The sequence below is a fragment of the Cnephaeus nilssonii genome (genome assembly GCF_951640355.1).
Source record: "Cnephaeus nilssonii genome assembly, chromosome: 5".
Classification (NCBI taxonomy): Eukaryota; Metazoa; Chordata; class Mammalia; order Chiroptera; family Vespertilionidae; genus Cnephaeus; species Cnephaeus nilssonii.
This window is the reverse complement of record NC_137076.1, coordinates 88,224,263-88,335,662: the sequence shown is the minus strand read 5'-3', so window position 1 is coordinate 88,335,662 and position 111,400 is coordinate 88,224,263. Positions and strand designations below refer to the sequence as shown.

The 111,400-nt window shown below is 55.4% G+C and overlaps 3 protein-coding genes across 4 annotated transcripts; 1 reads left to right on the top strand and 2 right to left on the bottom strand.

Annotated features, from left to right (window-relative positions):
* Positions 1-10,609: 10,609 nt before the first annotated feature.
* SLC6A7 (solute carrier family 6 member 7) lies at positions 10,610-27,405 on the bottom strand (the record flags this gene model as incomplete). Its single annotated transcript, XM_079770832.1, has 14 exons — positions 10,610-10,819; positions 13,012-13,179; positions 13,743-13,843; positions 14,052-14,151; positions 14,630-14,761; positions 15,020-15,132; positions 15,802-15,926; positions 16,046-16,149; positions 17,021-17,155; positions 18,757-18,895; positions 20,411-20,645; positions 20,802-20,933; positions 22,575-22,758; positions 27,373-27,405. The coding sequence occupies 14 exons, from the start codon at positions 27,403-27,405 to the stop codon at positions 10,610-10,612; spliced, it is 1,911 nt and encodes a 636-aa protein (XP_079626958.1).
* A 6,659-nt stretch (positions 27,406-34,064) lies between these two features.
* Positions 34,065-49,237, bottom strand: CDX1 (caudal type homeobox 1; the record flags this gene model as incomplete). Its single annotated transcript, XM_079770332.1, has 3 exons — positions 34,065-34,283; positions 34,836-34,981; positions 48,799-49,237. The coding sequence occupies 3 exons, from the start codon at positions 49,235-49,237 to the stop codon at positions 34,065-34,067; spliced, it is 804 nt and encodes a 267-aa protein (XP_079626458.1).
* Positions 49,238-59,826: 10,589 nt separating this feature from the next.
* Positions 59,827-97,054, top strand: PDGFRB (platelet derived growth factor receptor beta). 2 transcript variants are annotated; one of them, XM_079772323.1, is made up of 24 exons: positions 59,827-60,473; positions 71,949-72,037; positions 75,781-75,826; positions 76,921-77,244; positions 77,762-78,028; positions 78,709-78,836; positions 78,953-79,118; positions 79,620-79,812; positions 80,511-80,626; positions 81,958-82,081; positions 82,443-82,654; positions 83,481-83,575; positions 84,498-84,630; positions 85,129-85,233; positions 85,589-85,699; positions 87,692-87,851; positions 88,652-88,809; positions 89,367-89,485; positions 89,975-90,097; positions 90,884-90,995; positions 91,427-91,526; positions 92,099-92,204; positions 93,293-93,525; positions 95,098-97,054. In XM_079772323.1, exons 2-24 carry the CDS (start codon positions 72,017-72,019, stop codon positions 95,279-95,281), a joined length of 3,336 nt encoding a protein of 1,111 aa, XP_079628449.1. In that variant the 5' UTR covers positions 59,827-60,473; positions 71,949-72,016; the 3' UTR covers positions 95,282-97,054. The 2 variants fall into 2 exon arrangements, with proteins under 2 accessions (XP_079628449.1, XP_079628450.1); XM_079772324.1 differs by lacking the exon at positions 71,949-72,037.
* Positions 97,055-111,400: the final 14,346 nt, after the last annotated feature.

Below are 111,400 nucleotides of genomic sequence, written 5' to 3'. Positions count from 1 at the left end.
ATCCCTTCTACTTGGACCGCATGCCTTTTTATAGCCAAACTCCTGTGTGTTTCGTAAATGGGTTTCACGTTCATTGATATTTATGTAATAACTAGACCTCTCAGTGATGGTAAGGAGGGTTGGGCTGGGTTGGGAAGGGAGGAGGGAAGAGGACAGAGGGGTAGCTCTTTTTTTCTGTCTGTTTATTTATTTATTTTTTAATGTCATCTCTGAGATGGACGTTGTCACCAGTGGTTCCCCAGCCTCAGCGAGAAGCACCTCACCGAAATTTTGGTCCCCAGGTTCTCTTCAGGACGGAATCAGATGTTAGTGCTGATAAGAAACAGTCAATGGGGGCAGAGAGCCTGGGGGAGGTTCGCAGGATGGAAGTATCTGGACTTTTCTTTGCTTGCCTCCCACACGGGAGTCCTCACGACCACGATTCCCAAGCGTTCATCCCAGCTCATCTGTGTGCCACCCCAGCGGCCTCCCCCGTCTCTGGCGGAGGGCCGTGAGCGTGTGTCTTCCTCACCCACCCCCTCGGGATCTGCTGGTCGAAGCAGAGCACCCGAATGTCTCCTCTCCACGCCTCGTCCTGCCGCCGTGGGTCCGCATCGCTCCCTCCTTTTTTCTTTTCCTTCCTCTTGCCCTCTTCCCTGGGACTGACTCTGATGTGGAAGGCCTTGGCACATCCACTAGGACCTACTGTCTGCACTATTTTCTTTGCATGACTTTATATGCAGTAAGTATGTTTAAAAAAAAACAGAAAAGAAGAAAAATCACAGCAAAACCAATTTACATGTTTTGGACAAAAAAAAAAAAATAGAGGCTGTATTCTCAGTGTCCGACTCGGAAATATGTTGCTGCCTCTCTGTGCTTCTGGCCTCTGTGTGGCCATGTGTTGCCAGCATGAGATATCGTCCCCTCTGGAGGATTTTAGGGGAGGAAGAGCCACATCCCCAAGGCTTTGGAGGAGGCACTGGTTCCCCCAAACCTCCCAGGAGTCCTGGGTGGTGGGTGGAGCAGGACTGATGGGGATATTTGATCCAGACCTTTCTGAGTTTTCCCCCATTGTGGGCTCTTCTCTCAATGGCTGATGTCCTGGGGACAGGTGAGGCGGGCAGGCTGGGGCCACAGGCCAGTAAAGAGGCTGCCCAGGCCTCCTGGTCTCCAAACTGGTCGATCAGTAGCCTCTGTTCTTGGTAGAGACCCTGCTGCCTGGCTTGCCCCAGGCCCAGAGGGTTTCCCAGTAAGGCCCACTGATCTCAGCATCCCAGCCGCAAAGATGCCTGCCTCCCTGTGAGCTGCCAGCTCCCACGCCATCCCCAAGCCAGAGGTGTGGCCTTCACCAGGGATGCTGCAACCCTCAAGGTCAAGTCTGGTCCCTGCTTCAGCCTTGGTTTCCCCATCAGTTATAGGGGTTACATATTCCTGCCCGGCCTGTGTTGCAGGGCTGATGGGAGAATGCAATGGGGTGGTACAATTGACGGGGTTAGTCACTGGCTGGACTCCCGTTCCATTCTGAGCCTGGCCGGTCCCCTCCCCCGCCTGCCCTCTCATTCTCCTCGTTGGTGCCTGTCAACTGCTTATCAGCAGTGGACTGCGGGGGGGGGGGCAAGAGCTGCGGTTTGGGGGTCATTGGGATTCCAGTCCCAGCTCTGAGCAGACTTGCTGTGTGGCCCTGGGCACATCCTTTCCCCACTCTGGTCCTCACTTTCCCACCGGAGGAAACTGAGCTGGAGGACACCAAGGTCCTGCCTCCCATTTGCTGACACACCTCCTGCCCACCATGTCCCACTCTAAGTATCAGGGAAGTGGAGGCAGCCCCCGCCCCCCCAGGCTGAGATGGCCCCAGTGTGAAGGCCTCGCCTGCGGGTGGGCAGCCAGCCGGTGTGGACCGCAGGCACCGGCGCTGGCCCCAGTGTGATCCTGAGGCAGCAGGCAGGGGAGACGGACAGACAAAGCAGCCCAGAGTCCATGCCCCCCACCTCCCCCCAAACACAGTCAACTCTGTGCTCCTTCCAAACATCCTATAGATGCAAAAAATCCAGACCTAAGACACGGCCTAGGCTCCAGCATGCAAACACGTTTACAGGAAAGTATTCTCCCGGGTTCATGCCCACGTGGCGCTAACCCTGACCGTGGCCTCCCGTCTCCCTTCACGGGAAGACCCTCTGGGGGGGATGTGTTTGCCAGACTCCCCATGCTGGTTTCTTTGTTACTATTTGTTTGGGGTTTTGTTTCAGTTCTTTCTTTCTTTTTTTTTCTTTTCTGTTTTTAAAAATATGTGGCTGTGAACTTGAATGACCACTGCTCAAACTTTCTGCTATTGGGGGGGAGGGGGGAAGGAGGGGCGTCTGTTTTATTCTTGGTGTTTTCAGTGCAATAAATAGCTACAAACTTCTGTGCAGGCTGTCTCCCTGTCTGAGTCAAGCACACACTGGGAGGTTGCTTCCCGTTCTAGACCTTCCCAGATGCAAAATAAAAACCCAGGCCTTCATTTTGATTGGACCAACTTGGTCACATACTCAAGGCTGAGCCAATCACTGTGAGATTTTGCCTAGACCACCTGCCACAACCTCAGAGACAGGGATGGGGCTCTCAGGCACCTGGGGGCCCTTGACAAAAGCAAAGGGGTGGCTCTTTAGAGCAAAGTCTCCCTCAGGGGCCTGGGGCAAGGCTCTTCTCCTCCAGGCCTGGGGTCCTTGGTTCCTTGTATAAGGAGGAGGTTGTTCCAGAAGTCCCTCCCCACCCATTCTTTTCCCTCAGCCCAACCTCACAGACAAGGCCCAGGCCTCAGAGCCCCTGGAGACCGAATTGCACAAGGGTTTTTTTTTTACCCACAAACTACCTGTGGACAGAGTGCCTGGGGACAGGGGCCTTGGGGCTGGAGAGAGGGCAGGCGTGAGAGGTTCCACTGGCCCATTGGAGGCCACATTTGAGGCCAGTTTGGTTCCTTGAGCCCAAGATACTCAGGCTGAGCCAGGGGGTAACGCAGAGGCTTTGGTGACCCGCCATCCTGGTTTGGGGCAGGGGACTTTCAGTGCTAAGCCTGGGACAGTCTTGGGCAAACCAGATGGGTTGGTTGCTCTAAGCCACGTCTCCTAAGAGGTGTAGATTCCACAGGACCAGGGGACATGCCTTCTGGAGCCCACAGTCGCCCCTTGACCATGCTCCCGGTGTCCCGGGGTTCCGGAATTTTTGCACCAGCCACTTTCTGGGTCTATCCTCACTGCTGCTATGTGGGTGGCCAGGGGGCGTGTCATGGGCATGTACCCCTAGCACACACGTGAGGACCTTCTCAGTGAGAGCAGAGGCCAAGGCTGATGGCAGAGGGGCCTGGGGGCTTCCATGGACACTCTTGCCCTGGAGTCTGCCAATCTTAGTGCCAGGCCGCCCAGCTCTGCCTTCACGAGCCCTGGATCTGCCACCTGGGCAGAAGGCAGGGCTTGAGGCTTGGGGTGCCATTGCAGACATTTGCCAGCAGGTGGCAGCACAGGAGCAGGTTACAGGATGCCCTGGGCCCCGTGGGGCTACTGTGCTCTGGGTGCTCCCAGTTGACCTTTAACTCTCCGACAGTGCCAGCTCCACTTAAAACGCTATTATTAGCTAATGGAGCATGGCCTTTTATAGTTCACAGGCCTCTCACCACACCTCTTGTCCCAGTCACAGCAGCCCCGTTCTGAAGATGAAGACAATGAGACTCAGACGCAGAGGCTTCTTGCAAGACAGTCAGGGCTCCAGGGCAGGGTTCCGCTTCCTCCAGGATCTCCCTGCCCTGGCCCGTTTCCGTCTCCGGGCAGCCAGCACATAGTGACTGGGGTTCTTAGGAACTCATTTGTCCCTTCCAGCTATTGCCTCATGTCTCAGTTGTCTACACCCGCCGTCTCCGCCTCCTCACTGCCCATGTACTCCAAAACCCACTGTAGATGGCTGGCTCCCCCTCATTCTCCTGCTCAGCCCAACACCTCCTGGCCCTCAGGACACAGCTCTGGTATCTTCTTGGGGACGTCTCCTCTTCTCTCCCAACACACACCGGGGGAGGTCCTTCTAGGGGCTTCCATGGCTCCTCTACCACCTCACACAGCCCTCTGGCTCGAAGTCACCTTAGCAAGCATCTGCAAACCGATGCACTCCTTGAAGTTGCGACCGCATCTTATCCAGGCTCAGGCCACATGCAGCAGGGGTCGTCACTCTTGCACGGAGGAGACCCCTGGCAGATCTCTGCTGCTGGAATGAAGAACTGGGTGCTGTGGGGGCTTGAGCGTTACACCCACCTCTGCAATAACGTCTGCACACCCCACCTCCTTTAGTGAGCTCTGGGCATGACTTTTCTCTTCACCCCATGAAGGAGGAGCCTGTGGTGCAGATGGCGAAGGAACCAGCCCAAGATGGCCCCACATGTGAGGGAGAGAAGTGAGATTCTGAATCTTGGCCACTCTAAGTTCCAGGCTCCAGCCAACTGGGCTCCTGTCCCAGAAATCCCTGACACCACCCCAGTAAGCACGAGCCATGCAGAGTCCCAGAACTCAGGGCAGGCAGGGATGGGGGCTGGACCTGGAGGTGCAAAGTGTGTGGAAGCCAGAAGAAGCAGGAAGCGTGTGGCAGCAGCTGGGGGGTCTGGGGGGCTTTGTGCAGGTCCCCATAGGTTGACATGTGGGGGAGAGTGGAGGCAAAAGCTGAGGGGTCAGGGCTGGGGAGGAGGCCGAGGAAGGCCAGAAGTGTGCCCCAACCTACTGTGCTGCGGGCATGCCTTTCCAGGGCACGGGTGGGTCCCCAGCAATGGAGATGGCCTTTCTCACCCTGGGGCCCTAGTAACTCTTTTAGGAAACACCCCCCAGCAGGTTCTGGGAGTGTTTGCACAGGGCAAGGCCCAGCAGGTCCAGTCCAGTGGGAATGGCCTCCTCTCCTGTCCTTCCCCGGGACGAGCCCCACCCTCCCTTCTCCACCTGGGCCTGCCAAGGTCTCAGGGGCCACTTCCCTCTGGGCAGCCTGCCCCCCCCCCCATCCCTTCCCGGGCCCTGCGCCACAGCTGGGGTGGATGGAGCTATCTGAGGTAGATATTCCTTCCCCTCAAGAAAAGGGGAGAATTATCATCAACCCCCGCCCCACACCGTGTGACCTTGGGTGAGTTATGTTCCCTCTCTGGATCTCAGTTTCCTCATTATTACTACAATGGGGTTGAACCTGTGTCCCCAAATATGGGAACTGGGATGGCTGCCACAGAGTCGTCCTGGGAGTTTGCTAAAAATACAGATGTTTTAGGCCCTACCCTTAGAGAGTAGGCTATGTTACGGCTGGGCAGGGCTCCAGGCAGCTGTAGTTTTAGCAAGCACCCTGTTTGGGAATTCTAAGCACCCCCTTCCCCAGTTCCCACAGTCACCCTGGAGCTGGGAGATCCAGTTATCGGCAAGCCCCACCCCAGCCTTCCCGCTTCCCCATCGCGCTCTCCTGACTCAGCTAGGTCAATATTGACCATAGGCCCCTCCCCTGCCTCTGACTCCCGAGCCACCCCAAAGCCCCATAGCTGAGACCCTGACCTTGGGTCAGCAGAGTCAAGGTCAAAGCAACGCGTGGGGCCCAGAGGGTTTTATTGCTGTCCCACTGCCATCTCCTCCTGGTTTGGCAGGGCATCCAGGCTCCCTGGAGAAACCACAGGGCCCCTAACCATTAACTCCATCTGGCAAGAGGAGCCAATCCCCGAGTCCAGCTTCAGAGAAGGGGCTCAGCTCCCCCTGCGGCCCTCCATGGTGGTCTCTAGCGGAAGGCTGGATTGGGCAGGTGGCTCCCTTCTGTCCACGGCTCTTCCCCCAGGCACCTCTATGGGGCACACTCTTTCTGTCCAACCCATTCATTACAGATGGACACACTGAGGCCCCGCTTCTAAGGCTCCTTGTCATGGAACCGAAAGGTGCCGGCGAGCCCTGCGCCTCTATCTTGGCTGTTTCCGGCTCAAAGCAACACCACTCCTGCCCTCCTTCTGCTGGGTTGGCTGGAGGCAGGAGATGGGCCTCAGTTTTTTTCTTTTTTTTTTTTATTGTTGTTGTTAATCCTCACCCGAAGATATATATTTTTTTTTCCCCATTGATTTTTAGAGAAAGTGGAAGGGAGGGGAAGAGACAGAGAGCGAGAAACATTGATGTGAGAGAGACACATCGACTGGCTGCCTGTAGCACACACCCCGATAGGAGCCGGGGATCGAGCCTGCAACTGAGGTATGGACCCTCAGCCGGCATGGAACCCTTGACCCTTCAGTCTGAGGATTGCCACTCCAACCACTGAGCAAAATGAGCTAGGACAGTTTCTTTATCTAAACAAGGGCTCCTGAGAAACCCTCCTGGAGGGTTGTTACATGCCGTGTTTTTCTCTGATCACTTTTTGAGCCGTGGATCCCAGACAGGCTCTGACCAGCGATGTCCAAGGTGGCCTGGGCACCTACCTGCCACAACTCTCGAAGGGATGCAGCTCAGAGATGCTGTGGACTTTACCGGGAAAAGGCATCCTTTCCCCCAAATAAAAGTAATCTTGGAGAGGGTGCTGGGAGGAGGCCTCCGTGTGGCCAGAGAGGTCAGGCTGCAGCTCTGTCCTGGGGGAGAAGGTCAGGCGGAGATGAGCAAGGGGGTGCTGAAGGGAGGGAGGGCGGCCGTGGACGCCCTCCCAGGGCAGGGCCAGCGTCAGCGAGGCCTCAGCCCCAGCCCCAGAGGGAGTGGCCTGAAGCTCAAAGAGCCAAACTTTCCATGAGCCACCAGCAAAAAATGAGTCTGGAGAAGAGCGTCCACCGCAGACCTGAAGGCTCAGCAACCCGGGGTCACGTGGAATTTGGAGGGACTGGGAACATCTTAACTCTTTGCTGGCTGTCTCTAGAGCCACCGCCACCAAGCTTTCAGCGTGATGCGGCTTTGTGCAAAGCTGTGACCTGGCACTGTGGGTCCCCAAGGACACACAGGCAGGGAGGGGCAGAGCAGGGAATGAACCCGGGTGTGTGGCTGAGCAGCCTGCGCTCCCTGCCCCCAAGCCCTGTGGGGTCCAAGGAGCGTGATAAGGGCCTTAACTGCCCGGAAAGAAAATGGGTTGTCTCAGAAGGTGGTGCGTTCCAGCGGCCTGTGCAGGCTGGCTGGGCTGTCTGGGCGCACCAGAGGTAGGACTGAGCCAGCCCGCTCCCCCTGGCCCCAGCCCAAGACTCTAGAGGTCCACGTTCACAACTGGTGGGAATGGAGGGTATATGGACTCAAGACCTACAAGAACGGCAGGATTCCCACGGGTGGATGGGGAAGACACTGGATCAGGAGCCTAGGCCTGCTCAGGATATCATGCAAGGATGAACTTGGCCGGGCCATGGGGAGGAACACCTGGGGCAGAGCCTACTGAGGATCAAACACTAACCCTTGTGACCCCACGTTTTGTCTGTTGACCCTCCCTTGACCTTGGGAATGTGGCAGGCCCTCATGATAAGGTTCTCCTCCCCTCCCTCCCCTCCCCCCATGTTTGCTCTCAGATCATGGGTTGGAAGTGACAGCGGATCTCAGCGCATTCCAGCACCCAGCACCGCCCAAGAGACCACCCTCTCTGACGAGTCCCAGAACAGGAATGCAGGGCCCAGGGCACCCTCCACCACACCCAGCAGGCCCAGATGCTGCCTCTCAAGGTCAAGGGACTGTGATCACAGAGATGAGCTGAGGGGACCAGAGCACTGAATTGGGTGGGAGCCCTGGGACAAGCCCTGCCCCGCTGGCTGCTGACCCCCTAAGGCTGCAAGAGGCCGACCGGAGGCCCTCACTGAGCCGTGCTGCTGTACATCTTTTGAATCAGTTGCTCATGTTTAAAAATGGGAAATTTCTCATAAGACTTCAGACATCCAACTTCTCCTTAAAAGCCTTGATTTCTTACAACCTGGGCCCACACGTCTGGGGGTAACCTCTCTCTTAAGAGAGGCAGGCATCCTTCACTAGTTCGCCACAGTCCCCACCACTCCCTCTTGTCTCTCCAGTCAATACTCACTAACAGTCAGCTGCCACTTATTCTTCTGCTCACACCCAGCCTTGCTCCCCTGGGCTCCCCGCCTGGCCCGGAAGGCACTGGGTTTCATCGCCTGTCAGGACCGTCCAGGATTCCTGGCTGAGCTTCCACTCCAGACAGGGCTGTGTTTCCTTTCAGGTGCCCACTATGCTGGCATGGAGTCCTCTAGCTGAGGGTCCCTGGTCCCTACTCAGCTCCCACTGAGGACTAGGATGGGCGCGGCGGGGAGAAGGTGCGGGCGGCGGAAGGAGGGAAGGGTAGTGCGGTAGGCCAGGCTGTCTGGGAGCAGCGGAAATGGGAAAAGCAGGACAGCCTGGAGGACTGGGCCAGGGAGGGCCGTCCAGGAACCACAGGCCCAGCACAGGGTAGTGAGCAGGGGGAAGGGAGGCAGGAGGAAGCATGTCAGGGAGATGAGGCAGGGGGAGGTGAAGCTGGGAGTGGTCCAGATGCCTAGGATCCTCCAATTGCAGACTCAGAATCCAGGGAGAAGCCTAGACTTCTAGGATCTTCCGTTCCTGACTCCCAATATGCATCTGTGTAAGGAGTACAAGCAAGGCCATGGCGGCCTAGAGTCTGTCTGAGAGCTGGTGGGGAGGGCCAGGGACAGGGTCAGCGTCACTGAGGGTCAGGGTCAGCAAGGCCAGAGCCTACCCCCTGGGTGTGGGAAGAAGCCCCCTGAATTGTGAAGTCCATTCTTACATCCTCTGCAAATTAGCAAACCCATCTCTCTTCCCCCACCTAAAGCCCCAAACAAAGAGGAGTGGGAGGGGGGCCTGGCCCTTTGTTAGGGGAAATTTATTAATATCCGAAATATGCGGCATGCAGGCCCTTCCTTTCCACCCCCAATCAAAGTCTTTGCGAACACCTGGGCCTCGCATTTGAAAGGCCCTGGGCTCTTTTATATGGCAGGTCCCGCCAGGAGGGGGTGGGGAGAGCCCGGACATTCTTCCAGCCTGGGAAACGCTTGGCTCCTCCCAACCCTGGTCTCCCAGCTCCAGCTTCCCCTGCAGGGAAGGAGGAACAGCTGCAGGGAGAGGGCAAGCTGCAGGCCCTGGTTCGGCCCCAGCTCTGCCGGCCTCAGCTGAGTAACCCTGACCGGGTCTCTTCCTCTCGGAGGGCCTGGGCTTGTATAATGGGGAACCAAGTGGTCTTCCGGGGCTTTCCTCATCTTCTTCATCCTCCTCCTTCAGCCCCACCCACCCACCACTGCCAGAGAGAAACAGTGTGTCAGGAGAGAAGCCAGGAGAGCCAGGACGGGAGGCCGCTGAGTCTCAGTCTCCTTATCTGAGCAATGGGAGCTGGGAGGCCGGTGCTGCCCACCTCCTGGCTCTCTGCATAAGGAGACAGGGTAAGGAGGGTGACCTCATTGGGTTTTATTAACAAGTAACCAACAGAACACAGATGGGTTGGGGAGACACCAGGAGAGAGACGGGCGCGGAGGCTGGCATAGCTGCCCGTGGGGGCCGGGCCCCACTGGCGGGGAGATCGCCGCGTGCAGGAGACCTGCTCAGGCATTTTCACCCCCACCCTCATCTCTCAGGGAAGGAGGGACCAGGGCAGCCCCTCCGTGCCTGGGGATTGAAGATACCAAGGCTTCTGGCCCCAGGCTTGGGGTGTCAGCTGCCTTCTGCTATCTCCACCCTCAAGCTCGGGTGACCTCCATCACGCTTGCCTGGGCCACCAGCCCCTCTTGCCTGTCCTCCACGGGCCTCTCCCTCTACCCCGTCCCCTCTAACCACTCTGCACACTGACCCAGAACAACATTCTTTCTAAAGCACACTCAGAGCATGCCAATCCCCTGCCCACCCCCTGTCCCCTCCCCAGTATTCCTCATCCTTACTTGGACCTTGTTGTTACCTAGTACCTTCTTCTCCTGCCACTCTTCCTGCTCCTCAGCCCTTGGTCTCCGCCCCAGGCAGTCAGCCTCCTCCTGGACCCGGGGCAGGAGGAAGAGGCTACCTGCTGATCCCCACACTGGCAGGGTCAGCCCCTTGCCCAGAGGCCTTCCCCATCCTGCCTTCCTCTTCCTCCCTTTCCAACTTGCCCACCCTCCAGCAAACCTGCCTGCGCACACGAACCAGGAGGGATCTTGCTCCCACTCGACTTGTTAACCCTCGATGCCCGGGGCCCGGTGGGCCTGGAGACACCCTGAGTGTCTGCCTGCTCAAGATTCTGGCTGTGTGGAAGGCTTGGGCCAGGCTTCCTGAGAAAAGGGAGGGGCCTGTGCTCTGGACACAGATGAGAGGGTAGTGCCAGCTGCCACAAGAGAAAGGGAGCTGGCTGGTCAGGAGGCCTGGGGTTCAGTCCCCTCTGCCATGAGACCTCAGGCAAGTCCTCCTCCCTGGCCTCGGTTTATCCATCAGTGAAGTGAGGGCCAAGCTAGATCATTCTCAGCTTGGAGTGTGTGTGTGTGTGTGTGTGTGTGTGTGTGTGTGTGTGTGTGTGTGTAGGGGGTAGATAGAGGTTTCAGGAGAGGCAGAGACCACAAAGAAGGACTTGCATTGAGGACTGGCATCACCATGGCAACCTCCCACAGCCTCAGGCCTCCCAGAACCCCAGAGGTCGCAGCTGCCTTTGCACTGGGGCAGGACCTCCTGTCCACCCGCTTCCTGCCTCACATCATAGACTCCTCCTCCTCGGCAATCTCTCGGTCCACCTCGATGGCGGTGTTCTCGAAGCTGGTGATGCCCCCGTACTTGCGCATGTGCACCATCAGCGGCTTGGGCGACTGGCTACCTGCCAGCGTGGCCACGTACATGCCTGTCCGGTTCTCCTCCAACGATGGGCCCCAGTCCATGGCGGGCCGGCTGGCCTGCTGGAGCCTCTGCAGCAGAGCAAAGACAGCTGTGGAAATAGCCTGAGCTCAAGCAGTGCTTCTTGGGGCCCAGCACCCAGCACCCGGCACCCAGCACCCAGCACCCAGAAAAGACCTTCCACATCACCTGGGTTAGTCCTTGCAACTTGGAGAACTGAGGCAGGAATTAGCTCTGACCTTCCAAGTATCGGGCATTCGGCCTCATTCTGACTCTGATGTCTGACCTTTCCCTCTCCGAGGCCCCGTTTCCATGGAAGGAGGAAGCTGACTAAGAGGATGAGTAAGCTTGGACATTCTAGGTTCCTTCTTCCTCAAACCACATTTCTGAAGCCCTCTGCCCTGCCAGGAAAAAGGGACCCAGACTCTCTAAGGAGGAAAGACAACCGACAGTAGGTGGAGCCCAGGGGGTGCAGGTTCAGGGGCGAGAATGTATGCCATGCCCTTAGCCCAGGGCCTAGCACGGCTCTGCACTCAAACATGGCGACCCTTATTAAAATCTATGGAGAGCATGTCACCCCGCTGCTCAGAAACCTGTCACTGGCTTGGCACCTCACTTGGAATGAAATCCTAAGTGCTCATCACGGCCTCCGTGTCCTGGCCCTGGTCTTCCTCCCTGACTTGGCTCCTGCCACTCTCCCTCTCCCCTCTCTGATCCAGTCACACTGACCTCCTTGCTGTCCCCAAACATGCCAGCCCCTCCTGCCTCTGGGCCTTTGCACTAATTGTTTTTCTGCCTGGAACGCTCTCCCCTTTCCATACCGATCACCTTGTCAAGTTAGTCAGGTGTCTGTCAGGGCTAGAAGCCCTGGTCTCTGAAGGTGTCACTCTGGAGCTGGACAATGACTCCTCTGCAGTGCCCCCCGCCCCCCCACCCCACCCCCAAGACATGCCTCTCCCACCGGCTGTGAGCAGGGCAGCAGAGCAAGGCTTGGGAACCATAACCTTCCAGGGGGACTGGAGCCCTTCACCTGAGCAACCCCTCTTCCTCCTTCCCTTTACAGACACCCTGGCTCTCAAGCAAGAAGACGCGTTTTCTGTAGTAGCACGAGTGGGGCTCCCGAGGTTCAGAGAAGGCAAGGGGTTTGCCCCCAGTCACACAGCAGCTGGACTCCAGGACCCCTGTGGTCTGGGCAGAGTGGCCACAACCCACTCCTGCCAGGAAAGGGCTCTGAGCCCTCTGAGGACAGTGGAAGGGCAGTGCAGCTGTATGGGGAGTGGGGAGGAGTGTGCTGGTAAGCAGGCTGCGGAGGAGGGTGAAGGGTACAGGAGGCCTGATGGGTAGCCAGGTTCAGTGGTGCAAATATCCCCACCAGTGTCCTCAAGCTATCAATGGTTTGACAAGTGGCTAACGGCATTCCCGAGTATTTCACAACTGGCTCTCATGAGGCAGTGCTAGCTGGATCCACACATCTCTGATGCGGGTAGGAGGTGGGGTCCCCTGGCTCTCTCTGCTCGCCTGCAGGCTCGTTCAGCTCTGCTCCCTATGACAGCCTCTTGCCACCAGAGGACTCCATACCCATGGCCTCAGAGGTGAAGGGCTCAGTATAAAGAGGGCACCCTGAGGCTCAGAGAGGGGCAGGATCTCTCCGTGACCACACAGCGTCACAGCAAACCCACGTGCCTGCAAAGGGTCACTACTCCCCTCTTCTGAGGTTTGCAGATCCCCGTGGGTCTCTCCACTAAGCCCTGGCCATGAGGAGGGCTCCCGCCATCATCCCTTTCCCAGGAGCCCCACTGCAGGGCTCCTGGACACAGGAGGAGGGAGACAGTCCCTTCCCACCCCGGGGTCCTTCAATGTTGCCTTCTGCCCCTGAGTCCCATAGGGAAGCTCTGGGCTGGTGACCAGAGTTCAAGTCCTGACCCTGCCTGACTCACTGTGGGGCAAGGGTCTTGTCCTCTCCGCAAGACAAGCAGTCATTGGCTGACATTGGTGGTCTTTGGATTGTGGCCCCCAGAGTCCCTGTGTGATATGAGGGGCCACAGGGCAGGCCTGCAAGCCTACCTCAGCCCAAATAGGTTTGAGCTGATTCATAGCTCAGGGTACGGGTTAGAAAAACTGCTCTTAAAAGAAGCCTGCTTAAAAGAAGCCTGCAAAGCCCTGGATAAGCTATTGGTGCAAGTCTTTTCTGTTTTAGCTGGTGAGCCAGGGCCTGGCCACAGGTCGGGAAGGCTGGGGGTAGGCAAGGTTGCGGCCGACTCACCTCCCAAAGCGAGCCCTCCTCTCGAAGCACAGCCACCAGCATGCCGGCTGGGATCAGGAGGCAGGACAGCAGGCCCATCAGGATGCCCAGCAGCTCCGCCCAGGCTGGGAAGCGGTAGGTGCCGTACTCTGAGGGCTGGTACTTGACGATGCTATACACCAGCAGGGCCTGCAGGGAGGGGGCTCCCAGCATCACAGTGCGCCTTCTGGCCCCAGGACTTAGGATAGCCCAGGGCGGAGCTACCTTAAGGCCCCAGGAAGCCCAGCCCAGGGCCATCCCAAGGCCTGAGACAGCCCAGCCGAGACACCCAGTGTCTGAGATAGCCCAGGCCTAAGTGGTTCCAGAAACCGCGATCGTCCGTCTTTGTTCTGGAGCCGGAGCTAGCTCTGCTCAAGCTCACCCAATGGCCAGGCCTGAGACAGCCCAGCTCTGAAGAACCCTAATTTCTGAGATGGTCTGTCCCTGGCCTGCTCCCACCCCAAAGCTGAGAAAGGAGAGCCTCAAGGCCCAGCCGTGAGGCCCAGAGGCCTGAGAAAGCCGCATTCATTTTGCCAACCAAACTGAGGACGAGGCCCAGCACAGACTCAAAGGCTGGCGGCATCTCGGGGGAGGGGAGTAGACCTGATCCCGGTGCCCGGCCCACCCCTCGGCCCTACCAGACTGAATGCTCAGAGGGGCCCTGCTCTCAGCCCTGGGCCCCAGCCAGCAGCCCTCCCACCCACCCCAGTTACCAGGAGGGTGGCCGGGGTCAGGAACAGCCAGCAGGCCCTGAAGTAGAGGCCCGGCTTGAAGCCCAGCATCATATGGATGTCCCGGCAGAACCTCTGGATGCCTGCACCGGGAGGAGAGGAGCATGGCCTCACCCACAGGTCCCTCCCACAGGCCCCACAAGTGCCAGCAGCCCCTCCTCCACCCAATGGCCCCCACCCAACACCCTGGCCCTTGGGAACAGGGACCCAGTTCCCACAGGGGCCCAGTTCCAGGGGGCTCCCATCTCCCACAGGGGGAGCCTCAACTCCGCCTCTCCCGGCCCCTCTCACCGTACACCCGGGTGACAGCGAGGCATGTGGTGATCACCACCACCATGAGCCCGAAGCTGGCGCTGTAATCGTCTAGAAGGACCAGCCAGTACATGCCCCCCTGGAATACAAGTCACAGCTCTGGGGTCCCCTCACCATGGCCAGGCTCCCTGCTGCAGCCCCTTCTCCAGGCAGGAAGCAGCCAGGCTGGGGAGGGGGGCAACGGGGGTGGGGGAAAGCCAGCTGATGTCAGCATACCCCTGTCCACCCGCCACGCCTATTTGAGTCTGACAGCAGCCTTAGATGCAGGCCCCCGTTTAACTGATGGGAAAACAGACACAGGGAGGTGAAGCCACTTGTCCTGAGCTCACTCAGCAAGTGCAGGAGCGAGGCTTGAACCAGGTCATTCACACTCTAAAGCCAAGACTCTGGGTCATAGGCCAAGGTGCCCCTTGGGAGAGAGGGTCTGGGGTGGTCTAGGTTCCTCCCAAAGAGGTCAAGAAAGTGGGTGGTTCAGGGGGTGCACGGCTGGCCACAGACATTGCCAGCGGTGTCCTCCCAGCCTCGCCCACCAGCCACCCGCCCCCAAAGCCACTCACGTCAGTGGTGAGGACCAGCCCCATCAGGTACATGGCCACGCAGATGAGCCCTGAGAACACGACCTTCTTGGGTCGCAGGTAGTAGGGGAACTCATCTGTCACAGCTGTCACAATGGTCTCCAGAAAGGCAAACTGGGGGGAAGGAAGGGGGGTTTCAGAGTTCTGTCTCCACCACACACATACACTCACACAGATACGGACACACACCACACAGACACACACATATACTACACTCCAGACGCATTACACATAGACACACACAAACATCACACACATCACAGACACACAGAGAGACACAGACACACATATCACACCCATAGACATCACAGACACACACAGATACACACAGCGCACGTGCATGAGGCACCTATTGGAATGGACAAGGCTCACCTGACTGTCCAAACCGAGAGTCAGCAGCATGAAGAAGAAGAGAAAGGACCAGAAGGGCGACAGAGGCAGCATGGTCATGGCCTGCGGGTAGACGACAAAGGCCAGGCCGGGGCCTGGGCCAAGGGCACACGGGGTCAGCAGCCTGGGGCACGTGTCAGGCCCCCACATCCACACTCACACACTCATGGTCGCTTACACCCACCTGAGCAAACCCAAAGATGTCCACTAACTGCACACTTCTGATACTTTATTAACTCCTAGGACACATGCCAGCACATTGTCAGTGCTCAGTAAACATAAGTTGATAAAATAAATGAATTAGTAATGAATAATGAGTAAATTAGTAATACCTTGTTTGAACACACTTATGTACACAACCATTTGCACAAACAATCCCACTAACACACATGCTTAAACATGTCCCGTGGCACAAGACACGGATTCCCAAGATCACTCACAACATCAATTCACTTGCACACAGACATCTCAATACAGGATATGACTCATTTGGACAAGCAAAGAGAGTTACTAATGTGACAAATATAAGACAGCCTCATACAGAAGTTCCTTCATCTCCGGACACAGGTTAATGCACACTCACTTATACATGGCCACCCAGAGACCAGCCGAGACAGGTTCATCTGTGCGTACATGCATGCATGTGTGTACACACACTCAGCACGCCCATCCACAACCTTGCTGGTCCACACTCAGGCTCACTTTCCAGACCCAGCTGTGCCCAACACACACCCTTGTCTACCAGGGCCGGGCAGCCTGCCCACCTGCTTTGGCAACTTGGTCCACAGGCACATCCAGCTCCTGAGACATGTAGCCCAGCACGGAGAAGATGGCGAAGCCAGCCAGGATGCTGGTGATGGCGTTGCCCAGAGTGACGATGAAGGTGTCTCTGCCAGGAGAAGTCCAGGCGCAGGCCGGGTGAACCTCAGTGGAGAAGTCCTCCCCGCCCACCCCGTCCCGCCCCTCTCCTCCCAGCTCTGGCCCTGGGGTCCAGGAGGCTGCACTGACCGATAGATGTTCTGGTGAAACGTGTTGTAGGAGGCAAAGGTGAGGAGACCCCCGAAGCCCACACCCAGGGAGTAGAAGATCTGAAGGGCAGCTTCGATCCACACCTGTGGCGAGAAGGATGCGGACGGAGGACAAAGAGAAGCAGCTGGCACACCGTGGTGTCAGAGCGCCAAGGAAACAGGAGGAAGGAGGTGGGGAGAGAGCCAGTCAATAGGTCCAGGGATGGCGTGGGCAAGGGCCTGGCTCACAAGTGACTTGGGCTGGGAGCAAACTCAGCTTCAACACTTAGACTGTGCCTCTCAGGGCCTCAGTTTCCCCACTCAGGATCTAGAAGGCAATCTCCAAGTTTGGCCTGGTCTGAAGGAAGTAGTTCTTTATGTAAAATTTTCAGGAAATTCAGGTGGACAACAAGCCCATGTAACCCTTAATCTTCCTTCCTGGAGTCAGAGGGACCTGGGTTTGGACCCAGCTCTACCACTCTCTGGCTGTATAGTATGGGAAAGCCACATCACCTCTCCCCTCTGCAATAAGGGAATGGGAGTAGGGTGGTGATGAGGATTAAATGACTACATATATGCAAAGTGCTGAGAGTGTGGTTAGGCACAGTCATTTGTCAATAAGTAAGAAATGATAGCCATCATTGACTAATATTACTAATGCCCTCCGTGGGGTTTGGAATCAAACAGATCTAGGTTAGAATCCCAGCTTTGCCACTCCCTATGTAACCGTAAGCTGATCACTGACTCTTTCAGGCCTCAGTTTTTTCTTCCATGAAATGGGAGAATAATGTCTACTTCATAGAATTGTCGAGAACAATAAATGAAGAAGACAGGACTGAGCACAGTGCCTGGTACTGGAAGCTGACCTCGTGAGGGATTCCTACCCCCTGGCCACTCTTTTCTCCAGGGATCCCTATTTCCACTTCCCAGGTCAGGCCTGACCCCTCCCTCCGCACCCTAGTCCCAATGGCCTCACCTTGGAAGACAACAGGTAGTGGAACTGGGGGGTGAGATAGAACTGGATGCCCTTCCAGGCCCCTGGGAGAGTGACTCCGCGGATCAGCAGCATGACCAGAATGAGGTAGGGGAACGTGGCCGTGAAATACACCACCTGAGAGGCGGCAAGTGGGAATGGAAGGCAGGGTGACTTCTTCTGCCCTGCTCCTCTTCTAGAAACCCCCATCTTATTCCCAAGATGGGAAACAGCCATCAACCTATGATGCTTTTTCCCCCTCCCTCCCTCCCTCCCTCCCTCCCTCGCTCCCTCCCTCCCTCCCTTCCTCCCTCCCTCCTTCCCTCCCTCCCTCTTTTCCCCTCTCCCTTCCTCCCTCCCTCCTCACACCGATCCCATCAGCAAAGTCCTGTCACTGCTTCCCAAGGCTGTCCCAAATCCATCCACCCCCTCCGGCTCCACTGTGGCCCAGTCCAGGCCACCATCACCCCGCCCCTGAAGGTCAGAAGAGCCTCCTGCCCCACATGTCCCCTCCCCCCGCCAGCAAACCCACCCCATGTGGTCATCGGCCAGCATGATCACCAGACTGGACATTCCCAGACTCCCCGCTGCCCTGTCTCCGCCCTCAGCAGACACCATCGAGTCCCAGGCTCCCCGCGGTCTTGGCTTGCACCACGATGACCTCTCCTCTCTTTCTAAAGGCTTTCTCCTCTGGCTTCCTAGTCTTTCTTTTAATGGTTCTCTTCCAAATGGACATCACTTCTGAGTACTTTGCTGAGGGACAGTTCTGATTTATAAATGATTAAGTAAACCATTCAGGTTTCCAAGTCCTTCCAAACAGCTTTATGGCCTTCTCGCCCTTCATAACCTAAAGTGGACACCTGTGGCTTAGTCTGCCCAGCATCTCATTGACCTTCTTCAGATAACAACCCCCTGACTTTCCCCAGCTGGGGCTGACTCCATTCCTGGCTCCTGGGGTGGGCACGTGATCCAAGCCCAGCACTCTACCCTCCTGGCCACAGTGACTGGTTCAGGGATGGGTGTGGCGATCAGCTTACCCAGTAAGACTCACTTCTAGGATTCTGCAAACTGGGGAAAGGGGGAACCCTTCACTAAGCATGTAAAGTGTAGCCCAGAGCTGCTGGGCATCCGCATAAAGAATGAAGCCTGAGAACACGGCTGGGAGACGGGAGAACCACAGTCCTAATAACATTAATTGAACCCCTAGACCTCTTTTCTGCCGAGGCCCACTTGGCTACTTAAAACATCATTCGTAGGCCGTACAAGATTACCAACTTAAAATTAGCCTGCTCTATTTGGTCAAACACTTCATTAACTCACCCCTAATGCTTTGGCAGGGCCAGACCAAATGATTTCTCGGGCCTTATGCAGCCCGTGGGCGGGATGTTCCCTCCACTTGCCTCCTAGACCCAGTCATTCCTGAAGCACACACTCTGCATTTTCCAATCGGTGACAGCTGGGTTCTGGCCACTTGCATCTCAAAGGGCTCTGATTCACAGCCACCCTCCGAGCTTTCAAGAAACACTTCAGAGTGCCAGCACTGGGTCAGGACACAAACCTGAATAACAAATAGGTCCTGCCCTTGGCAAGTTCCTAGTCTAGTCAACCAGCCTAGCCACTGCCCGTCCTTACCTCCACATCTTCCCCAGCTCCATGCCCTTCCCCTTCCCCTCTTAGGTTCAGTCCATGCCCTGCCTCCTCCCAGAAGCCCTCACCCCTCCCAGCCCCTCGGGCCTCACCTTGCCTGAGGACTTCACACCCTTGAGGATACAGAGGAACACGATGACCCAGGCGAGCAGCAGGCAGAGGCAGAGGTTCCAGCGGATCCCCCCGGGGCTGCCGATGCCCTGGCTGCCTTGGATGTGGAGAACGTAGCGGCTGTGGGAGACGAAGGTCTGAGTGTCTGCTGGTCACGCTCCATTGACATGGAGGAAAGCCGTGGCCAGCCTGCGAGGCGATCCTGGCTAGCTTCCGCTTGATTTGGTCTGTCCTCAGACCAGCTCTGCACCTGGAGGCTGCCTCTACAGAGCACATCGCCCAGGCTGCCATCCCCTTTGATTTCCATTTGGATTTGGCTAGTGGGAGACTGGAGGGTGGGAGGAGTGAGGGGTTGGGGTATTTGCACACACACGTGTGCACATGCTTACGCATGCATGCACGCACACATGCATCAGAAGGCCTGGCTGTGACTGCCTTCTTCCATAGCAAGCTCTGGTTGGGCAGCCTTTCCCCCAAGGCTCCAGATCTCCCTGGCTCCAGTTCCCTGGGTCCCTCCGCTTGCTCCTTGGCTCAGGGGTGTTACAGCCACCCCCCTTGCTAGTTCCTGGTGCCTCACCATTCCATGTGGATTCCCTCACACTGTCGCCTCCCTCCACTGAACTCCCTTTGCTAAAGTCTTGGGAGAGTGCTGTCTGCTTTCTGCCTGCACGCCCCCTGACGCAGTGGGTCACGGTGCTTCCATGGAGACCCCAGCAGCTGCTGGACCCCCACGTCACACTTTGGCTTTAAGCTGCAGACCCAAGCTTCACCTTTCCCACTGGCCAGACATACTCCTCAGCAGGTGCACACGCTCTGGGCGGAATTGACACGGACAAACGGGGGAGCTGCATAATAAATCTAGGTTGGAGGCCAAAATATTTCAAGACGTGGGGTCCATCTGGGGGAAGAGTCCTAAGAGCAGCCCTTGGCAGATGAAGGGTAGGGGTACCTGGTCTGTGTCCTCTGGTCAGCCAATGGATGACATCCTATGGAGGAGGGACTATTCTCATCCCAAACCTTTACAGAGGCAGAAACTAAGGCCCCAAAAGGTTACTATCACTGTTAGTACCTTCACCGTCGTCAGTATTATCAGCTAGCATTTATTGAGCACTTGCTATCCACCAGACTGGATGGCAAAATTTATATACCTTCCTTCCTTCCTTTACTCCTCGTGGCAACCCTCTGAAATACTATTATCATGCCCACTTTAAAGCTACAGCATCAGGCCCTAGCCAGCTTTTCTCAGTGGATAGAGCATTGGCCTGTGGACTGAAGGGTCCTGGGTTTGATTTCTGGTCAAGGACACATGCCTGGATTGCGAGCTTGATCCCCAGTAGGAAGCGTGCAGGAGGCAGCCAATCAATGATTCTCTCTCATCATTGATGTTTCTGTCTCTCCCTCTCCCTTCCTCTCTGAAATCAATAATATATATATATATATATAATTTTTTTTAAAGATAAAGCATCAGAAGCCAAATAAGTTGTTTAAGGTCACATAGCTGGTCAGGTGAATAGCTGGGATTAGAACTCAGAGTCCACCAAATAATAGCATCTTTGAAGTGAACACTGGGCCCCTTGGGGACTCGGGCTCATTCCTGCCCTCCCCCGACCCCCCAGCGCGTGGGCCCTCCCAGACCTCCAGTACTCCTCGCTGGGGCTGACGGTGCTGGTGAGGTTGAGGGGCAGGGCCCCGTTGCCATCCTTGGAGCCTCTGTGCTCAAGGCAGAGGTCTGTGTTCCACCAGTTGCCACAGTGCTCCCAGGGCAGGTCGCTGGTGAGGGAGGCGAAGAGGTAGAAGAGGACGTAGGCGATGATCATATTGTAGTAGATGGCCACCAGGCCCACAATGAGCAGCATGGCCGCGCCGGCACCTGGCGTGGCGACAGGGGCTGCCCTTAGGCCATGCCCTCCTTGGGGCCGGCTGTGTTTCCTCCCAGAAGCCCTCCCTTTCTGGAGGTTAAAGGGAAGGGGGCAATCACCTGGCCTCCCCCAGGCCCAGACCACTCCGGGGACCCCTGAGGCCTCACCTTTGAAAAGGGGGCTGATTTTCCAGACGGCCAGGGGTCCCAGGCTGGAGAACTGGCCCAGAGAGAGCTCGAGGAAGAAGAGAGGGATGCCGCAGATGGCCAGCATGAGGAAGTAGGGCACGAGGAAGGCACCTGCGGGGAGGGGTGGGGGCAGGGTCTCAGGGGTCAGCTCCCCTAAAGCCCAGCTCTAGCCCCGCCCCACCCCTGACCAGTGGACACCACCTGTGACCTGAGGGAACACTTCTCCTGTGGCTTGGGACTGTCTTCTTTTCTACCATCAATCACTGAGGGCCAAGGGGTGGACAGAGATTCACTCACCTCTATAGCCCCAGTGCCTAGACCAGGGCTGGGCTCAGAGCAGACACTGAATGAACAAATACATGAATAAACGAGTGACTTCCCTGCTGAAGGAAGGGCAAACTCCTCAGGGCCGAAATCGAAATCGAGCCTCCCATCTACCTGCCCACCCCCCTCCCTTGCCACCTCAGATGCTCGTGGCTGCCACCTGTGGTCCCATGTGCCCAACATCTCTCCCCCATTTCTTCACATATTGGCAGCCAACTCCTTAGAGAACTTCCCACCACCATATGGCTCTGGAGGGGCTGCCAGTGACAGCAGCCAACCCCTGCCCACCTCCTCATGGGCACATATCCCAAGCCAGGCCAATTAGAGACCTTCTCTGCAATTCTATATAGATTCATTCGGATGGCACTTCTGAGGAGGAAGTCATTCCAGAGTTGTCTCTGGCCACCCAACTGCAAGGAGGAAGCCTGTCCCAGGAAAAAATGAGGCCAGCATACAGAGGGAAAAAGAGTCAGGAACTGGGGGATGGGGTGGGGGTAGGGGGGGGCATGCAGAGAGAACTGGGGATATTATGAAGTTCCTGGAGCTTCAGAGCCCAGCTCCAGACCTCCCCTTCCCAGTCATATCATTCATCTGTCGTTGCTTCGTGTACATTTATTTGGATTTCCGTCGCCCTGACAATACGAGCTTCTTTGACAGGTTTGGTACAGATGGGAGGAGATACGGATTGCTGGTGGGCGTGCACTGGCTCTGCAGAAGATAGTCCTGGGTGGGATGTTGGGTCGGCCACTGTGTGACCTTAGGCAAGGAACTGGCCTCTCCAAGCCCAGGCTTCCTCACCAGGACAAAGGTGCCCACCCAGGAGGGCTGTTGTCAGGGTTAAAGGAGACAGGCATGGAGAGCATCAAGCCCGGGGCTGGCAGATGGTGAGTGCTCAACCCCAGCTATTGTAATAAGACTTAGAACAGTCACTTGATGGAGAAGGAGGGACAACAGATAATTTGTTTAAGATGGCAGAGACTCTGTGTTCGCAGTCAGAATGGAAGGAACCAGGAGAGGAAGAGAGATAGAGGATTCACGAGCAGGAATTATTGATAGAGTAAGGATCTGGAGGAGGTGGGGGGGGGGGGGGGTGCCGATATTGAGAGTGCAGGGATCACTGACAGACAGATACAGCTCTTCCTCATGAAGTAGAGGCAGCCCTCTGGCCATCACTCAGGGCCCAGGAAATGCCAAGGCTTAGGGCTCACTGTGTCATACCCATGAGGGAGAGGGAAGAGGGGCCTGGGTGATGAAAGGGACAAGGCAGGCGACTCCCTCTTTCCAGTCCCAGGTTGCTATAAAACCACTTTCAACTAATTCTGCTCAAGGTCCAATAGGAGTCGGTAGCTAAGGCCATTTCAAACCTCAGTCCACCCGGAGCCTTGACCCATCACTCGGCCGCCCCTCAGGCAGACCTCAGGCCCATACCTCCTCCGTTGGTGTAGGCTCTATAGGGGAAACGCCAGACGTTCCCCAGGCCCACACAGTAGCCAATGCAGGACAGCAGGAAGTCCAGTTTGCCTGTCCAGTTCCCCCGGTCTGCGGCAAAGTCCACATCCAGGTCTACATCACCCTGGTCACTCGGGGTCATCAGCAGGTCTGGAGTGACGGGCTGCCAATAAGAGAAACCAAAAGGGTGAAAGAGAAAGGTGAGGCTAGATGGAACTGTGACCACCAATACAAGGATATACACTTGAATAGGGCTCCAAGAAAGACATTCTATTGGTTCAGATGATCAATTCCTCTCATCTGGGCTAACACGGCCCATAAGCAGGAGCCCCTCGAGGTTTCCGGTGACTGCAAACTTATGAGACCAGCAGGGTTACTCGGGCACTAAGAAAGCCACCTTGATCTTCGTTTGGCTACCGCAGAGGTCAAATCAAGGGATGGTTCTATTTTGAAGATGACAACAAGGATGATAATGATGGTGATCTTACAAGAGTCACCGTGCATTGAGCACTTACTATGATTATGCAATAAACATTTTACTCCCATTACTTGATTTCATTCTCAAAACAACCCTGTGAGCTAAGTATTCATCTAAGCTCCATTTCAATGACGGGGAAAACTGAAGGTCAAAGAGGAGTCCTGCCATATCTGAGGTTTTTACAAGGGGAGTGGGAGAGCTTCCTGAAGTCCAAGCCCCTGTCTTCAAACACAGCGCTGAAGTTTAGCTGCTCCATTCTGGGCACCATATTTTAGAAAGACACAGGCAGTTTGGAGCGTGTCCAAAGGGCGGGTGGCCAGACTGGAGGTTGCTCAGGAAAAGCGGTTACTTGAGGACAAGAGGAAGGAACTGGGAACGCTGAGCACAGAAAGGAGAGGGCTTGGAGGGACCCTGAGCTCCCCTGAGGAAGGGAGTAGACTTACGCTCAAGGGGGCCTACAGAGGACTGTGAATTTTAGTTCACCAGCAGGAAGTCGCTATTTAGGCACCGATCTGTCTCAGAAGTCATAATCTTCTTGTCACTGGAGGGCAGATGTATACAGAGGGAATGGAGGCCAGCTGTCCCTAAGGGCCCCCTTGTGATTCAAGGAGGGCGGGAAGTCCACCGCATTCTCCCTTCAGGCTGGGGCTAGGAGACGGATCAGCTGCTTGGAATCCTGGCCCCAAGGGATGTGAGCTAGCACGTCCACGGACTGCCTGGGCTTAGGGCCTGGCATTAAGCCCAAAGATACCAGGATGACCTCCTAAAACCCAGAGAGCAGCTTCCATACGTGACTCCAGGAATGGGCCAGAAGAGAGGGGCAATCCTACCTTTCCTGCTTGCCTCTGAAAGTCTCACCTTATGGCGGAAAAAGATGGAGCTGCAAAGAAGGCCAATTATGAAAGACATTCATGGTTTTCAGAGAGAAAGAAGCCCCTGCTCCCCACTGAGGAGTGGTTGTGGGGAAGCCGTGATGCCACTGAACTGGGAGTCAGGAGACCACAATTCTAGTCCGGGTCTGTGCCAATTCACCGTATGACTTTAGGGAAGAGTCTCCTGGGCCTCAGTTTCCCATCTGGACACTGCGGGGATTAGATAGGCGAGTGTTTCCAAAAACACATCCCTTGGTAGTCAGTGGAACAAATGACTCTTGACTCAAAGGACTTGGGAAAAGCTGGGTTAACACAGGTAAGACAGGCTTCTTTTCACGGACTTGTCAGATCCTTTAATGGACCAATAGGCACTGTGACTCTCCAAATAGGGACTGGAATAGACAGTATTTCCCAATCCTACTTAAGAAAAGGGTTTCAAGGAGCTGGCCTGCCATGATATACTTGGGGAAATACAGATCTAGACAATCTCTACCTAATAGTCTCTGGCTCTGATGTGTGAGGCAAGATTCTTCGCTGGAGACACCTGCAGTGGTCGAGGACCAGGCCAGATTCACACCGAGGGGCTCAGGAAAGAGCTACCAATCAGGGTTGTGTTTTGCCCTAACATCGCCCTTCCTGCCACCAGACCAAGTAGGTGTCTACACACAAATCAGCTGGCGACGGAGGAGGCTTTGCTGGGGATTTGTCACAGGAGCATTGCTGGGATGAGGAGTGCAGGTGTCAGAGGACTGGATGTGTCTGGCTGTGGTGACAGGGTTGGTGCAATAGGCTCGGGTGGCAGAAATGGGGTAACAGTGTTGGGTTGACTCTCAGTGATAGTGAGGAGCATGGGGGGTGATCCTGCCTGAGGAAGGGTAGTGGTGACCGGGACAGCCTGGCGTGATTATGGGTGATGGTGACAATCAAGAAGAACACGAAAAGCTGCTTTTTAAGAAAATGGGCTCCCAGGGTTGAAATATATGCCTGGCGGTTCTTTAGCTGTGACCTCGGCTGGGGTTAGGGTAGCAGCAGCTCTCAGACCTATCTGAAAACTGCCCCTTCCCCCTGATGCCTTTTCCCTCACCACCTGGGTAAGCATCAGCCCTCCGGAACCACGCACTCTTAGGTAAGCTCCAGGAGGGATGGGATAATGCCAGATGACACGGACGGTTACTGAGTGGTGAGGCAAGCCTGTCACCCTGAGAGCCCCCCCAACCCCATCCCGGCCAGCTGGCAGGAAGGCCCGATAATGAGGTTCCTCTGATCCCTTCTGAGAAGCTGCTGCCCTTTCTATGTTCACAGAGCGGCCCGGCTCTCTGTTTCCATGGTGACAAGAGTTCCAAGAGCTGGATGCTGCCAGCTCTCAATCCCTCTCTTCCCCCGATCAGAGGAAGCCTGTTTCTGCTCCAGGGGCAGGGAATGGGGTCCTCCATCGCTGGAGGAGCCCCCAACCCCACCATGGAGTGAATCCCAGGGGCTGGAACAGAGGATGGAACCAATTGGGAGACAGCGGGAAGCAACCACATCAATGGGGCAGGGCTAGAAGCTTAATGAGTCAGTTTACACTTCCGCTGGGTGTGAGGCTCCCACTCCAGATTACCCCTCCCCTCCATTCCCCACCCCGAGTCAGAAGGAACACACCTGAGTTTGGCAGACCTACACCTCCTCTTTTAGGGACCAGCAGATATAGGTCACCAGCAGCGCCAGGGGCTGGGAGAGGTAGGACCGCGTAAGCCAAGGCTCTCATACCTTTTTCAGGATGAGAGGCGATAGGAATCCTGAACCCACGTTCATCAGTGTGTGATGAGTTTCAGGGAGGAGGAGGGATGAGCCCAAGGTCAAACAGCAAGTTAAGGGCAGAGCAAGACCAGGACCCAGATCCCTGACTCTCAGCCCAGTACTCATTTCTGAACATTGTTGCTCCTTTGCGGATACCTGGCATTTCCTGCCTCCCTGCCCCCTTCTGCTTCAGACCAAGGGAGGGGACCCTGAGGCTAGGTGGCCCCACCCCTGCTCTGCTGGTCCCAGGTTGCTCAGCCCACCTTCAGGAAAGCAGTAAGCTACACCCCTCTCTGCCGTGGCTTCCTTGTCTATAAAGTGGGGATAATAAGCTGTAGCTCCCAGAATTGTTGGGGGATCACAGGAGATCAGGCTTCACAAAACATGGCTATTTACATAATGTGTGGCCCAACAGCAACGAGGGGAGGGATTCCTGTGGGGAGGGGAGGAAAAGGAAGAGAAGAGAAAATAGCCAGGCAGAACTCAAGACCCAAGAGACCCTCAAATGGCCCAAAGAAGTTACTCATGTCAGGAGGAAAAAGGACCCACTTATCACCGTGGTCCCACGCGGCTGACCAAGGGCAGAGAGCTTGAATAAATAGGGGAGAGCCTTGGAGGAAGGGAGTGGTCAATAACGCCAGCCCCGATGGACAATTGTCTGGCATCCACCAGCACCTGTGACAGGGGTCCTGCTTTGGTGCTGACACGGGGGGTGGACAGGCAATGGTCCAGGTTAGAGAATGGACTTGCCCAAAGCCACAGGGTAAGGAGCATCTGCAGAAATAGTGCCCTGGAGTTCTGACTCCTTGGCTGGGACTGGTAGTTTTAAGCCCAAAGCCAGAAAACATGGCCAATACTCTCCCGCCCCAGGCCTGTGCCACTTGGCTGGGAGGTCCAACCCCACAGGACAAGGTGGGGAGGGGCTGAGGGCTGGGCCCAGGGCCCAGGAACACACAGATTTGGCCGCCTCTCTCATGCCAGCTCTCACCCCCATATCCCTTGGGTCTCCAAGTTCCTCACTCCTTGCCTTTGCCTCCTTCTGCCCTGCTGAGGGGCAGCCTGGGTTCTTAGCAGGGACACTAAGCTGCCTGGGGAAGGAAGGGAGTGGGGAGGAAGCAGGTGGTGGGCCCCGGCAGGCAGGAGCAGGGGCTGGATGGCAGAATCTGCTTCAGCTCAGGGTGCACCGGCGGCGAGGACCAGGCCCATGTCGGCGCACCGCCCCCCCACCCCATCCCTCCGCCCCACCTCCCCTACCCCGAAATTAGTCCAGCTCAAGGCTGGTGCTCTGCAATTCTACCCACCCCCACCCCCACCGCCGTCCCCCGGGGGTTAGGGGGATTGGAGAGGGGTGGGTGCCTGGCCCTAGCCACCCCTACTTCCCGCCTCCTGGGCTGCAGACACCTGTTCCCAGGACCTGGCCCAGTGAACCCCAGGCCTAAACACACTACCTCCCGACCCTCAGACAGGGGTGGGGTGGTATGGGGTGGCACAGGCCGTGACCCGTCCCTCCCTGCTATCCAATTCAGCCCGGCCTTCCCCAGAGCTCGGAACTGGGTCCTGGTGCCCCCCTGCCTTCCCGGGGCCTCGCTGGGGGCGGGCCTCTGCACTCCCCTCTCAGGTGCGCCCCCAGCCCGCCCTGGTGCCCTACCTTTCGTAGTTGAGCTTCCTGGAGCTTCTTCATCTTGGAGGGCAGGTTGCCGGGGCTTCCCGGCTTGTCTTCCTTTCAGCGCAGAGCGCAGGGAGCGAGCGACAGAACGGGAGATGCGCCGCCGGCCAGCGCCGCGCCTGTGCCCCGGCGGCTCCGTGCACCGGCTTTGGGGGCGCGAGCGCAGGCGCTGCCGTCTGTCGGCTGCGGGTGTGGGGCGCAGAGCGGAGCTGCGAACGCCAGTCTTTCTCTACGCAGGGCCGGAGGCTGGGGAGGGGTGCACGGCTGCGCCCGCAAAGACACCCAAATGGACAGACAGCGGAGGGGTAGGGATGGGGGGATGCGCGTCCCCTCGCGCAGAGCTACGATTGGAGGGGCCAAGCGCGTAAGGTGGGGGTGTCTGCGATGGAAATCCTTGGAGGTCTGAAGGCCTCCGTCACAGTCTCCTGCGTGACCTTGGGCAAGTAACCTCCCCTCTCTGGGCCTCTCTTTCCTCAGCTGGGCACCAACAGTCCGCTGTGGGTTCCAGCATCCCAGTGCCTCCTCTTCTTGGCTGTGTGACCTTGCCCACATTGCTTAACTTCCCTGCACTGCCACGTCTTCATCTGGAAAATGGGAATAAGAATCTTACTTCCCTGCCCTAGCTGGTTTGGCTCAGTGGATAGAGCGTCAGCCTTCGGACTGAAGGGCACATGCCTGGATTGTGAGCTCCATCCCCAGGAGGGGGCATGCAGGAGGCAGTCAATCAATGATTCTCTCTCATCATTGATGGTTCTATCTCTCCCTTCCTCTCTTAAGTCAATAAAAATAAAAGAATCTTAGTTCCCTTATGAGGAGTTCAGGGAGATGGTGCATGGAAAACATTTAGCACGGGGCCAGGGACATAGTAGGGGCTCAACATTTGTTGCCCACTCCTGCCATTGGTCAGATACTTACCCAATCATCCAATCCACCAATATTTATTGAGCACCTAAAGTGTATCAGTTCCTAGGCTAGGTCTTAGTTCATCGACACAGTGACCTGGGGCGGCAGATGATAGTATCCCTATTTTACAAACGAGGAACCTGAAGCACAGAGAGGTTAAGTTTCTCACTCAAGGTCACACAGCTGGTGAATGACACCAGTGGCAGAGTCGGGCCTCACGGAGATTCCAGGCCAGTAGTGGTCCTGAACACCCCCTTTTCCCTTGGGATGGAAGTGAAACAGGGAGGTTTGGGCAAGAAGAAACAGCGCAAGCGCCACTGTGTCGTTGTGATGGTTTGTGACGTAGATCATGAGCACCTGGGCTCCTGTCCACCACCAGCAGTATGACCAGGGGAATGTTGTGATTGCACATCTGTCAAATGGGCCACCAACCAGCCCTCGCCTGGCTGACCTCATACAGCAGCGATTTTCAACCTTTCTTCATCTCATGGCACACATAAACTCATTACTGAAAGTCTGCGGCACACCAAAAAATACATTATTTTTTGCCAATCTGACAAAAAATAAGCATAATTTTGTCACATTCACATAAGATGGCTATTGTTGTGCTGGCTGTTGTCATTTTTTTATTTGACAATCTAAGGGAAAAGAGGTCAGTGCCCCTGACTAAATAGTCAGGTATTACATGTTTTAAAAATTCTTGCAGCACACCGGTTGGAGATTGCTGCCTTAGTGTTGTAAGGTTCCAGAGAGCCTGTGGCTAGGATGGGAAATTATTAGCTAGAGTGATTATATGCATTGGTTTTGTGGGACTGAACCAGTAGTGCTAGTGAACCTGGTATATGCATTAAAAATTGTTCCCCTTTCACTCTTTAAATTTTTTTTTTTAAATTGATTTCAGAGACGAAGGGAGAGGGGGAGAGAGGGAATCATTGACCGGCTGCCTCCTGCACATGCCACACTGGGGATGGAGCCTGCAACCTGGGCATGTGCCCTGACCGGGAATGGAAACGTGACCTCCGGATTCATAGGTCGATGTTCAACCACTGAGCCTTGCTGCCTGGGCCCCTTTCACCCTTAAAAGTGTCCCAGCTCAGACACTATTTCATAGGGTCATCCTACCATCAGCCAACATGGGGAGGCCTTTGAGGAGAGTAAAGATAGGAGCTGCTATCTACACCCCTGGAGCCTGGCAGGAGGTGGGAAGGGTTAAATCAAAGCAAGAGCTTGGGAAAAGGCCTGGTCTGGTCCATCCCGGGCCCAGCTCCCCTCCCCAAGTTCCACCAGCTGCTCCTTCCTTGAACCTGGCCCCCCAGAGCAGGCCAGGGGCTCTCCGGACCCAGGAGGAAGGAGCCCCTGGGCCGTGAGTGTGAAGGGAAGGAGCATTCATCCAGCCCTACTGTGTGTACTGGATGAACTCGTATCCGATATCGATTTTCGACTCTTTCTAGCAGCCTGGGAGGACAGGTTTGTGCAGCCCCATTTGGCACCTGAGGACACCGTCTCAGAGGCGTGAGGTCACTGAGTCTCTGAGTTTTGAGATAAAACAAGAGGGTCATGGGCTGTGCCTGGGGCTCCCAAGGAGGCCCGGCCAGTACCCTCCTTCCTCCTCCCTCGACACAGCTTTACAGAACCACCCCCTCCCACTGGCACCCTGGTTTCGTTAGACCCCATGGAAGGCACAGAGAACCATAGGAACAGGGAACAGAAGCAAGGCATTAGCTCCAGAGCCTCTTGTGGGCCCTTCCCAGCAGCACCTGCTCTCCCTAGATCCAGCCCTGGAGGGAGCCAGCCCTAGGGGACCGGGAAGGAACAGGGCCGGGGCTTCAGCCTTCCTGAAGCAAACGCATCATGGGGTGACTACTGAGCGTCAGCCGAAGTCACGGGGCGCACCTGGTCCTGGGCCCACACCTTTCATGTGGGGAAACTGAGGCCCGGAAGAGGTAGGACTTTGCAAACTCACTCTGTGGAGTAGAGCAGGGTCAGGCCTGGAGTCTAGGGGTCCGGCCCCACCCAGGCTGTACCCTGAGATCACACCTTTCTGCTGTCCTCTCCCCACCACAGCCGCTCCGGGGGAAATCTGTACTTTATAAAACAAACAAAGCCCCAGCATTGGAAGACGTGGTCCATATAAGTCAATCTACCCACTGAAGCCCCAGTTTTATGATCATACAACTGACCACGCAGTCAGCTACCAAGCATGGGGGACCATTGCTAGCATCCCAGAGGAAGTCGGGGTCCTACTTGGCAGAGGAACTACTTAGGAAACCAAACCAGTGAGTGCTCAATCTACCTTCCTCTTCCCCTCCCCTCCTCTCTCTCTTCTGGTCTCACATCAAAAGTGAGATGGAGATGTGTGCTAATTTAAGGAGAGTGCCAGATGAAAATGTACTTCCTGTTATTATATAGGGAGATATTTTTAAATGCACATAAATAAACATTTTTAATTTGCTTTAATGTTCAGACTTTATAGCTGTAGAGCATGTGTTTTGTTATACCCGTGAGTGGCGACTGTGAAAAATGAGGATCCAGATTGCTAGCCCATCTGGTGTGATTCTGAGGAAGTGGTTCCGGAGCAGCCATGCTAGGCTAGGATTGCCCTCCACAGCTGCCCTGTCCGAGGCCTGCTGTGCCCCAGGCTCTGCATTCCACTCGCTGGGCCTCTCAGCCACCCAGAGCCAGGCTGGTTTTCTTGGAGCCCCACAGTCCTCTGTCCCCCCATTGTAACCTGTTACACACACACACACACACACACACACACACACACACACACACACACACGGGCTGCTGGAGACTTCCTGTGTGAGAACACGCCACTCCCAGCCCTGAGCTGGGTCCTTCCGAGAGCTGGGCTGTGACCCTCTCTGCTCAGCCCACACCAATCTCTGGCAATCAGTGATGGCCTCCGCTAGACTGATGTTCTCAGCATGGCATGAAGGGTCGAGAAGGGAAATCATGGTGCTGATGGGCATGTTTCTGGTTCAGTAGAAGCCGTGACCAGGCCCAGGGCCTTCAGGGGCCAGGCTAGGCCAGATCTGACTTTTGGCTGGACCCCGGGTCTCCAGGATCAATGCAGAGCCTGCCAACCGGCGGGAACATCCCTTAGCACGGGGGTCTATGAGGACATGAGAGGTCCCTTTCCTGAGTCTTACACCTGGTGGAACTCTCCAGGTGACGGGGAACGCACTACCTCACACGCCAGCCCGTGGCGCTGCATGGAAGTTGTTTTAGAGAAGTTTCCTTTTTCACAGCATTCACACTACTTGGCAGGTGATCGCCAACCCAACCTGCGGGCCCCACCCATCCCCTGGTCTCCCATGTCGGTAGCAGCTGCGGCTCACCCAGCCTGCCAGGCCTGGCCACTGACCTCCTGCCAGGAAGGTCTTCCGGTAGCTGGGGACAGGCTCGCCCTGCCTCAGATCTTCCCAGCCGCCATCTGTCCTCAGCATTGGGGGTGGGGTAGTCAAAACATCAGTCAGGCCTGGCAGCCTGTCACACGGGGATGCAACAGCTCTGAGCAGGTGGCAGAAACCCAGAACTTACTATGTGCGAGGCCCTGTTCGGAGGTAGGTTAGAGTATTTTTTTTTTTTTCCTTCCATTTGACAAATGAGGAGGCTGTGGCTCAGAGAGGCTAAGGAACGTGCCTGAACTCTCACAGCTTGGACGTAATTAGGCTGGAGCCCAGGCCACCTGACAAAGCCTGCTACTAAACACTGAGTCACAGCTGAAGTGTGGCCCTCCAGCCCACGGAACCCCCACACTCCAGAGCGTAGGGTGTCCAGTGGGGCGCTGGCAGGTGCTCGTAGGGGGCCCCTGGGTAGTGAAGCATGGGGAATGCCGGACTAAAGAAGATTCAAGGGGTGTCTTTGCTGCGGGACTTGTCAGAGCCTTTGCTGTGCTGGTGCAGCACCGTGACTCGCCCAGAAGTGTCGAGTATGCAGGACTTCCCAAACGTATTTGACCAGAGCCCCTTACTTTTGGTAAACCAGCTCCCCAGTTTTAGATGGGGCACAAGGCCCAGAGAAGGGAAGTGGTTACCTCAGGTCACACAGCAAATGTTTTTGATGATCGGAAAACCACAATCACTGCCAGCCCCCCTCCCACCAACCCTCTTCTGCTCCTAGGACCCTGGTCCTTCCCCTGGCACACCAGGTTCCTCTGCTTTAGGTGCCCAGCACCTTCAGTGAGGCCACCTCTCCCAGGCCACCACCAGGAGGAGAGAGGAGTGCCTGCTGCCTTGCAGGGGCTTGTGTGTGGGAGGGATCCGCCTCGTGCCTTGTTGTCATGTGCCCCGGAGCAAAGGGCAGGCTGTGCACACCTTTTATGGCTGGGCCACCTCCCAGAACAGTAAACAGAGGGGCAGGCAGCTGGCACTGGAGCCCTCCAGGTAGCAGACTCCTGGCCACCTCTGAAAGGGAGTTGAGAACAGCAGCTTTCCTCAGGGGTTTAAAAAATTATACGTTAAGTTCATACAGCTCAGACTCTTTATTACCATTCCTCCCTTCTTGGCCTGACAGCACCCACTAGTCCTTTAGGCACCTGCTCAGACCTCACCTCCTCCAGGAAGCCCTCCAGGAGAAACTCAGTCCCTGAATCATGCTCTGCTCTCCGAGGCCCAGAGCATAACTCAGGCTGGGGACTTCTGGGGGGCACAGCCATGCCTGGCACATGTGGGTGCCCAATGAATACTGTAAAATCCTGAGCTGAAAGTGTTTGAATAAATTCAGAAGACTGCTATATTGAGTCTGATGATTCTGCTTACAAAACAGACTTAAAATTTTACATGGTCTCATAGACTTACTCTAACAATGTCATGTTTTAATCGTTCAAATGCATTTTAAAGGTGACCTTGGTGTAGGCCGACGGAGACTGAAAGGGCTTATGCAAGTGTCAGGAAAGGGGGAGGATGACTTATACTTAACATGTCCTTTAATGCTACGTAAAATGATTTTGATGCATCTTTAAAAAGAGGAAAAAAGTTTATTCTTGAAGCTGTATCCAAGAGATTCCACTCTATGTACAACCCTTGCCCAGCCGTGAGCTCTGCTTGGTCCAGAGAAAGTCCTGCGAGGGCCCACTGCGGCCGGGGCCCTGAGGGACAGCCTGAGGGACAGCCTGGTGAGGTGGGGCTTGGCAGGGCGGGCTCTGACCTCTGTCCCCCTCCAAGGGCCGCCCCCACCCTGGAGCCCCATTGAAAGTACTAGTGAGGGGATCTGGCTCTGCAGCCCAGAGGGGACAATCAGCAGAGCCTCTCGGGCCCATTCCTGTGGGCTTTTGCTCTGCGTCAGCCTGGAGCGGTTCAGGGTGTGTTAGGATGGGGGCAGGTAGAGGCGAGGCTGCAGGACCAGGCAGGTAGGAGCTGGTCACATTCCTCCCCACAGGTCAACATTCCATCTTCCCTCAGCTCCATCTCCTTTCTCCAGGCTCAGTCTAGTCCCTATAGCAGCCTTCTGCCCTTGAACCTACGGAGAAGGAGATAGGGATGGGGACTTATCTTGACTCCCTCACCCAGCCCTCTAGGGATTGAGACCTCCCACCCTGGGTTCCTTTATCCCCCTGAGGCCTAGGAAAGGAAAATGTCCTTATCCAAAGAGCTCACTGCACAGATTGGCCAAGGGCACACAGGGGCTGGGTGGGTGACTCGTCCAAGGTGACGCAGAAGGTCAGTGGCAGGGCTGGGACTCAGACCAGGCCTCCTGAGCCCCCACGGGAGCCACATTCCCAGCATCTGAGTTCCCCGGGCCCCCAGCCCACAAGGGTGGGCAGGGGGCTAAGGCAGATACTCCTCCTTGACAGGCATTGGGGAGGAGGCGCCCAGGAGGCTAGCGGAGCTGGGACACAGGCCCCCCAGGGGCGGCCCCGCTGCAGTGGGGGTGACTTCGTGGGCTGGCAGTGGTGGCTGTGGGGGCTGCTGCTGCTGCTGCTGCTGCTGTTTCTTCTTGTTCACTTTGCGCTCCTTTGCCCGCCGGTTTTGGAACCAGATCTTCACCTGTGGTTGGAGAACAGAGGTGGGTGGTGCGGAGACCCAGGGACAGTGAGAGGAAGAGAGGGAGGACAGCTGAGCTCTCACTTCTTAATGTGGCGTTTGTGGCCTCCCTCCAGCTCCCGCCACCCAGACCATTCGTGGAACCCGAACACATTTCCTTTCTAAAACATGCTCCCCGACTCTAATGACAAGCTTTCCTGTAGCCTTCTTCTTCCCCATCTCCCAAGGCCATACTCTGACACCCCTCCTCCAGGAAGCCCTCCTTGTTCTGCCTGTGACGACTCCCTTGTCTGGATTTAAACAGCACCGATCGTAGCCGGCTTTGGTCTATAGCTAATCAGATCCCCTATTTCCCTACTGGGAGTTAGGGATATTGGGTCTTGTTGAGGCAGGAGAGGTTTTGGCAGTAGCTCAGTTTTTGCTGTGCTGTGTGACCATGGCCAGAGGCTCAACCTCTCTGTTCTCCTCCTTTGACTGAGCTCCGTAATCTGCCTGACAGCCTGGAGGCCAGACTCCCAGTGCTGCTCCTGTGGCTGAGGTGGGGGTCCCACACACCTGCCGTTCGGTTAGCCCCAGGTTGGCAGCCAGCTCCGATTTCCGCCGGATGGTGATGTAACGGCTGTAGTGGAACTCCTTTTCCAGCTCCAGGCGCTGGTGGTCGGTGTAGACCACGCGGTACTTGTCCTTGGTCCGGGTCTTTCCTGGGAAGCAGAGGGGCCAGGAGGAGAGGTGAGTGCGGAGGGGCAGCCTGCGAAAGGCACAGGCAGGGCCCCCAGCCCTTAGAAGAAGGACCCTGAGGTGGGGAGGGAGGTACACCCCAGCCCTGGGGGTGACAATCATGCCCCCCAGGCTCAGGCTTGGAGACTTCCTGAGAGGCAAGCACTTTGGGGAGGTGCTAAGGCACAGAGAGGGAAAACAACTTTCTCGGGGTTACCCAGCAAGCTGCTGGTGGGGTTGGGTTTCAATCCTGGTCTCCTGACCCAGAGCCCTCCTCTGATCACCAGCTCCCCCAGCTTTAACCCAGCCGCTTGTGGACGTGGCTGCGTGACAGAAAATCCGGGAGCCTGTGGAAAGCAGCTTCCAGGGCATCCCTGGCCATGTGAGTCAGAAAGCCTGGGCGTACAATCTGCATTTTTAATATGTTCCCCAGGTGGTTCCATTGCAGGTGCCCAGACCACAGGTGTGAACACCAGTGAGATGGAGGGACAGTTGGCAGGCAAGGGCAGGTGGAGACTAATGATGGCAGCTGTTCGTTTCTCCTGTGCAGAGGAGAGCAGGGAAGAGCCACTGTAGGCAGGGCGGACGCTTGCCGGACTGTCCTGGGGTGTATGGCACCTCGATTTCTGTTGAATGTGGCTGCTGGTGACCCTTGAGGACCTAGACGTTACCTTAAGAAGCCCTAGCCCTGAACACCAAGCCCTGAGCTAGGGGTGGATAGGGGCTGGTCTTCCTGAAGCCATCCACCCTTCTGCCTGTGCCTGGGCACAGAGCAGGAATGACTGCTCAGCTCACAAATACTTACTGAGCCCCTGCTGTGAGACAGGCACTGGGGTACATCAGTAAAAGCAAAACGGAAAGATTTAGGGCTCCAGGCAGAGTGAACAGCACGTGCAAAGGCCCTGAGGCAGAAACATGCCTGACATCTGACACGTGTGAGAAACAGTGAGGCGTGGCTGGAATGCACTGAGGAAGGGGGGAGGGGTGGCAGCCCAGAGCCTTACAGGCCATTGAAAGGACTCCAGGTTTTCCTCTGTCTGGGATGGGAACCATTGCAGCGTCCTGCGCAGAGGAGACACGAGGTCTGAAGTACGTGTCAATAGCTGCTGCATGGAGAACAGATTGGCAAGAAGAAGCAGGAAGCACAGAGAGACCTGCAATAACCCAGGAGGGAGAAGGCGGTGGGTTGGCTTCTACATGGGGCTCAGCCTGGGGCCAGGAACTGGATTGGAGGGCTGACTGGGGTTAATGTCAGGGCTTATTTTGGGGCTGGGATCAGAGGTCTGTCTGGAGAGAATATTAAGAGTCATGCTTGGCCTGGCTGGTGTGGAGGCCTGACTAAACATGAGTTTTCTTTGTAAAAAGCTGAGCACATGGCTATAAATAGGAGGCACATGCAAGCACTTTCAGACCCACACATGCGTCCCACCAGGGCATGGTGGGTCTCTGAATCCCCATCAACCCCCTCCTGCCTCACCCAAGTGCCCCCACAACACCCTAGCCTTTGCCTCTGTCTGGGTCACAGCACCCCTGTCCTAACTACCCCGTACCCCGATCCAGCCCCCACCCCCTCCACCAAGCCCATGCAACTTGGCAGGGCAGCACTGGGCTCCTCAAGAGCCAAATGGTTTTGTGGAGAATGGGAGACAACAGATATTACTGGGCTCTTTTCCCTGGTTTCCTGCCAGAGCAGCGGAACCGCACTGGACGCTCCCACATCCACGGCCCTCAGCTCCCTGCCCGACGCAGCACGGGACAGCCTCGGCTGGCCGCCAGGCCTGGCCCAGGAAAGGGACAAGGGAGTGGCTGCTAAGGCTTTGGTCCAGATGGAGCCCCTCCTTGGCCTAGAAAATTCAACGCCAGCGCAAAATCAGTTCTGCCTAATGCCACCACCGCCGGAGCCCAGAGCTCTGCCTCCTCAGCCCACTGGGCTCGCCGGGCTAAACCCAGAGGGGTCATGGGAGTTTAGTCTCCTCCCGTTTTATAAATGAAGAGACCGCGGTTCAGGATGGTTATACAGCTGCCAGGGATCCAAGTAAGAGAGGCCTGGTGCGTCCTTCCAGTCCAGCCTCCCTGTGCAGTCAGGGTCACTGAAGGCCCTGGCAGTCGAACTCGCCCAAGACCACGTCCCGTGGCCTAGAGCTCTGGCTCTCCGTTCTCATTCACGACTCCCCGCCCACCATGTTTAGGGGCTGCAGAACTCGCCATGGAGCCCACCTAAGCATTGGCAGCAGCAGCTCAAACAGCAGACCACCCATTTACTTGTACTTCTGGGAAGGGAGGAGCCCGTCCATAGTGAAGGCAGACCCCTGAGAGCCCTGGGCTGCAGCCGGAGGGTCTAAAGGCTGGGGGCCTTGGAAATGCCCAGAAGACCCACAGCCTGAGGCTCCCTGCCCACCCAAACCTCAGCCTGAGATTCCAAGCAGTGGTTATACCGTTACCTGTCCCCCAAGACACCCAGCTCTCACTCCCATCCTTTCTCGTGAGCAAGCAGGGATCCATCACACCCATTTCATGGATGGGGGAAATTGAGGCTTAGAAAGGGGCCCTTGCTTAGGGCTATTCTGCCTGGTAGTGGTATGAACCCCGGGCTCAGGTGTCCCGGGCTCAGGTGTCCCGACCTCTAGCCCAGCTCTCCCCAGAGTCCAGGTTGGGGGGAGGGGGTGGGACCAGTGGGGAGGTAGGACTCTATCTGGATAATTAGTCCTCTCTGTTCTAGCACGGCTGCCAGTGAAGACGCAGCCCATGGACCTGGTCTTCCCCGTCCCCCTTCCCCCTCTGGGCCCGGGAGAGGGGCTGGTGGGCTCAGGAACCTACTGACCAACTTCTATTGATAGAGCTGCTCCAAGCACAGAGTTTCATTGCTAAGAAAATGGCTCTGCTAAAGAACAAAATGTTTGCTGTCACACCGTGTGGCCCAGGAGCCAGTGAGTCCCACAGGAGCCCAGCTTGGCGATGTGTAGCCTCATTGAGCATCGCATACCCCTTAGCCAATCATCCCACCTCCAGGAGCTGATCCCACAGAGAAATGTCCAAAGCTGTAGCTGTGTGAAGCGACATAAGACTAAAATCACTGTGCATGCTACAAGTAGGGAACATGTTAAATAAAAGATGGCACATCCATGGAGACGAGCTTTATGCAATCATTCGAAAGAGACTGTAAAGCTCCATCTGTACCAATATGGAGCAATGCCGGAGATATTTTGTTGAGTAAAAATAAAAGCAAGATATTGAATGTTGTGAATAATGTTACTGGTTTTGTGTAAAAATGGGGATACACACTCACATATACCCCATCACATGTTTGTGCACCCGTAGGGTTCTTTCTGAAAGAATGTACAAGAAGCCATTAGCAGGAGCTGCCTCTGGAGAGAGAACTGGGGAGCCCCAGGCAGGAGGGAGTTTCAGGGGTGCTTACATTTTTACCATGTGCAGATGTGAACTTGTGTTTTTAATGACAGGATCCCTGGGCTCCAGTCACAGCTCTGGGCCAGACCTCCCGAATGCCTGAAGCTACCCTTACTCCCTCCCCCCTCCTGTGAGCACCTGTGCCACCCTGAAGCCCAGGAGGGAGGGAGCAGGGAGGTGCGTGAGAGTGGCGGGGCGGGGAGAGGGCCCAGGATCAATGATTTACAGGCCGCTGGGATACTGGGGCTGAGGGGGAAGTCCAGGCTCCAGTAACAGGTGTCTGATGGGGGCCTCCGCGCCCAGCCACCTAATAAATAACCCTCTGGGCCAGATGCCAGTGTGAGTGGGCAGGGGGAGGGTGGGGGGAGCCCCCAGATCTTCAGGGGTGAGCATGGCAGGGAGAGCCTTGGGTAACTCACCCAACTGAGAGGCTCTCTCTCTCTCTGCCCTGGCTTTGGGACTTGAGGAATGGCCACCCATGTGCACCAGACTGCCGTGGAGGTCAAGTTCCCCATCCCCTCAGTATGCATGGCAGAGGCCCTGGGAGCTACAGGCTAATGGCACAAACGCCTGAGCAGCAGCCTCAGCACTGGCTCGGGAGCTTTTTAAAAAAATAATTTTATTGATTTTTTTACAGAGAGGAAGGGAGTGGGATAGAGAGTTAGAAACCTCGATCAGCTGCCTCCTGCACACCCCCTACTGGGGATGTACCCGCAACCAAGGTACATGCCCTTGACTGGAATCGAACCTGGGACCCTTGAGTCCGCAGGCCGACGCTCTATCCACTGAGCCAAACCGGTCAGGGCTTGGGAGCTTTTGAGAAAGCACAGATTCTAGCCCAGAAATTCAGACTCAGTGGGGTTGAAACAGGGCTCAGGGATTTGATAGTTGAAGAGCTCTCTGGTGACCCTGCCACGTGGTTGTGCCGTACAGCTTCTCACTGGCTGGGTGATCCACAACAGTCACCCCACCTCTCTGAGCCTTACTTTCTTTATCTATAAAATGGGGATAACTATTATTCTAGTAAGGGCCAACATGTCCACGGGTCAGGCAGTCTGTATACGCCTCTCAACAACCTATGAAGTTGTGCAACTTTTATCCCTATTTTATAGATGGGGAAACTGAGGCTCAGAGAAGTCCTCACATCTGGCAGGTGGGATTTAAACGCAGGTCTGGCCCTAGCTGGTTTGGCTCCGTGGATAGAGCGTCGGCCTGCAGACTGAAAGGTCCCAGGTTCGATTCTGGTCAAGGGCACATGCCCGGGTTGCAGGCTCGATCCCCAGTAGGGGGCGTCCAGGAGGCGGCTGATCAATGATTCTCTCTCATCACTGATGTTTCTATCTCTCTCTCCCTTCCTCTCTGAAGTCAATAAAAGTATATTTAAACGCAGGTCTGTCCAGCCTCAGAGCAGCACTAGCACCTACCACAAAGTGTAAGTTCTCCTGTAGCCACCCAACCGTGGTATGTCCAGGGGATCACTTGAGATGGATGGAGGGTGCCTAGCACAGTCCCTGGCATGCAATGGGTGTGTGGGGAAGGACAGATCGCATTCATTTCCAATAGTGGCAGGACAACCATATGGCAGGAATGTTGGGGAATGATTTGTGCAATGGGTGGTGTGTTAGACGAGACTGTTTATTTATAAGGTCCCTTCCAACTTGGAAACGCGAAGCTCCCAATGTTTGTTGATTCTCTGATTGTGTTTGTTATTGTTGCTGAAAGAATTCTAAGACCGATTTCCCTGTCTGAGAGTCTAGATGCAGAGCCTCCCCAGCTGGAGGACAGGGGGCAGGAGCCGTACAGCCTTCAGCGGGGCCTCCGCATCCAGCCTGGGCCAGGGGAGGACAGAGTCCAGACTCTGCCTCAAGGGCGGGTGGGGAGCGCCAGGAAAACCAAGTGGACTCTGGGTCAGCACTTCCTTTGCCCTCTTGTGGCCCTGAGGGATGACACTGCCAGCTCGGGCTCTCAGAGCCTGGGACACAAATCCAGCCCTGGACCCTCTGTCACCCCTCCCTGTGTGGTCCAGCCCTGGCTGTGCACCCAAATTCCCCCCACACACAGGAGGTCCACCCCAGATCTCCTGCATCTGGACCATCAGCTGGAGTCAGCAGGGCCTCGTCCCAGTTCTGTGTCATCTGTATGGCCTTGAGTAAGTCCCTTTCGCTCTCTGGGCCTCAGTTTCTCTTGTGCATCAGAAGAGGGTTGGGGTGTCAGCTTTGAGGGCCCTGTAGTTTGAGGGCTCTGTGCAGCTCTGAGCCCTTTCATAAGAACCAGACACCCCTCCTCCCCCGCCCACCCCTCATGGGCAGCACCCACAGGGAGGGCATAGCCTGCACATCCTCCGGCCAAGTGCCTCAGACACATGAGGGGCAGGAGGCACCTGTCTGTAGTGCTCGTCTGGGGAGGACAAAGAGAAAGGCAAGCTTTGGGACCTTGGGCAGGAGGGAGCTCGGGGAAGGGGGAAGGACGGGGTGGCTGTGGAATCCCACTGCCAGGAGTCCTCAAACTGGAGTGGGGAAGGAGAGCCGTACTTCACTGAAAGGGTGGGCAGTTTTCAGTGTACTGAGGAGGAGGAATTACAAATATGCTGCACATGCAAATAACTTTAATATGAAACACGTGAGGTGCTATCCAGATAACATATATAAGAGGGCTGCAAAGGTGGCAGGGTAGCCCTGAGTGGTGGCGCTTCTGCAGAGGCCCTGATCCTAGCAGCTTTGCCACTGTCCTGAGATTTGGGGAAGGCTCGCTACACGGGGGTGGGTGAGGGGGGGATGTGGCGGGGGGGGGGGGGGGTGGTCCCCAGACCTGGCCCCTGTCTGACCACCCTTAGCTGAAGGAGTTGACAAGTGGCTGAACCTCTCTGGGCTTCCTTCCCCCTGGGGAACAGATGGATGTGGAAGCAGTTTGTAAAGGGCAAAGAGCTGTGGAGACGGCAAGGAGACCTGAGCTATTTGTGGAAGCGGATGTCGGAGGCTCCCCTGGGAGAGGGAGGAATGCCGCCTGATGGGGAGCAGCAGGGCAAAGAACACGCTGGCCTGGGTGTGGGGAGATCTGGCTGGGCCACCGGCTGCACATGTGATGTTCGGTTTGGGCCTGTTTCCTCATCTGTGCTGCCAGGGGTGGGACCTCTGTGGTGGCCGCCCTGACCCGGCCAGTTCCATGATGGATAGACATGTCTCGTTGGCCATGAAGCTTTCTTTTGGGCTCTTGACTGGGTCCTTGTTCCTGCTCATTTGTGAGTCCCGGGATGCTCTATCACAGTTCCTCATTCAAGCCCCGGAGCAGGGGTGAGGCTGGTATGGGGTGGGGAGAAATGGCCGGGCCAGCCACACCAGGATCCTTGCAGCCTCGGGCAAGGTTCTCCTCCCCACTGTCACCCTCCTCCTCCCAGGCCACCTGTGTGTCACCCCTGCCCTATCTTCTTCCTGGAGGCCCACAGCCTGACTTGGCTCTGGGGGGCAGCGAGGAGGACAGAGCCTTCAGAGCCAGACAGACCCGATGGCTCTCACCCCGCCCAGCCACGGGCCAGCGGTGTGAACCCAGGCAAGTCACCGGACCTCTTTGAATCCCAGTTTACTCATCTGTGAAGTGGGGACATGAATTCCTCCCTATACACCGTGGTTGCAGAGATTAGATGTGACAATCTACTTAACAGGTAATTATTGAAAGCTAGCTGTGACGAGGAAGATAACGATGAAGAGCACTTCGAGACGGAAGAGGCCGGAGAGATTCCACGATGGAGAGTAAGGAGCCCATCTGGAGTGGATTAGCACCCTCGGGACTTTCCCGCACTGTCCCCTGTGACAGCTACTAGCCACACGTGGCTATTTTATACTTAAATTAATAAAACAGAATTGAAATTCAGGTCTTTGGTCATATCAGTCATATTTCAAGTGCTGGAAAGACACACGCAGCGAGTGGCTAGCATTCTGGGCAGCACAGATAGACAGCATGTTCGTCACACAGCAAGTTCTATCGGACAACCCTGCCCTTTTCTAGCTTATTTGTGACCTTGGCAAACCCCCTCCCCCGGTGCCTGGCCCCTCCTATGCTCCATGAGGGCAGGCACCATGCCACCTTGCTCGCCCAGTCCGGTAACAGTGGCTGGCACACTGGGAGGACTTGCTGGATCTCGTTGAATACAGAACACAAACCCGCTGACCTGGCCTTCCTGATCTAAGTCAACAGCCCCATCCTTCAGCCACGCAGGCCAAAAGCCTTGCTGGCACTCCCCCACTCCCCACATCCAATCCATCAGCTGGTCAGCTCAACCTCCAAAGGACACCTGTCTGTCCACCTGCACTGCTCCCACAGCCGTCCTCAAAGCCACTAACCTAATGCACACACGCGCTGTTCTGGGGTCAGAAACACCTGCATTTGAAAAAATGCTGAGCAGTCAATAGATGCTAGTTCATATTATTACTGTGGTAGATGCTTGGTATGTATTTGTTAAATAATTCATTCCCCTCTCTCACGGGGGGCGGGGGGGGGGCGGCACTGATTAAAAACAAACAAATGAAATAATTACAAACTGATTAGTATGAAGGAAAGCAAGCATAGAGCTGAGAGCTAGGTTCAGTGGCGGGAGGTGGGAGGCATACTTTGTTTAGTTTGGGTGAGGTCTCCGGGAGGAGGCAACATTTAAGCCAAGACTTGAAGGTTGAGAAGGAGGTTTCCATGTCACCGATGGGGACAAATATTCTAGGAAGGGAGAAGAGCATCTACAAAGGCCCCAAGGCAGAAGTAAGCAGAGTCAGGGGCAGACAGTGCCAGCTCCCTGAGGGGACCCTGTCTGCCTTGTTCTGGATGGAATCCCCAGCACCTAGAAGAATGTTGGGCACAGAAGAGACACTTGGAGAATATTATTGCCCACAGGCCGGCCTGCCTGAATGAATGAATGAATGAATGAATGAGGCACATAATGAGTCTGGAGAGGCTAGCAGAGCTGAGCCCTGGGATAAGGGGTTTGGATTTGATTTCAAGAGCAATGGGAAGTCACTGGAGGGTGTTGAGCCTGGAGCTGGAGGGTGTTGAGCCTGGAGCATCAGCCTGGGCTTTCTTTCACTAACACCTGCTCCCTCTCCGTCATGCGGAGGGATCTAGACGCCCCTTTACAAACGTAAGGGGTGAGTGTGGAAAGCGGGTTTAGCTTGTTAACACAATGATGGACCTGACTCCAGATGCAATTGTTTCCAAATCCCAGGAGCTCCCAGACAGACATCTGAGGGGTCAGCCCATTAAGATAACTTCCTCCTGACAAGCCAGACACCGCTGCTAACAAAGCCGTTTTGGACCTTCGGAAAGACTCCCTCGGCTCTCAGCAGCAGTATCTGCCAAAACGGGGGCGAGAAAACACTCGACCAAAAACAGCCTTCTGCCACCTCTAACTGGGTCATCCCCCTTCCCAGCTACATCTGAGAGACGAGGTGTCACATGGAGCTTCTGCCTTGAGAGCCAGTTTTAAACAGCTCGGCCCCTGCTGTGCCCACCCTCCCCCTCCAGCCTCCACCGCTCTTCCCTGACTGGCCTCCTTTTCCCCACCTGGGCTGGGACGCACGTGAAGGGGGCTTGGGCTCCTGTGCCCAGGGTGCTGCTTTATTTGATAGGTGCTCCTTAGGCTGCAGGGTCCGGGCTGGAACCCTGTGCTGCCAGTCTCAGCTGTGTGAGCTTGGCAAGCCACCTTACCCTCTCTGAGCCTCATTAACTTTATCTGTAAAATGAGGCTAATAATAGAACCTCACACCTCTTAGGGTTGTTATGAGGCTTAGGTGGAATCACCCAGGCAAAGTTCTTGGCACAGTGCCTGGCACACGGTAAGGACTCAGTCAAAACCACAGTTATCAGGTTTATCAATAGTTCCTACTATGGGCAAGGTATGGCGAGAAGGACGGAACTGATAAAGATAAATACAGTCGGTGGTAAATGTTGTTAATGCAAGGGCCTGATGAAGTGCCGGGAGGGGGAACCAAGGAGGGCTTACTGGAGGAGGTGACCTTGGAGAAGGAGCAGCATTTGAACAGGTGAAAATGTAGAAGAGGAAAGGGAGGGTAGTTCAGGTTGAGACACCTGCTAAGGACTAGAAGAGATGGTCAGAGGTACCGATGGTCACTGAGCACCTACTTTGCCAGGCTTGGGGATCTAGGTACCATTGCTTCAAGGTGCAATCCTATTGTTAACCTTATGTTACAGTGGGAGAATATGAAGCTCAGAGAAATGATCCAGATTAGCGTTCCCGATGCTAACACAGCTTCTAACAGAAATTCATTCACAGTTAAGGCCCAGATCTTAACTGTTGCAATTAAGCATCTCTTATCTAGACAAACCAGTGGGACAGTAGCTTCAATAGTGGGTTGGGGGCCAGTTCTCAAAAGGGCTTCAAATGCCACAAAAATGGGGCTGGATTTTATAGCAATGAAATGGCATAAAATGCAGTGGCGATTCCATAGCAGTGGGGAGCTATGCAATGCTCTTGAGCAGGGGGTGTGTCTGGAATAGGTAAATCTGTTAATGGTTTAGAAGACAGCTGGGGCGTCAGAGAGGCTGGAGTTGAGAGGCCAGTGTGGCTGTGGCAATGGGCCAAGGAGAGGGTCTGGAATGTGGTGGGGGAAGGAGTGGTTCATCCCTCCATGGGCCTCAGTTTCTCCATCTGAAAGCTGAAGGGGTTGGACCAAGATCTAAACCCTGTTGCAGCCGTCTCATCATCTGAGTGACCATCTCCCTGGTTGTGTGGGACCTCAGCCACCCTAACGGGTCATTAACCTGTGAAGCCCTGTTTATCGACAGAAGGCTGATTTAGAACACTCTTAATGAAAAGGCTGGTATGTATAGACGCAAAGGGGGAAAGCAAAAAACTAGAACCCCTTGTAGTCACTTCCTACCCTGGCCTCAATCAAGTGACAATAATCACTTGGAAATGTTTAATATTTTGATCGTGGAATGAAGGGCAACAGCCTCGCCCTTATCTCCCCCATTTTCACTGGCACCTCCTTAGAATAAAGCCAGGACTTAGTCCCAGCCTTCGCCATGCCAATTCCCAGGTGAGGATGCCACCTCACTGTCCCAGCAGGGAGAGAGGAGCAACCTTTGGCATGAGCTGCTCGCCTGGACAGTCATAGGTCCCATCTCCAGGGTCGGGACCTCAGAAATCTATGTCAAAGCCAAGATTTCACACTTGCCCTGTTCATTTATTCAACAATATGCATTGAGCACCTGCTAAATGCCATACACCGAGCTGGGTGTCTGGAATGTAGTGACAGGCCAAATAGACATGGCTCTAGACCTCATAGGTGTTTACCTTGGTGGGTGGGTAGGGGAACAGACCACACACAAACACACCAATAAGTGAATAAATTGCAGTCAGGGTTAGCGCTCTACAGGACACATGGTAAAGATTATTGGTGGGTATGGGGGGGGGGGGTGTCTTCCTTGAGAAATCATGGAGGACATCTCTGAGGAGGTGACCGTTAAGCTGAGACCTGAAGGGTGAGAAGTCCAGGAAAAGGTTTCTGGAAAGAAGGAATAACACATGCACAAGACCTGCAGTAGGACATGGCATATCTGAAAAGCTGAAGGAAGGCTGGAGTGGCTAGTTTGGTGGCCAAAGGGAGAGTGGCCGAGGATGAGGTCAGGAAGGCAGGAAGCTCTACAGTCTCAGAGCTCTCAGAAAGGAGTGAAGATTTTGCCCTAAAAATGATGGAAAACCTTTGGAAAATTTTTAACTGACTCATCCAACATCTATTCTAGTCCAACTTCCACTTGTGTGAAACTAGAACATTCCTTCCAGACTCTGGGCTTCAGTTCTCCATCTGTATGTCTGGTCTCTAAATGTCCAGTGCAGATATTGTGAAGGCGAGAGCCTCACGAGGGAGGGAAAATGGGCTGGCCAAGACGGTACCAGGAGGCATGGTGACCAGTGAACCACATTTGCAGGAAATCCAGCCGGGGGGCGGGGGTGGGTGGCATGCACTAACCTTCCCTCTGCCATTTGAGACAATAGCGTGGACACAGCAAACACCCTGAGAGAGCCTGTATCTTCCTTGCCCAGAAGGAAAAACTGAGGCCAAATAGGGGAGAGACTTGGCCTCTTTCCCAGGGAGGGTCTGTAACCCCACCCCAATTCTGCCTGAATCTCAGGAGCACTGGTCAAGAGCCAGCTGCCCCCTGGGCCCACGGGCAGCAGTGTCTAGCTTTCAGAAGGCCAAGGCTCTTGCCTCCTTGGCAGAATGGGTCCCACCTGACTCCTAGGGGCAGCCACTTTCCTCAGGAGCCCCCATGCCTCCCTTCGCCCTTTCGTCTCCGGTCTGGGAGTAAAGGGAGAGAGGTCTTTTGCCTTTAGGCAGAGTTACTCCTACGCCCTTTTTCTGCCTGAGAACAACAGTGTCCAAATGACTTTTGAGGTCAGAGGCTGAGTTGGGCTCTCGGCTCCTGTGCTGAGAGAAGAGGTGATTTACCTGACTGACATCACACGGCCTGCAAGCTCCCCCAGGCCTCTGACCCCCACTGGCCCACTCTCTCTGCCTCACACAGTGAGGGCCTCTCTGCAAGTCCCGCCCCTAGGGAACCTCCCCATCCATCTCCAATGCCACCCAATCAGCAGGAAGCAACAACTGGAATCGTGGAGCAGGAAATGCGGGCTTCCTTCTCCAAGGAAGGCACACAGAACTGCAGGACCCTAAGGGTGTGGCCCCACAACCCTCTCTCATATAATCTAATGCAAGGATCTCAACTGGGGTTTATGGATAAAGCTTCTGGGGCCCCTAGAACTCCTGAAATTGTCTACCGACTTAGGCAACAGTCTTTTCTAGAGCTAAGATTTGTACTTTCCATTAATTTTTCAAAGGGGTCCTTTGGTAACTCAAACAAAGATACGAGACCCTTCCTTTCCTGTCGATGGTAAAACTGAGACTCAGAAAGAGATGACAGATTTAAGAGAAGCTGTTTAGAGAATTAGCCCAGAGGCTTGGGGGTCAGTCTGCCAGGTTTCAAGTCCCAGCCTCACCATTTGCTGGTTATACAGCTTTGTGCAGGTATTTAACCTCTCTATGCCATCATTTCTCCATCTCAACACTGGGGGTGACAACAGTACCTACTATAACATAAGAATTAAATGAGTTAACACATGCAAGGTCTTGGGTCAGTGCCTGGTCCATTAGTAAGGGTTCTGTAAATGTTAGCTGTCATAACGTAGCCAAGGCCGCTGAAACAAGGGGCAAAGCTGGGCCATAAGTCCCAGTCCTCTGAGGCCTCTGGGGGCACTTAGGAGGTTATGTGTCCCTGAGCCTCCCAAGAAGGTGGTCTGATTGCAGCCAGACCTGTAGCTACTGACCAAGCCTTCCCCAGCATCTGCCCCCTGGGTGAGCTGGGCATGTGTGGAGACATGGGGGTGAAGAGAGAGGAGGTGGGGAAGTCCCAGGCTCCCTCCCAGCTGGGGGAAGGGGAGGAGGGGCTGGACATCAAAGGGTGGGCAGGCCAACTTCCCGCCCACCAGGCCAGGTGGCCTTTGTCAGGACAGGCCCGACACAGTCAGGACAATGGGGTATCGTGTTCACTTTCCGGCCAACAGGAGTCACTACCGAGCCAAGGCGCAGCCTGTTACATGACAAAGGGGGGACCTATAAAGGAGGTCAGGCCGCCCCTCATTAAAGCTGGGCCTTTGTCCTGCCCCCTCCCCTGCCTTTGAAGAGGGTGGATCAGAGAGGCCTGCCTGGGGGCAGGAGGTTCACAGGCTCAGGAGCCAAACAGCAGCCACCTTCCCAACTGCTCCTGCTTTCCCCTCCCCCAGGGTCAAGAGTTCAGGAAGGACCCTGGGATGGGAAGGTAGGGAGCCCCCCCCAAGCGCCAATCTAACCAAAGAGACTCTTTTTCAGTCCAGATGATATGATCCACTGATCTCTTCACTGTGGGCGGTGGATTGGGACCGGGAAAGGAAAGTGCCCTGACCGCATCCATACAATCAGGGCACCTTCCCTTCTGGGGTGGTTGTGCAGCCTCCGCTTGGGGTTGGGATGGGGGTAGAAGAAACCGGTGAGGACCAGGGCCGGTGTGGCTAAAAGAGCCCTGGGATAAAAGTCTGGGGCCGCGTTCTGGTTCCAGCCGTGCCAGTACCCACACTGCAGGTCTCTCTACTCCTCAGAGCTCAGTTTCCCTACCTAGACAGACAGACAGACAGGCTGTGCTTCCGCAGGCTGGGATTCGGAAGGGGAAGCTGAGAGCGCAGTCCCCAGGGCCAGAGTGGTGGGAGGCTGCACTCCAGGGACCCAAGCAGGGACAGAGCAGAGGTCAGCTGGGGGCAGACGGGGGTCAGACAGGGGGCAGCCGGGCCTCGCCCTAGCACCTGCCGGTGCCCAGGGGAACCGGAGGAGGCACACGGCCAGGGAGGGGGGGTCCTTACCGCTGCCACCGCTGCCTCCGGCCGCCACGCTGCGCCGCATCCACTCGTAGGGAGTCCGCCTTTGCGCTCCGGGCGAGGACGGTGCGCCCGGGCCGCCCAGGGGCTGCGCCAGGAGGCCCGGGCCAGGTCCAGGGGGCGCGGGCACCGCGCTAAAGTCCGGAGGGGCCCCGAATGCCAGCGGGACTGGGCTGGCAGCCGGGGCCGCGGGGCCCGGGCCATAGGCGGCGGCCCAGTCGTCCTTGGGCACCGAAAAGGGCGCGCTCCAGGCCGCAGGAGGCGCGGGGGCCGGCTCCACAGGAGAGTAGCCGGTGAAGTCGGGGTACTGCGGGGGCCCCGGGGGTGGGGGCCCGTAGGCTTGCGGGCCCAGGCCGAGACTCGGGGGCCTGGCGGGGCCGGGGTACACGGGAGAGTCCTTGTCCAGCACATAGCCCACGTACATGGTGGCCGCAGGGACCCCCGCGCATGCTGGGCCCGGGAGCCGCCGCTGCGGGCCGCCCCGGCGAGCACAGCTCACCTGAACTCGCCGCCCGCGGCCGGCGCCCCACCCAGCCTTTTATAGCCCCGGGCCCGCGGCCCCAGCTGAGGCGGGTTTGCATTTCAAAGCGGGGGGAGCCTCAGGGCCGCGAATCAAAGGGGGAAACCCGTCGGGGGCGGGGGGTTCAAAAGGAGACAAATTGCCACCCCAAGTGGGAGGTGGACGGGCCGGGGCCTGAAGAGGTGGGGACGCGGAGGCGCCTCCCGGGCCCGCGTCGAGGCGCGCGAAGCGTCGGAGCCTCCGGAGAGGTCGGCGGCCTAGCGGCTGGCCTGGCACCTCCATCTCCCCGCGGAGGAAAGGCATCCGGGGCTGCACGGGGGCTCCCGGCCAGGGTCACACAGCCACCGGGCCTGCGGCACACTCCGCAGCGACCAGCTCCAGGGGAGGGCGCAACCTGACTTCAAACAGGGTTCCTGTCTGGAAGGTAGAGGAATTCTTAATCTTTTGGGGGCAGGGGTCACGACCCTTCAGAGTCTCCGATGAAAGCTGTGGATGTTTTTACCGGGGAAAATGCACATATGCACATACACAAGTTCTTTCAAGAGGTGGGGCAGGGGCATCTTCGGGAGGGACATTCTAAGGAACTTCTCACAATTCTCTTGGCGATCCCCTGCCCCCTCTATTTTAATGAGAGGTCACACAAACGTAGAATTGTATAGTGAATCGCTGTATACCCGTCACCCAGCTTCAGCCATTATCAAGATTCCTTTCACCTCCTCCCCTCCTTTTTTTTGCTAAAGTATTTTAAAACAAATTTTAAACAGCCTGTCATTTTACCCCCACATACTTCCGCCTGCAGCACGTGGGCATTTTCTTACATAATTTGCCATTGTCACATCTAATAAAATTAACACAAATTCCTGGGTATTACCTAGCACCCACCACTCCAAGACTGGCAAGCATTTCACTGCAACCCAAGTGGAGGGGCAGGTGGGCAGTTGAGGGGCCATGAGTGAGCTGGGAGTGGGATCCGAGGAAGATTTCCTGAAGGACAGGGCTTTGGGTCAGAAAGGCTGCGGAAGGAGGTTCAGAGCCAAGGAGCTGCTCAGAAGCCCCCTATGGGGTTTGATCTCTGACATTTCTTGGGGCCCCCAAATGTGCAGGGACATGTGGCCCCAGAAGTAGACAGAATGAGACAGATTCTTATCTATGCAGCCTGTCTCTCCCTTGAGTCACCACATTGGCCCGGGGCAGGTCAGCGTATCTCAGGGCTAGACAGACGTGTCAGGATTAGGACACCATTGACGGGGCCCAGTGCAAAATGACAATGTGAGATCCCGCATTCAAAAATTACTAAGGGGGAGAGATCAGCCAAAGGGCTTGTATGCATGTATATAAGCCTAACCAATGGACACAGACACCAGGGGGGTGAGGGCATGAGTGGGGGGTGGGGTGGGGAGGCAATGGGGGGATAAGGACACATATGTGATACCTTAATCAATAAAGAAAAAATTATTTAAAAAAAGAAAGAAAAAATTAAGAATTTCAAAATGGCAACAGCAGAGAGTTCAACCAAGCATAAGGCCCTTCTAAACATGGGGCCCTGTATGACTGCACAGGTGACCCACCCATGAAGCTTGCCCCAGTCAGGATCTTATTTTGGGGGGGCTCTGATGGACACAGAGCACGGACAGTAGGCCCAGGGCTCCCCTTCCTGCTCAGAGGAACTCTTCCCATTGTACAGGTGGAAGCACTGAGGCCTAGAAAGGAAAGAGGCAGTGCCCAAGTTTATGCGATAAAACGAAGGCTGCTCTTGGAGAGGGGAGCAGAGACTGCCTGGGTTGTGGCTGATGTGGATGCAGACATGGCTGCCTCAGCAGGGAAGGCCCCCTTCCCGTGTCAGGAATTGGATGTGTTGGTAAAATTTTACTCAGAAGTCATGTAAAATCTTTCACAGGGTCCGTGAGAAACTGGAAAGGTACAGAGAGAGGAGGACGGGGCTCTACTCTCTGATCTGAGGTAACTGGGACTGCTCCGGCTGGAGGAAGAGAAAACCTGGAGTGGCACTTGAAGGTCTGAGTGTGGGGAATGGGACAGGGCAGAACTGGGACCTGAGAAAGAAAGAAAGCTGCAGGCACAGACATAGATTGCAACCCACCCACAATGAAGTGCTCTCTAAAGGGCCATCCATCAGGAAATGGTTTGTCATGAAAAAGAGTGAGCTCACCATCACAGGAGGTATGTAAGTGATTGCTGGAAGTCCCTGGTCAAGGATGCTGCAGAAGAGGCCTATCCTGGGGCGGGGTGGGAGGGGGGGTGGGAAGGTCAGTGACCTCTGACTCCAAGAATATGCTAAATCAGATCTAAATGGAAGGCTTAAAGGTTGGGAAAAGGCATAGGTATTCATTTGTGTTCATTCATTTGACAACTATGTATTAACACTCCTCCTTTGTGCTGACACTTTTAGGTACAGGATGAGACCCTGCCTCAAGGTGCTTACAGAAATAGGAAAGGGAAATGCAGAGATGAATCAAATAATCACAAATAAAGGTAAAATTACATCTTGGTGAGGGCCAGGAATCCACAGATTTGGCCCAATTGGAGGAGACAGGAAAGTGTTGCAAGAGAAAGTGACATATGAGTCAAGGCCCTGGGAGTAGGGAAGGACATTGTGGGCAGAGGGGCAGTGTTGAGGCCCAAGGGGACACATGGTCCCCTGGAACTGAAGCACCAGTTTGGTGTTAGTGATGGGGGCAGGAGATGGGGGGCAGGAGATGAGTCCGGAGAGGGGTGGGGCAAGGCCCAGCAGGCCAGGCATGATGAAGGATGTTATCAAGGGTGAGAGTGGGAAGATGGCTGTGGCTGGTGTGTGGAGAATGAGCCAGAGGAGTGAGGAAGATGGTGTCCAGGACTTGGGAAGTGGCTGAGAAATGGGGGACTTTTCAGCAAAGCAGGGTCTATTTCCTTGATCAGGGAGAGTGCAGAGCCAGGGAGCCCTGAGGTCTAGGGGAGCCATCCCAGTTGCTCCGTGGTCCCCTCGGTGCTGTCCTCTCCCAGGGTGAAGTCTGGACTTGCCTCCTATTCCACACACACCCCTAGGGTGAGCCTCCCCAGCCTGCTCTTTCCTGAGCCCTGGGTGTTGGGAAGGATGGGGCAAATTCATTCCATTTGCTGGGTGATGAAAGGAAGCACAGAGAGGTCCAGGTACTTGGCCAAGGTCACACAGGTGCAGGGCTGGGTACAGAAGCTGGGTTTCCTGACCTCACTGGCCGTTCTCAATGCCCAGATTGCCTGAGGGGTCCTCAGCCCAGCCCTGCTGATCCTCCAGTCCACCTCGGGTAGCAGAGCAGGGGCGGCATGGATCCAGAGCATCCTGACCATGGAAGACCCTCAGAGAGCCAACTCGCTCACATGACAACAACATGAAGGCCCAGAAGCTTACAGAACGAAGGTGGGTTTTTTCTATTCTATGATCCCACAGCAGGTCAGTGCTGTATTGGAAATAGACCCAGGTATTCTGACCCCCAGCACAGTGCCCCTTCACTGCATCTCTCTGAGATTGCAGAGTTGGACCCTTTGCCTGTGCTGGATAATAATAACAATAGAATGACTATTGAGCATCAGTAAGTGCCAGGCACCATGCCAAGTAGTTTGCATGTACAGGTATCCCCCACTTTTTGAAAGTTCACTTTATACTACTTTGCTTTTAGGAAAGACCTACACTAGTACCTGTTTCTGCTAAGGGACAGATAGAGGATTTTTGCTTTTATGAAAAAGGCAAAAAATCAAGTAGCTTTCAGCATTTGTTTTGCCATGAGCCCTCAGAGAGGCAGTGTGTACCCTGAGCAGCGAGGGTGGCCTCTCCAAGCTCCTTCCCCAGGAGCTACGCTCAGCATCTCCGCATCAAGCCATCATAGCTTCGATCTGTGTCTGAAATACCTGTGCTTCATCCCAATTTATTTTGTGCATCCGTTAGTAAGACGTGTCCTGAGGTTAATTGCTTCTCTGCTTTACGCTGTTTCCGCTTAAGAAATGTTTCATAGGAACATTCTACTTTCCGATGGGTGTGGGGACCTGATTATCTCATCCTCCATGAGGTAGAGTTGGATTGTTATCTCTCTTTTGCAGATGAAGCACCTGCAGCTCAGAGAAGTGAAGTCACCTGCCTGAGGCCACCCAGCCAGGCAGCGGCCTGCGCCTGCGTGGAAGTTCTTTGCTCTCCAGCTGAGCCAGCCTGGGAGGATAGTGAGCCTGTGTGTGCCTCACAGCACCCCCCACGCCCCAATCCCAGGGTTTTGCTTAAACAAATAGCTGGTTCTTCCTCTTTCTCTGGCTTCATCGTGCAAAAGACCCTCAGGAATCCCTTATGACCACCTCTGGGTGGACCACCCCCCATCAGAGACCTGAGCCAGCCTTGATGTGACACCCCCAGCTTCTTCCCAAGGACACTGTGACCTTGTTTGAAAGTCCCAGGCTGGGTGGCTGAAATGGCAGGTCCTCCCCTCTGACTTGCCCTTACCTCCCTGGGCCTCAGTGTTCCCAGGTGGCCACTAGGGACTGGTTTAGACGGGGGTCCAGCGATGGTGCCGTGACCGTGTGCGGGTGGAGAAGCACCACCCCCCTCCGTCCACCACGTCTCGTTGGCACAGCCTCTTCCTCTCTGACAGCCCCTTATCTCTGGGAGCGGCTGTTTATTGGACCTCTCCTTCCCGCTGGCTCCCCGGGAGGGCCCCTCTTCCCTCTGGAAGTCCTCCCTCTGGGCTGCTCCCACACCCCCCACCGGGGCCTCCTGGGTGGGGTGCAGAGAGGATGGCCTCATAAAGATCTGGGTGATAACCTGGTTTTTAAATCAGGTTTATGGCCCTGGGAGAGAAAAGGTTCTGGGCTCAGCTTTCTGTTGGAAGTGGTTTACTTAAGAGTAGCTGGTCGGCACCAGGGCCAGCATTAGGCCGACCTGGACTGCGGGCTCGTCCCAACCACGCCTCCACCTCACTCTGTGACCCTGGGCGAGGAAATCTCCCTCTCTCAGCTGTGCCTGAGGTGCCCGCAGGGGTGGTAATTCCCACCTTGTTCACCTTCAGGGGGCAGATGCGAGGCTCTCCGGTGGGTGCTGGGGCTTCTGTCAGGTGTCTTTGCAGCCCCTCCCTTCCCCTGGTAGTACCTTTCCTTTCCTCTTCCTGCCCCTCCAGAGGCTGGGGCGCCATCTGCTGGCACTGCCAGGTACTACTGAGGGGCTCACTGGCTGCCTGGTCTCAATCATGGTCCCAGCTTTGCTGACTCTCCTTCCGCTCCCTGTGGGGAAACAGTGCCCTGGAGGAGGGAGGCAGTCCCCCAGAACACTGCCACTTAGGGAGCAGAGGGGACAGAATGTCCTTATCCAAAGGAGCACTGTGTCTGACCCTCTGTTCAGAGGAGATAGAGAAGTCAGGGGAGGAAAGGAAGCTTCCAAGGTGAGTCCGTGGGCAAGCATGGACTGGGGCCCAGAAGTCCCAACTCCCTGTCAGGTGCATTCCTGCAGCCTCTCAGATGGTTGGGGGCAAGCAGTCAGCCCATGCTGGGCTTCAACAGCATCCCTGCTAGCCTCACCCCCTCGCCTCTTGCCCCCATTAGCAAGCGCACTTCAGTGACCTGATCTCATTGGTCTCCTGTTTAAAATCCTGCAGTGGCCCCTCCTGACCTTCAGGATTAAAGTCAGACTCCTCTGGGGCCCAAAGGCCCTGACACCTGGCCCCTGACTACCTCTCTAGCCTATACCCCCCTCCCACCCCCCCATGTCCTCTCTCTGGCTCTCAGCCATTCTTTTCTTTCTGTTCAAGGACTCCAAGCTCTTCCTGGCCTCTACACTTTTGCACATGTTTCCTCTACCTAGAACATGGTTCCTGTCCCTGCATTATGTGTGTCCTCTTGACCCCGGGTCTCCGTTGAAATATTTCTTCCCCAGGGAGGCCTTAATCTGCCTAAACAAGAACCCCCACCTATCCAGCCCATTATTCTCTCTCTTTCATCACACATCACAATTTGATATGATTAAGTTGTGGTTTCCTTGGTGTTATCTGGTGAGCTGTAGGAAGACAGGGCACACAGTAGGTGCTCAATTAACTTTGGTTGCATGGAGAAATGGTGAGAGGAATAGGATGGTCTTGGAGTCAGAGTCAGAGGCCCCATTCTAGACTTGCTGTGTGCCATTGGAGCAGGTTCTGGCCCTCTCTGGGACCCAGTGTGTCCGGGGCGGGGAGATTTGTGGCCTCTGAGGGTCCTGCTGTTCTGATGACCTTGAGACACCTGTGGTAGGCACACAGGACCCACCCTTGTTCCCTGGGGCACTGGGGCTGAGGCTAGCTGGAGAGACTGAAGTAAACAGGGTCTTTTTTTTTATTATTATTAAGTATATTTTTATTGATTTCAGAGAGGAAGGGAGAGGGAGAAAGAGAAATATCAATGATGAGAGAGAATTATTGATCGGCTTCCTCCTGCATGCCTCCCACTAGGATTGAGCCTGTAACCTGGACATGTATCCTGACCGGGAATCAAACCATGACCCCCTGGTTCATAGGTCGACACTCAACCACTGAGCCACGCAAGCTTAGCAGCAGGTCTTGAAGCTCTTATATCCTGGGACCCTGTCAGGCCTTGGTGGCTACAGTCTGGCCCAGTAAGAGCAGTCCTAGGTGCCTGGGGTAGGAATGTGGCCTGAAGTCCCCACTGGTCCCTGTGCTCAACTAGACAGCCACTATGCTTAGTGTCCAGGAGGGAAAGGGGCAGTTGCCACTGCATGCCTCTTCTGGCTCCCCAGCTGCAGGAATGAGGACCTTCCTGCTCAGGGTGGGCAGCGGGGAAGCGCACTGAGCCAGAGGTCCGGTGTCCTGCATTCCAGCCCCTTTCTCTCTCTGCTAACCTGCTCCAAGTCCCCTGTGTGCTCTGGGCCCCAGTTCCCATGCCTGTACAATGGACTCACTCTTAGGACTCTTGGGGCCCCGATATCCATCCAAGATGACTGTGCTGATGCCTGGGACATGTGTGCTACTTCCTCGGCCCAGGAGGAGCCTGGGGTGGGGGGTGGGGGGCGCAGTGCTGGGAGCGTGGGAGAGCCAGATGTGGTGGCCGCTGGCCCTGCCTGAGTGAGTGCTGAGCGGCCTCCTGGGAAATCTCCCACTCAGGCGCCCTTTCCGGACCCCGTTCCTCCCACCCCCAAGCCCGCCCCACTGAGAACTGTGGCTTCCGGCTCTTACAAGGGTAGTTGGGGGGGGGGGGGATCGAGATGGGGGTCAGTTCAGCCTGGTTCCCTACTTCAGGGAAGAGCATGAGAGTATATAGACAAAACAAACACTCATTTCCAGTCCTGGTCACACACAGTCACTTGAGTCACTGGGCCCCCGTCATCGCGGCTCTAAAGCGAGGGGTTGTCCCAGCTTCCGGAGGACTTCTGTGACAGCAGCTCCCTGAGAATCTGTCACCTTTTGTGGATTTTTCTTGCTTTTCTCTGTTCCTTGCATAAAGTGCCTTCTATGCATCACTTATTCAGGCCTCTCAACAACTCTGTGAAGTAGGCACTTGTATCCCCATTTTACAGCAGAAAACACTGAGGCTGAGACAGCTCAGATCAGGTCATTTGTCCAGGGTCCCACGGCCAGGAAGAGGCAGAGCTGGGTTGGAACCGCCCACATCAGAGCTCCCCTTGAGCGTGCCACCGTGCAGTGGGGAGGGGAAGTGCTGAACCCCAACGCTCAGAGCTCTGTTCTCCCTCTCCTCCGCATCCCACTCCACCTTGGGCAGCGCTCCCCACACTCTGTGCTCACCCACTCTCAGCCCAGCTTCCCCCAAGACAGGGCTCCCAGCATCTGGGCAGATGGGATACTACTAATGGCTCCTCCTGTTCACAGTGGGGCTGGGGCCATGCTGACCACCCCAGAATGTCGGTGCTGTACGGCCCATGGGCACTGCCCACTGCCCACCCTTCAGAGTGCACAGAGGAAACAGGCCCAGAGAAGGAGAGCTCAGCCCAGGGGCACACAGTGATGGGTTTCAGCCAGAATGAGGGAAACCCACTATCCCAATCGTAACACTTCCAGACACTGTGCTAAGCCCTTTAAGTGCATTGCTATTGCTTCACTCTCCAGAGGAGCAAACTAAATGACTCAGGAGTCTAAATGACTTGCCTAAAATCATGCAGCTTGGACCTGCAGAAGCTGGGATTTGAACCCAGATCAATCTCTAGTTTCTGAACCTGCCCTGTCAGTCATGACCCTTCTGCCTCAACTGTCCAGCCCTCGGAGAGTGTCCTATGGTGTCCTGTGTGACTCTGCACCCCCGAACCCCATCCCAGCTGAGAGGAGGTGTAGCAGCCCTGATGCCTGCCAAGGGTTAATGGTAATAGGGGCTAAGTGATTCCAGATGGGCCAGCCGGACGGCTGGGCTGGCCGGAAACTGGCGGCCGCCAGCTTCCCAGGGGAGGCACCACCAGCCACCCCCTCCCCTCTGTGCTGCATCTCTGGTCCCCAGCTGTCCCCTTGCCCTGGGGCCCACTAGCCTCCTCTCTTCAGCCAGAGTCCAACTCCAAGGAAGTTGCAGACAGAGCATCCCAGGGGCCTACCAGCACAGTGAGTCCCATGTACAGGTGGGGAAACTGAGGCTCAGGGAGGACAAGGTACAGGCCACATGACAAGTCCTCGGCTAGGTCTCCTGACTCCCAGACTAGTTTGGGGGGGACTAGGGGTTGAAACACCTCCTTACTGGCCCTGAGCTAAGGTGTCCCAGCAGATGGGCCAACACTTCAGAGGTGAATGACCAAGGCAAATGCCAGCAAGGGGGAGGGGGGTGGTTTGTAAAGACTGATGGAGTTTTGGGCACAAGAAATCCCTGTGCGGGCTGACCCTATGATCTTTAAAGTGCCCTGTATTCCCCTATGACCCGCTGCCACAAAGCTGGGCCAGGCCCCCTCTCTTGGAGGCTGTCTTGGCCCCCACCCTACGGCCTGGGGTCAGTCTGAGAACCCCTCTCCCTGTGTGGCCCAGCCCAGATGCTCTGCTGGGCAAGCCCCACTGGGACAAGACCAAGAAATGACTGCAGGATTGGTTCCTGTGGTTGGCACAAAATCCCAGCTCAAGCAACCCCCTGCCCTGTGAGCAGGGCTCGGGAGGAGGGTAGACAGAGGAACAGGCTCTGTCTTGCGTGACCGGGGACACTTTCTTCCCCTCTCCGGACTCAGTTCCCTTGTGTATAGTAGTGGGGTAGGGGGTGACTCAGATCAACTCTCTAAGCCCTTGTAAAATGGTGCCTGGCTGGCCGGCATGGCTCAGTGGTTGAGCGTCGACCTATGGACCAGGAGGTCACGGTTCGATTCCCAGTCAGGCCATATGCCCGGGTTTTGGGTTTGATCCCCAGTGAGGGGCGTTCAGGAGGCAGCCGATCAATGATTCTCTCTCATCATTGATGCTTTTATCTCTCTCGCCCTCTCTTCCTCTCTGAAATCAATAAAAATATATTAAAAAAATAAAATGATGCCCTTTGGTATCTAAGGGCCAGGCATTTGTGACTAGAGACATCTTGTCTGAGGAGATGAGGCTGGGAGAAGTGAGGGGACGAGGACCCAGCAGCGGTCCTGGAGGAGACGCTGGTGGGGGCGGGGTGGGGGGGGGGAAGGCAGGAGGATGGAAATGGAATATAACAGGTACTCGACATACCTGTTGAGTGACTAATGAGAGACAGAGAGAGGGATAACCTAGAAAGAAGGCAGGACAGGAGAGCCGGTTACCCTGCAGTGTGGGTCTTCCGCTGGGGTCAGGTCACCTGCGGCTGTTCCAGCGTGTCACTCATGCGACCTGATTTTGCTCCAGTTCCGCCATTGTGGTGTGAGCTTGGGAAGCTCAAGTATCTCCTCTGAGCTTCAGTTTCCTTGTCTATCAAACGGGGAAAGAATCCTTCCCTGGAACTCCAAGAGCTTTGACATAATAAAAAGAAATATGTCTTGAAATCTGAAGTATGCTGGTGACCTTAGACAAGTATTTCCCCCTCTCTTCCCCGGTTCACCCCAGGGCCTTGGTTTCTTCTTTTGAGAAGTGATTGACCATCTTGGAAGGTCTTTTCATCTTTTCCAAGTCACCTCTTCTCAGAAGCCCTCTCTGATTTCCTCCAACCTCAGTTAGATGCCCCTATCAGCCCCCTGCCCTCCCTTGGAGTACCTGCCTGTGCATTGTCTCTCTCCCACCAGCCTGGGCGCCCCTGAGGTCAAGGACTGTATCCTACTGGCTACTGCATTTCCAGCACTCAGCACAGTGTCTGGCACATAGTAGGTGTTCAACATACTTGTTCAATGAATGGATGTTGAGTGAATAAACTGTATAAGTGATCAGAGTTCTCTTTATAGATGGGGAAACTGAGGCACAGAGAAGGGACCCACGCCCAGGTGCTATGGCAAGCGGAGGCTGCCACCCGAGACAGGCATTAGGCTAGTGGGGCTGGGGCACTCTTTAATAAAAGTGACTCAGCGGCTGGCGTGGGCTGTGGAATTTCTAAACATCCCCTCACATCCTGAGAGAGCAGGCGACGGGAGGGAGCAAGCAGAGGGAAAGGAGGAAGAAAAACAAGAAACTTGGGGGAAAAGAAAGAGAGGAGGGAAAAAACTAAAATTGAAAACAGACACACGCGGCGTCCACCCTCCCAGCTCCACCACCCCCCCCCCCTTCTCCAGCTGGGCCAATCAGAGGCCGCCCTGCAGCCTTTCCCCCTAAGTGGGGGGGCAGGGAAGCCCACAATGGTGTGAGCTCCGGGGGCTGCCAGCCGCCCCGCAGTCCCCGGCCCGCCCCGTCTGGGACCCAGGATCGCTCAGTGCGGAACTTGGACCGGGAGAGGAGGAGGACAAGGAGAGAGCTGGGCCTTTCTGACCAGCACCCTCCGGGGCAGCTGCCTGTGTGGAGCGACACAGACAGCCAGACCCAGGGCGGCCCCTCCTGGCTACCCTGCTCCTCCCAAAGGATGCTTTGGGCGTGAGGCCACTCCTCACCCCGCAGCCCCCCACTCTCTCCCCTCTCCAGAGGCTCCCGCGGCCCACAGCAGTCCTTCCTGCTCTCCTACCCAGCGGCTTCCCCATTTCTAGCCAGCGAAGACTTTTTGATATCAGGAGAGGGAAGTGAGGAGGACTTCCTGGAAGGGGTGACAGCCCAGGGCCTGGACCTTGCCCACACCAGAAGGCATCAACAGCAAGGTAAGTGCTCGTACAGGGGGGAACCCCAGCTCCTTGGCCTGCCCCCCTACCCCAGCCTGTGCCTTCTCAAGTAGGTCAAAAAATGTAAAATATTTTTAACAAAACCAGATGGGAGGAGACTGGAGGCTGTGGGCAACATCAGGGATGGAGGAACCAGCTTTCTCCTCTCTCCTGCTTTGGCTGCGTCTGGGGGAGAGTGGCCCAGGCCTCCTCAATCCTGCTATCCCCCGACCTCATCAAATAAACCCCAGAAGTTTCTGGGTGCCATGCTGAGTGGGGGTCTCCAAAGCACAGCAGCGCCTGTTGGAAGTGGGGACTGCGGGGAGGGGAGTGAGAAGGAAATTGGGAGATGGCAAGCAGGGCACACGGAAAGGGGACCTAGCAGGGGAACAGGGGACCTCAAAGCCATAGCCCTGTCCCCAAGCCTTGTCCCTAAGAATCTGTTTGGCTTTAGGCCAGTAGGGCGCCAGGCAACCTCTGGGGATTTAAATGGATTTGCAAATTTTCCAGATTCCTAAGATGTCCTTCCAAACCCCCAGTGGCTGGGAAAGTTCGAAGGCGGCGAGGGGGCTGGGGCTTGGCAGGCCATGTTCACGTAGCTAGGGCTGGGGGTCAGGGACCTGGCCCTCAGATCTGGGTGCCCCTCAGTGAAGAAGGGGGATCGGCTGCTGGGCCCTTTCCCCTGGTCCCAGGCCGCTGCTCAGGCCTCCGGGCCAGCTCCCTCCTTCCACTGCTTCTCCACTCTCTCCTAAAACAAAAATCGGACCACAATTCCACTGTGCGTCTTCGTGTAGAAAGCCCAGCTCCTAACCGTGCTTCCCCTGATGGTCACTCCCTGCAGTCCAGGACTATGTGGAGTGCTTTATAAGTGTGATCTCGTGTAATGCTGACCAGCAACTCCCGCCTTAGGTGTGGGGAAACGGAGGCTCACAGCAGCAAGTAAGGAGGGCTACATGACTTCAGAAGATGTCGTACAGTATGCTGTCCCTGCCTGCATCTGTGATCCCACAGTGCACAGAGGCCTCCAGCGACATCTTCTGAAGTCATGTAGCCCTCCTTGCTGTACCACACAGCAAGTAAGTGGCAGAGTGCTGGTACACAGTAAGCTCCCTGCCCTGTCACTCCAAACTTGTTCCTTGTGTTCCTGTTCCTTCCAGTCAGACACCAGGATTCCCCCAAGGAATTGGCACAATCTTGCCTATGGACACATCCTACACATTCCCTTCAAGGAGCCTGCCCACTCCACCTCCTCCAGGCAGCCTTCCCAGATTATACCAGTCTTTCAAGTGCTCGCCATGCCCTGCTCACTGGTGACTTGTTGCTTGGCCCTTTCTTCCCCTTTGTGTTCTGTTTGCATATCACAGATCCTTCAGGCCCTGGGCTTCCCTGTCTTGTGTTCTGTCCCTCATGTCCTCCTATCAGCAATGGGGCTAAGACCATGTCCTGGTGAAAGGGAGGAGGGGCTGGCTGAAGAGCCTCTGTTCTCAAGTGTGAGACCAGAACCCCAGGCCTCCTGCCTTCGCTCAGGTAGCCTTCCAGAACACCGTGCAGTTCCTCCAGACTGCGTTTGTCTCTGTCAAACAGGGAGGGGTGTCCCTGCCTGCATCTGTGATCCCACAGTGCACAGAGGCCTCCAGCGACATCTTCTGAAGTCATGTAGCCCTCCTTGCCTCCGAGCTGAGTCCACAGCACTCGGGGACAGGAGGACCATGTTGGTCACTGTCATTAAGTGCTGAGCCCATCCAGGCACAGAGCAGGCCTTTGGGTCAGTTTTGCTCCCCCTGCTTTGCCGACAAGGGAGCCAAGGCTTAGAGAGGCTGAGTGACTTTCCCCAGGTCACACGTTAGAGTTGGTATTGGGACCACGGTCTGCCTGAATCCAAAGACTTAACCCCCACGCTACCCGCGTCGGAGGGGAGAGTCTCCATCTTCCCACAGAGCCTCTCCTGGCTCCAGCGCCAACAGCAGCAGAAAGTTCTGCATCGGGCTTGACCTGCTCCCAGGTCCACCTGGTCCTGGCTTGGTCCTGAATGAGGGCCATCTGGTCAACACCCTCCCTTCAGCAGTGCTCAGGCAGCCCTCCCTCCTCTGTGGGAAGAAGAGCTGAGACTTGTAATTGCCCACAGATGTGGGGCAGCGGAAAGCACCATGGATCCAGAGTCAGGAGACCTGGCGCTTGCCCTGGCTCCACTCAGATCCATTGTGTGGCCAACCTCAGGCCCATGTCTTCTTTCTGGGCTGCGTCCGCACCTGGAAGGCAGTGGGCACCATGGGTAAACAGCGCCAGGTTTGGGCATCCGCTGACCATGCGTTACCCCCCATTCGGCTTCTGGCTGACTGCGTGATCCTGGGCCAGCGCTCTGCCTCTCTGGTATTGGTCCCCAACCAGTGTGTGAGCTCCACGAGCTAACAGCGCAGGTAAGACTGTCAGCATGGTCCCTGCCCTTCGTGGGCTGGACCCAATGTCATTGTCTGGGCAAGGGCCACGCTCTCCTGCCTCCTGCACAGAACAACTTGGCTATGAATTTCATCTGCAGTCTGCAAAAAGCTATGCCCGTGGGAGGGACCTGACCACCATTGGCATTCTAAAGGCCCACCGCCATCTTCCGGGCACAGTCTGCCTGAGACCAGCTGCTTCTCGGCTGAGGGAAGGGACTCGGGGTGTTTTGCTCAGGACAGGCAGCTGAGTATGGTAAAGAGGGAGGAAGGAATGAGAGGGTCCCCAGACATCCCTGAAATACATCCCCTGCCTACCCCCCATTTTTTGCACATGGTTCAGACCCTGCAGTCAGTGGACCTGGGGAAGGGGGAGACCTTCCTCCACTGCTTTCTGCCATCCCCCACCCCCACACGCACCCCCAGGAGCCACCCCAGAGGCTCCTTGGCTGGAAAGCCGTGTGTACAGGATGATATAACGGGCCAGCCCCTTCTGAGCACTTCCATCGTGTTTTACATCCATTCCCTCGAAGCTCACTGCCGTATTTCTCAGCGCTTAAAACAGGTCGGCATTCAGTAAGTGCTCAAATATTTGCTGAACTAATTTAATCATTACATCAACCTCCAGGAGTAGATATAAATTCTCTCTGGGTTACAGATGAGGACATGCCCAGAGAGGTTAAGTCAGTTGCCCAAAATCCCACAGCGAGGAAGTTGTGGAGCCGGGACTTGCACCTGGGTGTTTGTCACTCCAGCGCCCTGATGAGAGGCTGGGTGGGGCTTGGGTCCCCCCTACAGATCCAGCATAAACTCTGAGAATGTGCCTCAGCCGTGGGGGTGGTCCTGAGACCCTGAAACTCACCTTGGATGCCTGTGGGGGCGTCAGTCCCTCTCGGGGCCTTAGTTTTCCCATTAGTAAAATAAGGAAGTTGACCGAGATGATCTCTAAGCTCCTTCCAGCCCTAAAGCAATTCCAGGATTCCGGGCCGATGCAGCCCAGGTTGGCAGGCGCAGCAGCCCTGTTGTGTACTCAGGGATCATGCATATTTAACTTCACGGTGGAAGGGTTTTTTTCTTACCCTTTTTCTCCATGTTGCAGAAAGTGGTCGGGATCGATGACCACTAATGGAAAACTGTTACCTGCAATAACTAGGAGAACTTTCGGACAATGAAGAGCAGCCTGTGAATGCACTCCGTTTCTCAGGGAGCAGAGCCCGCGTGCCCGTTTTCCCGGGACACTGAGGAAGGAGGGTCGGGAGGTGCGCCTGTTAGGGTGTGTGTGTGATGCTGTGACCATTTAGGTCTTTTCCAATGCTGATTTTTTTTTTTTTAACCTCCTATGCTCTGATTTCAAGAGGAAGTAAGGCTTTGGCCAGTGGTAGATGGGCACACGATGGGGTCCAGAGGTGAGGGAAGGGAGGCCGAGTCGCACCTCTGCTGTGAGGGTTGCAGAGCTCACACACTTGTTGATTCCAGGGCAGACGTCCACCTCACGTCTTGGGAGGTGGGGGCAGCAGAAGTCGCAGGCAAAGAGCTTCCTGAACCCTCAGGCCCAGGTCTCAGGCCTGTCCCCCCTTCCCAGATGTTTTCAGGGCACCCCGCCCCCAGTCTAACCATCAAAGTGTATTGCTTTAGCTGCATTGATGCCTTCTCCTCGCCTCACTTCAGATCAGCGCTATTTGATGTCTCAGGTGCCCGGAACCTTTCATCTGGAGGTTCCAGCTTCTCCGCCCTCTGATGGGAAGGGCTGTCCCTGGGGAGGTGGGGGCAGCAGGGCCAGGGGGTCAGACGTCAGTTCCTGAAGGTCAGAGATGAAAAGGACGTTTGTGGTCACTGTTCACCTTCCTTGTATGGGTGGGAAACTGAAGCCCAGAGAGGGGGGATGTGCCTCGGGTTGTACGGATGACAGCGATAGCACTGTGCCCAGAACCCAGGCGGCAGGCATGGCCTTTGCTCTATGCCGCCGAGAGTGCGCAGGCTGCAGCTCTCCCCGTGCGCGGAGGCCACAGGGCAGAGCTTGGGTTGAGGAGGAGCGAGGCCATCCTGACAAGTGGTGGGAATCCCCCTGGGTAGTTTTTGAGCCACGCAGCCTTTGGTTCCGTGGCTTCTCCATTCTGGCCATAATTTCCTTTTACGTAAAATGGGGGAGGGCCAGGGAGCAGCAAGGTGACCCTAGAGGTCCCATCCAGCTCTGCCCTTAGCCCCTGAGGACCCCTGGCAGGCACAGAGAGGGATAAGCAGACGGGCGGGTGGATGGAAGGGTGGACGGACAGATGGCCTTCCCTTTAGTCCAGGGAGCAGGGGTGACTTCATGAGCATCCCACCAGCGCAGTCACAGAGGCCTCCATGCTCAGGAGGGTCCTGCACGTGAAATCCTTCATCATTTTTTAACAAGGGGCCCTGCATTTTCGTTTTGCTCTTGGCCCCCACAAATTACATAGCTGGCCCTGCGAGGGAGTTCAGGCTGGGTCTGAGGTGGCTTCACCCCCAAACTTGGTCTCACTGCCTCCTGTCCCCATTCTAATTCATGCCCTCTCACAAAATGCCAACCTGCGCCTGCCACTCTCCTAGTGGAGCCCCCCACCCCCCATAGTGCTTGGAGTTGCACCATTATGGCTGCCCAGCCAGCAGCTAGCCCCCACCCTCACTGTCAATGTCCTGAAAATTGGCTTCCTTGTACCTTCAGGCAAAGCCCAAATCCTGGCTTGGCACCCCAAATCTTGCCCAAAGTGACCTCTGTCCTCCTTCCCTGCCTGTCACCTACCTCTTCATGGAGGAGCCCCAGTTTCTAGCCTAACAGATGCCTTTCTGCCATTTCTCCCAATTGACTTGAGATTGCCCACTTCCCTCACCCCTGTGGAATGCCCTTCCCTGGCATCATCCCCCAAAGACCCTAAACCTGAAGGCCACGCTCAAGGCCACCCCCCATCTCCATTGGAGTCATCGTAATCATGCTAGTTACCATCTACTGAGCACCTGTTACGTGTCAGGAGCATTTCGTCATCATCTTTAGCTCTCACAGCAACAGAAAAGCAATCTCTTCTGCCATTTTCCGGGAAATTGGAACTCAGGGAAGTTAAAGTCAGAGGTCACACAGTTGTGAGGGAGCAGGACCGGCACTTGGTCCTGGATTAAGTGGCTTCAAGCTGGGACTGCTGCCCTGACCGGGCTGGGATCCCATGCACTTCAGTGTCCTGGGTGGCATCAGGCACAGCGTGCTGGCATCGGGGTTCCCTTTGTCTGTTCTGCCCCTTCACCAGCCTGTCCCATCACCTCCCTGGAGGAGGAGGGTCACCCTCACCTGCCCACCCCAGTTCCCCAGTCTGGTGAGTTCCGACTGATCGGGGGCAGCTGAGGCCCCAGGCATGAGGACCAGAAGAGCTGACCCTACCCAGCCATTTGAACTTTCATGCTGTGTAAGCATCTATTGAGCACCTCCTGTAAGCCTAATCCCTGCTTAGGAACTTGGAGACATCCCAAAAAATTGTTAGGTAGGTTTCCTCATTTGTGGGAAAATCAAATGAAGGGACTAAGACGAAGGTACAGGAAAGAGCTTGCTGACAAACAGTGGGCTGGAAGGTCATTAGACGTGGGTTCTGGTCCTGGCCGGGTCTCTAAACCCCTGAATACCTGGGAGGAATACCCTGCCCCCACCCCCGCCGTGCCTGCTGACAACACCAATAACAGCAGCAGCGCCCCTTCCTGAGGAGCCCTTCTGGGGAGGGGGTTCCTGCGTCTCATTTATCACATGTATCCCTTTGCTGACAAGCTTAACCGGCAGGGTCTTGGCCGTGCACTCAATGCCAAGTGAGTGAGTGAGTGAGTGAGTGAGTGCGTCTCCCCTGAGTGAATAAAGAATAATAATATCATGACCACTGACTTTGCAGAGGGCTATACGCCAGGCCCTGCTCTCAGCCTTTTATTTGTATTAACTCATGCGAGGCCTCCACGAGCTCCCACTTTCAGATCAAAAAACCGAGGCCCAGAGAGGCTGAGGAAGAGTAAATGGGCGAATTGGGGGTGAATGACTGAAGAACGGGTGCGGGAACAGAGGCAGAGACGGTGAGAAGGAAATGAAACATGGGAGCTTTCTCCCCTCCGGCTCTGCTGCCCAGGAGGGCGCTGAGGGGAATCTCAATGCTCTATAATTGGCACCAATTAATAGCTAGCTCCCCGGGACCGTTTGGGGGCTCTGGGCTGGTGGGGGAAGGCCGCGTGCTGGCGGGTCAGTCCCAATGGCCTGAGGCCTGCCTGCCCCTGCCCACTTGGCTCTGAGAACCCATTCTATTTGTGGCCCCCACCCCTGCCCAGGGCTGATCCGGGGCTGGCAGCAGCCCGGGGAACAGAAGGTTTGCTTGTCTGTGCCTGCTGCACCCCCACCTCCTCCCCAGCCTTAGCCAGGGACCCCTCTCAGGGGCTCCTTTGGCTGCCAGGGCCTGGTGCTCTCCGTTGCCATGGCACCGCCGGAGATGAGGCTCTGGGGGTGGGGTGTGAGGCAGGGCAACCGAGGGATGGCAGAGGCCTGGAACTCTGCAGCTACAGAGAGAGGCCCCGGCCCCCTGTGAACAGTGGTAAGGAATGCTGGGGCCCAGCAGGGCCAGGCCTGGACCCCAGCACAGAGGGCCTATGGCAGAGCTGGCACACACCCAGCCCGACTGTAGGTGCTCCATCTCAGAGGCCCTTGGGACAGGCCTCAAGGCAGGCCAGGGCCCCACCGGGCACTGCCCCTGCCGCCCCAGGCTGTCCGCAGGAAGGCTCCTCGCCTGCACCCATGGCTGACCCTCAGGCTTTGCAGTGAAGTTGCAGAAAGATTCTGAGCTCTATCCCCAGCTTGACTTTCAAATTCCCTGGTGAGCTGGAGTAGGCCCCTTGTCACTCTGCACCGCAGTGAGGGGAGGGACAGCGCTCTGAACTCTGAGGGTCCTTCCATCCCTGAGAGCCTGGTTGAGGGTGAACCCACGTAGGAATGTTTCTCGGGGGACAGACCTGCTTCTGGGTGGGAGACAAGCAGGCTAGCATGGCAGTTAAGAATACAGGTTTGGAGTCAGACAGGCCTGAGTTTGCATCCCAGCTCCGTTGCTTGTTGGCCGTGTGACCTTGGGCAAGTTACCAGACCTTTCTGAGAGTCTGTTTCCTTCTCTGTGAAATGGGAATAAGGATCGTATCCACCACACAGAATTGTTGTGAAGATAAAACAGAACCTCTGGGTCATCTCATGTAGCAGAGTGCTTAGTCCCAAATTAGTAGGGGCCTCTGTTTGTTTTCAGATTGTGGGGCATCAGGACAATGAATGAGAAGAAAGATGTCCTGGGTCGGTGGGGTGGTTGGTGGAAAGAAGCAGGACCCGGGAGTAGAAGATACAAGGAGACAAATTGCGCCCGATGTAATGAAAATTTCTGAATAGCCTAACATCTGAGGACCCTGAGCTGGCCAAGAATGGAATGGGGCTCAGGTGAGGGGGTGAGATCCCTGTCACAGGGAGGTGTGCAAGTGTAAGATGGACGACCTCTTTGTTTGCAGAGAGGGAGGGGGAGATGTGAATGGGGAGTATTTACGGCCCTCCCAATTCTAAGACCGTGGGGCTCTATGAAAGATGGCACGACTGTCTCCCCCCTTGCCTGCCAGCTGTAGCTTCCCTCAGCTGAAAGGAGAGGCCAGGAAACAGGGTCAAAGAACAGGGCTGCTGACTCATGTATTGAGCTGGTCCTGTGTGCTGGTCATCTTCGCCTCCTGCCTTAGAGAGGCTATCTGTCACCTGGGCGTTGAGCCTGTGTGCTCTGAGGTCAGTCTGCTCAGGATTGAGCACTGGCTTCATCACTGGCCAGCTCCTCGACCTTGGGCGAATGGTTTAACCTCTGGGTGCCTCACTTTCCTCATCTGTAAAATGGAGAAGCAACACTGACCTCATGGATTGCTCTGAGATCATTCCCATAGAGGCCTCAGCCTAGGGGTGGATGAGAGGAACTAAATCAGCGGTAGCTGTTATTATTCTTGCCGTTATTGTCAAGGCCTTTAAGTCCTTGTTCTTTTTTGAAGGGCCTGTTGGGGGCCTCGTTGGGATCCAGAGGACTCCGACCCAGGGATCCACTGGGCCTGGGCCTAGCCAGGCCACATGGCCTGGAGGGTGGCTGCGGGGACGAGCTGGGAGGCCAGCGAGGCGCCTGAGGAGGCAGGAAGTGCTTGCTCTGCAGCAGGTGGACTGGGGCGTGCAGCTGGCCTCCCTTCCTCACAGTCCTCCTTCTCAGGCTGGTTCCCAGCCTGTGTGGGAACCCAGGCCCCCTCCTCGGGGTCACCAGCGACCATGAGGCACACACTGAGTGCTTTCCCACGAAGCGTTCCAAGTAGCAGGGGCCCACACAGCTCCCCTACCCCCAAGTGCTCACACTCTAGCAGTTGAGGGGGTGTGCAGCAAGGAGGGGGGGCTCAGGCTGGGGGGATCAGTCCGTTCTTTATCAGCCTGGCTCCGATCCAGACAGATGTTTCATTTTATTCTGAACTTCCAGAAAATAGGTCATTTCTTTCCATTGTCTCCCTGGGGAGGCCTCCCGGGGAGAGGAGCACGGAGTGAGTGACGAGTGTGGGGGCCTCACATGGGCCCTGGGGAGCTGGGAGGGCAGCACCCTCCCTCCCTCAGTCATGATGAGCTGTCTGCAGGGCCAGGGCGCAAGGGTTCTTAAAGGCTGGGCTAAGAAGCCGGCCTCTAACAGTGGTCCCCCCGTATCCACGGGGGATGCATTCCAAGCCTTCAAGTGGATGCCTGAGACCCCAGAGAGTACCGAACCCTATATATGCTATGTTTTTCCCTGTACCTATGTACCTATGAAAAGGTCATTGATCAATTAGGCACAGTAAGAGAGTGACAACAGTAACTAATAATAAAGTAGAACAATAGTAATAACACACTGCAATGCAAGTTATGTGACCGTGGTCTCTCTCTGATAACTGGTCTGATGATAACGGAGGCAGCTACTAAGTGACTAGTGGGCAGGGAGCATGCCCAGTGTGGATACGCTGGACAAAGGGATGATTCACGTCCTGAGTGGGATGGAGGGGGGAGGTGCGAGATTTCATCGTGTTACTCAGGACGGTGTGCAATGTAGAACTTAGGAATTGCTTATTTCTGGAATTTTTCATTGAATGTTTTCAGACTGTGGGTAACAAACCGCAGAAAGCAAAACTGCGAATAAGGGAGGCCAACTGCACCGAGGGGTGATGGAGAGCCAGGGGAGGGCCAGGGAAGGTCATGGTCAGACGGGTGTTTCCGAGAGGCTGAGGTGTGAGAAGAGGAGGGAGGGGACAGACTGAGGTGAGGAGAGGGGTGCAGTGGGGCAGAGGGGGTAAGGGTAGGGTTAAGGGGGATCAGAATGATGGTCCATGAAACTGGCACTGTTCTTATACCCACTCGGACTTCCAGAACAGCTAGAGTCCGTGCCAGGCTCCAACTTACCAATTTCTGCTACTTTGTTTGGGGGACCTGGCAGGGACCTGGCAAACGCGAAGGGCTGCTGGTCCAGCCGCAGCATGGCAGGTCAGGTCACAGCATGGCGGGTCAGGTCACAGCATGGCGGGTCAGGTCACAGCATGGCGGGTCAGGCCTGGGTGACCGAGCTGCACCCCTGTGTGATTTGGGCCACGTTGCTCTCCCTCTCTGGCTTCAGTGTGATCCTGGGGCTTGTGGGGAGATTCATTGTGTGGGATGGGATGCTGAGCCTTCCCTAACAGGTAGAAGTGGGGCATAGGATTGAGGGGGGCAGGTGGGAGCCCCACAGCCTCAGCCCCTTCCCAGGTTTCCACCTCCCACCTGTAACTGACCCTGCTCTCCTGCCTGGCTCCCGTGCTGCGGGCTCACACCTACATCTCAGCCCACGCCGGGTGAAGCCACACGGGCCACACGCTGCCACGTCCAGCCTGTGCCGCCATCACTGCCGTCACTCTCGCACTCGCCCAGCTGCTGGCGGGAGGACTCCATCTCTGGCTCCAGATGCCTCTTGCCCCCACACACTCCCAGGCCTGGAGCTGGCTGCCTTCTCGGAGCTGAGTCATGACATCCTGGCTAGGGCCCCTCCTCAGCACCCCTCCCCCACCCCCACCCCAGCATTCCAACTCAGCACAGCTGCCTTCTAGAGCAGGGACCTGAGAAGGGCTCCCAGGACAGCCCGGCCCACCCCATGTACAGATGGGGAAACTGAGGCCCAGAGTGGGGCAGGTCCACACTACAGGTGGGTGACAGAGCAGAGACTAGAACCCATATCCCCTTACTCCCAGCCAGGGATCTGTCCCCTGAAGTTTGTCCCAGAGGCTGTGAAATGCCCCTGGCGTGGAGGAGAGAGCACTAGCCTGCTGGTCAGGAGACCGGAGTCTGTCCCGTTTCTGCCAGCATCTTGACAAGCCACTCCTCTGACACTGTCTCCAATCCCCGCTTGGCTGGGACGGCACTGGGACCTGCTGCTGTTCTGCTCTCAGGCTCAGTTTCCCCATCTGTGCAATGGGGCTGAGGAAGGGGGTTGGATAGGAAGATGATCCCCGAGGGCCATGGAGCTCTGACATTCCAATACTAACCCCACGACCCCATGCCAGGCCTCCTCCTCCCTCTGGCATCTTATTTATTCAGAGCATCCCTGGCACCCCCTTCCTCCTCAAAGCAGGGCTCCCTCCCACCCTCATCTCAAAGCTACTTCTGCCCAGCCTGTTCCGTGCTGCCAGACTGAGTGTCCCTCTGTCCCCTCAGGTGCCCACAGCCCCTCCATAACTCTAACCAGCTCAGTGGCAGCCCTTCATCCTGCTCCTCTGCTTCATTCTCATCTTAGCATTGCCCCAGTATGCACCCACCAAGCCAGAAGCAGGGGTGGGGCTCATTTATGACACCTCTCCCTTTAGCCCCCCAATATCTAACCAGCAGGTCCTGCCGGTGTCAGCTAGATGAACCTCAAACCCAATTGTTTATATCAGTTTCACCACCCTCTCCCCGGCTCAAACCAAGTCAATAGAGAAATGCTGGTAGAGCTCTCACCCTGGCTCAGTCTCTGCTCTCTGTTCCTAGGCAAGTTCCTTAAGTGCTCCCTGCCTCAGTTTCCCATCTGAAACGGGAATGATCACTGTATCTATCTCATGGAGTCGGCTGAGGAGCAAGTGAGTCAAACGCATGTTGGGTGCAGCAAATTCACAACACCCTGGCTTTGTGGCCCGTCTGCACACATATGGATGTGTGTTCAGAGGAGTTTGGGGGTCCCATGAGCACATGTTCTGTGTGCATGTTGTACGTGCACAGGTTGTTTGTCCTGGGTACATATGTGAGGTGCCACACACGTGTGCACCTCATGTGGGCACTGGGAGAGCACACAGGCAGTAGTCTGCTGTGTGTGCATGTGTTGGGCACAGTGGGAGCTGTATGCATGCGTGTTTTGTGTGGACGTTGCGTGCACATGTTGAGGGTCTGCCTGAGGGCCGGCACACACATGGTCCGCCGCGCACGGATGTGTTTCTGAGGAGTGTGTGAACGAGTGCGTGGGCAGGAGTCTGTGCTGTGTGCGCACGTGCTCGCGGTGCGCAGGCCTCCGCCGCTGGCAGCCGTGCAGGCCCCCCTCCCTGGCCTGCCTGTGTCGTGGGAGCCTCAGGACCCCGAGGGAGGGAAGCTGCTGTCGGCGGATGTGGCCAAGATGGACTGGATTTATTTAGATTAAGGCGGTGGGAAAGGAGTGGGGACTCGTGTGTGCAGGAAGGAAAGAAGGCTGGGGCTCTGAGAAAGGTTCCCCAAGCATGCTTGCTCCCCTGGACTTGGGGTCTTCACTCTGCTCCCCCAAGGGGTCCCTCTGATTCACTGTGAGGAGCTGGGCAATTGATTATTCCATCTTTGGACCTCTGTCCCCCAACCTGGCTAAAATAAAAGAAATCATGAGGGCTCCCTGGCACACGGCATTCTTCTCATGGGCAAAAGCGGACTCCCTCTCTCTGTTTCAGGGGCCTCCCTGGGCATGAGAGTACGGCAGGTAGGGGGATGTCTGTTCCCTGACGGGGACACCCACTTTGTGTGGAGTGCAGCCCTCCCCCTGAAGAAGGGATTTGTTGCAGGCAAGCACCCCTGACCCTCAAATCAGCTGTCTGGCCCTCTCTGGGGTTGGCTAGACCCATGGCAGCCTCTGGAAGCCCAAAGAGGTCCACGAGGCGTTGGGTGGACAGCTGGGGGTGTCAGGGGCTCATCCGAGATGGCCCAGGAGGTCATGTCCATGTGCCTCAGGCCACACTCTGGTCCTTCCCAGGCCTGTGGCCTGTTGTCCATGCCACCCTTCCCCTGCCACCTCCTGGATTTCCATGTCACCGGTTTATCTGTCTGAAAGTCACCTGAAAAAATGAAGCCCAGAGAGGGAAACAGCTTGTCAAACTTCACACAGCGAGCTTGTGACTGAGTGGTCGGGGAAATGCAGTCCATGAAATGAGATGGTTATGAATTCTCACATGACTCCAGCCTCAGAAATGCAGCCCCTCCTTCTCCTCAGCCCCCAAACCACGCAGCAGCGGGAATAACAGTGGCGAGAGCCTTCTCCTGGCAGTTTCAGAGCAGGGATGGCTCTTTGAGATGGGCCTTTGTGAGGGCTGCTGGCTCCCTGTATGGATGGAGACACGGAGTCCCAGAGCGAGCTAGAGACTTGCTCAGTCTCATGGGGGTCTGAGGCCCCTGTGACCAGAGCCAAATGCCCATTTCATAAAGAGAGAAGCCAGTCCCAGATCCCTGGGCCATCCAATCTCTCTAAGGTGTCAACACTTTCCCTGAGCTCCTCTGACCAGCCTATCTATCCTCTCCCCAGAGTCCGATTCTTCTGCCTTTTCGCTGTGTGACTGGGCCATGATTCTGTCCATCTCTGGGCCTCTGCTGCCGGTTCAAGAAGACCCCTCCCAGCTGAGAGTCTCAGAAACTCTAAGCCGCCCCCAGCTCAGGCCCAGCAGGAGAGGAGCCAGGGTCAGGGGCTGCTGGCCCAGGGGGCCCAGCCCACACAGCCCAGGCTTCCAGAGCCAGGCCAGCCCCAATTGCAGTGACCTCCCATCTCCAGGCCAGCCCACCGAATTCCTCCTTTAGAATAATAAACAGTGTGGCCAGCCGAGGAGGCTGGGAGGAGAGGGGCAGGGAGGCTGAAATGACCCCCTCCCCCAGCCGCGGCTGCTAATGATTTTCTTTGGCTGAGATCTCTGGCAGGAAGGGGGGAGTCAGAGGGGCACCCACCGAGGGGCAGATGGGCCTCTGTGGGGGCTGCTGGCTCCACCATGGCGCTGCTCCCTCCCGTTGGAGGAGGCCTGGCATCCAGCTGAAGGGGCTGGAGTAGGAGGGATGGGGGAAGGAGGGGGTGCATCAGAAGGGCTGGATTTTCAGCCTGGAACAATTGGGAGAGGGAAGCAATGAGGGGACCCTTAGGCAGGCTGCTCTGAAGGGGTGGGGAGAAGGAGGAGAAGGGTAGACTCACTCAGAGAGCTTATCAGGGTACTGGGCAGAGCTGAGACTGGGGGTCCACAGGCCAGGATGCTTCCCCCTGTCCCAGCAATGAGTAAATGCAGCTTTGTAAGTGGTACACTCAGCACCATCTCATGTTGAGAGCTGGAGACCGAGGCCACAGAGATAGTGATGGCACAGAAGGTAGCCCTGCTGGGGCTCAGGCCAGGACCCCAGCCTTGGACTGGAAACTAAAAGGGGTGAGGTTGGGGGTGCAGTGGGGGTGGACTGGGTGTGGGCTGAGGAGCAGGCCAGGCTGGGCAGCCACTCAGGGAAGTCAGCAGACCCACGGCACCGGGAGGCTCCTCGTTGCCTTGTCACGTGGCTACTGCCCACATTTCTTGCTGTGACTCCCATCTGCTTCTGGGCTCCTTCCCGCCCATGCTGCAGGCAGACCCTGGCGAGCCTGGCTCTTGGTGGTTGTTTGGGACCCTTGGATGCGGCGGCCACAGGAAGAGATAGAACAAAGACGCTCCCAATTCAGTCTGTCTTTCAGGGAGTGTCCCTGCTGTTGCTGCTTTCTGTCTCCATCACTGTCTCCCCTCTCTCCGTTTCTCTGTGTCTTCGTCTCTCTCTACCTCTATCAGTCCAGGTCTCTCTGTCTCTCTCTCAGACAAGCTCTGTGGTGTAACCTCGGGCAAACTTCTTTTTCTCTCAGAGCCTCAGTTTCCCCATCTGGACACTAGGGGTGGGGTGGGTTCAGCAGTCTCCACGGACCTCCCAAGGCTTGCTGTGCAGTGGGGCCGCCCCGGGGCCCAGCCCCCAGCCCCTCTCCCCTGGGCCTCCCTGTGCAGTTCAGGACAGAGGGAAGGGGGGCCAGGTGTGGGGGTACTCCCCCCACATTCCACAGCCCTGACTCCCCCGCTTCCCTTCCCACAGCCACCTCCACTTCCTGTTGTGCTTGTGGAGCTGTGGGAGTTCTCTGGGTTCTGGCTTACCCCCTCCTTCTCCTCCAGGCCTTTCATCACACTTTCCCAAATATTTGTCCTGGCAGATAAGAGCCTGGTATTGGAACTGTCACCCGGAGGACAGGCTGTTAGAGCTGGCGGGCCCCTGGACACCATCCAGTCCAAGCCCCCCGCCCCGCCCCCTGTGAATATAGAGAAACTAAGGCTCAAAAGAGAGGGGGGGGGGTCACCACGGAGCCAAAGAAAGGTCGGAGCCAAAGAAGAGCCCAGCTCCTCGAGGCTGCGCCTCGTGCAGCGGGGGGGACCTGTGGGCCGGGGAGACCTCTCGGCCATGGGACACGGGTAGCGTTTGACTTCGGCGCCATGGACACGAAGGCTCGGTGGCCCAGGCTGGGGCTCACTCTGCAGGACCCAGGTGTGAAGATGGGCCCTGGCACTGCCTCTGCCCGCCCTGGGCCCTGACTGGTCCCTGTTTAACTCTGCAGGACACCATGCTGCTTCTGCATGTCATGCCAGCTCCTGTCCTCAAAGGTAGGTAGACGGGGGGCCTGGGAGGGGCCCGGGGGAGTCGCTAAGCAGGACCCTGGAGCTGGCAGGGTGGAGCATCAGAGCCTGGGAACCCAGGGGCACTGCTGTGCTCCCGGCCTCCATGTCCTGCCATTCCACTGCCCACCCCTCAGCTCACTAACCCCAGCTCACTAATCCTGCTTGCCCAGAGCCTTTGGCTCAAATCCTTTGCTCAGCCTTCCACCCCCATGCCCCTTCACCAGCTTTCCCACCCAACTCACTGAGAGACACCCAGCCTCCCATCTCTTCTCAGCACTGGCTGGTATTGGTCTGGCATCGGTCTGGCCGGCCTGCTTCCGGTCTGGGACTCCCCACCCTGCCTGGCTGTGCACTCATTGGCTGTGCACTCCCAAGTCCTCACTGGGCTTTACTCAGCACTCCCTCCCCTCACTCCTGCCTGGTACATGTACTCGGCTCTCCAGGGGCTGAGCAGCTGACTAGGCAATCAATGGTCATTGGCCATCGATGACTAGGTAAAGCTTACTAAGGATGGCTGACTGGCTGGGGGGGTGGGGGGGTGGGGTGGGATGGCTGACAGAATCCTTCCCCCGGGGATGTCAGCATGGGAAGTGGAACCAGTTGATTGGCAACCCCCAACTCCCATCCGCCTGCATTCCCAGAGGCCTCAGCATCTCTCCTGCCCCAATCTGCCCCACTCTGAGCTACCTTGCCCCACCCTCCCCAAGCAGGGCCACCTCTGGGCTTCGGGCAGAACCTGGGCAGCGGAGGCAGCTGCAGGGAAGAGGCTCCGAAAGTGACCTGGGAAATGATGCAGGAACTGGAGGCTGGGAATGACTTCCCGAGGATTTCCTGCCGCCTTTGTGAGGACGTGCCCACAGCCTGAGGCTGCTGCTGAAGGACTCCTAGGCTGGGGGTGGACAGGCACCGAGGTCCGGAGGCCAGGAGGCCCCGGGCCCTGGGCACTGAGCGAGCAGGCCTCGTGCCGGGGGCTCCCGGCTGTGTTTGGATTAGGGAGGTGTGGTTCTATGTGTCAGCTCTGGGAGAGGTGCGGAGGCTCCTGGCCTCTGGCATCTTATCGGACGCCTCCTCTCCCAAAGGCCAGGCGCTGTGGCTGCCCCTGCTGGTGTTGCTGGGACCACAGGCTTCCCGAGGTCTGGTCATCACTCCTCCGGGGCCGGAGCTGGTCCTCAATGTCTCCAGCACCTTGGTTCTGACCTGCTCGGGTCCAGACCCGGTGGTGTGGAAACGGATGTCCAAGCAGCCTCCGCAAGAAATGGTCAGGACCCAGGAGGGCAATTTCTCCAGCATCCTGACGCTGACCAATGTCACTGGGACAGACACGGGAGAATACTTTTGTGCCTATAATAACTCCCATGAGCTGGAGGCTGGTGAGCAAAAACGGCTCTACATCTTTGTGCCAGGTAAGGCCCCCGGCCTGTGCTCCCGCCCTCACTCCTCAACTGCAGGCATCTGGGGAAGCTCAGGCAGTGCGTTAGTGACGCGGTGAATGCAGCCAGCTCAGAAATGCAGGCGAATCGTGGAATTCAGCCTGGCTCAGCCCAGGAGTATGTTCATTCCCACCCCTTGGTCTGAATATCCATCTGCTCCCTGCCAGCCCACCCCATTCCTGGCTCCCAAGAACTCTGCATTCTCAGCTGGTTCCAATACACTCCCTCTTGGCTTCTACGTCCCATCGTCCCCATTCTACACATGCCAGGTACCAGCTGCCCTTCAGCTGGGGGCTTCCCCACCCTGGTACTGTCCACATGAAATGTTAAAGCTCGAGGAGACTTCTGAGAGCATCCTTATTCTGTAATGGGAAAACTGAGGGCCAGAAAGGGAAATAGGCCTGTTCAAGGTCACACGGCAATTCAGGGGCTAGCCAGAAGCCCAGCTCCCCCTGACCCTCATTTTTAACCCCACCCTCACCCCTGGCAGATCCCACCATGGGCTTCCTCCCGATCTTCCCCGAGGAATTTTTCATCTTCCTCACGGAAGTAACCGAGACCACAATTCCATGCCGAGTGACGGATCCACAACTGGTGGTGACACTGCATGAGAAGAAGGTGGATGACCCACTGCCCATCCCCTACGACCACCAACGTGGCTTCTCTGGGACCTTTGAGGACAAGACCTATGTCTGCAAAACCACCATTGGGGACAAGGAGGTGGATTCCGAGCCCTACTATGTCTACAGCCTCCAGGGTGAGCCCCCTCTCTGGCCTGATGCCCAGCAGAGGCAAGTAGGAGCGTTCACAGAGGTAGAGCCCTTTCCAGCGTGTGTGGCTCCATTTGTCACGGGATTATCATTACGGCCTTTGAAGGCAGCTCATGTTTCTCCATCTGACAGATGAGGAAAGTGAGGCTCAGAAAGAGGATGGAATTTGCCCAAGGTCACCGGGATGTGTTAGTGGCAGAGCCGGGTGGCATGTAGCAGTGGGCAAAGGCACAGGCTTTGGAGCCTGTGGGGTTTGAATCCCAGCTCTGCCACTTCCTGCCTCAGTGACTTTGCACAGAGCACACCATCTCTCCGAGCCTGCTTCTCTGCTGTAAAATGGGATTACTGGAAAGATGAAATAGAACAGAAGACGGAGGGGATCTGGTACGCAGTAAATTGCCTGGAGAGTACTTTGATTTCCAGACTGTTATCCCTTCTGGAATGTCAGCTTCACAAGGACAGAAATTTTGTTGTGTTTACTGCGAAAGCCCCAGTGCCTAGAATAGTACTTGGCATAGAGCAGATATTTAATAAATATTTGTTGCATAAATGAATCTTCCACATCAAATCATCCCTTCCCTCTCTGGACCCCGACCCCATCCCCAAGTTGAAGTGCTGGTAGCCAGCTGGTGGTGACTTCCTAACGAAGCCCGTCTCTCTCCACCAGCGTCATCCATCAACGTCTCAATGAATGCAGCGCAGACGGTGGTCCGCCAGGGTGAGAACATCACCATCACGTGCATTGTGACCGGGAACGAGGTGGTCAACTTCGAGTGGACATACCCCCGCGAGGAGGTAATGCTGGGCCAGGGGTTGAAGGGAGGGCCAGGCAGGGATGGCTATCTCGACTGGCAGCCTGCCTTCCTGGACGCTTCCTGATTTGGGGGGCCTTGCCCTACCTGTCCCCACAGAGTGGGCGGCTAGTGGAGCCAGTGACCGACTTTGATATTCCCCACATCCGCTCCATCCTGCACATCCCCAGTGCTGAGCTGGGCGACTCGGGGACCTACATCTGCAATGTATCTGAGAGTCTGTACGACCATCAGGATGAAAAAGCCATCAATGTCACCGTGGTGGGTGCGTTCCTCGGGCTCAGCCCCAACCCTCGCTCTGAGCTGGATCCACACCCTGTCACAGCCCCGGGACACCTTCAGCCCAGCTCTAGCCACAGGGACACCTTCAGCCCAGCTCCAGCCACATTTCAAACCAGAGCTCCATGTCCTGGAGAAACCCAAACCAAGACACAGATCCAACCCTAATCCCATCTAGACTTTCCTCCTCGCTGAAGCCTGGCCCCACCCCAGTGTCCAATCCCAGACTCCATCCCAGGCCCAGGCAGCCCCATCCCTCAATTCATCCAGGCTGCAGCTCATCTCAGCCACCAGCCTGGGTGAGAACTACAACTCCAGCCTCCACCTTAAACCTGGTCTCCAAACCAATGTCAGCCCCAAATCTGGCTCAATTCCAGCCCCAGCCCCAACTTCAATCCCAGCTCAGGTAGTTCGTAAACCTGGTGCCCTGCCTCCAGAAGCCCCGCCCCCAGAGGCACAGCCCCGCCCTGACAGCCGCCCCTTGCAGAGAGTGGCTATGTGCGCCTGCTGAGGGAGCTGGACGCTGTACAGTTTGCGGAACTGCACCGGAGCCGGACCCTGCAGGTGGTGTTCGAGGCCTACCCGCCTCCCACTGTCATGTGGTTCAAGGACAACCGCACCCTGGGCGACTCCAGCGCCGGCGAGATCGCCCTGTCCACGCGCAATGTGTCCGAGACTCGGTGAGCAGCCGCCTACCCGCTTCATTCTGGAAGTTAGGGTCTGCAGCTGCCAGGCAGCCCACAGCCTTCAGCTACTCCACAAACCTAGGCCCATCTTTCCTGAGAGCCCATTACGTGTCAGGCACCCTGCCAGGCGCTGTGCCAGGCCCTGGGGATGCTGCGGAGAACTGAACACACAGTTCCATGCCTCCTAGAGTTTCCTGTCTAGTGGGGAAGCAGACACTGGTCAGATGATCTCCCAGATGTTTAGTTGTCCTTGTGATGGGTGGAGCCGTCAGGAGGCAGCTGAGGAGAGAAAAAGCAGGATGACTGAGGAAGAAGGTGCCAGGCAGGCCCCTGCCACCCATGCATGGTGGGAGCCCTGAGGCTGGAGATCGGCAGGCTGGCCTGAGGTGCCAATGCTGGGATAAAGCAGTGTCAGGCCTTTCTGAAGGAGAAGAGATGCAGAGGAGGAGGGAAACGCTGCTAACCCTTCCTCCCCAGCCCTCCTACCCGCCCTCTTGGCGCAGTGGAACTGCCTATGGGTGGGGAGCCAGGAGACTAATTCTATGGGTGTGAGTCCGGGCCTGCTACTGACACCTGTGTGACCTCGGCAAGCCCCTCTCCCTCCCGGGCCGTGTCTGTACAGGAGGGTGGGGAGGGCTGTATGCGTTCTCCCAGCGCTGACAGTGGGCCTCCTGGCCTGGCCTGCTCCCCAGGTATGTGTCAGAACTGACCCTGGTGCGGGTGAAGGTGGCTGAGGCTGGTCACTACACCATGCTGGCCTTCCACGAGGACGCCGAGGCCCAGGTCTCCTTCCAGCTGCAAATCAACGGTGAGGAGCCCTCCACCCTGCTTTCCCTCCCCTGCCCTCCCACCCCCATTTCCTCTCCCTCCCTACACTGTCCACCCACCCCGAGGAGGAGCAGGAGAGGGAGCCCGGGACTCAGGAAACAGGGTTCCGGTCTCAGCGCCAACGCTGACCCACTGCTCTGTGCACACCCCCTCTCTGGGGCTCAGTTTCCCCAGCTGTACAAGTTGGCCATTGGGCTAGACTGGTGTTTCAAAACCTCAGGCATTCATGGGCCAATGCCATGATTTTCCCTTCTCACGTGCCACTTAAACTACACTACTCATTAAATAGGTATTTATTGAACAACTTCAGTATGCCGGTCTTTCTTGAGGCCCTGCCTTTATGTGGCTAGTGGGGGAAGACAAACATTCAACAGTAGGGCTAAAACCCCCAGCAAATTATGTAAGGTTAGAAGGTAACAAGTGCTGAGGAAGAAAAAGCAAAAGCTGCCGGGAGGGATGTGGGGGAGGATGGAGAGCTCTGGGGGCAGGGACAGTGAGGGTTGCCCTTTTACCAGTAAATAGCAGGGATGGGGTTGGCCTCATTGCGGTGACAGTTGCGTGAAGACCTGAAGAAGGTGAGGGCATTAGCCGAGTGGCTGTTTGAGGAAAGGGCATACCAGGCAGTGTAGACAGGAGTAACGTAGACAGGAGGCAGAAAGGCCTGAGCGGCCGGAGCAGTGTGATGGGGAGAGTGGTGGGAGACGAGGTCAGAGCTGGGACAGGGCAGCGGTGGGGTGGACGGGACAGATTGTGTAGGTCCTCGTGGGCTCTTGGGTGGACTGGGGCTTTTTCTGTGACTAAAATGAAGAGTCACTGCAGGGGTTTGAGCAGAGGAATGACATGATAGTGACGTAATGTTTTGTCCATCGACTTTCTAAAAATGTGTTTTGAAAGAGAATTTAACCTCTCAGTTGTGGATGGAAAACGCTGTTAAGTGTCATAAACATAAAGCACCACTAAATCGACTCCAAGACAACAAAGCAATGCTATTAAATTCGAGCTCCCTGCCCTTGCCTTCCCAGGGCCCTGATCCGGAGGCCTGCTCTCTCTTTGTTAAAAGGGAAGATTAGCAAGTCTCTGAGAGGTGTTAAAGACAGACTAGCACCCTGCCGGGGCTTCCCCTTTGAAGTACCCAGAAGGGGAATCCGCCGGTTTTCACACGGGGATTCCTAGTATTTATGTTCACCTGCAGTCTGCAGCTCCCCTCCCCCAGGGGCGACTCTGGACCTTGCCCTGCCTGCCTGAGGATCTTGCTCACTACCTGTCCGTTCTGACCTTCCCTCCGCCTGGCCCCGTGCCTTCTCCATGCAGTGCCTGTCCGTGTGCTGGAGCTGAGTGAGAGCCATCCTGCCAATGGGGAACAGACAGTCCGCTGTCGCGGCCGGGGCATGCCTCAGCCGCACCTCACCTGGTCTATCTGCAGTGACCTCAAAAGGTGAGCAGAACACCTGCCTCAGTCTCCCAGGGAACCCACAGCTGGCTGGAAGGACCCACTGAAGGTCATCTGGTCCAGCCCCTTCCTCTGGGCACATTGTTCCTGGCTAGAGTCACATCCTAGAAAATGTGGCTTCGTGGAGATGCCCTGCATGACCTAAATTGCCCCCTTTTCCTTAACTTTATTCTGAGGGTCAAAGGAAGGGAATGGAATTTGTGAATCGGGCTTCTCAGTTCTGGGGTAGGAGCGCCCCCTGCTGGGCAGTCGAGGGACCGCAGAAGAATCCGCTCAGGGTCAGGAAGCGGGAAGTATAACCCAGAGGGCAGGGCCTGGAAGCTGACCTGGCTGGCTCCCCTGGCAGATGTCCGCGGGAGCTGCCACCCACGCTGCTGGGGAACAGTTCCGAGGAAGAGAGCCAGCTGGAGACTAACGTGACGTACTGGGCGGAGGAGCAGGAATTCGAGGTGGTGAGCACGCTGCACCTGCGCCGCGTGGACCAGCCACTATCTGTGCGCTGCACGCTGCGAAACCTGCTGGGCAATGATGTGAAGGAGGTCACCCTGGTGCCCCAGTGTGAGTCATCCAGCCCTACTGGCCCCCGATGACCCCTCACCCCCACCTCGAGCCTGCCATACTTGTGACTGTGCCAGTGTGCCAGAGTCAGCATGTCCATGGGCGCTCCGGAGCCCTGTGAAACTCACCAGAGCATGTCCCTACACTTAGCACAGTATTGCCACACGTATACACCCACAAGCTTATGTCTGTAAACCATGGCTATGAATAGCACGATCTCCTTATGCCTAGTGTATGTACACTATGTGTGTGTCGTAAGCCATGCACATGAGCATGCCTGACCCTTAGACATGGGTACACACCCTCCAAATGTAGGTTTGTAAACATGTAATGAAGAATGCTCTCAGATCCATGTGTAAACCCACGAGTGTTTGTCTATGCATGTACTTGTGGGTGCACAATCCCATACAAGTGTGTAAGCATGCATGTACAATTCCTGTGCATGTGGGCAGCTGGCATGGTGCATGTCTGTAAGCATGGAGAGGACAGGTGGGCCGCAGCCTGGCCGCCAGGAGCTTGCATCTGGTCTGGAGCCATAGCAGACAGGCCACACCGACCCCTGCAAGGGCTGAAGGGATGGGAGGCCGATAGTGATCTGAGCAGCAGGCAGTTACTGCAGGGCATGAGTATTTATGGGAGAAGCTGAAGGTGTGGCCCAGAGGGAGAGGCTGAGGGTCTGACATTATAGCCTGTGGAAAGGAGTGAGAGGGGGCTTCAGTTCTGGGCAGGGTGGGCAGAGGGGGATTTGTGGTACTAGAGGAGGGGTGAGAAAGGCAGCTGCCAAGTGCCCTGTTGGCTTATGGCCAGCTCTTGTCTCTGCCTCCAGCCCTGCCCTTCAAGGTGGTGGTGATCTCGGCCATCCTGGCCTTGGTGGTCCTCACGATCATCTCCCTCATCATCCTCATCATGCTCTGGCAGAAGGTAAGCCCCGCCCTTGCCTAAGGGATACAGACTAGCACACCATTGTATTAAACCCCCCCCCCCGCCTCCCCCCGGCTGTCCTTGAATCCCACAGGATCTGGCCATGTCTGTGGTCCAGCATGGAGTTCAGGTGTAAAATGATAGAGTGATGCTGGATGTCTGAGCTACCTCCATCCCCAGCAGCCCGGTCTAGGCCATCAGGGTTCCCTGTCTCTATTGCTCCCCTGTCGGGTCCTGCTCAGACATCACTCCTGCCCATCCCAGACACAGGGTATGGGACCTGCCGGGTAGACTACATGGGCCCCAGGATCCTTCCAACTCTTACCCACAGAGACTTCAGGATCCTGCTGCACTGCATTCTAATCCTGTTACTCTGTAATTTCCATGTTCTGTTCTGAGATTTCATCATCCTATGCTTCTGACATTTTAAGATTCCTGAATTAGGATTGCAGTACCGCACAGTCTATCTTTCTAAGATTTCAGTCCAGTGATTCCAACACTTCGTGGTTTCAAGATCCCACCGTTACGTCTTTCTGAGATTCCTGCTGTGACTGACCCAGCATGGAGAGGGGCTGTCCACACCCCGCAGAGTACCCCTGCCTGTGTCACGTTCTGGGGCTGTGTGCTCCTTTATTCCCATCTGAGGAGCAGCTGAGGCTCTGAGAGAAGCTGGGCAGGAGGTTCTGATGAGCTGGGCCCTTGGCTGTCAGCTACTCCTCAGCCACTTCTTAGCCCCTTGGCATCGGTTCCCACTGAACCCCTGAAGGCCTCGGCTCTATCCATAACTTGCTGTGTGACTTCAGCTATGCCCCTGACCCTCTCTGGGCCTCTGGGTCTCCTGCCCCATCCGTTCCATAAGGCATTGGACCTAGTGGGCCTCAAGACCCCCTCTGATGACCCACCCCTGGTCTTGGTCCTGCAGAAGCCCCGCTATGAGATCCGATGGAAGGTGATTGAATCTGTGAGCTCCGATGGCCATGAGTACATCTACGTGGACCCTATGCAGCTGCCTTACGACTCCACCTGGGAGCTGCCCCGGGACCAGCTTGTGCTTGGTCAGTTCGAGGAGACCTCACGTGGCAGTGTGTGGACTTGAGGCGGGCGGGAAGATGATCTGAGGTCTGGTCCCAGCTTTGCTGTGACTAGCTTTGAGACTTAGGGCCGATGGATGTCTTGCCCTCTCTGGCCCTCAGTCTCCCCGTTTGTACAATGGGGACAAGACAATCCCCCAGGGACCATCCAGCATTGAGGTCCTATGATCCCATGACTGTGTGACGAGAAAGAAAGTATTAACTGAGGACAGGGCTGTGCTTAGTCTAGCTGGGAGGCTGGGGGGTGCAGAGGAGCTGTGCTCCCCTCTGGGGAGGGAGGAAGGCTTCCAGGGACCAAGATGGGCCAGAAAGCAGCGAGGACTTAGATGAGACACCAGGAAGGACTGTGAAGCGCTGTGATTTTAGGACTCTCATTGGGGGGAACACCTTAAGTCCAGGGTGGCTGAGGGCGGGGATGCAGCTTCCTGGTGGGCCAGGAGCTGAGGGGTCATCTTTTCCCAGGACGTACCCTCGGCTCCGGGGCCTTTGGGCAGGTGGTGGAGGCCACGGCTCACGGCCTGAGCCATTCTCAGGCCACTATGAAAGTGGCCGTCAAGATGCTGAAATGTGAGTCCTGGGAGCATCCCCACCTCTCTCCTGCCCCTCCCCCCACACCCGGCACTCCCAGAGCAGGGCAGGCCTGACTCGGATTTGGATTCACTGGCACGAGGAGTACAGTCACTCTGGGGCCAGCCCCACTCTGAGGAAAGAGACTTCCAAACCCTGCTCCCACCTCTGGCAGCCTCTTCCTTCCCCTGCTCCCCCCGCCCACCTCTTCCCCTCTCCTTGCATGTGGGTCCTTGCCACCCTTGGCCACCTGTGTCTTACAGCACAGACTTGGGCAGAGCCAGAATAGGCTCCAGTGGGGCCTCCGTGGGGCCTCAGTGATGGGCCAGGCCTGAGGCCCCCCTCTCTTCCTCAGCCACAGCCCGCAGCAGTGAGAAGCAAGCCCTCATGTCAGAGCTGAAGATCATGAGTCACCTCGGGCCCCACCTGAACGTGGTCAATCTGCTGGGAGCCTGCACCAAAGGAGGTACAGACCCAATTGCCCAGAGGATTCTGGGAAATGCCAGTGGCCAAGGCCTGGCCCTCTCCACCGCTCCTCAGTCCAGGGACATGAGGACACTCCAGTTGGAGCATCCAACACCCTCACTTGACAGAGCCAGATGGATATGGGATTTAGAAACGCACAGCATCACACACAGCACTGCCAAGGCCAGAGGACTGTTCAGGCCATCAGTCCATGGTTCCCAAATGAAGGGATCCTCTGACATTTTAAAATTTTCACAATATATTTTACTAGAGGGCCGATGCACGAAAATTCATGCAAGAGTAGGCCTTCCTTCCCCCGGCTGCCGGCACTGGCTTCCCTCCGGGACTGGCTTCCCTCCAGCACCCGGGATCAGGGCTTCCCTACTCCAGCCACCAGCAGGCACCTGGGACCCCAGCCAGCTTCCCTTGGGCCGCCCGCAGGCACTTGGGACTCAGGCTGGCTTCCCTCAGGCCACCCGTGGCTGGCTTCCCTCTGGCCCCAGCTTTGTCAGGAAGGATGTCCAGAATGATGTCCGGAAGATGTCCAGTCTAATTAGCATATTACCCTTTTATTATTATAGATAATTGAATTTATTGGGGTGACATCCATCTATATAAAACCCTAATATGCAAATCGATCGAACAGTGGAACAACCAGTCACTATGATGCGCACTGACCACCAGGGGGCAGATGCTCAACGCAGGAGCTGACCAGCGGCGGTGGGGGGCGGGACTGGCGAGTGGGCAGCGCCAGGCCAGCCAAGGCGGGTGCAAGCAGGCCACCACCCCCCACTACCCGATCGCCCTGCCAGTCGCCCCACAGAGGGAGGTGACTGGCAGTGGGGGGCGGGGCCAGCAAGTGGGTGGCGGCAGGCCAGCCAAGGCAGGTGCAAGCAGGGGCCCTGATCACCCCACCGGTCACCCCACAGATCGGCCCTGATCGCCGGCCAGGCCTTGGGACCTTACCCATGCGTGAATTTCATGCACCGGGCCTGTAGTTGGTTAATAAAACCATACAGGTTTCAAGTGTGCAATTCAATGAAACATCATCTGCACACTGCATTGTATGCTCACCACCAAAGTCAAGTCTCTTTCCACCACCATTTATCCCCCCTTTTTTCTCTTCCACCTCCCCCTTTCCCCCTTTTCCCTCTGGCCATCACCATACTGTTTTCTGTGTCTGTTTTGTTTTGTGTGTTTTTTTCTTGATACATTTTAACAACTGTAATAAATGATAGCTCATGCGACACTGAGCTGAGTTGTGTGCCCACGACTGGAGACCACCAGCCTGCTAACTGGGAACTGCCTTCATTCAGGTCATAGAATCAAGCCCTGGCTCAGCATGTTTACTTGAAACCGTGATTACAAGTTAGGCTGCAAAAACAATGTTATTGCCATTTACAGTTGCTTATTGTGAGATCTGGGATTTTCCTCAACATTGCACAACCAAAACAAAATACAGAAGTGCATGGCACACACAGGCCAGTTTATGTCTGTAGTCGTCACCCCATTTCACAATTTTTGCTCCCATTAATATCTTCAAGTTCCCACGATTGACCTTAAGTAAACGTATCGTACTTGAATTTGAGCAGTAACCTGATGGTGAATAATTGCCACTATTTGCTTTATAAACTGGTTCCAAAATAAGCTTCAGTTTGAAAACCTGTCAACAACAGCTAACACTTGTGTGCTTGCTACGGACCAGGTACCGAGCTGAGCCGACAAAGGCATTATCCCGTCAACACTCACGACAACTCTTTGTGGTGGGTATGACTGGCCCCCTTTAACAGATGGGGAAAGCAAGGCTCAGGGAAACTCCGTACCTTGCTCATGGTTACAGAGGCAGGTGAAGAACCCAGGTTTGCCTGGAGCCAAAGCCTCTTCGCCTTTGTACCAAGCTGCCTCTCCCACGTGCAGCCTGTCACTACTCTCATGGCCCTTAATGGAAGCCGCGGCCTCCCTGGGGACCGTCCCTGAGCCTGTCCCTCCGCAGGACCCATCTACATCATCACCGAGTACTGCCGCTACGGGGACCTGGTGGACTACCTGCACCGCAACAAGCACACCTTCCTGCAGCACTGCTCCGACAAGCGCCGCCAGCCCGGCGCCGAGCTCTACAGCAACGCTCTGCCCGGCGGGCTCCCGCTGCCCAGGTACCTGGAGGGAGGTGGGGAGGCCCGAGGAGCACCTGCTTGCTCCCTCCTTGTCTAGTACAGGAAGCGGAGGCTGGGGAGGGTAGAGTGAATCTGGGGCATGACAGTCACGCTGATGATAACGGTGGGATCTGCTGCCACCTACTAGCTGTCTGCAGTGTGCTAGGCCCTGTGCTAAACACTGCAGGTGGGACCCCCTGGTCCCTCCCCATGGTCCCCAGGCCTGACTCCACGCCCTACTCCTCGCTGGAACTCCCGCGCCCTCTGCACACCAGCCTCTCAGTGCCCTGAGGTCAACCTAGCCCCTTCCTTCTTCTTTTCCAAAAATAACACAAAAGCAATATGCAGTTATTGCAGAGACAAGAGTAACGTTAGAAAAGCATTAAACGACAGTAAAACTCATCCCTGTCCTCCCCAACACTTTGACCCATTTTCTTCCAGTCTTTTTTCTACCTATAGAGACGCGTGTCTGTAGTTCCACAGCTCTTCAAGGGGCTGATGCCGCAGGCAGAGGCTCCATTCAGATCATAGCTTGGCCTGAGCCCTCTGAGGACACACACTGGGTCTTATGTCATCTTGGCAGACCCAGGGCCCGACTCAGGGCCCCACAGGTTGGTTGAAAGGGCTCTCGAGGTCATTCCCATGACCGTGACAGACTGGAGGAGGATGACTGAGTGAGGGAGAGAAGAAACACCTGAGTGACGGGGCCTTGAGGCCCCAGCGGTGAGCAGAGGGGCAGGAGGGGGCCAAGAAGGGAAAGCCGGTGACCTCTCCTTCTGTGACGCTCCTCTCGCCCTCAGCCACATGTCTCCCGGGGAGAGTGACGGTGGCTACATGGACATGAGCAAGGACGAATCGGTGGACTACGTGCCCATGCTGGACATGAAAGGAGACATCAAATATGCAGACATCGAGTCCTCCAACTACATGGCTCCTTACGATAACTACGTCCCCTCTGGTGGGTGCGCGGTGTCCTCTCACCTGTATGGCCCTCACACCTGCGCAGTGCTGCCTTCTTTTCAAAGCCTTTCACATGTCCAGCTGGAGAACAACCCTGGGAGGAAGCTGGCCTTGTGCCCATTTCATAGATGCAGAAACTGAGGGCAGCCACCTGGCCAAAGCGGCTGTGGTAGAGCCTCAATACGAACCCCAGTTTCTGGGTCCAGACATATACATGCAGCCTACATGGAGGGGAAGCTAGGGTGGGGGAGTACCTGGCCTCCTGGGCCTTGGGGAAGGGTGATCAGCTCGGAGTAAGCCCCAGGCTGATCTGATGCCCTGAAAAGGGCAGGCCAGGCTGAGTGGTCCAGGGCAAATGCTGACAGTTTTTCTGGACAAGAAAGGCTCTGGTAAAATAGGAGAGGTTCCAGTTCGATATTTGGAAATTGCTTTCCTTTGGGGGAGATTTAGAGGATCAGTAGCCCCTGTCTTGGACAGTTAGCCTCCAGGAGCCAAAGAGCAGAGGACCATGGGCCATGGGAACACAAGACCTGCTGACCTTCTGCTCTCCTCTAGCTCCTGAGAGGACCTGTCGAGCGACCCTGATCAACGAGTCCCCGGTGCTTAGCTACACGGATCTTGTGGGCTTCAGCTACCAGGTGGCCAATGGCATGGAGTTCCTGGCCTCCAAGAACGTACGTGTGGTCCCAGTGGGCAGATCGAGGTCCTGGGGAGGTGGGTCACCCAGCCACCCAGGGTCCTCCAGGTACACCTCTCTACACAGTAGCTTCGCCCCGTAGGGTGGATGAGGACAGTGAATGCTCTCACCACGTGGCCCCTCTCACCTTTGGGGTCCCCCACACCACGTGGCCCCTCTCACCTTTGGGGTCCCTCACACCACGTGGCCCCTCTCACCTTTGGGGTCCCCCACACCACATGGCCCCTCACCTGTGTGGTCCGTCACACCACGTGGCCCCTCTCACCTGTGTGGTCCCCTCACACCACATGGCCCCTCTCACCTGTGTGGTCCGTCACACCACATGGCCCCTCTCACCTGTGTGGTCCGTCACACCACATGGCCCCTCTCACCTGGACAGTGATGCATTTTTCCCAAAGCACTTGACACAGAGGGTCTTTCTCCACAATTGCCCCAAGGCCTCAGCTCCCATCCTCCCCTCCCCCAGTGTGTCCACCGAGACCTGGCAGCCAGGAATGTGCTCATCTGTGAGGGCAAGCTGGTCAAAATCTGTGACTTCGGCCTAGCTCGTGACATCATGCGGGACTCGAACTACATCTCCAAAGGCAGCGTGAGTACCTTCCCCGCCCCTGTGCGTCTCTGCCCCTCCCGGTCAGCCTGGCTTCGGCTCAGAGGGGATCAGGTCAGGGCTCCTCGTGGTCTGACCTGCCCAGCAGTGACGGCTCTGCCCGCCCAGCCGTGTGTGCAGCGACAGGAAGGGAGCCACGAGCTGTGCATGGGGTGGAGCGGGAGCAGATGCTGAGGCTTGCAGGGTGAGCTTGGGCTCAGATTTGCTGGTCATGACAGGGGGCCAGGGACCAGCTGTAATGGGTCCTGGGGAGTTTGGAGGGGGAGCAGGCCAAATGGGTTGTCCCAACGGTGGCAGGAGGCAGAGGAAGAAGCCGAGGTGTCAGCTAAGACAGATGAGTAGGTGGCAGGCGGTATTTGGTTAAAATATGACCACCCTGCCTCCCATGCGTGTGCCCACTTTCTACATTGGGACAGTGAACCCCAGAGCTGGAGGGACCCTGGGCCCCAGAGATTGGAGGCAGCCAGGATCAGAGCTCTGCCCTGCTAGCTCAGTCAGGGGCTCTCCAGGTCAGGAAGGAAGCCTGTTCCGTGAGGAGCCTCAGACCCTGGGGTGACCATGACCGCAGCTGCGGGCCAAGAAACTCAGCCTCCTGACCCTCTGGCCAGCACTGGGATGGACATGGGAACCGTGTGCCAGCAGATAGGCCCTCAGGGACCAGGGACGGACGGGAGCTGGGGTGGGAACTGCCAGGTCTCCCCGCCCCCGCCCAGGTGCAGGGTGGGGCTCGGCCCCTCCTCGCCCTCAGACGAACCCGCCCTCCCGCAGACCTTCCTGCCACTGAAGTGGATGGCCCCTGAGAGCATCTTCAACAGCCTCTACACCACCCTGAGCGACGTGTGGTCCTTTGGGATCCTGCTCTGGGAGATCTTCACCCTGGGTATGCCTCCTTCTCCCCACAGTCCTCAGCGGCCTGGCAGGGCACCCTCCCTGACCACTTACACCTCCAGCCTGGAGGGGCTGGGAACAGACTCTGGGTCAGCGATCGGGGCTCAGGTTCAAGTCCCAGCTCTGCTGCTTTCTTACTGCTGTGTGTCCTTGGCAAGGCTCTTGCCCTCTCTGGGCCTCTTTACCTCCCCATCTGAGCATCTAAGGGTTGGGACAGTGACATCAGAAAGCCTGCTTGGCTCTGGTATTCTTTGGTTCTCTGATTCTGGGGAGGGTCGTAGTCTGTCCAGAGCCATGAAGGAGCCATATTTCTCAATCCCAAGGTCACCTTCCCCTCCACCCAGCCCTGGCACGAGGGTTTCTCACCACTTTTCAACACGCCTGAGCCCGTGTATCTTTTCTCTTGTCTTTGCTCCCTGGCAGGTGGCACCCCTTACCCGGAGCTGCCCATGAACGAGCAGTTTTACAATGCCATCAAGCGGGGTTACCGCATGGCCCAGCCTGCCCACGCCTCCGATGAGATGTGAGTGGCGCATTTGGGAGAACTTTTTGGGTGCAAACCATAGATACCCAACGTTACCAGCTTAAGCCAACAATAGATTGATTGGTGCCTAGAAAAATCTAGGTCTGGCTGGATCCAGGTGTGCAGCTGAGGTCATCAGCGATCTCTCCTTCTACCCCGGGCTCCGCTCTCCTCGGCCCAGCCTCCTGTTCAGGCTGGCACTGCTCAGTGGCTGTGTCCTGCTGCTTTCACCCCAGTTCCAGCAAAAGACCCAGAGCTGATTGTCGTGGCTGAGCTGGGGTCATGTGCCCACCCAGAACCAGCCACTGAGCTGAGGGGATGCAGGCGCCTACTGGCCAGACCCGGGTCACGTGCTCACCCAGGCGTGGTCAACCCCACTGAACCACTGAACCGGGGCCAGAGGGAGGGCTTCCCAAGGGGATATCCAGGTGCGACAAGGGAAAGCAACACCTATCCACCTCCCTTCCCAAGTCCTTCATGGCTCACCTTTCTGGGGTGGCAGCTCCCCGCCCCCCTCCCCCCCACCGCCATGCCCTGTGTCAGAGACCCTGACCCCTTGCGCCTCTCCCCAGCTACGAGATCATGCAGAAGTGCTGGGAAGAGAAGTTTGAGATTCGCCCCCCCTTCTCCCAGCTGGTGCTGCTTCTGGAGAGGCTTCTGGGCGAGGGTTACAAAAAGGTATGTCGAGGCAGGGTCGGGGAGGGAACCGGAGCGTTCTGGTCCAGAAGTCAGACACCGGTACAAGGCTGGTGTAACATGCCGGCATTTGGGGGACCACCCCGTACCCTCACCTGACCTCAGTTTCCCTTCTGGTACCAATAAGGGATGGGCTGGAGACGGGAGTTTATTTTAGCAGCACAGAGAGTTCTGAAACGAAACCCACGTGGAAGCTGATGGGTTTAAAGTAGAGAAGGGAGCCTACAGCGCCCGTCATCCTGCATCCTGCCTCACACCGTCTCACCTGGGCCCCAAATCTCGCGTCTCCTTCAGAGGCTTGAACTTCCTGAGGCTACATGACTGCTGAGGGCCTGGTCACTTGGGCCCCATCCAGGCTCCGACACGGCAGATGGAGCCAGCTGGGCCACACCTCCCTGCCCACAGCAGGAACTAGAGGAGGGAGATGCCCGTCTCCTTTGGCCCAGACACAGCCCATTCCCTAGGCTGGTGGTCGGCAAACTGCGGCTTGTGAGCCACATGCGGCTTTTTGGCCCCTTGAGTGTGGCTCTTCCACAAAATACCACAGCCTGGGCGCGTCTATTTTGAAGAAGTGGCGTTAGAAGAAGTTTAAGTTTAAAAAAATTGGCTCTCAAAAGAAATTTCGATCATTGTACTGTTGATATTTGGCTCTGTTGACTAATGAGTTTGCCGACCACTGCCCTAGGCCCATTCCTTACCCCGATCCCGCCCCGGGTCTGCTTACACTCAGGGACCAGTGAGCTGGAGTGGGGTGGTCCCCATTGGGAAGTTTGGGAAACAGGACCCACTGAAGGAGGTTGAGGCAGGATGAGACAGCACCTGTCTGGTCTGAAGTGGGTGACATGTTAGCATCTCGGGTGCTGGTCCACTGACTGCCCCCTCCCTGGGTGGCGCTAAGCTCACCTTGTCTTGTGTGACTTTGGACAATTGTCCTTCCCCTCTGAGCACCAGGTGCCTAATTTCCACAAGATGCGAGGGGCTGGGTCAGCATCTAACTGTTGGACGACCCCTAAAGGCTTTCCTGACCTGGCCTTCCCTGTCTCTTGGGTTCCCCCTGCCCCTCGGAGCAGAAGTACCAGCAGGTGGACGAGGAGTTTCTGAGGAGCGACCATCCCGCTGTCCTTCGGTCCCAAGCCCGCTTCCCTGGCTTCCATGGCCTCCGATCCCCCCTGGACACCAGCTCAGTCCTCTATACTGCTGTGCAGCCCAATGAGGGTGACAATGACTATATCATCCCCCTGCCCGACCCCAAACCCGAGGTTGCTGATGAGGGCCCATTGGAGGGGTCCCCCAGCCTTGCCAGGTAATCACTGTGGCCCAGGGTGTGCAATAATGTGCACAATGTGTGTGTGTGTGTGTGTGTGTGTGTGTGTGTGTGTGTGTGTCTATGGCATCAGGCTTGCCTTAGAAGTAAACTACTAGAGTGAGCACTTATTCCTGCCAGTGAGTAGAAGAGAGAATTGAACTCATTTGACCTCTGATGTCCTCAAGTGGAAAGGGCAGGTTGGTGAGAGAAAGAATGAGCTGTGATTTATCTGCAATGTAGTTGTTTCCTTTAAAGGAGCCCTCCTAGGCCCGGCCAGCGTGGCTCAGTGATTGAGTGTCAACCTATGAACCAGGAGGTCACAATGTGATTCTGGTCAGGGCACATGCCTGGGTTGCAGGCTCCATCCTGAGTGAGGGGCATGCAGGAGGCAGCCAATCAGTGATTCTCTCACATCATTGATGTTTCTCTCTCGTGCCCTTCCTCTCTGAAGTCAATAAAAGTCTATTGGAAGTTTATTGATTGATTTCAGAGAGGAAGGAAGAGAGAGATAGACAGAACCTGCAACCTGAGCACGTGCCCTGACCAGGAATCAGACAGTGCCCTCCTGGTTCATAGGTTGATGCTCAACCAAGAAGCCACACCAGTCAGGCTCTCTCTATATTTAAAAAACAAATGAAGGAGCCCTCATAGGCCATCTGCTCTCTCCCCTCTAGGCCCTGTCCTAGCCATAATTAGCACCCCAGCTCCCAGGTGTTACGTGGGACATTGCCAGCCCCAGGCCTGAGGCCTGTCTTTAGAACCACACCTTGGGGGCTCTGGGGAGCTGGTGTGGTTGTAGTAGGTGCCTACAGTTCAGGCCAGAATTCAGACTGGGAAGCAGATTCCTGCTTTCCTTTGCCTCGGGATGTGGTGACATTAGAGTATGGGGAGGGCTTTGGAGGAAGTCCCAGCTATTGCCTGGACTTGCTGTCCAGACAGCGTCCCCCCTTGGCTGGAGAGAAGGGTTCCCCATGAGGCCAGACCCCGACTCCCTCCAATCCAGACCGAGCCCACGGTGAAGTGGCAGGAGCCCCACCTGGGTCCCAGCTCTGCTTGGAGACCTGCTGGCGCCTGCTCTCTCTGAGTGCTAGGAGCACACAGGACTTCGAAGGCCCCCGGCCTGTGGAAGCAGCTAATAGTCCAAGGCTCCGGTAGACAGTGTGCAGAGGACTTAAGCTCAGGGTTCAAACAGCTTAGAGTGTGAATGCTGCCCTGATTTGTGCCCTCGGGCAAGTTGCTTGCCCTCTCTGAACTTCAGTTTCCTCATCTGTAAAAAGGTTGTTGTGAGGGTTAAATGAGCCAGCATATACCGTCAGGAGTGCAGGAGGTGGATGAGTGAGGAGTAAGCTTTGGAGCAGCCGGAGCGGCTATGAAGCGCTGTGTGGTGCCGGACAATGACAGAACCTCTCTGAGCGGCACTTTCCTCTCTGTGCCTGCCCTGCATAGTCCTTACAAGGACTCAATGAGCCAAAGTGCGTAACGTGCACAGTGCCAGGTCGGACACAGAAAGCTCTCGAATGCCATTGTTGTTTTCCTTCAGCCTCTCACTCACTTGCCTTCTCCCTCTAGCTCTACCCTGAATGAAGTCAACACCTCCTCGACCATCTCCTGTGACAGCCCCCTGGAGCCCCAAGAGGATCCAGAACCCGAGCCCCAGCCTGAGTCCCAGGTGCAGCCCGAGGCAGAGCCGGAGTGGCTGCCGGATTCAAGCTGCCCCGGGCACCGGGCTGAGGCAGAGGACAGCTTCCTGTAGGGGGCTGGCCCCCACCCTGCCCTGCCCGAAGCTCCCCCTCTACCTCCCAGCACCCTGCGCCTCCTGGCCTGGCCTGCCGGGCCTCCCATCGCGGTCCTATCAGCTTTTGCTCCTGACATGTTGCACCCCAACCCCTGGGGCTGGCTTAGGAGGCAGGAGACCTGCAGTGGCCATGACCAGCCCTCTGTTCTGGGGAGGCCACGTCACTCTGAGCCAGAGTTCTCCCAAAGGACTCAGTTGGCCCATCTGTAAGATGGGGAAGTCGGACTTGGTGACCCACAATCTGGGATTCTCCCCCTGGCTGATGGGGGGTGGGGGTGGGGAAGCTGGAATCCCAGGAGATTCTCAAGGTTCATGAGGTGATAGGGGAACGTTTTTTCTGTTCTGCCAGCTACCCCTCAAGGAGCTCAGCTCTCTCCTTGTACTTTATCTGCCCCAACGCTGGGGAGGGGACCTGGTGTCCCTGGCTCCTGGCTTAGCTGGGGCCTGGCCTCGGACAGTGTTGCCTCCTCCCTCGATGCCAGTCTTCACTCTCCCAGGCCCAAGCTGGTCTGGGGCCGTCCATGCTTAATGAGAGCTAGGGGCTGAGCCAAAGCCAGGACATTCTGGCCTGTAGCCCCTGCGCCAGGCACGCGGAGCCACCTCCCCATACAGAGTGCCCTGTCCATGTCTCCTGGCTCCTGCGTCCTGGAGTCTTTTCCCTCATCACTGCCAGTCTTATTCCAGCACCAGTCTCCAGGGCCGGCCGGACCCACATCTGTGATGAGTGTGTGACGTGCTGTGCGAAGTGTCCACACGTGAGGACCAGTTTGTGGACCGTATGCGCACTGGACCCGCCGCGAGACCTTGCAGGAATCCCTGGCCCTCTCTGGGCCCGTTTTCCCTGTTGAAATGAGCAGGGTGGACTCACTGACTTCTGGTGCCTACCAGCACGAACATTCCTGGGGGTGCACACTTGCCCACCCCCCCCCCCCCCCCCCCACAAAGCCAAACACCCCAAACCTCCATCCTGGGGGTCAGCTGGGATCTGAGATTCCAGTCCACATACCACACTCCAGGCATTCAGCAACCGTGCCCCTTCCCCAGGCCCCGGCAAGTCCCCAAAGGCCAGCTGCCCGGGCCTTGACTCGACAGACAGCAGGGACACGGGAAGACCATGGGAGCCCCTTCAGCACCCACAATGACCTCCGGAGCTGCCCGGGGCCGAGGAGGCGGAGAGGGCAAGTCAGAGCACCCAGTGCGCCTCCCGCTCCAACACTGCCGAAGCCTGCCAGGTCTGTGCCGGAGACAATGCACAGTTAGGCCCCCGGGGGCCCTGGAAATGACAAGAAGTCTTGGAGGGGAGCCTGAGAAAGGGGTACAAGAGGTGGGTACTCTGAGGGTTGCCTTCTCGCCTTCCAGCTGCCCCATCCCTGGGGTCTGGTTTGTCACTGCCCAGGCCCACTCACCTCAGTGTCTCTGCCAGCCCCCCAGCCCAGTGGGCATCGAAGTGCTCAAGGAGTGAGGGCTGTGGCCAAGACGGCAGGGGGTGAAGGGGGTGGCACCACCCCCTGTGCTGGTTGGCGCCTCCCTGCCCCGGGCCCCCGAGGAGAGGGACTGGGCTCTCACTACGGTACCAAAGATGTAATCACCTAGGTTTACAAGTATTTTTAAGACTCACATTAACTCACATTTATACAACAGAAGTGCTGTTTTATACGCCATCAAAATTTCCTATCCGTGTACTATTTTGTAAGGGGAAGATTTTAATATTAAACTGGTGCTTCTCACAGACTTGGAGATCTCTGGCGGCTTTGGGTCCCTGCGTCTGGTTGGTGGCAGGAGTGGAATGGGGCCAACAGGCCTCACCCCAGCCACAGGGACCCCACGCAGGTCCCTTCAGCACTGAGTCCGGTTTCCATGTAAGATGGGCATTTTCACAGCCCACCCCACCCCGTGCTAATAGCTGGGTGACCTGGACACTGGGCTTCGGTTTTCCAAGTTGGGAAATGAGGCTCCTCTGGCTCTGCAGGTGCCTGGCCCCCGGGGTGGGCAGGACTGTTCACAGGCTCAGAAGCCTGAGCCCCTCCCGCCGCCCCACCCCACCCCACCCCACGCCACCATGTGCTTTGGCTTTGGCTATTAAGCTTCCCCCCGCCCCGCCCTCCCCTTCCACTCTGCCTGGGGCCAGATTGCGTCGGCAGTGACTCCTGAGAGGCGGCCACTACAGCCCAGGATCCAGGCCCCGTGAGCAGTGGTGGGGTCCCAGGTAGGAGGAGGGCAGACAGAGCACCCAAGGGGACAGAGAAGGAAGAATTGAGGAGACAGGGTGAAAGAGAGAGGAAAAGGAGCGAAGAAGAATGTTGGGGGCGTGCAGCCAGGGCGAGGCCAGGGGAGGGAGAGGGGCCTGGCTGTGGCTCTGAGGGCAGGCTCGCCAGGCTGGGCAGAGGGGTGCACACCTAGTAGGCCCCCCGCCCCTCATGACTGCAGGAGTTCAGTGGTGTGGGGCTGCAGGGAGCCAGGCATCCTGGTACCTGTTGGTCAGCTCAGTTCCTCCCGTCGGCTCCGATGCCCGGCCCAACTGGGAGACCGTGGCAGGAGCAGGGGCCAGAGGCCATAGAGCTACCAGGAGCAGGGGGCCAAGTGCAGGGGTCCTGGGCCCAGGTTGGACCTTCCTGGGCCTCCCACCTGGGCCGTTTGGGAGAGGTCATCTGAGGTGGAACCAGGTTTGGGACCTTGGCCATCCCCTGCTCTCTCTGAGCTGGGGAGGGGCATCTTGTTGGGGGAGGGCACCTTGTTTTGGAGCCTCTCCCTGGACTGCCTCCAGGAGTCTGGGGCTGGGGCTGCTCAGGGGAGAGGAAGGGAGACGGGGCAGCTCTGACTCACGTCCCAGCCCAGCCGCCAACTCAGGAGCAGCTGAGCCAGGCCAGGGGGAATCCCACCAGAGGCAGGGCCCAGCCAGGCCCAGCCCACCCTCCCGAGGTCCTGACTTCAGAGAACACCAGAGCCCATGACCCTTCTCTGCTGGCTGTGGTAGCTGATGAATAAGCCAATACCCGTATCCACCCTGTGACCCTGTGAAGAGAATAAACAAGCACATTCCAGACAGGGATTACCCTCCCTCATGGAAAAAGCCTCTGTCTGGAGGGCAGGAGGCCTTGCTCCTGCCACCTCAGGCTGCTCCATACTGGACCTGGGCGGATCACCACAGCAGGCCTCCATTACCCCAGGAGTAAGTGGAGCTAATGATGCTATGCAGAGATCAGGGATGATAAAGCACAGCTGACCACTGCTGAGCAGTTACTATGTGCCAGGGCTGTCCTGCTTCACGCACGTTTTCTCATTTGACCCTCACAAGAACCCTATGAGCCAGGTACCACTGTTATTCTCATACTAGTGACCCAGTGCATGGATTCGTGCACACTGAAAGGAAATTAATTAGAAGAAATATTTTAATATCGCTATTCGCTTTTTCTCTATAATAGAAGTGTCAACCAAATTCACGATTGACAATGACAGATGGAAACACATGTGTGCGATTGGCGCCAGCGAGAACTTTATATGTATCGCACATGCATGAGTCAACTTAGCCATTTATAGATATAGAATAAACTTGCTTAATTAGACCTGCTTTCTGATGTAGCTAAACTTTTTCGAGCCCAGTGAAGCACCCCAACTTCTCTTTCAGGTAATTGTCAGCAACACAGCAGTAAATATCAACACAAAGCACATTATTATTGTAGATCACGCAGGAGGAACAAAGGGTAAAATATTTAACTGCAGCAGTGTTTGACTATATTCTGCACAGTGAGAAAACCTGAAGTCATTTTCAAGATCTACGATTTCTTCTTTTCAGTCGGGTCAAGTTTCTAAACTTTCTAAATCTCCATTTTCTGGCTAATGAAAAGAAAATAGGATTCTACCAAGTCTCCTATCTACCTACTCCAGGACTTCTGTGAGGATCAAATGAGATGAGGCATGGAAAATGCTTCACAGACATTTGGTTAAAGTGTAAAATGTTTGCACCTGGCTATAAAGCAAGTTGTGTTCCTGGGCTGAAGAAACTGCAAAGGGGCTAGTCACTAGGGAGAGGAAGCTGGGCGTTGCTATATGACGTCATTACCCAGTGCCCACAGTCACTCTTTCTGGGCTGGGCTGGGCTGTGGGCCGCATTTTGCGCCATAGGGTCTCGGCAGCGTTGGCTGCGATTTGGTGGTCTGTCACTCCAGGGTGGTGGTGGGATCTATGTCCCACTTGGGGGAAGCCAAGTGTTGCTTTGTGGGCGCCAGATCCGCGGTGCTGTTTCTTTGTAAATGGCCAGTGCACTTTATGGCAGCTCCTGCATTGAGCATCTGCCCCCTGGTGGTCAGTGGATGGTCAGAGGGACACTTAGCATATTAGCCTTTTATATACACTGAGTGGCCAGATTATTATGATCTCTGAATGCATAATAATCTGGCCACTCAGTGTATTTGTATCTCAAATGGGTACCAAAAGTATTCTAGACTTTTGCTGGAGATCAACCACCTATTTGCCCTGAGCTTTCTATCAGCCAGTGCAAATGGGAAAACTGATCAGGTGCACGATTTATAGTATCTTTGATATCAAATAAATGAGGTACTCAAGAGAAGTACACTGAGTGGCCAGATTATTATGTGTTCAGAGATCATAATAATCTGGCCACTCAGTGTATATAGACTAGAGGTCCGGTGCATGAAATTCATGCAAGAGTAGGCCCTCACAGCTGCAGCAGCTGCCTCAGCCCTCACAGCCCCGGCCTCGTCCAGAAGATCGTTCGGATAGTCATTCCGCTGTTTGGCAGTTGGGTCTATTTGCATATTATGCTTTTATTATAGATTACAAAGGAGAAACCAGTTGAGGGAAGTTGTGAAGTGTCTTCCCAAGGTCATCTGGTCAATATGACAAGGATGGAATAGGGGCTTGGTCCTGGCCAAGTCCCAAGTCATTGCTCAGGGAGGTAAAGCACCCAGCCAAGTTTATAGGGCTGGGGAGTGGGGGAAGCCTGGGTCCCAACCTGTCTCCTGACTCCAGGCCTCCCTGGTGCTGTGTCCCCAAGAGAGAGGTAGGAACATGCTGATAAGTGAATCTGAGGGCTAGATAAAAAAGAGTTTGCTGGTGGGCTTGGACCTCACAGTCCCCTGTGCAGAGGTGATGGGATACAGGGGGTGGGGGGTGGGATGGGGGAGAGGTTACCCCAGGTCAGCCCCAGATGGCTCCTGCCTCCCCACCTCGCCACTCAGGCAGGCCCAAGGGAATGGGTGAGCTGGCATTTTCCTCCCAGACAGATGAGCCACCTGAACTACACTGTTCTTCCGCCACCCCATTCGCCCAGGGCCCTTGTTCCTGGAAAAAGACGGAAAGAAACGGCTGCTCCTGGGCCCTGACCTTCAGTGGATAAGGTGCCTTACAACCTCCCACTTATGTCCCTTCTTTGAATTAGGGCACCGTCTCTAAAAGTCCTCTTTTAGTTTAGTTTCTTATCCAGCATCAAAATAATTAAATGTTACCTTGATAAAACATGCAGCATTTGCCTGCATTTAAAATATCCACTACCAAGATACATAATAGAGAAAGAGAAAGTCTGTATTTTATATTTTAGGCTCCAGTAACATTTCTAGTGCTTGTCTTCCTTATTCAGCAACTCTGTGTGTAGGAATTTATCTATGGAGACTCACTGGTAATCATTTAGTTATATTCTTCCAGGTCCCCCATCCCTTATACCCATACTAATATTTGCATTTTGTGTCTATAGTTAGGTATATAGAGGCATAATGATAATTTAAAACACAATTAGCACTACCATTCTGCTACTTTTCTATTTTCACTTAATACATCATGAACACACTCCCAGGTCAGTGGTACATACAGATATTCATTCATCCTGAGAGCTGCATATAATTTAAAAATGTGCCTGTGCCATACAATATTTCACCAACCCCCTACTGATGCAGTTTAGTGTTCCAAAGTTATCACTTAGGCTGGAATGGCCACTGTTTATGAAGCACATTTATAATTGCACATTCTTTTCCCATGGAACAAATACCTGGACACAGAGTTGCTGAGTAAAGGGAATAGACATTGAAAATGGTACTGGAGCCTAAAAGTTCCCTTTTAAAAACACACAAACTCATAGTTTCTGGGAGGCTAAGACAAGCACAAAAATGATGAAAATGGCATTATTGAATTCTAGCGAGGTGCTGTGGCCTTCTGGAAAAGTCTGGAGCCTCTTCTGTCTGAAAACACACACACACACACACACACACACACACACACACACACACACACAAACAAAACTGCAAACAAGGAAAGACAGAAGGGCAGCTGACGGAACGAGAGGGTTTCCGAGGCTTCCGAGGCGGGAGCTTTCCCGAGATTCAACTCTGGAAGGGGGGCTCCCAGCCCCATGCCCAGAGAGGGCATTGCACCCACTGGGAAACCCAGAGTGCCCCCTCTGCCCTGGACCCTCACTGTTTAGAGAGTGTTTCTATTGATGGCCCAGGTGACGCGATAAACCTCCGAGACCAGCCACGGGGAGATCAGTTCCCCATCTGAGGTGAGGAGGCTGCGGCTCAGAGCCATGGCGTGCTGGCCCGCAGTCACACACCGCCCGGTATCCTGGCTACTGCCTCCCTTAGGGAGTCTCCAAGTCCAGTCCCTGGACTCAGCGGGAGCAGGCGGGGCCCTGGGGTCAGGGTGTCGGCTGCCCGCTTAGGGTGTGACTCCTGAATTCCTGTTGGGGGGGCTCCTCCTGGAAATAGGGCCCTGGGGTTTCTCTGAGCTGTGACAAATTCCCACAGCTTAGAACCAATCTGCCCCTGCAGCTCAGGGGCCTGATGAGGGGGCCCGGCCTAGGCCGGGGACTGTCTCTTCACAGGACCCAGCAGAGACTCAGGGACATCACAGATGCCAGACATCTCCCTGTGACCGCCTCCCACCGGCTCGGCCCCTGCCCTGCTCCCTGGGCCCCCTTTGCCTGCCCTGGCAAATGGTTCCCCTTGGGATCCTCTCTTCCTAGCGGCTTGGAGGTAGTCCCATAGTCTCTGGTTTGGGGTTTCAGGGTAATCACGGCAAGGAACTAAAAAAGACACCAGTGCAGGGAAGTAACAGCTTCTGTAAAATCACAGAGTTCTCAGAGGGCTTGTTCCCTTTCTGCGGGGACAAGATGGAAGCTCCCACACATGAGCGTTTCTCTTCTTTGTTGCTGACCTTCCTGGAGCAATCTATGATCTTGGCCCTCTTCCGCTCAAACCCCTTCAATGGCTCGCCATGGCTCAGCAAAGTCCAGACTCCCTCCTGTGGTCTTCAAAGCCTTTCCTGACCTGACTCACACCTCTCCCATTGCCCTCCAAGGCCTGCCTACCCCTGGTGGGCCACCAGCCTGCCAGCCCTCCAACAGAGCACAAGGGGCCGCTTCTCTCCGCATCTCGCCAATCCTTGTCTGGTGGATGCAGCCGTCCTGACAGGTGTGAGGCACTGTCTCATGGTGGTTTGGATTTGCATCTCCCCGATGCTGTGCATCTCTTCATGTACCTGTTGGCCATTTGCATATCTTCTTTGGAAAAATGTCTATTCAGTTCCTCTGTCCATGTTTAATTTGATTTTTTTTTTTTTGCTATCAAGTTGTATCAAGTTCCTTATATATTTTGGATATTAACCCCTTGTCAGATATATGATTTGCATATATTTTCTCCCATTCGGTAGGTTGCCTTTTCATTTTGTTGATAATTTCTTTGGCTGTGCAGAAGCCCTACCTCTGCACTTCCGTTGGTGCCGTCTTTATTACTTAGAATGCCCAGCTATGGCTAAAGGGCAAACTCTTGCTCTAACTTCCAGGCCAGCACAAAGCCACCTCCTCCAAGAAGTCTTCCTGATCTCTCAGCTGGAACTGATTTCTCTTCCCAGTCCATTATTGGTGCCTTTGATGGGCCCTTTTGTTTGTTTGACATCCTCAGTCCCTAGATGTCCTATGCACTCTCTCACCTCCAGGCTTTACCATGCGTCTCTCCTTCCTGGAATATCCCCCATCCTCCCTGTACCTCCCCTCAACTCCTCATGCTCCAGTCTCAGCTTAGACAGGCTCTTCCTTGTCTCCCCTCTTCAGTGCTCCCAGGATGTCCTGCATCTGCCCCTGTCCTGGCTCCTCTCCTGGCTCTGCCTCCAAGCTGTGAGCTCCAGAGGGGAGGGCCATGCCTGCCATGCTCACCACTGTGTTTCTCGGGCCAAGCACAGAGTAAATGCTCAATCAATGTTTGTTCGATGCATGTCACCTGCATTATTGTCTCACTGGAACTGAGTCAATAACCCCTCTCCCGTTTTACAGATGAAGAAACAGAGGCCAGGGACCTGGCTGGGGTCACACAGGTAGGAGTGGGGAATGCAATTCCTGGTCTGTCTGGTTCCAAAGCCCAGGCCATCCCTCTCTACCTTGACCTTTGAGAGCCCCAGCCATTGCCAAAGGCAAGTGGTTAAACACATGGGCTCTGGGACTGAGCTCCTGGATTCAAGTGCAGCTCTGTCACTTATCGGTTGTGTGGCTCTGAGCCTGTCTTTCATCACCTGGAGCATGGGATAATTGTAGTGTCCCCTAAGGTGAGAACCAAGCGAGAGGATCTGTGCAAAGAGCTTAGTCCAGAGACTGGTGCAAAGAGAAGTGCCCAATGGACAGGGTGACTCAGAATGGTCCCTCTTTAGGCCCCGGAGTTAGTGCAATTATTAGTAGCATCCCTTTTGGTCTCAAAGGTCTCCAATGTAATGATAAATCATGTCAATATCAATCCATGTCAGAGTTATCACCTGCAATATAATCCCACCACCTCGGTGCCTGTCTTACCTCCCAGCAGGACGGTGAGGGCCCTGCCAGCAGGGAAGAGCCCTGAGCCTTCTCCTTCCTGGGCCCCAAACAGGGCCCAACCCACAGAGCATTCGCCCAATGTTTTCTGAGAGCAAAGAATTCCTTCTATTTGTTCATCCGTTTACCCATTTATTCATGTGTCCAGCACTGACCGAGTTCCCATCTGCCAGGATGGGCTGTCCCAGGGCAGTGGCTGGGGCTAAGGTTGAAGGATCAGAAGGGTGGGCCGAAGCTGTCCCTGCCATGGGGTCTGGAGTTACCAGGAGCCAGGCAGGGAGGTGAGGGTCGGGCCTCAGTCTGGGCAGGAGCGTGACATGGCCCACACAGTCGCCTCGGGATTTCCTAATCCTTGGGCTGACATGCAAACCCTCTCAGACTTCCGCTGCCACAGGAAAGAGTGATGTCAATCTGGGGTCCCTGCTCGTCACCATCCCGACAGCATGGCTGTGGCTTCCTCAGCCAGGGGTCTCTAGCCCCAGGGCACTTCCACCCACGTCCCCGGTCGTCGTCATGCTTGCTGCTGGGGAAGACCCGGGGTCACCTGGGCAGCATGGTGATCGTTAGCATAGGCCAGATCTTCATCTGCCAGCTCTGGGATTTGGGGCAAGTGGCCTAAGCTCCCTGAGCCTTGGTTTCCTCGTCTGCAAAATGGGATAATTAATAGAACCAGCTTCATGGTGGACAGAAGTAAAGGAGGTAGATATGCAGAGAGTCTGGCATGGTGCCTGGCTCAGAAACAACACTTACACAATGTTGAGCCTCCGAATGCCATATTCCCAGGAGGACCGAGTACCTTCCTGTTCGCAGAGCTTTGCAACACAGCATTCATTTGTTCATTCATTCATTCATTCATTCATTTACTCATTCATCCTTCAGACAGCTAAAGTCAGTGGGTCAGAACAATCAGGTATACCACATGCTCAGGAGGCAGAAACACCCTCCCCACCTGTGTGATCTCGGGGAAGTGACTTAACGGCTCCGAGCCTTGGGATAATAACCACACATACCTCTAGGGTTGAGGATTCAATGAGAAATCTCCAAGGAGCGTTTGGCACACTGCGGGACACGAGTGAGGCTGTGATCAACCTTTGAGGCCTGCCGAGTGAGAAATGTACTGGAATAGGAGGCCTGGGGTGCACAGGAAGGACACCTGCCCACCTGCCAGGGGCAGGGAGGCCTCCTGGAGGTAGGGAGTCTGAGGAGCTCCAGGAGTTAGCTGGGTAGACAGGCATAACAGGGCAAGCAGCTTCCTCTAATCTTGGGGACAAAGGTGGGTTCTGCTGAGGTGGCCTAGGCCCCCCCTCAGGGCCACTGTGGCCTCCACCCACCTCTTCCAACCACATCTTCTTTACCTCAACACCCTCCACCTGAGAAGGAGCTCTGCCAGCCTGGGTCAGGGACTTTGTGAGAATCCCATGAAAGCCAAGCATCCTGTCCTGAGATCAGACACAAACCTCACCTACATGTTAGAGATGATCAGGTTTCCTCGGGGCCATCGGTGAGCTTTTAAGGGCAGTGGCCTCAGCTGAGAAATGAGCATCGGAATCCCCTAGAGCCCATTATCTGTGCAGGTTCCCACCTTCCAGCCCTCATTCAGCAGGCCTGGACTCTGCATTTTAGCAGGCCCCCCTGTGATTCTGAGGCTGGAATCTCTGGACTATACTTGGAGGTCCCCCCTCTAGAAGCTCCTATTAAGAACCTCAGCCTACAGGATGCAGCCTGAGCTCCCAGCTAGGTGGAAGCCCTTGGAGCTCACCCCTTCTCACCTCCACCGCTGCTCCATTTCTCTGGCTGGACACAGGGAGCCCTGACTCCTCACCTTCTCTTGTTTCCACTCCAGTCCCTCTGCTGGATTTCTTTTTAACTATAGGACTCAGCCAAGGCCCAGCTCTAAAGCTGCTGCTCTGAAGCCCTGGCAGACTGTCCATCCTCTGTCCCCCTGTGGCATCCAAATGTACCCCTGTCACCACATGAAGGGGCTCCCTTTAAATGGGTTGAACTTGAAATAGTGAATGTCACATTGATGAGCCTGCGCATTGCTGAAGATCTGATGAGAGTGATGATGACCAGATGTGTCTGGGAGACCACGTCCCAGGAGGATCTAAGAGATCAGAGTGCTCAACCTGGAGAGGTGGTGCCTTCTGGAACCACAGGGTGCCCCACATCGCTGGGGGCCTGTGGAGGGACAGGGAACAGAGTTGCCTGGGAGTCCAATGTGCAGCAGGCAGTTGCCCCAGGGAAGCAGATCTGTCCCCCGCAGGGAAGCAAGGGCCCCAGCTCTCCAACAACAGGAGGCACGCAGGTGACCTGCCGGGAATGCTGTGGGGCATGGTATTGCCCAATGACCTGGGCAGCAGGAAGTAGTGACTTGGGTGTGAGACCCCAAGATTCCCAATTCCGGCTCTGAGTCTTCCCCAAAGTAGCTGTGTGACAAGAGATGTCACCCTCTTCGACCTTCCCTTTTCTTATCTCTACAGTGGAGACAATATGTACTTCACTGAGTCCCAGGCCCACATGAAAAAATCAAAATGAAAGTGCCGGGTAAACAATAAAGGGTTCACTCCTCCTAAGCCAGTCACGAAATTCAGAAGCCAGAAATGAAAAGACGACAGATTTGACTACTTGCAAAGAAAAATCTTCTGTGTAAATAAAGACACGGAAAAAGAAAGGTAAAAGAGAGGTCATAGGGCTAATAGACATAATGCAGAACATAAAAGATCCCAACAAATCAATAAAAGACAAGAAACAAATAGAAAAATGGACATAGGATATCTGTAGAAGAAATCCAAATAGCCAATACACACATGAAAAAAAAAAAGTTCATTTCACCACTAATCCGGGAAATGCATTTGCAAAATCTCAATGAAATAAATTTTTTTCTATCAGTTTGGGAAATACTGTAAAGGTCAATAATATCTGATATCAGCAAGAATATAGTGAAGCTAGGTTTCCCACACACTGTCTACATTCATACCGTCTTATTTTTGGAGGGCAGTTTAACCATGTTCCGCATTTTAATGTACTGACCCTTTGACCCAGGATCCCCCCTGCTAGGGTTGGATCCTGCTCAAATGATGGCATATATGCACAGATTCATGTGTAAGGATGTTCACTGCAATATTGTTTACAAGGGGAGGAAATCTAAAGTAACAAAGGCATCCTCCATTCAGAGAAGGAATGGTGAAATAAATTATGATAGCTTCATACCATGAATACAGTGCAGCAATTTTAAAAACAAGGTATATCTTTATGTACTGACATAAAAAGATTTCTAAGATGTGTTGGTAAGTGAAAAAACCGAAGCCCCAATGCGATCAATAGCATATGATAAAGTATGGAGATGTGGGTGGATGGATAAATACATGAATGGATACATGGATGAGCCTGTGCATGCAGTGCAAACTTTGGGAAGGCTGCATACATACTAGTAACTTCTAGCAATGGTTGTTGCTGGGAAAAGGGCTGTGGTTGGAAGGAGAAGCATTTTGGGGGCGGGGACTTCCATTCGGGGGCCTAGATCCTATTTATATATGAGTATCTTTCAGTGAGCATTCATGTAAAAAAAAAGGGGGGGGGGGATGTGAAAGCAAATAGTACTATAGAATGGTGTTTGCTGCTGCATCCTAAAAGAGTTTGTGTAGAATTGGTATTCTTTCTTTCTTAGCTATATGGTAAAATTCACCAGCAAAATCACTGGGCCTGGAATTTTGCAGCGTTATTTTTGTTAGAAGCTTTTTAATTATAACTTTGATTTCTTTAATAAATGTAGGACTATTCATGTTATCTGTTTCTTCTTGAGTGAGCTTTGGCAATTTGTATCTTTCAAGGGATTTGTTCATTTTATCAAACTTGTTGAATTAATTGGGCTAGAGTTCTTCATAGCATTTCCTTATTATTCTTTTAGTGTCGGTAGGTTTGGTAGTTGTTAGGGTCACAGAAGGAGGAATACATGAGGCCAAAAGGGGTAAAGAATTATGAATTTATTAGGTCATCTGAAAAATCAGGTTGGCTGAGCCCCAAACTGGCACCAGCACCCAGGCACAGGAAGTCAGAGATTTTAAAGGATTCTAGGTGGGCTTTTTCTGGGCAGAGAATTCTCTGGGCAGGTCTGCAGGGGGAAGATAATGGTCTTAGCAAGTGGAATGTGGTCTGAGCAAGTGGAATGTGGTCTCAGCAAAAGGGAATGTCAGTTGTGAAGTGTTCTAAAGGTCAGTTCCCAGGGGAGGGGGGTATCAATTCAATTATTTGGATTCAGTTATTTGATCAGACCTAACAGTAGTGATGCCAATTCTTTCATTCTCGGTGTTTGTAATTTGTGTCTTTTAAATTTTTTCTTAGATATTTTCTGATGTTTTTTTCAGTGAAACAGGTTTTAGTTTTTTTGATTTCTCTCTTTTTTTGTTTGTTCTGGATTTTATTAATTTCTGCTCTTATCTTTATTTCTTTCCTTATAGTTGCTTTGGGTTTAATTTGTTCTTCACTTTTCTAGTTTCTTCAAGTAAAACTCAGATGATTACTTTTTCATTCAATTTAAAATGTTTTCTAATTTTCCCTGTGATTTCCTCTTTGACTCAAAGATTATAAGTTTATTGTTTGTTCAATTTCCAAATATTTGAGATTTCTCAATATCTTTCTGTCAATAATTTCTATTATGGTACAAGAAATACTTTATATAATTTAGTTATTTAAACTTTTTATGTTTTTTGGGTTGGCCCAGAAATGGTCTAGCTTGGTGAATGTCCATGTGTCCTTAATAAGAATGTGTATTCTGTAGTTGTTAAGTGGAGTATTCTTTCCTAGAGCTTTCTCCTGTTCTTTCATTTGGGATATGTTTCCCTCTCTCCCCAGTTGGGCTGCCTCTCTCTATTTGTTTCTATGTATTAGGGAGATCTGCTTTGTCTCCCAGTCTTGGCTTGGTGGCCTTATGTAGTGGGTATCCCGTGGGCCCCAGTGACACAGTCACCATGATCACCGGAGCTGTGTGCTCCAGCAGTGTCTCTTGTGTGAGTGGCGTTTGCCCTCCTGTCATAGTTGACCTTTGATTGCTGTTGTCACATCGGTGAGTGGGACTGACTCTCAGGCTGACTGGCTATGAGGATTGGCCGTCACCACAGTGTATGGTCTGCTGTGGGGGCACAGACCCCATGGAGAGGGATTCGCCACGGCAGGGTCTGGTGCCGGCTGAGACTACCCTTTGGGTGTGCTGCTTGTGGAGCTGGCCGGGTGGAGCTCTGTGGTGGTCTGAAGCTGGCCACCAGGGGTGTTGGTTTTGGGGGGACTCTTGTGGGGCTCCAGTGCAGTTCAGTGTGATATACTGCCTGTGACTGGTTTGGGGCCACCAGCTAGGAGCTACAGAGCGATGCATGGTTGGTCACTGCCTGTGCTGGGCCTGGACGTCCATGGAAGAGGCCATGTTGTGAACCAAGGCTGGCTGCCACTAGTACTGGGCCCGCAGCAGGTCAGCAAAAGGCTCAAGGCACTCCGAGAATTGCCACGACCAGCCAGCTGCCGGCAAAACTCAGCTGCCAGAAGAGTGTAATGTGTTACACAAGTTGAGTGAGGCAACATCTCAGGGAGTCGCCAGGGTGGGGTAAGTGGTGTTTACAAGGTTAATACAGATTTAAATTTGGCCCCAGTCCTGAGCCGGAGGCCACCCAGCAAAGGTCTCGGGGTACACTGAGCCCAGCCGCCACCAGCGTGGGGCCGGCAGACCTTTGCAGTGGGTCAGTGTCTCAGGGAGTCATGAGGGCGGAGCGAGGGCAGCTCGCCAGGCTAAAGCAGAATCAGATTGAATGTGTGGGAGGAGGGCTCCACACAGGGACAATGGCAGTTGTCCCTCCTGCTCTTGCCCCAAAGTCACACAACTCAGTTTTCCCCTGCAGGTTTCTGGAACCTCCAAGCCTGACCAAAATTCCTTGAGATTTTTAAGAAAGATTGCAGAAATTCCTTGAGAGTTTTAAGAACGATGGCAACACAGGCCCAGGCTGATTGTCGCTGGAAGAGCCTTGGGTCGTGCAGGAGTAGTGACAGGTTTCAGATTTGGTCATGCGGAGGGAGGGCTCCACACAGGAAAACAGTGGTTATCCTTCCTGCCTCACACTGAAGCCATACACCTCAGGTTCCCCCTCTATGCCTCTGGTGCCCCTGGAGCCACTGTTTCTCTGCTGGAGCCCAAGGTGAGTGCCTGCAAGGGAGAATGTGTGCACTGGCCTTTTAAGAAGATGCCTGAGTTTCCAGCAGCCTTCCACCTTACCGGGACAGGTGAAATACCTCTGATTTTCACAGCCAGTTGTTACGTGGGCTCCTCTTCCTGGCACCGGTGTTCCAGAATGGGGAGCCCGGCATGGGGCTGAGTCCCCTTGCTTCTAAGGAGGGACCACGGCAGCTGAGATACCCCTTCAGATTCTCAACTGCCACACATGGGGGTAGGGCCAGCTTGTTGTGCGTCTCAGCCCCCGCCCTACCAGTCTCTACCTGGCTTCTTTATATCCTTGTAAGTTATAGGACTTCTATTCAGCTAGTCTCCAGAGAGTTATTCAGGTGATTGTTCTGTAATTTAGTTGTGATTTTGGTGTGGTCATGGGAGGAGGTGAGTACCGTGTCCATCACTCCACTGTCTTGACCAGAACCTTTTGACACCATTTGTTGAAAAGATGGTTCTTTTTACATTGAATGGTCTTGGCACCCTTGTTGAAGTCAATTAACCATAGATATAAAGGTTTATTTCTGGACTTTCAATTTTATTTTGATGATCTATATATCTATCCTTATGCTGACACCACACTCTTGATTTCTGTAGCTCTGTAGTGAATTTTAAAATTGGAAAGTGTGACTCCAACTTTGTTCTTTTTCAAGATTGATTTGGTTATTTGGGGTCTCTTGAAATTTTATGTGTATTTGAGAATCAGCTTTTCCATTTTTCATTTTCTTTAAAAAGGCCACTGGGATTGCATTGACTCTGTAGATTACTTTGGGGAATATGCCATCTTTATAATATTAAATCTTCCAATCCATGAATATAAAATGTCTTTCCATTATTTAGTCTTCTTAATTTCTCTCAGCAGTGTTTTGGGTGTTCAGTGTATATGTCTTACATTTGTTTGGTTAAATTTATTCCCAAGTATTTTATTCATTTAGATGTTATGGCAAATAAAATATTTTTTAAAATTTTTTTGATTGCTCATTGCTAGTGTAAATACCACATGGGTTTTTTTTTGTGTGTTGATATTGTATCCTGCAATTTTGCTGAATTTATTTATTAGCTCTAG

Bases quoted from the DNA above. Each gene is read 5' to 3' on its own strand.
- PDGFRB (XM_079772323.1), top strand. From the start codon at position 72,017: ATGGAGTCGGCTGAGGAGCAA. The intron at 72,038-75,780 runs GTGAGTCAAACG...TTAACTCTGCAG, and splicing joins TGGAGTCGGCTGAGGAGCAA to GACACCATGCTGCTTCTGCA. The intron at 90,098-90,883 runs GTGAGTACCTTC...GCCCTCCCGCAG, and splicing joins ACTACATCTCCAAAGGCAGC to ACCTTCCTGCCACTGAAGTG.